Genomic DNA, 144,179 nt, shown 5'->3' with positions numbered 1-144,179 from the left:
CACATTCATCAGAGCACAGTTTCCATTCGCAAATATCCGTCCAACAACATCAAACTAATTCTAACTACCGATCAACATCTGAGGGGCAGCAATTATTTTGATACATTATAGAACCAAGTTTATTACACCCATTTATAACAACTTTTTCTTATATTTTTTTATAATTTAAAATATTGGCCCTAAGTACTTAACATTACCAAGGACAGTAATACGGGCCAATTTATGTTTGAAGTGTTTGTAAACAGCCCTGCATTTGTATTTCCATCGGTTGTTCAATAGAAATTGACTTCAAATTGCGTACATTATATTAAGAGTCAAGTAAAGTGAGTACCTATACACGAGTTGATGTGCCCACTTATTTTGCTTGACTCTCACAATCAGTTATTTTATTTATTTACCTTACAGAAGTCCTTTAGTGATTTTGCTAATGCCAAGCAAGTCTCTGGTATAATTTTTCCCAAAGATTGAGGGGAAATTCTAGTAGTGAACTTCAAATCTTCAAGTGTCCTGCCTGTAGCCAAATATCGCAATGTCGCTGTTAACTTTTCGTGAGGCGTTATAGCTTGCCTCATAACAGTGTCTTGCTTGGCAATAAAAGGTGTAACCATTCTTAATAACTCCAGGTAAGTTGGTTCGTCCATTTTTAAATAGTTCTTCCAATCTTTCGGATAACACTGAAGTTCGGTTAATAAATTAACATGAGTAAACTTTTTCCTTTCAAGCCACGACTTCGCCCACATGCTTCTCTTGCGCTTTTTCCTTTTCGCTAGAACACACACTATCACTGCAATTGCCTCAATCTCTTCAATAGTTGACATGTCGAGCACAAAAGGTACACCTTCGAACAGAGCTACCGCACGACTGGTTTGCACATAAGGTACGCGTGGGGGGAGAACACGACTCCGGCCAAACAATGAGGTCCGGCCTCAAGGCCGCTTGGCCTTGAGGCCGGGCCTCATTTGATTCCCATCCGGCCGTCCGGCCAACAATCTGCCTCAAGGCATCGCCACACACGTTCAGTTTGGCCTCAAGGAGGCCGGGCCGGAACGTGTGTGGTGGGCCTAAGGCTTTGGTGGGTGAGGCTTTTGAGTCGGGAGCTATTAACTCACTATTACTTCGCTATTTCCACTGAGTCATTAGTGCTTGGGTATATAGGATTCAATAATATCTTCCTATTAAAATTTAGGATGAACGTAAACCTTCAAGGTGGAAAACCTTCAAGTGGCGAAAACCCACTCAGGCGGGATTCTAACCCGTGGCGTGTGCTGTGGCAGGAGAGAAATTAACTCCGTCGTCACCATTAAGGGCGGATTCAGGATTTTTTTTTCTGGGCGGTGCTCAAGGGTCTGACAGGCAAACGGTCTTCTCATTTTACGGATAAAAAGAACTACATGCAACAATGACTCTGCGACATTTACTCTTATTTTTAATATAAAAGTTAATAATATGAAAATTGTTTCTATGATGTAATACCATGTAATATATATACTTAATTGTTTCAATTCAAATGTTGTGCTTGATTCAATTCAAATGTTGTGATTGCTTCAATTCAAATGTTGTGATTGCTTCAATTTAAATGTTGTGCTTGATTCAATTCAAATGTTTATATGTCAGCATGACCCTATGCAAATGATGGTAGCCAAAAAACAGGTTGTCCTTAATGGCTACCTAAAGTTACTCCGTTTTATGTAATTAATTTTATTCTGTACTTTTATTTTTTGGAGTAATAAACAATTATTATTATTATATTAATAAATTTTATATTAAACTATAAGATTCATCAATACTTCTACTAAACTTTTCATCAATTTTTTAAGCGTCTGGGGGTGTCACGTGGGTGCTTGCCCCCGTGACACCCCTTAAATCCGCCTATAGCCACCATCATAGCTTGTGCATGGATGAGATGATACGGTAGTTTCGGTACTATCTAAAATAAACCGTAAAATGACACCGAATGCGATTTATCAGCCAGCGGGTTAAGTATGACTCCATTGGCGTTTCTGCTCCCATTAAGTTGGCGCAAACCTCCCAACCGACCCGGCGTATTTTATAATTTTGACAGCGCACAAGACCTTTAAAACGTACACTATATCAAATTTGAATTTTCAGAGTCCGTGGAGGAGACATATCTTCCGACCTTTCCAGTGTCGGCTGAGCAGATCTCTCCCTAATACCTCATCCATTACGTTAAAAACGTCATTGCCATGTCCCCCCCTTTTTCTAAATTTTCTCGTTTTTTAATAAATGTAAAAACCCATATCCCTGGAAGTACTGCGGTAAAAATTTCATATATGAGATAGAGGTTAATGATGACAAGAGTTTACTCGATGTAGCAATCGGAAATATTTCATGGCGATGGAATAAGTTTTAAGCGATTATTTTACATTACATCAAGAATATCTTATATCATGCCTGATTTCAGCCTACACCAATCTTACTTTACCGTTTTTATACTGCTATTTCGTGGCCATTCTCTGACATTAAATATATTTACCTCTTCACCTTTCTTGTGTTGTTCGGGAAAATCTCTGCCTAAAACCTCATCCATTATGCTACAAGCTTCGTTGCATTATTCCGTCATTTTTCAAATTATTTCTCGTTACTTTTAACAAAAAAGTCATCTCTGGAAGTTCTGAGGTAAAAGAATCAAGTTAGAGATACATGGTAACGATAAGAAGAGTATACTCTATGTACTAATCGAAAATATTTTGTACAAAACGCAAAAATAAGGTAATGGAATCTGTTTTGAGAGAGTATTACGCCACCTAAAAGATCGATAGAGCAGAGGATACGCGTCTTTTGAAGACCTAGGTATTCAGGGTCGATATTATGCTCGATCACGTGAACGAAAGCTTACATCATACCTAATTTTTGCCCAATCGCTATCTCATTTTACCAATTTAATGCTCCTGTTTCATAGCCATTCCTGGATATATAATGGACAAGGCTTCACCTTTCCAGTGTCGGTTGAGAAAATCTCTCCCTGAAATCTCATCCATTACGTTGAAACCTTCGTTGCAATATTCCACGTTATCAAACTTAATCCAGGGTTAATTCTCAGGATTGGCATTACATTTTTCACCCGGTAATTAATTAGCTAATGGCGTTCAGAAAAACAAATAATAAGAAACTTTTAATTATTAATTTTAGCACACTCCGAAGGAAGTTAATTATCGTAGAAGATTGAAGTAGTGTCTCCATTTTATCTCGTTACTTTGCCAGATTACGGCACGTAAAAACGGAGCTGCTTTTACCCAAAGTGAGAGACGGAAAAGGAACCGGATTAAATATTTCATAAATGATAATCTTCCGGAAGATATATGAAGAATTTATGGACAAAACGATAACTAAACAAAACGAAGTAATTAAAAATATCTATAGGTGGGGAGAGATAATTAATTATATTAGGTAATGAAGCCATTTATCTTGATTGCTACGTAAAAGTATTCAAGAAGCTGAAGTAAAATTTATATTGTGAGCTAACCACACAAAGGGTCTGAGAATTAAACACTAAGTTCCACATTAGCTAGGAGTAAATCTATGTATGCATAGAATACAAGTAGTCATAAAATAAGATACACCGCCAAAAAATGGACTGAGACACCAAAACATGATATGAAATAACATGAAAGAAAACGAGGAAGATTCGTTTTTGACCTTGCAAAAGGTCTTTGCAGATCAAGCGTATACTGGGCCCTGTTGACGAAGGAGTAGAGGTGGGTAAAACAGTTCATTTTAATGAATCGTTTACTTTGATCCTGTTCAGTAAAAAGAATAGTTCAAAATATCTGTTTCTGGCGCACAGTCAGGGTCATTTGGGTAGAAAATACTATTTATCGGGCGTTTCATCTACATCTACCTCTATATAATACCCCGCAGCCGCCTAAAAGGCGTGTGGCAGGGGGTGTAAGGACACCAGCCGTTTACACAAAAAAAAGTACTCCATCGAGGTTGGTACTAGCGTTTATTAAAGTCCTTTATGGTTCGGGGGAAAAACGGATTCCCATATCTATCCGTTCGGCAAAACATCTCTCTTAATTTATCGCTTCTATCGGACCTGGAAATATAGTGTGGCTCTAATATTATGTTCTCTGTGTCGCTCTTAAAGATATCCATTCTCAATTGTTCAAGCAATCTAAGTCTAGCGCGCAGCCTCCGAGTCTCCAATGGCTCCCAGCCTAATTCGCTTAACATCTGGGTAACGCTGTCTGTACGCCCGTAGCAGTTTTTGACGAAACGCGCAGGCTTCCTTTGTATTTTATTCAGTTCGCGGATTAAGTCTTTCTTTTAGTCTTTCTTTCCTTTAGTGTATATGAAAGCTTAGTTTGGTATCATATGGCTTTTTCAGCATGTCATAGCAATTTCAAGCAAATTACGTTCGGGTCTTTATTTGGTTATCCGTGTGTAGGAAAATATCTGCTATATACTTGTAGAATAAGCCAGAATTAATATTTTTCAACTCAGAGTCTGATTTTATTCGCGTATTCAGCACCAGAAAAGCTTTTAAATGCTCCTCTTATTAGCAACTTAGACTTTAATACACAGCTAACTGTTCTTTATAAATATTTTAAGCATTAAAATAATTTGTTATTCTCCATTTTAGTCTCCTCGGTAAGATATCAATTTTTTCTCCTCGTTACAGCCTATGCTAGCTGTCAATCCACTCTAACAGTCCAATGAACAAACAATAACGGCGCTCAGAAGGCGGTGAGAAATAATAAGTTTCATTGCCAAATTAATAGTTTTGGTAGAATGTCAAAAATAGTAAAATATGTTACATCAATAGAATTCTGTGACATAACTAAGCATTAAACATGGAAAGCAAAGAAAGATTTAACGCTTTGAGTTGTATTTATGCGTAATTAAGCTACTTTGCCGCAATATAATAGATAAAATTTCGCAACGTGATAAAACCTAATGTCATCAAATAAAATCGCTATAGATAACATATTTTTTTAAATTCCTTCGAAAATGATGGATAAACGTCTCCGTAGACTTTCTCCGGAAGAGTACAAATTCCTTCCCCTTCGATGTCTTATTACACTAAAAAAAAGTTATTTGAAGAAAGCCGGAGCCAAATTTTTTGTATCCCAAGATCATCAGTTAAGAACTCTTAAAGAAACGCAGAGTGAAATAGAGATTAAACCAGTGAAAATTTAATATCATCACGAATAATTTAAAAACAAAATAAATAGTGGATACAACATTATTGGACAATTTCTACAAAAATTTTATGGAACTTTTGGATCAATACAAAAGGGTAAACAATTTGGTTTTGGCCAGCTTTTTTCTATTTCCGCCCACTGTGCGTCGGCTGCTACAGAACGGTTCACCTGGTGGAAATGCCATTGAGTCATTCATCCACATCGTGCGCCAGGAAAGTACCAAGCCTTATACGGTGAAAAAATCTAATTGAAAGTAGGAGCTCTGGCAAGGCACTTACCCCGAAAACAACACAATGAGGCGATAACATCAGGAGTTTCAGTATCAAAAAAAATCACATACATCCATGCGCTGGATAGGAGTAATCTTTCCATGCGGGACTCGAACCCGTGACTTTCAGAACAGCAGGCGAAGACTTATCCCTGCCACTAACGAGGCCAACATTAATTTTATACACAGTATCTTGTATGACTCCCCCACAGCCTTCAATATCCTCACTTCTCGTCACCCAAAAACCCATCCTCCACCTTACCAAGCACCAAGATACATATAGGGAGGAACTTTTTAAGACTTGTCACACTTGATAATGCCGTTTGTGACGACGAAACGCGTTGCGTAGTAATATTTAGTAGTAGTAATAGTATAATTCAGTGGAAATATTGCAATGTCTTATTTTAATAACAATTTATACACTGGTATGCGCTGTGTGAAAAATTAATTTAAAAAATATTAGTCACGTATTTAACGCGTGAGTAATAAGGGGATGGTTAATTAAAAAAAATAATAGCCACGCATTTAGCGCGTGGGTAGTGAGGAAATGGTTAATAATGTCACTGCGGCTCGAATCAAAGCAAAGAGAAATTCTAGATGAGGTTAGAATAAGGTCGATGGACTCGTGAATTGGAATATCTGCGCACTTTGACTGATCCCCCCCCCACCTCCATCTCCGCTTAGGTGTGCAATGCTGAATTTCCACCACCTTCCACTTGCCTTTAATCTTTGTACTGTAACTAATTCCCATTGGCCCCAACGGCAAGATATGGAGAAATAGCCTATGTCTTCTATCTCGGAGTGCCTTCATAAAGCAATGGAAGTTTAATGGGAACTTTGAGATAGGAGAGAACTGGAAAGATGAGTTCTTGCGATTTCGAGGGTGGAATTAATTGAAATTTATAAACTGAGACTTCCGCGTTTCGTACCGCGTTGATAATCTCAGAAGAAACCTTAAATCATAGCTTTGCTCGCCGAGGATTGAGGAAGCTGCAGGGTAGAGGGAGATTCTTCGCTTTGTTAACACGAGTCTCAGGGAAGCGATCCCCGCCGAAATTAAATTATCAGCTTACAGTGCTTTGTTGCGAGTTTGGCTTCCTAAAGCCGTTAATGTTTTATGACCTAGTACGACTGCAAAGATACATGTGTTGCATCATGTCTCGCGGCGGGAAAATATGGCATTCGAAAGAGAAAAATTTCCTATATAATTTTTAAAGAGAGGTTCAGGGAAATGAGGATGTTCGTCCCAAAATTATCGATTTCATGGTTATGGATGAATATTATATTGCATTTCGAAATAAATAAAGTCATTTAAAAATGTTCCTCTAGATTAAATGAATAGTTTGAAAAATCTATCGGTGAAAATGATAAGTATAAAAATATCTTACTTTGAAATGAAAAATTGTAATGTTCACATTATTAAATTTAATCCAACTAACGGCTTCGTCGCAATCCTTAGGTACAACACAGGAAATAACTAGGCAATAAAGTCAAATATACATATGCTGGCCAAGGAGTGGAAAGATTCAGTAGGAGGGAACACTTAGGAGAGGCTTGTCTAATTGTCGAGTTCTCTACGTTACTTATTTTATTTACTAAATATTAATTCATATTCCCAAAAAGCTGATGTGGAGTTCATGATGTTACACGGAGCAATAGCGCTAGACTTGCATGGAAAAAGGACAAAAGAGGAAGAGCATACGAGATTAATTTCATTTGTAGGAAAGAGGTAAAAAGTATCGCAAGACTGTATTACAGCGAGACCATGAAATTAACAACGTGGTGAGGTTAATATGCGCCTTAGAAAATTGTCGCAGAAATTTAGCTCCCGTAAGTCACTAATTATATGATTTCTAGAGGGCGTAAGGCGATGAAGTATGATCAGAAATTTTATGGAGACCTCGATCTCCTTCGTTTCCTGTATGCAGAGTTTGAAGCTAATGTACAGTATTCCATAGTAAATCATCAAGAACATTTCAACGATAGTATACTGCAAGATTAGAACTAACCAAGGATTCTTAAGGGCCGAAAAATATCAAAATAAAAAGCTGGAATGAAGCTGGTTCATTCAATAAGGATGTTTAGGAAATATCGTGAAGCTACAGAAGCAGAAACGTAAAAGATTGATGAATGCACTGATCAATTTCCATAGCAAAAAGAGATCCGTGATTTCGCGTACTGTTGAAGTTCTAGTATACAGGGCTAGGCAAGTAAATGTATTTTTAGGACTGCTTGTACTCGCCTTGGTAGGATGAATTTTGACGTGAATATTTCTGTATTTCGATTATTTTTTACATTCCTGATTGTATTATTTAAGCCGGTTTGAAAAATATAAAGGATGAGATTTCCACGGATATGTAGCCAATTATGCCTCGTTCAGATTACGATTGTTCCAGCAATCGTCGGAACAATCGTGCATTCACACGACGATGGTTAAAACCTGTGCTGCCCTCTAGTGCTGACATCTAAAGTGAACGAGAAATTCACGGTTCGCTAAGCTGCTGACGAATGCAGAGTCAAGATATTACTGTGCTCAACGTATATTTACCGAATAATTTTTCTTCCGCCCATATCCTTCCTTCCTAGGACAAATCTATGAAAAAAATAGAGCGAAGAGAGCTTCGCGAACTTTTCGTCTTTTTATTTTCGCTTCCGTTTCCGGTCTCCCAGCGCCTAGCCATCGTACAGTGGCAACGTTCGGAACTACGTGAGCTATTGTCAGGACATGCATTCACACGGCTAGATCAGCCAACTATAGTTAGGACGATCGGTCGGACTATCGTAATGCGAACGAGGCATTAGCCCTCGAGGTAATCTATATAAAGGAATGGTCTATATTTTTGTCACTAGTTAGCGCTGACATGGGCAGTGTTCGAGGACGCCCATCCTTCCCTTCGGAACAACTCATCGATGATGGATAGTTGTCTCTTTCGTCGTAGGTGGTCAAGGGAGATCGTTGTATTACGTTGTTGATAACGACGTTACGTATTGATAACGTAATACAACGATCTCCCTTGACCACCTACGGCGGAAGAGACATCTAGCCATCATCGACGAGTTGTTCCCAAGGGTCGAAGAAATCCATTCAACTTGATTATTGGCGCATTCGAATAAGGGCTATGCTAAACATTCTTGGTTTTATCGCTTCTCCAGAATAACTCTCATGCATGTATTTTTCATATTAACCTCATAGCATTTGGAATAGATCTGAGTTCAGCCTGACGTATCGTAGCAGTGGAATTAAGTTTATTTCCTCTTCTTCATTACTTTTCATTGAAGTATTAGGAAAAAATAATTAGCATCGGAAAATTAAAAAATCAACAACATAATTATATTTACTTACAAACATACAGCATTAATAACAAAATGATCGAAACACATTTTTTTCAAAAATTGAGAGACAATTAAAAATTGGCATTCTACTACCCTGGTACCTCACTAAAATTTTAATATACAATACTTAAAGATGAGATTAATATGCCCATTATTACAGATTTTATTTCTTCAAACTGTCAAAATTGTAGATAATAAATAATACAGTCAAAGCTTAATCTGCCAAATAATAATTCACAATATGAAGATCTTAGCTAACTTAACATCTAATAAATTATATGAAAGATAACTGATATGGGACAATAAAACCATGAAGCACATGGGCTAAATGATAGGATAATAGAAATTAAATCATTGTTTGGGGACTAATACACATGAATGCGTATTGAAACGACAAATATTCCAATGAGGATTTTAAGATGTCTTGTAGGACGCATAATACAAATGTGTGATGGGCTCTTCGAGAAATTTTTTCCTCTTCAGTAAGCTACTAAATTATGGAAAAGATTTTGGAGAGACAATGTTCTTTTAGTGAAGGACTGAAAGCCGTTCCGCACTACATTAAAAGTCTCAATTATTGTGGACGAGGATGTAAAAAGCCCTCTTGAAAATTCCGGATCCATATCTTTCCTGGCAACATTATTAATTCAGAAAACGGGCTCCAGAAAAAATGAGGAAAAGAGGATTACTTAATCTGGTCTCAAAATATACCTGGAAGAGGCATATTTTGGCGGACCTTCTTCATAAATAATGGAAAAATACGTACGTACAGAATCCATTCATTCCGCGAAAAGGATGCCCTTCATCAGATTCACATCCCACACAACACCAAAAGCTCGAACACCTTCATATTTTGAGACACGGTTATATATTTTAATCTTTTTTCTGCAATTAATATATAATTATATTCCAGCATGGGATTTGATTATTTTCACTATATCAATGCTGAGAAGATGTATAAAAACGTACATACATGATAATGCGGCAATAATTTACGTTAAATATGATGATAATGTTCCATAATGGAAGTAATTTTTTGGAATAGAACATCATAATTGAGACCATTTGCGTCAGCTATTTCATCATCGAATGAAAAATTCAGAGGAATATAAGTGGGAAATAAAAAATAGCGTCGTGAAACAATAAAAACGTTTTTGGATCAGAAATAAAATCTACTCGGATGGGAAGTCTATGCCACTCTAAAGACATGATTAATATTTTATGATGTTTATCTTATCAACTCAGCAGTGAAGTCGCAATTTCCAACCAAAAACGATAACAACTTATTATATTCATTACTTACTTATATTTTGAACCTACTTTACATTTTGTCTGAGTATATCAATGTATTATCTCCAACCACCTTCGAATACTAATTTCTGCTTATACGTCAAATTTTCGTAGTCAAATGGAAGTAAAATATGGTGCTTTTACTCGCTAGAAGGCGAAAAAATAGAGAAAATGGTTCATCTATCACAAAATGAAAACTGCACTTACAGAAACTGATCATTGGAATGTTACCTAACGTTCTTAACAAATGTAAGATTTCTAACTTGACCAATATTAGTATGGAGCATAATATGGTTGTACTGCAAATAGCACGAAATCTAAGGGAATTGCACTGAGTTCGAATTGATTTATTTAAATACCTACGAAGATTTTTAAATAATAGATGAAAATATGCCACATTTGGGTCATAAATCAGGCTATATTAAATATATTTTATTGGGAGAAAAATCTTACTTATTCTTAAATTGTTACAAAAATATGGCTAAATTGAATATCTAACTTGAGTCCCGTAACTGCAGTGAGTTCCATATTGTTCATCATAGATTGTTGTTCGATGAACACTCCGAACACAACCTAATATGATTATCAAGTCAAAAAACCGTCTCAAGGATTTTTATATTTTCTCTCGTAACTTTAAACAAAAAAATAAACAGAGACTATAAGGAGTATTTCAAATGTTTGAAAATCATAGTGGAATAATGAACCTACGTTCTACCTTTACCTATGTAAAAGGTGTAGTTACATAAATAAATCAACTTAATACCATCACTATCGGCAATATCGATAAAATTTGCATATGGAACTAAGCCAAATGCATAAGCAATATGTAACATATGAATACCCTTATGGTTTGCGAAATATGAAATTCAAAAAAACCAGGCATATTCCAACATGTACTGTAGGATTAGTATCATGGTTACCACTGCAGGGTGGATAGGATGCGGCAAAGACGGACTAGAACACAAGAAAAAAGGCAATTAAAAGCCAAGGATCAGAAACCAAATAACAGAAATAATCAACTGAAAACACTATGTTAGTAAAACGTCACAAGCAACAGGGATTTGCTCACAAAAATATTATAACTAAAGATACCCGAGCAGTGACGTAACTAGGTATATGCTTTAGGGAGATATTGGGGGGCCTCGTGGGGGGGGGGCGACCCCCCTTTTCACAAACCTCCCCTCCGGAAGGGTCATTCTACGGTCTGTATTCAGTGACTCCTCTCTCGGCGATGATATTAATAAACGATATTTAACTTTAATCAGATGCAGTTATTATAAGTCAAACCTAGACAATAGCTTTAAATTATTAAAAAAAAAATTCTCATAGGCTTTGGGGGGGATCAATCACCCTCATCCCCCAATAGTTACACCACTGTACCTGAGTATTACTATAAATAGTTTGAAGTACTTCATAATCAATATAAAAAAATCGGTTATGAGTTGTACACTTCCCCCAGTAAGTTCATGCAGGTACATGGAGATGGGGACTGATTAGCGGCACCAACGAAAAGAAGGGTGACGTAAGAGTGTCTTGGAAGCGAAAGGAAGCTTTCGGTTGAATTTAATATTTCATGAGACCACCTGGAATTTCTCCTCCCATAAAGTTCTACTCCGCCCGTTTTCTTGCGCCGACCAAAAGACCCCATCTTTACCACCTACATACACACTCTCTCCTTATGAAGCCTCCCGATCCCTGACTGACTGACTTGACTTGTACGACATGAATATTTATAATCACTCCACCCTTGGCAGTGCACCTTTTAGAGGGGAGCCTAGCACCTTGAGGTTTTATTTCGACCCCGTCGACGTAACGAGGATTCGTTAACCGGCTCGCAGATTGGTTGTACCGTTAGGTAAGCGGATGAGGGAACGTTGAGGACGTGTTTATATTAGTTTATCGTGACGGTGAAAGGGGAGACGATCGAGTGAGCTTGTTCGGGAATTAATTTTTTGTTTAATTCCGAGAGGATGGTTCCCTGAGATGTGCTCAGCCACTTAAGACACCCAGGATGTGTGCTTACCACGGACGGATGAACGGGAATTAACAAGTGACGAATAAATAGACGTCTATGAGGAGAATCTTCGAAATGCAGTAAATGTTGCTGCCAGGAATAGGCTTTACTTTCGACATTCCTTATTTCGCAGTATAGTATTCCATGAAAAATATAATAATTTCGTAAAATTTAAAAGGCAAGTTTTCATATGCGAATATGAATAATAAGTACCTCGTCATTGTAAGGAAAAATTATGTTTTGGCATGAGTTTCTCAAACATGTGTCCTAATGGCCCAATTTGGATCCCAAGGGGCTCAATATCCTACTATACGATACTTGAATACACTTACCAGCAAAATTTCGACCAATATCGGAATTTTATTCATAATGCAAGACAAAAGCACAATTTTGTAGACTCAGACCTTTATAAACCTCCAAAATACTAACGAATCCAAAGTTATTTATATTTAGAATAGCTACTTACGATTTATCTTTGATTTGGGTAAAATATTCCTTCCAGAGGTACTTTCAGGTCATGAAAGGGCTCAACAGAGGGACCTCCAAGGTGGGAAGACCCTTTTATTCTGCACATCCTTAATCCAAATATATCAAGTGCGTATGGTATGGTATGGTATTTGGAGGAGGCGACCGACAGCTGAGGTCATTTGCGCCATGAGGGAAGGGTAGGTAAGGAAGGGTGGAGAGAAACCCGGCGTCGGCGTTAGCCTGCTCTTAACGAAAGGCGCCAAGGGGACCACGGATTAACGTCCCATCCGACGGACGGAGTGTTGCGCTTGAAATGTCCTCTACACAACATTCAAGCAGGGTTCGGGCAGTCTCTGAAAATTCTCTGCCACTGCCGGGATTTGAACCCGAGCCCGCCGGGTGGGAAGCCAACACTCTAGCCACCACACCAACCCGATCCCCCGTCAAGTGCGTTTCTCAGTCTGATTTTTTACTCTCTCTCGTGCTCACGAATATAAATGAAATTATAATTATTATTGTTATATTCTGGTGTTGCCAGGTGTCTTTCCTGATTCATTTATTTCGTTATATCTGATGTATCTTTTTGCCTTAAGAATAAAACGTTCAGCTCTTGTTTTGCATGGATTCTATTGTTTTATCTTCTCTCGTACGCCGCAATATTACTTTTGTAGTGGAATTAAGGAAGAGCGAAGTATACTAGCGATTCTAACAAGTTAAAAGGAATGTAAGGAGATGAAATAAAATGACAACTCCTCCACCCCCTCCCCTTTCATCCTCCTTCCACATAAATACCCTCCACAAAAAGTCTATCCTCATTCCCTGTGAAAAAGTGAAAGAAGATCACCAACAGTAAAAATTAAAATGTTTCGACAATTTTTCCTAGGGATTCAGACGATTTTAGAGGGGGTCGATTCATGGGCGTACCCAGCGGGGGGCAGGAGGCCACCCGCTAGAAGCGAAAATAAATTTAGTTCAAAACGAAAGTTTTGAAATAATTTTCTTTTGAATAAAAATATTATAAGCATAAGAAGACAGGGAAGTAAAATGAAAATCATTATTTGTTCAAGCGAATAATAATAAAAACTGACCAATTTCTGTCATAAATTTCTTAAAATTTTGGTTTCATTAACCATTTCTGTGGTATAATGTTAAAACGTGAACGACCACTGATTTTTATTCTTAAGGCAAAAAGAGACATCACATATAACAAATTAAATAAATCAGGAAATGCACCTGGCAACAGCTGAATGTGATAATAATAATAATAATAATAAACAAAAATATCAAGACCTCGCAAGGCAAATAAAATCTATCTGGAAACAGGACGTGGTCACCATCATCCCCATAGTAATATCATCAACAGGAATAATACATTCATCACTCAATTTTGGAATTGAACAATTAAAAATTAAAAGAAACACAATATATAACATTCAAAAATCTGTAATACTGGATACATGTAGAACAGTTAGATTGTTTTAACTTGAGGCAGCGTCTTGGCAAGGCCCGACGCTGGCAGACCTCCAAGTAAATCTTGTGGAATAAAGAATAATAATAACAATAATAATGATAATTTCATTTATATTCGTGATCACGAGGTCCATGAGAAAATAACTGTACAACTTATTACATTTTCAGCATTGATGAATTCATAAAAGAAAATAAAATAAATAAATAGAAATTCAAACAAATTCACCCTGTGCGAACCGCCGGTTTCATGAACACAATTCGAAAAAAACAATATTTTCGACAAAAGTAAAATGATCACACTGTGATATAACAGACTAACTACAAAAATCAAATGTGAAAATACATTATGACAACAGTGTCAAGCAATCGATATATTAAAAAAAAAACGAACATTAAGATCAGTATACTGTAATTTAACAAAGGCCTAAACTCAAATGACTATTTATTTACATATGTACAATAAAAAAATAATTCGGCTATACATGAATACTAACAAAAGAAATTCATCATGACGCTATTGAGGCATTTTTCAGCAGCCGGTATGCGTTATGTTCAAATTCATTTGTGCTTGTAACGCTTCTTAACGAGTATCACAGTCATGGAATAATAACGCACACTATAACACAACCTACTCCCATATAAATACCCTTCACAGTATAACTATCCTCATTCCCAGAGAAGAGGTAACCAGCAACGGCCATCGGAAAAAAACAGAATAAGTACGCGAGGAACACCCGAAACAAACATCACCAACAGATACAACGACCCGCGAGAGTACCAGCCAAAAATGCTAAATTTTCTATTTTCTATCTATGACAGTTTTACAAAATACCTCTTTACCTTTAGGGATGTTTTTAGGTAAAAAAATCGATTTTTCGAATCTAGGCCACGTGATACGTCGAGAAACCGATTGTCCGAATGATCGGAGCACTTTTAATTTCAGTCAAATCGTGCATTTTCACAAATTTCGCGTTGCACCATAAAACACCGCAGCAATTTTCTCGGGTGATCTGGGGGGGGGGGGGGGGATGAAAGTGTTGGACGAAGGGACAGAGCCACCTCAAAGCGCAAGGGAGTCTTTATCATAAGACTAAGAATAATCATATGATAATTATCCATTTATTTTCGGATTCCCTGGCCCATCAGAAAATAACTGTACATCACATTGAACAATTCAGAATCGATCCATGCATAAAAATAAAATAAAAGCAATGGAAATTATGAGAAATAGGCCCCGTATGGACCCCCGATACATTAGAGACATTTTGATAGTGTAAAAAAAGAAAGATCACACTCTGATTGAACAAAAAAATATTCCACATTATAAATAATACAGAGAATAAAGGTACATTACGATAAACAGAACCTGAACTCAATTATCCATTAACTAACGTGTATTAAAAGGAAATAGTAATTAAAAATATATAAAAATAATACGAATTCAAAGCGCCTGAAGTATGGGGTACGGGGCATTTATACGTTTTCTTATATCAACTGCAGCTCTCTCCCGCATCCCAGCATACAGACTAGCCACCCACACGGATGCATCACCTTCGGAAAATTCTCCAGTCGCCCTCAACTCCATGCACGCGGAGACACACTGTGGCTTTTGTCCTCGATTTCGTGTGCGAAGCCGATATCGAACCACAGAACTGAAACAATACTCGGTACGTGGGAAGGATGAAAAATATATGCACTAGTACAAAACAGAGTGAGAGAAAAAACAATAGGGGAGACGCTATCCCCCTCATTGTTGCGACAGACCTGATCCCGTTTTCATGTTTTACTCCGTAGGTCATCCATTCATTCGACAATGTAGATTTCAATGAGGGGAGGAATAGAATTCTTTTTTGCCGTTTGAAGAAAAAAAATATACAGACCTTTGTACTTTATCTGGGTATAAATTATTTTTGAATGCATTGGAGATATTTTACCCAACGAGACTCCGGGGTTATTCATCTCTGAACACATTATGAATACAGTTCACGTGGGTATGTAAGATTACAGGAAAAATGATGGTATAGGAAAATAGGCGGAAGTCATTCTTTATGCATGTGCGCATGACTTGTAATGAGACAAAAACATTTTGGAAACAAATTATTCGATCATTTATCCATTAGAATTTATCAGTTATACATACAGTTAACTCAAAAACCAATACTTGATACAGCATTTTGTTCGGTGAGAGATACCAATGGTTTATTACTGCAAATATGTTTCAAAGGTTTTAGTAAAAATACAAAAATTACATAGAAAAAAGTCACACGATTTAGTGGGCTTCCAATGAAAATATACACAAGGATGTGATGTCCGCAAATATTTGAACGAATGATTTGATAAAATGGAATTAATTCAATTTCATTAGGGTAGAAAAAATAATAATAATGAAAATGGTAACCATATTACAACCCCATAAATTATTGAATTATATCATATCGTTTAAAAAAGTTTATTTCAAATTAGTTATAACGTGTCTGGAACTAAAAATAGCATAAAGAAATTAGACAAACTATGAGCAGGTAAAGCCACCAAACAAAACCTCGGATGATAAAGAAGGCAGCATTGGAAACATTTCCAACTATTTAATAAATCTAAAAAATTCACAAAATAAAAGCGATTTTTTGATGAAAAATAGATTTAGATTGAATTCAAGAGCATCGGAGCACTTTGAAAACGTGGACGCTATGGCGTTCTGTACTTCGTTTTGAGAAAATTATGAATTTATTCCGAACTTTCTGAGAATTTTATATAATTTTCATGCAAATTACGTGAGAACATGCGGTAAAAATACTGACGCTAAAGCATTCCGCATAAATGTGGATGGATTCCAATCTAGTGTTATCATTAGATACAAATAATTTTCGGAAACTTTGGTTCCCAGGGATTTCAAAAGAGACTTCGAATACTACTGAAAAAAATGCATCCCAACACAGGTTCCGACCAATGGTATTGGAATTAGATGCCCTATATTCCTTTTTGGCGCATAAATCCCAAGATTAGCATTTTTACGCCATCATGAAATCCATCCGTAGCGTCTAATGAATTTTTTTATCCGGCCAAAAAAGAGACTGTCTCGCTACAGAAACACGATATCGGTATATTTGGAAGGTAGCAAAAACAACAAAATTTTCTTGCGCCTTAATTTTTTTGTTTTACATTTCCTGACGTTTTCAAATACGCGCTACTTAACAGAAAAATCTTTTTAAAGGGTCGTACCATTTTGCTCCATTAGAGAAATGACATGCAATGGAAAGGATTTTAAACAGACCGTCGCTACTAAATGCGGGCTTTGTATTTGCATGTAAATACGGAGGACAAAAGAACAGGGCATAATGCAGACAGGAAATGATGCAGGAGGGGTTGTATTAGGATGAGGATAAAGAAACAATGCGTCGCAGATAGGGTCTAGTTGGAAAATGTATCGCACGTAAAGCAGAAAAGGGAATAGAATAGTTCTTTCCGGAAATGAGAATAAATTGGAGAGTTAAAAAAAAAAGAAATCGAATTGCCGTCAAAAAGTTCTGGAAGGCGTTTTTGCCTCATCGCATTGATTGCTCAATGTAGAGAGAGTAAATTCAGCGGTAAAAATTAGAAGAAAAGCAGATGAAGTTTACAACGTACGCCTCGCGTTCATCATTAGTTGGAAATGAACGGCCTACTTTCAAACACCAACCGATATATAGCCAATTTCATGGAGAGGAAGGAGAAACAGGTTTCCAAACAAGTAAGGCAGAACTCCTCAACGATGACGTCCCTTTAGAATGAACGAAAGATTCCTAATTGCTTCGCCACATTTCATTCAACGACCTATTTCCTAATTCATCCTTCCCATTGCCTTGACTCTATTGGTCCATTTTTTTCGAAGATTATTTGAACTTAAGGCAATTTACTTTTTCTTAAGAGCAGGCCAGGGGAAACTCAGAGTGAGATGAAGAAGTCAAAACTTCGGATTTACGTGACCGACAGTGTTTGCTTTGGCGCCGAACACAACTGAAGTTTTTAGTTTCCTCTCATCTATGTAATGTAATCACATAGATGATTAATTTAATTTTAAGATCCACATTACTATCTTACGGACCGCTCTTTCTTCTTCGCTCTTGTAGCTTGTTATCAACGTAAAACAGTGAAATAAAGAGTGATTATTATTTCACATTGTAAAGTATATGGTTAAATAGATCGAGAACACAACTATCGCTACTCGTATAAAATCATCATATTACTTCAAATTTAATATTTCATAAACTATGAGTTCTTTATTTACATTATGGATGTTTTAACATTGTTTAACTTTCTCAATATTTATACTGTTCCCCTAAATAGAGATAAAATCATGAAAATCTGATGACGAGCTACACTCGTAATTACGCGATTTTGAATCGGAAGTTTATTACGAGCTATACCCGTCATTTCAGAGCAAGGGCTTAAAGAACTTTTCTTGGTGCATTCAACTGTATCTTTTTACTGTTCATGGTTTCGATAATGCATAGTTACCAAATCACATTCCTATTCCACAAATTTAAGACAGAAACAGATATATTTATAAAAGTGTACCGGGACTAGCCACGGTGATATCTTTTTACGGAGTCACCCGCATTCAATATATTTATAATATTAATTATAATATACTATATATTATATTATATAATTAACAATATATTTATACACTCACTCTCGACTCATAAACGATTAACATTACTACAAGTCAAAGAAATATGTTCCTGGATGAGCTGGAAATCTAAATTTAAAGAAAATTAGCGATATCAATTTTTATGCTCAACCCGATCAGCATAGGGGTTTATGAAGATAACTACTGCAAAGAAAATAAATGGCGTGTTTTTAGTATAAAAGATACTCAAAAAGATGCTGGGATTGAGTTAAAGTAGCTAATAAAGGGAATAAATAAAATCAACTGATTTGGGCGTTACTTGGTGGAACGATGAAAAATAAACCCAGTACTATTCCACAAAATTTTTATTATTAGCTAATAATAAAAAGTTTGTGGAATAGTAATAGGTTTTGATTCCCCTCGAATAAAGGTTAAGTAACTACAGTAGTCAACCCTGTCAAAAATGGATTCATATTTCTCGATACTAACAAGAAATGCACCTGCACATCACTCAAGAACAACTTTTGATACCGATCAATACCAAAAATACCACTCACTAGTGAGGCCCACTTAAAAAAAAAACTACTCCCACATGCAGCCTATTCTAATTCTTGAGCCTAGACTATTTCCCCAAACTGACATGATTCTATGTCAGCATTGTAATTATTTGGATACCTTCTATATTTCATCTTTATCTATTGTGACCACTATTTTGCTCTGCTATGTTTTTTTTAAACCCTTGATGCATGATAACAACTATAAGTTTCTGGGTACCACTATTTTGATTTTTCTTAGCTTAGTTCTTTTTCTCTGCTTAGTTAAGAGTTTACGCGAAAAAATAAAGAAAAATCTACTATTTGATGCCTGTACTGCAATTTTGATACAATTGATAGCATGTCTTATACGATCCAATAAGGACTAAATAGAAGCCAACAAAAGAAGCAATGAATTCCCTTTATGAGCACGAGAAAAACCAAGGAAATGAGGTATACCGCTCTATTTTTCTTTTGAAAATTTTGTAGTCATTAATAGCTATTTCGCTTCAAAAATATATTTTAATATAAATGTTTCCATTATATCTCTATAGAGAACTATAAAATTGAAAAACTATACAATGATATCATCTAGGAAAATAAATAAAATATGACACTTTCGAAGAATTTCCTACGATTTAAATTGTTAGTACTTGTACGCTTGAGGAGATATGATATTATAAATGCAATGAGGACAAAGAATGTTGAAAATAAAAATACTCACTATAAAATATATTCATAGTGCCTTGATATCCCGCATTGTTTATGTTATTTCAAATTCTTCAACCATAGCATCACAGGGGAGAGAGGGGTAAGAGTCCGCATGGGGCAAGATTCCTTTTCCGAAATATTTCTCTAAATACCTGAATGATGCCACTTGTAGTCAATCAGTTTCATTAACGTGGCCAAATATAACACAGGGTTGCGTTTAGTGGAAGTCAACGAACGACAGAACGTGAGTTTTCCTCATTTTTCAGCTTTACGCAACGTTTATCTAATTTGTAGGGCCGCGTAATTTTTATATGTGCTTTGGGTATTTATTTAATTGCTGCGTTTCTCTAGCATTCCTTGATATGTATTCTTTGCATAAAAAATTCATGCCGTCAGCAGGTTCGCAGCCCACTATGTGGTTGCGTTATGGCGTACTAGGTGTAGCAAGTACTGTTGGGGCAAGAGTTCTGGGGCAAGTGATCGCATGTGGACACTTGCCCCACGGGTGCTGACTCCTGTCCCACTTTATAGGATTGCTTTTTCTATGACTTCATAGTTTCTGCCATAAATATTACATTTACCTTTTTAATTATTGTATTGAAAGAAAATGTGGAAAATGTAAGAGAAAAACATATTGGGAAGCATTAGGATAACAAATTTTGGAGATTGTCTCTGCGTACACGTCTTAAGACGCTATGCGCAATAGAACATATAGCATGCAATGATTGGGAATTCGAAAATGATTACCTATTTCCAGAATTTTAGATGCGTTGTATTCGAAGATATGCATCATACTGCCTGTTGTTGTCCGACCTACCCTTGAACAGGCATGAGTGTAAATTCCCCTAGACCTTATTTCTCCGATAAAGCGTTTGAAAATAAGCTTGCAGTTGGATCACTTGCAGTTGGAACTCTTTTGCTAACGACAGATTCGGTATTCATTAATTTAGACATTCATAATGACTGGTTGAAACATTTTAAGGGAGATCCAAAACTCGCTGCTGATGATCTAGTTTTATCATGGAAGGCTTACAACCTACAACAATACTTTGCCTAGCAGACATCGGGAGGCACATTAGACCATATCCAAAAGAATTGCAAGCGTAATATCGGCGTAAAAAAATCCAAGTGGTCTGAAATTCTTACGAGTTCCCCCAACACCCAGAAACAAAACGTGAAAATATCTCAAAGGAAAGTTAAGGTTTGTAGTACTAAGCGGCGGTTTCTGAACGGCAAACAGAGCATTCACCTAACAGGAAAAAACTGATTATGACTACGTAGGTTGTGGAAAATTGTACTCAGATCCGCCAACTGCTAATTGGATAATGTGTTATGAATGTAAAACATAGAGGAAAAAACTTTGCACCTCATTTTATGGAAAGAGAAAGTCCACATGTGAAAACTGTGATTAGGACTCTTGCCCCACAATGGGAGGACTCTTGCCCCACGTGAGGGGCGGGTTTCCTATTTTTTTTCTCTTACATTTTGCTGAATAATTCCAGTTACTAATTTATTCTGCAGCAATGGAAGATAAGTATTGTAGTACATGAAACAGGGAACAAATTGCGAAAAAATAAAAATAATAGCTTGAACCTGAATGCATAATTTTTATAATTGTTTGCTAGATGCGTACTCTTGCCCCTCATTCCCCTACGTTCATAAAGCTGCCCTTAAAATTGACACTACGGGAACAATGAATACTTCGCACTGTGGATTGTAATCGAAAACATGTTCTTCATTCGATTACGTCATGACATTTCGCTTTGCTATGGGAGATGAACTGCATTGCATTAAATACTTCACGCAAAATCAACAGCAAGCATACACAATCGGTGCCGTATGAATACCAGCGAGGGCTAAGGCTAGAAAAACAAGCCGTCAGCCGTAACGTCGGGAATATATATATATATATGAAAACATTTTGAGGAACACCCACAGGAAGGAAAAAATAAATAAAAAAATCTCGGGGATGCAATCAACAGCGACGAAGCTATGACAAAAGAACAGAAATATCCGCCGGCATTGATCCGAGATCACTTGCAGCGGATCTATTTGCGTAAGCAGGACATCTGGCTTGTGTGTAGACAAAAGGGACTGCGAGATATTGCTGTGGGCGGGACAGCATAGCGGATTCTCATTGGGAACAAGGGGGAGCCTTTTGAAAACATAGGGAGGGCGTAGACTACGAGCCATGCGGGAGACGCATGAAAGAGGGAGAGAGAGGAAGGAGATTGGACAACACAGAAAGGGGGGACATGATGGAAAAGAATAGGAAATATGGGGAATATGAGAGGAGAGGTATGAACATGTGGAAAAAAATAAGGAGATGTTTAAAAAAATATTTGATAGCCTCCAGCGTGTGCTAGTTTATTTTCTATGCAGTCCGACTATTTATCAAATCTGGGACGGCATTTAATTCTCGAAGACCGGACGGAAGAACTACTACGTGGGGGCGAGTTGAACCATCCTGCATTCCATTGTTCTAGTTCATGTGTACGTCCATTGTCACCTAGAGACAGAATAACTACGGGAATGGATTGAAAAATGGAAAACAAGGGTACGAGAACCTCTCTGGAAAATGTTTAGTTCTCATGAAATGGAATGTTCTCCCCTGAAGGGATCTAAGTCTGCAATAAATAGCTTGATACTGAATGGCAGTGGAGTATTATTCACTAGTGTTCCATTCTGGAATTTATGACTCGAATAACGGTTAAAGTGGGTACCAGACCGGCCCAAGGAAATTTTTAAATACTAAATATCTAGTGTTTGGTGCCTCATAAGCATAGGATCCACTCCTTTGTACATTTTTCGTCGCCATTCTCAGCTAGAATCTACGATAAAAGACAAAGAAGTGATTGTTCATTGGTAGCAGCAAGCAAAATCATAATCCCGTACTTAGTGCTGTGTAAATTGGAGTGTATTTGCATCTGATATTGATCTTATGTCATCAAACACTTTCATGTGAACGAAGTATCAGTTAAGAGGAGCAATCGGAACGGGCAACATCTTTGACACAATAGGAAATATTTTCCCGTTCAAAATTTCCCCGTATATTATATTTGAAAATTATTCCTTAGAATTTTGTTTGGAATAAATGCTGATTAGGTTTTAATCTGCATATCCTGAAAAAATTCAGGATTAGGGCGAAAGGTTAAAACGAGTTACATGTCACCAAAACGACAAACACGTTGTAGTGGTCGAACGGGAGTGATAAGCATTCTTAAGACGAAACAATGACGAAGTTGAATAATGAGTGACTGAGAGAGAGATTGTGATAAAACTTAAGGCATGGAATGTTATAAATAAAAAGTGACGACTTTAAGAAAAACTGTCGCGGTATCTTGAGATCCTACAGTTTTTATATTAATTACACTTTGTCAATAAATAGCCTAATTTTTGCGTAAAAATGTATTCTAAGGAACACTTTGGCCTATGATTTGAAATTCAAAACATGCTCATTGATCAATTATTTCTTGGCATTCCGCTTCTAAATGAAAGACTCGCTGTCTATCGCTAAGGGTGTGCTCTGGGATGAGCTCTGCAGTGCACCCAAGAACCCACCCCGCACTCTCTGTGACGCAACACCGAAAATCCCACGGTTCTTAAGATAATAATTCACGAAATGGCAAAATTGCGCTGTTTAGCCATAATTAAAAGTGCTGCAATTGGTCTGAAAATTGTTTTATTGACGTATCACGTGATTTAGATTCGAAAAATCACGTTTTCAAAAATAGATTTTTTGGCGCCAATAAAACAGAGGCGTAGAAGCAGTTGGAAACACTATTGTAGTATATAGAAAAGTAGTGTTTCAACAATTTTTTCCGGGTTTCACAAGACCATACAGGGAGTCGATTCGACGACTCTTTGTCGTATTTCGTCTCATTCACCCAAAAAATATGAATGAGTGAGGTCGGAAGTGGGTTTCATAGTAAATAAATGTACTATTTGCAAAAAAATCTTCACAGAAAATCAAGAACAAGCAAACATAGAATCTTGATAACAATGACTAGAGAGGTGGAGTTGGAGGCAGAGACTTTGATAAAGCACGAGCAAGGACAGGGATGAGAAGAAAGGCTTGCGTCTGAGCACCAGAAGATTCAGTTAGTGCACAACCTACATGCTCGGCCAGGGTTTGGTGGAGAGAACAAAGGCCGATGCCGCCGTTAAGTGGTATATATACAGAGCGGAGAACGCTTTTCAACTCCCGAATTTATGGGGGTCACGCGGAGGGTGCGACAGGGCCGCTTCTGGGACGCGCGTGCACGAGATGGCGAGGACGGACGGAAGCCGTGAAAAGGGGAGTCATAACAGCGTGGGCGAGTGTGCATGAGCACGCTCCGAGACCCTTCGTCACGTCCGTGAAGTCCGCGTAGAATGGGGACATCGCCTCTACGCACCCGTGGAGGACGCAGTGCGACGCATCAACTCCCTCTCTGGAAAGAGCATTGCATCCCCTACGTCACGCTGCTGAATAGATTTGCTCCGGGACAATGACCATCTAAGATGCTTGTATCAAAGATCTTCTATATTATTTCTACTGTATAGATACCGTTTTCTCAACTTATACGCAACCAAACTCCACAAATGAGGTACTTACCAAAATGCACAGAATTTATCAGAAAACATGCGACGGCATATCTTACTTCCTAAATATTGCTATTGTTTCCTAAAATTGGTTTTTAAATAAAAAAACAAACAAAAACCGGTAAATATTCCTGACGTTAACGGCGCACAAACTGATACATTTGTTCATTTGCAACAATATCTCGCATTCTTTAAATAACTTTTATCAAAATGCGGCTGATTCCACATTCAAGTCTCCTATTGATAGGTAAGTATGAGTCATCATGTGCGTTTAACGGAGGATAGGGTAATTACTTCCAATGTTGTGTTTAAAGAGGTCATCGGACCTCAATTTATACATGAACATTCCAATCAAATTTGTACATAAGACCCTGCCTTTTTTTTCAACATTTTAAAATTAGAAACGCGCCTATCCCTCTGTGGACCTGCATTGAAAAGAGCGGGGGAAGCCCGCTGGAAGCCGGCGCAGCACGCTCGTATTACATAAAATAATAACTTCAGTATCACTTGACACTATTTATTTATTTTATTCCCGAACCACCGAATACAGCTCATATCGGCCATTTGATATCGGGGTATTCAACAAATTTAACAATTGCTCGTACACAAACAACCATGCATGGATAAGGGAAATCTACCCAGGCGGGACTCGAACCCGCGGCCTCTTGTTTGGGAGGCGAGGACTTAACGCCCCGGCCTTTTCCCTCACTTATCAAAATGGCTTCTTCCACTACAATCCTTTATTTTTCTCCCTGTAATTAAGGCGTTAACTCAGCATAAAGCACAAAAAACTCAAAAAGCAAATATAACAAACAACAGAGGAACTTCAGAAAACAACACACTTAAAAAGAATGGAAATGTACATGAAAACATATATCTAAGTGATCTTGGTCATTCAAAGTACATGTATCAGATACCTTACCCCGACACCCTTTTCTTGTTTGTGCGGGATAATTTACGGAATCACGAAAAAAGTAGATTCTTATTTACGAAGCATAGCCCACTCATTATTTCAATCCGGAGGATGTTCGTGATAAGCCGGTATCAGTAAGGGCTAGCGAAGGAAAAAAAATACAAAATCAGTAAAGTACGAAGGTTTCATTCATCATAATTCATCTTCGGAACTCTATACAAGAGTGAGAATGCAAAGGCTAACCAATATTGCCTTCCTCGGTAGCAGCGGGGTTCAGCCTTGCCCCTTGAACAAAATATCGTGAGTTCGAGTTCCGCCAGGGTAGGTATTACCCCTATCCTGGCCATGAATGTTAATAACCGTCCTTTATTATTTTTTGTAACTTCCCGATACGAGGGCCGAATATTTCTGTTTTCGGGGTGACGAATATAAATGAATATAATGCATTGATCATTCCATGAAGACGAATAGGAAAGCAATGGGTGGACTACTACATATATATGAAGCATTTCTCTTTAGATTGCTCCTATCGGAAGGATTAGTCGGAATAAGCATGGGTGGAGATCACCTCAGGTTGAGCTAGGGAATAATGAAGTGCGAAAGAGTATAGGGGAAGGGTAGTACGAAAGTAAAGCACTTTGATGGAAAAAGCATGAATTTAAGGACAAGTTTCATAAGAGGAAATTCAAGTGAGAATACGCCTGAAAGATCAGTTCGAAAGCACTAATTGGAGGATGCGTGATGTCACGTTTCAGGAAATTAAGATGATGCGTGAAAGGAGGGCCGACGGAGCCAAAAACGTTTATGAGCTTCACTTGAAGGGACGGATGGCATATCGAGAGTGGAGAGAGAGAGGTAAACATGTGGGGAAGTGACTGGCCATGTCATGTGCTGCGATGCTGCCAATATTGAACGGGGACGGGAATGTGTCGGAAGGACGTACCGAGTGAAAATGACGCGTGGAAAAGGATGATTGGAAGGAACTTTAAGAGAAAGGGCAGGGCACGAATGGCAGTGACATTAAAGGCCTGGTAGCGGTGAATAATTTTGCATATGACATTTCAATCTTAGAGAGGCACGGTATTAAATAAATAAGAAAAAATAATAAAGTAAATATATAGATGGCTAAGTTCTGACGACACGTATCTCGAAAACTGCAACTTTTCAGGAGAGCAAAAATAAACGATTAATTTTTTCTAATTTTAAGCTAAAATTAAAAACCAAAAATTCATAAAACTGAAAAAGGAGAATACACTTGCCAACAAAGAGTGGTTTTTTTTTATTGAATTCTATTTTTTAATGTTATTACGCTTTGTTTAAGACACCTGTGTCAAATTGAACAAATTTTGAGATACGTGTTGTTAGAACTTAGCCATGGATATATTTTATAAAAATATAATTTTTATCAATTAAAATTTCCCATAAAATAGAAGCAAAAGTAACATACACGCATAATTTGCAACATTCGTTATGAGTAAAGAGATTATAGATAAGTCAGATTAGACACACGCAAGTTCTTAGCCTGAATAGTTTCATGACATCTTTAAAATCGCACTCAAAATAAAAAAAATTTTGAGCGCTCATATTTCAAATTGAATGTGATACTGAACTCTATGTCTCGAATTGAGCAACTTTTAATATAAAATAGTCCTCTTGATGAAATTCATGTAATAAGAATCTACCGCAATAAAACGAAGGATTTTTAAGATATATAAAATATGCAAGAAAGAAAATTACTTCCAGTCAGATTCTACGTGCAACAAATTAGATGAACTGATTATCTACCTACATAAGGTAAGAATTATTGGCGTACCTTTATGTGCGTCTCCATTCGATAAACTGTTGTCCGAACGAGGCAGGATTACGTGGATCTTAATGAGAGATTCATTTGATGGTAGCTTAATAATTAAAATGAAATTATTACCCAGTGGGGAGGTTTAAGAAATACATCACCACCTTATTAAGCCTTGATTTTGCAACAAGGCGTACGTTACCCTTCAGTTTTTTAGGACACACTAGCCATTAGATTTATGCATGTTCTAAGCGAAGAGAAAGCGAAGCATACATGTCAAGCGAAGAGAAAATTATCAATCAAGTGATTACCTGCGAGTAGTCACGATTATCGAAATCGGTGCGCATCGGTGTTATAACACCCCAATTGTTATAACACCCTCGTGCCCAGCAGCCGTGCTTGCAATACCAAGGCTTCGAATTAATCTTTGCAATGTACAAATTATACAATGACGTTCGTTACGCCATCTCTACGGTCTAATATTAACACGAAAGATAAATTACGTGAATTTTGTTTACAACTCTCATTTTGTTAATTAATTCAAGCTCATGGTTTTTTTTATCAATTTCAAACTTTCTAAAGTGATTGGAATCGGTATTTCACCTCATATAACCATGGTCGGTATAGGATGAACAAGTTGTAAGTTATCAAAGTTTATCTTTAATTTGTGCAATCATGGAATTCCAAGTGAAGCCTGATGCCTTACGTTTTATTTGGACGGATACTGCAATAAAATCCTTCTTTGTGAGTATCAATATTCTAAGAAAATTATTTTTCTTCAGACGAATTACTTCACATTATTTGCTCTGGCGGGTGACTAGGGTCAGTAGCATCCGTGGCTAGTTAGCTTTTATTTCCTTGAAATGCTTCTAAATTAGCAAAAATTAACTTCTGGGTCCTCGTTTCTTCTCACAGATGTGTTGTTTTTTTATTTGTAACCAATAAAAAAATTGATTTAGCAACTATCGTGTACTTCCGCAACGTCGATAGTAGTTGAAAAGATACGTACAAGACAAGGGGTGTATTCTCTTTCAAAACGCTACCACGTACAATCTCCCCAGCAACCGACACAACTTGAAGTTTACTTTTACGTATTGACGTGAAACCCCGAAGTATAGGAGAACTGTGATGCCATAAGGAATAGGGGAAGATAGGTGGCAGTGGCGTACAATAGACCAGAGAAAGACCTTGTGGATGGACCAAGTCGTAAAACGTATTGATTGAGAGAGAAATTATGCCGTAGGGATAAATTGAGGGAATATTAAGGGATAAGCACTTGAAAAATATCACAAGATTGATGAATATCGGTGAACTAGTACGGCGTAAGCACGAGTATGAGAAAGGGAGGAATGAATGGCGGAAGTATTAGATTGTTAGGACCAAAGAACGATTGAAATGAATGAATGAATAAGTATTGAGTGAGTTGCAGAACGAAAATAAACACCAATGACGTACAGAAAGACCCTCAGGAACGTAGTGCGCGTTAGTGTCGGCCTAAAATTGGATCTTCACGGAAGATTTCATAAACCGAATCGGAAGAATAATAATCGAAAATTATCTCGTCCCACCAATATCTGATGCGTTACGCATATTCAGCAGAGAAAAAAAATTGAGCTTTTTGGACAGAGAGAGAAAAAGAGAGGGAAGGAGATAGTGAAAGAGAGAGGGAGAGAGGACAATATCTGCTGCCCTTGGATTTTGTTTTCCTCTCCTGAAAAGCCTTTGTTAAATCCACACAATGAAGGCCCCCTCGGGGTACCCAACGGAATCGCCATTATCCGTTTCGGAGAGTAGCTGTTTAGCTTATCAAACGCACTCGCCGAGCTCAAATCACTAGAGGATATGCGTGCGATTTGGAGAAGGGAAAACGGCCCATGATCGAAATTCATTTAAAAATAAATTCACGGAGATAAATGTTTGTTTTATTTACCCTATCGCTTATATGCGAAAGGGAAAACGTATTGGGAAATTTTAGCGAACCGAAAAATATCCAGGCCAAGGGTTTACTCGAGTAAGTATTTTTAAAAAAGTCACGGAGTGTTGACGAGCGTTTTATAGAATAAATTGAAATAGCTGAACAAAGAAGAGCGAAAGTAACTGTTGTGAGACAGGTGAGATGCAGTGGAATGACATCCTGATGTGATAAAAAAGAGAAATGGCAAGTTTTCCAAAACATTATGTAATATGAACACATTTTACTTCAGAATGACCTGGCGGTTGAAACACGATGTTACATTGTTAAATAAATTTGCGGAAAAATTGCCATCTCCTTTTTTCAATGGATTAAAAGAAGGATGTTGTTCGTATAATAACTAAGCACAACACATAAAGTTAGCAGCTGATGCATGAATAGCTTTAACTAGATATAAAGTTACATAAGCACACACAAAAGTTAAATGATCGAGCTTTTTCATGTAGCATCCCTTCGTAAAACCTAAATTTATATTTTTACAGGCACATAAAAAATGTAATAAAATCGCTGTGTAAGAAATTAAATACACGAACATACGAATATCAAATTTCAAGAGAGGCTTTCAATCATTTCGTAATCAACTTCAAACCAGGATAGTGACGAAGGCAATGCTGATACTGGTATGATGTAGCCGTTGAAGACGTCGATCGATAACCTCGGTGGAATGCCATTTTCCCGTCAGAGCGATCCTCTGCACCACCCTGATAACTCCTTCACTAAACCCTTACCATATTGGAAAACGTGTATTGACACGTAATCGAAAAGCATCCTCTATTCCAGAGCATCATTAGTCATGGTCAGATCTCTCGTACAAATTTGTAACGGGTATGAAATTGTCGCAATAAAAAGCAGCAATCGAGGAGGACATTCTATGTAGCGAAAAATTACAATTTTGGGCAATCCATCCGCGGTTGTGTGAGCAGAATAAATCAATTCATGACGAGTACCACAAATCAAACAATTGCTGTTATCAAATTTGCATAGTGTAGGTACATTTTATTAATATATCTCAAATTTAAGTATACAAGCCTTCGCGAGAAAATGAGATCGTGCAACAGTATGCGTAAGCGAGAATGGAAATAAGAACTAGGTGCCCAGCCGAGAAGTTGCAGATAATTATCGATGCCAGAAAAACCTAAGATCTTATATACCACAAAGCTAATGCATTGAATAACATGACTTAATGGTATAAAATCGTTTCTGGTTTGATTTGGTGGGAGCTCGATATATCCATGATGAAATTACCATTTGTGTTCTTTCACCATCACTTGGGTTTAATTCGAAACAAAGATACACTAAGCTATATCAAGTTCACAACAAGATATCTTATGCAAGTGATTTCCCTAAAGCATCAAAACTGAATTGAAATGCTGATAATGATTTTCGCGGTACGAGAAGTAGATTAGAGATGTTTATGCTAGTAATCAACCGAGAGAAAAATTTTCCCGAGCTAGAAATATTGCCTAAACATTAGGTTGGACCCAGTCCGGGGCACGGAGTTAAGTACCGAACTTGAGCTACCTACGTATGCTCGGAATAAATTGTTCTGTCATTTTTCTCGGAGTAGTTTTGAAAAACTTTACGGAACAAATCTTGAAATCAGCGAATGGGAAGTACTAATTCGATGATAAATGGTAATTTTACATGAATATCCAACGTATTTTATCTATTATTGTTCACAGCAATACTATTTTTTCCTTTTAGAACCTGCAACCACGTCAACGGACTCATCTTCCAATACAGTATACTCGTATATCGATGTCTAAGTTCTAACAACTCGTGTCTCAAATTCGGCCGGTTTGAGACGGGCATCTTAAACAAAGTGTAATAACATTAAAAAAATAAAATACAAGTAATAAACAACTCTTTGTTTGTAAAATAATGCTTCTTTTTCAGTTTTATGAACTTTTGGTTTTTAATGTCAGTGTACAAATACAAAAAAATAATCGCTTCTTTGTTCACCTGAAAAGTTGCTATTTTTGAGATACGTGTTGTTAGAACTTAGCCATCGATATGTATTATCAGCATCACATAATGTTTTGATCAAAAATTGTACATGGTCTCCAAAGAAAGCTAATAAAGCGTAAGCTGGGCTCGTAGTACATCATCCGAGAAAGTTAAAACACAAACTTCAAATTAGATAGAATCTCCAGGAAACTTAAAGGAACTTTGAGCGATAAATTTACGTCCCATGAGGTCGCGGGAAGCCTGAGTAATCAAGAAATCGCGGGGAAACATGATTAAAGCGACTGTGCTCTGGCATAACCCTTCAATGAATTTCAGTGCCGCGCGAATAGCTAGAGTTTTCGGGCGCACCTAATTGAGTAATCCCATTTGAAGACCACGAAGCAATAAACTCACGTAAGTTATACCACGCGTACCTTTGGTGAAGTTTGAGGCTTCAAATTACTGAGATCTTCCTCACCATATTACTAACATTTTATTTCTTCCTGTAGTTATTGCTGGGAAAAACAGTTGAGTGGCATGGAAGTAATCAACTCAAGGTTAAATAAATTGAGGATCCAGCGAAATATCAAAAACGTGAGTATTGTCCATTAGTCCCCTTACAACACCCTGGCAACCGAACATTCAACAGCAGCTGACTGCAGCTTCTGGTAACTTAATATCGTATTAACTCAATTAGCTTCCTGCAGTGGATAGTGAAAAATGTCGCCAAAATTACTTTTAGTAAGAGATTTTAAATCAGAAAAATCACATATGACGCTCCTTTCACTGCCTTCACAACTGGGGTCTGCAACCCTTCACTGCCAATGGAATCATCCACATAACTTTTATCTTTTCCATTATTCAAAAGAGCTATTTAGATTATTGCTGGGAAATCACAATAAATTTTTAATAGGAAACTGAAGTGATTTATCTCCATGATGAGATATTATATTTTATTAAGAGAATAAATTTTACGATACATTCCATTCTGAATTTCCTGAGTACGGTAGCCATTGATGAATTCTATAGGACTCTACAGGATGAAATTTACATAACGCATGCATACAAAAGCCATTAGCATTCAAGCGGTACAATAAGGATTAAAGCATTTGATTGAGAATAAGGATTAATACAAAGATGAGATTCAAAAGAGACGAAAGGTTCTTAGGATCTACAGCTGATAGCTATAGGAATTCATAGGATTCCAATCAGACACAAGGGAATAACAAAAAGAAAAACAGAAGGAATGTTTTCCCAGATTTTTTAATGCAATAAAATCCAAAATAAAATGAATTTCGACAGTCTTCCTCATAACGAACAAAAACATAAACAAAATGCATCAATGCTAAAAGAAAGACGATTTAACCCCTTTCACATAAGGCACTTACGAGCATTTTTATTTCGATTTAGTCGCTTAAAAAGAAACTAAGCGGCTTCAATCATAACTTTCCGGAATATTTCAAGGTACAGGCACAGTATTTGATGTGAAATTTACTTTTTCAGATCAATTTAGTGAGAAATAAAGTGTGAGTTATTTGTTCGATAACATGTTTGAGAGAAAACAGTGCTACTTGAGGAAACCAAATTTGACTTCTTGAACGGCAATTTTTATCACGACTGTAGGGAAAAAAAGAGTATATTGACAGATAAAAAACAAATTAACTCATTTTAGAAATTATTTTGGTCAGAATAAGAAAGAAAATTACAATCAAAATGGACATACTTCGGGAATATGAAGTCGCCACGGCAAAGTTGATTTTAAAATGGGTGAAATTGAATTCTGTGATTTAAATTTGATAGATGGAAGAGTGGGCAAATCATCGATACGCCGACGACCAACGACTTAATTTGAAAAAAAAACAATCATTCCTGCATCTCAAAAAAGTGAGCTTCTCCACCAGGCAGATTAAAATGATGGTTACGTTCCTCGAGTCTAAAAAATCATTTATCTCATAACGAGACGCTAAGAAGGAATGAGACCGCATCTTCTAAAATGAAACACAGTTACATCGGCAGTAACGGGAGTGCAAAAAGTATCTCTTATCTTTTGCTGGTAAAAAAATAATGCGAGAAAAATGTACAAATATTTACGCTCCAGCTTAAAGAGAGGGATGGGAGGGGAGTTGGGGATTAAATAAAATTCCAAAGATGAGGAGTTGGAGGAAAATTGAACATCTATTTCCGATCCGAGTTTCATTTATTAAAAAAAAAATTAAAAAAGAACAGAAATCCTCGGGCGAAGACGGCGAGGAGGAAATTTGGGGGAGAGAAAGAAAAAAAAAAATAATTTAAGGTTTCTCCATTTCCATTACGAGGGAAAGGTTAGAATATTTTAGTCAAATCGTTTCCTTTCGCCGCTCTCTCGTCATCTGCGCGAACACGGCACCAGAATTATTTCCCCCATTTGTTGCCTTTAACCACCACTCACCCCCCTTCCACTCCTCATTTCGCGTCTTTTATTTTTTATATCCGCCTCCGTAACTCCTAACTCTTCATTCGCTTTAGTCTTTTTATTCCCCACAAGCCAACACACACACGCACACAAACAAACCAAACCGCGTCTCTTTAGACCCACACCCAAAGCTTGCCGCAAAACACCTATTACTATTTCCCCGACTTCGCCGCAAAAGCTTGGTGTGTCTTGAGGCGCCTTCCAGCCAGTGGCGTAGCCACGGAGGGAGGGGTTTTCAGGGTTACAACCCCCCCCCCTTTGAGTCTTGAAAAGAGGCGCCAAAAACGAATTAGATAGCTTCAATAAATAACTTTTCATAAACACTCGTTAAGAAATTACCGCTTTTGAGTCTTAAAACCACGTTTTCAACTCCAAAAATCCTAAAATTTTCGGACCGCCCATTTCCCTGTATTATTAGCCATACACCTCGGAAGGACCCCGAAATCTCCCGTAAACCCCGCCCCCCCATTTCAAAATCCTGGCTGCACCACTGCTTCCAGCTCAACACGCCCTTCTACTTCTCCAGTTATTTTCCTTACGTTCTTAAAGTAATGATATTCTTAAATTTCTACAGGCTAAGCCTGACTCACAGGTTAATTTTTTTCTTCCTTCCGAGGGACAGATCCAGCGATATCTTGCCGTGAATGCTAGGTGCATCTTGAGGCGCCTTATAGCTCACCACATACCTATACTACTACAGTTTATTCCTTTACGTTTGTGAAATAATAATAAAATACTTAAATATCTTCAGGCTGAATTACACGATAATTATTTTCATCCCTTTTGAGGGACAGCTCCAGCGATAGGTCCAATGATGGCAGTAAAACTGACCGTTCAACGCTATAATTTTCCGCGATGGCTTCAGGGATGGGAATCTCATCTCTTTGTCCATCACTCGGCATTTCCTTTTTTACGTCGCTGAAATCATCGCTGGTACCGTACTTCAGCCAATAATAATGCACGACCATGATTGGATTTTAATCGAATGACAGTTGCATGTAAGGAAAGTGACCAAAAAGAGACTGTGGGAATGACCATGTGATTCAGAAAATGATGAGTCAGGCGATCATTTTTTGGACCCTGAAAACTTATCGCTTGAGCTATCATTCTGAGGGACGGAAAAACTGATGGTGCGATTCAGGATTTATACTGTCCATAATCTAGTTTTAATTATCAATTCCCTTTGATGAGTGCCCGTCTGTAGAGATAAAGCTCAGGAAAAGTTCAATTGCTAAGAACACCTTGAAATCATTACTAGAACGAATTATTATCATCATCATCATCATCAATAAGATTACATATGGAAACAGCGAAGTTGAAACTCCTTTTTGATACGTGATTGATGGTTCTTCAAACTAAAATCCTAAGAAAAGCGAGTGCCTATGCTTGATTAACGTTTGATAGATTCCATTAAGCAAACAAGGAAACATTTTACACTTCCTCGACGAACAGAACATTTAAACTTTTCTCCGGTTTCTGCGGCGCTCTTAAAATATCTTTCCCGCGCGCAAAACCGAGAAAAGTTTAAATATTACCAAAGAATCATCATATAATGAAGTATTGAACATTTAGAATTATCCTGTGCATTAATTAACCTCATACCGGTAAAACAAACAACACTGGAACGAAATGATGCATCGTATTTATCGGTTTATTTAATATTTTCAGTCTTATTTATTTTCGTGCATCATATTCCAGATGATTACCACCAATTCATCCCTATCTGAAGTATTTCTTTCTGCTGCTCTTCCCCATGAATTCCCTAGTCATTACTTAATTTTAGCATTTTATTTTCTCTGGTTCACAAGTTTTAAAGTTTATGTTACATGTATCCCTTATAATATTATTAGTTTCAGCACATTATGTGCTTAAAACTGATCGGAATTTAGCAGCCGCGCTGGGATTTTTTAATATAATAACCTCGTTGATTTTTAAACTAGTTCAGGTGATTTCGTATGAAAATTAGCTACAGAACTACTTAAATGTGCTTAAACCAGATTGGAATTTAGCACCCACGCTTGGATTTTGAGATATAATAACTAGTGACGGTTCCAGGATAGGGTCAAGTGGGGTGGGGGCGTACCTACCAGCAGTATTAGGGGTCCGAAAAAAGTTACTATTCTATCTAGGGTAAACTGGATACCCAATGGGGAGAGGGGATTAAGGCCTCCTTAACCCATTTTACATCATTCATTTCATCTGCCACTGGATTGTAATAAACCGAAAGCGTCAATGGGCCCTAAGTTTAGAGAATAGTATTATTTCAATTCGTTGAAGTGGGTGCACATATCGTTAAATATGACTAAATACTTTTGTACAAAGTGCCAAACTCCAAACATTTCCATTTGAATTAGTGTATGTTTCGACTCAATAGTAGGGCTATTTAAGCCCCTCCCATAGATCCGCCGCTGATTATAATTATAATTGTATCAGTTAAAAATATTGATTTTTGGTCTGTTCAGGTGTTTCCATATGAAAAATAGCAAGGTAACCATATAGTATTACTTCAAAAGTACTTCTTCGGAACGTCGCCAGGAATAAAACGCCAACACGGTGGGATACCCGAGAAAAAATCATCGCAATAGTTCACCATTCCCAGCATCAAAATCCTTCTCAACCGCATCTCCACCTATTTCTTCACATCCCCAATTCGTTCTCAACGCATAAAAAGGGAGGAGGGGGTGGATTGTTCGTCCTTTCTCCCTTTCTTCTCCTCTTTCCCCGAGGGCACTGCGATGGAAATGGGCGTTGAGGGGAGCGGGATAATCCATTGTCATTATGGGAAGGATGAGACGCCGCCCGCCGTGAGACGGAGAGTTTGGTGTGGAGTGGCAAAAAAAAAGACGGTCGCTTTGCGGTTCCCAGGGGTGGCGGCGCGGCGGCGCAAAGAAGACAAATGAGTGGTGGGAATGCGGAATTAGAATGGTGGCCTGCTGGTTGAGGGGGTTTATGGGGAGGAGGGAGGGGGTTTAGAATGGGGGTAGAGGGTGGAGAATAAGATTCCGGCTGGGGATGAGACAATGCGGGTTCTTTTATGTTCCCGCACGAAAGTTCACGCGAAAAAGAAATTCGTCGTTCGTGGGTAGCGGAGGCGCTTCGAAACGGCGTAGAATTCAAATATCAGCACGATTTTGTGCTTTACCGAGTCCGTGAGAGCATAAAATAGTGATTTAAAAAAATATGATGTTACGTTAGAAAACCGTGGAACGTGGTAGTCGAGAGAGTAGAGTGCCTGGCGGGGTCGCAGGTTCAAATCCCGGGTGAAGTCCTCGGACACCATCTCATAAATTTCCTCGAAGTGCAAAATAACCTAAGGAAAGAAAAGGGCCCCCCTTACACGAATATGTGAATTTCACACCCCTTTGGATTATTCTGGGGTGAGCTCTACCCTCACCTATAAAACCGAACCTTTAGGTGTTATCAATAAGTGAGAGTGATATCAGAAACACATTGCATTTTGCTCACAGCTATATATTCTTGTGTCCAACTGAGCTGAAGGTGAACCGAAAAGGTTATAAACGCAATGAAGGATATTGATCTCTAAAATGGCCGTCAGCTTGGAGGTAAAGTAGATCTGTTAAAGAGAATTGCTGCAGAAGATTTATAAAAAAAAATAGATTTCTTTTTCGTGACCTCAATTATAAAATAATGAATAATATCGGAGCATAGTAAAACTGAAAAAGCCACCTTAGACAGATGAATTTCCAATAGAAAGGCTGATTAGCTGTGGGTTAAAAAGTTTGTATTCACCGTTAGACACTTTAAAGATAGAAAACTGAGGTAATACAAAGAAAATGCGTGCAACTACTTAACTGTTTGTGCTCAGCATGGCTCATTTATTTTATGAATTCCACTGGAATGGTATATATTTGCTGGGGAATATTGGTTGAGTTACTTTTTTGAACAAAAGTAGTCAATATATAAAATGCAATTTTAGAATATCTAAACGAAAATAGAAAAATGTTGTGCGTTCAATAGTAATGGAGCTTAAAAAATCGTAAATAACCACCGTATAATTGACAATTTACCCTTCCCTGAAAGTTCCTCTGCTGTGGAAAAAGTCGACTCAGGATGTTAATGTTAAACCAAAAAGAAACTGTCAGAAGCTGAGGAAAGGTGGAATATCTTACTGTCGCTACGCTCAAGTTTGGAGGAATGAAGAACGGAAGCTGACAGAAAAGGAAGAATTGAGTCACTCACTTCGTCTCACTGGCGCAGCACTAGAGGAAGACCTAGAAACTTAGTTCACTTAATTAAGAGTTCTAGCGAGAATTTCCAAGAAAAAGAAGAAAAGCGTATATATCTTGGAGGAATAACCTCAAAGTCTCATTTTTCTACAAGTAAATGTAACAAAATAGAAACTGAAATACATCCGTGATTATTAGAAGACGAAAATAAGAAATAGTATTCGCAATGAAAAACATACCACACATGCAGTCACAAAAAATGACTGTGGAGAAAAATTGAAAAAAGGTAATGAAATAAAAGCATGAGAAGAGTTTAAACCATAAATGAATCGAAAACAAGCCTTCGGGAGCGAGATGTTTACGCAATAAAATGTCCACGTCTTCTTCTTCGGACCCTGAATTCGAATAGGCGATAAGGACAACTCGTTGCTATGGTAGGCATCCTTTTGAAGGTATAATAAACATTCTATTTTTTATTGATGTCATTATTAACGTTTTGATAAGTCAAAAAGTGATAGAATCGTCAACACATGTAGTATTACAATATGCATACTGTGAAACTATCCTCGTCGTCCGACTGCGAAAAACACTTGAATTATTTTATGACGCATTTCAAAGTTTTCATTAAATTATGAATGCAAGCTTACTTTCACAAATATATAGACCAATTAAAAAATTAAAATGTACTAACTAATGAGATGATTATACTGAAGTCACGTGCTGACATTGGATATTTTTAACAAGCCAATTTTGAGAATAGTGTTGTTCAGAAAAATTCATCATATTATTAGCTTTCTTGATTCGTTAAAATTGATCAAATTAATTCCTACAGTTAATACAGTCTCAATCAAAAGACCAGCAAGGACGTCATGGGGAAGAGAAAATTTAGCTTGAAATGTGTGAAACTGAACAACTACTATTGGTAATTGCCAGAGAATACTATTTAGATATAAAATTGGATTACTATGGTGCAACTAGTTGACCTAAGAGCCTTAAGGTGGTGTAATTGCAATTCTACAATCCATTATCATCCATAGACTCATGTAAAAAATTGATTATTAAATTGTAAATAATAACCAGGCAATTGATGGATATCCGGACCAACTATGGGCCTTCTATGGGCCATATAAATGAGAGGAGGAGATAGACAATATTGAAACTGGAGGTCGCAGATTCAATTTAATGAAATAAGCCACTGTTGACAATGGTCGTTTTATGGCCGTCTTCCTCTTCTCTCCTCAGGTTTTACGAGAAGGCGGCGGGTAACGCTTTAATCCCGGTCCATTCACGCCCGCCACGCTGACCAATCTTCTCGCACAATCCTCCTACATAAGCCTCGGGAGCTTCCTCAGTACTGAGGTCACCGACCACTGCTTCATTCAGCCGCTATCGAGCAACAATCGTGTACGTACTGCAGAGCCTTAGAGTTTCATCAGGCTGGAAGAATCTTCCAGCATGGCTGGTCTACCTCTATTAATCGCAGGAGCAAATTTGAGGAAATATCTGTCTTTCCCAAATATCCTAAACTAATATTTGGGTCCGAGTAGCGGTTTTAATGAATCGAAAACAAGCCCGCGGGAGCGAGATGTATTCGCCGTAAAAAGTCCACGCCTTTCCATACAGCAAGGGAAAGGAATGGAATAGCGCTTGGATACAAACGTTAGAGAGAGATTTTAGCATAAATAGCAGAATAAATAACTACCTGAAATCAGGCATGGCTATTTGGGGTTTGACTAAGCATATTGCTGATTAATAACAGTGAGAAGTTTCTGAAAAGATAATACATGAACCAGAACGTTGTATCAAAATGGAATAGTCTTCATCTATGTTGAATTGCGGAGGTGTAGGAAACAACCGTCACTATTTATTTAGGAAAGAAGAGTTTTAAAGAGAGGGCAAATAAATCAAGCCTTCAAGCTAGACTACCCACAACTTACAGTAAGAGGTAAAATCTAAGAGTAAAACAGTAACTACATATTTGGATATACCCATAGAAACATGCCATGAGTTAAGGCAGTGATGTTAGCAATATTTATAATGGAGAAGAGTTGATTAAGTTTCCGCAGAGTATCAAGTAAGTCACAATTGGCCGTGGTGTGAAAAGCACAATATATATAAAAATTGAATTGAAGCAAATTGAATACTAAGCCGTGCCAATAGAAGGCCATTACCGTATTCCTTCGTATTAGATAACATTTATGACAGTGGCCGTTTAAGGAGCACAATGAGATTAAGATAAGGAATAAATGAAGACTGGGCTTCTCGTTAACCGTCACTGTATTCTTCAACGCGGCGATTAATGAGAAAAACCATCGATTGTGATTTCGCTTAATCCAGGTATTGCCAACCCACGGCCGGAATACACCCTTGGAAGAAGCAATAATGTTTACAAAACTGGAGTTCCCATTTATTTCTGAAAATATTAACAAAATTATTGCTGGAAAAGAGAGTGCGGATTCACACATGTGCAGAAATAATTCCTGCGTCTGAAATATCCTCAAAATTGTCAATCTCTTGAATGCTGCTATGACTCTTATTCTTTCTGCCATATTTATATTGATCATATTATTCGGTAGGGTAAAATTTATTCTTCACATGTTTTAAAATAATCGTTTTTTTGTTGTGGCTAGGTATAGGCTCATGGCTTTGCTTGTTTTTCTTAGTTCACACGGCTAAAAAAATTGTGAAGGTGTCATACATAGGTACCATTTTGATACCTTCCATCATTTCTATATTTAAGTATGAACTATTATACCAATACAATTTTGTAATCTTTCTGGGGAATAAATTCAATGCAGATACTAATTCAAAATATGAAGACATCAGGAAAAGAGATATTATACAACTTAGGTGAAAATCTCTAGTTAGTAATTTTTGAGAAAAAACACGGGTGCTCGTGGCTCAGGTAGTCTTTCCGATATGAAAATACTTGCATCGACCTGGGCGCTACCGCGGAAAGCCGTGGATATCGTAGGATACCATGACTTGACGCCAAAACTTTTTATTTTTTTATTTTAAAGAAAGAGAACCACATACAGCATATATGTAGGTACTTAAAATGCTGTCTAAACAAATTGGCATTCACTGAGAACAAAAAGCTAAAATCAGGACTTTTTACCGAAGTATGCATTCGTAGTTTTGTGATCTATCGAATTCATGACTTATTAATGGTATTTCTTGCGATAGCAAAAACTGTATCGCAAATATTGCACTTAAATGGATCGCATTGCTCTCATCGCCTCGATGCGGATATTTCTGAAAACCGATTATAACGCACCCGAAATTGGGCAACATAAATTAAACTTTTACGGACGGATTGGCCCTCCTCTACGCAGTTTCCTTGGTGCAAGCATTGAGGGAGGCTTTGTAGTGAGCGTGGTTGTGTGCGGAAGTACAGGGTGGGAAGTACGCATGGAAGAGGAAAGAAGGTTTTCCGGAGACGGAAGCCCTGGCGCTTTCATTAAACGATGTTTGCCATGCCCATTGTCCTCGGAGACTAGAATCCCTTTGTCCCATCCCACACAGCCGAACAATATCAAAGCTGCACCTTCCTCCTAACTTCCAGACACCCTCAACTACCCAATCGAGATAGGCTACCGTGGATTGATTAAGTGGTGAGAGATTTTAGAGAATGCAGTATTATTATTAAACATTATTTATTTTTATTTTTTCAACTTAACTATATTTATCAATCTTTGAATCGGGGACAAAAAATATTTTTTGAGAGTTCTGTATCAAATAGTACATATATGTTGAGGTAGATGATACCGAAAAGTTTGCTTTTATAAACTCGTATTTAACATTGGAATACCACAAATAACAATGCCCCAGATAGAGGCTACCTACCCAGGCCGGACTCGAACCCGCGACCTTCCATTTGGTATACGAGGATCGTACCCCACTGCAACTGAGGTCTGCAAACTTTAAACATTTGAAAAACCTACACTTCGGGAGCTCCGAAAGCTCTAAAATTCAATTCCGTTGTTTCGAGCGTGACTTAGTGGAACTTACTAATCATTTGGAAATAAGAGGAAAAGAAAAGCTTTGAAAAAGAAGAGGAAAATAGCTTAGTTTACGATAGCATGAGAATATTTCTTCGTAGAAGTTTTCTCGGGTAATTATAGCTGTTGATGATGATGTTTTTTTCAGGTGTTCCCCGCTTACTTAATCGGCTTGTTGCCTGAGGTTTCGTGACCTTTGCTGGTAACTTTTTCTTAGGGGATCCTCAAAAAAGGTAACCAGCAACGACCACGAAATTTCGGGCAACAAACCGATTAAGTACGCGGGGAACACCTGAAAAAACATCATCAACAGCATTAAAATAGCTTTGTTTTTCCCCAAATATTTTTATTGCTAAACTGCTCGCTGTTAGTCCACACTCTTGTGAGCGATTATTTCCCTCAATGACATGTTCACCCGTTGATAAAGCGGAAATTGATTTAAAATCAACAAAATCATGGTCAAATCTGGGAGGCAACTTTTCTGGCTATTTACTTTAGAGTAATGAGAGAATGCTTAAAGGACCTTTTTCCGTCTTTCCCTTCCATATACTGAATTCTTCTAATGATTTCCGATTTCGGGTATAAGTGAAATAACCCATTTAGGAGAGGATATCAAGCTAAAATGTTGAAAATAAGGTTAATCATAATTTCAGAACTAGCATAAGGAAGGCTTAGACACGCAATATTCCATAAACTGAAGGTAATCTATATATATAAAAGAAAGTCGAAAATCGTGTTAGTTAGAACACTTATAACTCGAGAACGGCTGCACCGATTTTAGTGTCATTAGGCTCTTTGGATTCGTCTCAGCCCGGGATAACATATAGGACATTAAAAAATAGGAAAAGTTCACAAAAAAAAATTCAACTTTATCTTAGAGATATGTTTTATCGAGTTGATTGTTAAGACGGTCAAAAAAATAAGATTTTTCTTTCGTTTTTACTAATGTTTTGACTGATCTTTTTAACAATATTAAAAAAATTTTAATGTTCAAGTATGTTAAAATATTAAAGTAATATTAAAATAGTATTAAAATAATTGAATTAGAAGTAAGCTCAGCTCGAATTGAGTTGTCAACAAACACATAACTACCGTGTGTGTAAACGAATCTCCAAGCAATTGTTGATTATCAGTAATGTCCGTGTACTCTGCATGAATTCAAATCTTTTAACTTTGTAATAAACGAATACGAAGTCACCAACTATCTAGAATATTTAAAGTCCTTGGACGCACCTGGCTTACCACGACACGATTTACAACTAAAGGTAGGCTCTGTGTTCATGATCTTTCGAGACCTAAACCAACCAAAACTATCCAACGGAACGTGTTTGGTTATTAAAAAAAACTGATAATGAAAGTGATTCACGCCACTATACTCAAAGGAAAATTCAAAGATGAGGAAGTTCTCAATCCGAAGATTCCATGATCCCAACTTATATGCCCTTTTGAGCTTAAACGTATTCAATTTCCAATTCGTGTTGCATTCGTGATATCGATTAACAAATCGCATGGTCAGTCTTTCAGTTTTTGTGATGTTTGTTCTCATGGGACAGTGAAAACCCATGATTTTCTCATGGTAAATAATATGTGTATGTTTTTAGAGTTGGTAAACCATCCGCTGTATTTCTTCCTTCGCTTCAAGGACGCAGCTAATACTGACGGGTCTGTAGGGTATAGAAAACTCGCCAAGGTAAGCGAGAGGTGTGGGGGCCCTCCCCAGACATTTTTTAGGATAAAAGGTTCAAAATGGTAGATTTTGCGGCTGTGTGAACAGTTAAATATTTTATGACTCATCCGTCCCCCTAATATTAATAAGCAAATGTTTTTAATAAAGATTCTGTGAGCTTTTGGGGGGGGGGGTTTAACCCCCAAAAACCCCCCTCGCTGCGTCCCTGCTTCGCTTCGCTATTTTTATTTAGCTTCATTCGCTTTATCTTGCGCCTGATAACAAAACAAAAACTGTTGTTTATCAGAAGGCGCCTGACGCAAGACATTAAACCCGAATGTGTAGGGCACACCGTGATGCGTTTACGCATGCAGCACGTTTACGCAGTGCATTTTTTCCAAACAGAGATACTATAACTGGCGCGCCTAATGGCATTTGATACGAATGCTGCTTCATAGGGGCTTTTCTTACACGATTTTGAGCATAAGTCAAGCGTCGGTCTGGCGTTGTGTTAACCTGCCCCGTGAACGAGCCAAGTTTACGCTACGGACTTAGGCCTAAAAACATTTTTTTACGGTTAATAACACAAATAGCCAACAAATGAATGCGTATAATTTTTACTTCATCAATATTTTCTCATTTAATTTATAATAAATCAAATATGATTAAAACGATGCAGCCGCTCTTTATTTATAAATGGTACAATTAAACTATAAGTTCATTGAATGTTAGGCGGTACGAAGTTCGCCGGGTCAGCTAGTATGAATATAAACAAGCTGCAGGTGTATTATGAGAGAAATTATGTAGATGTAAAATGAAGCTCGTTAATTTCAGATTTCACAATTTTCACAATAGAAAAAATATACTGTTTTTAGCCACACATGAATTACGTTTTCTATTTTTCACTAATACTAGGCATTCCTTAAGTAAATTTGATGTTTTCGTGCTTGAGAACAATATGGTGTCTGCGAGAATTTTCTCCTAAGAATAAATTTGCGAGTATGTATTTTTACAAAATGCATGCATAAACATGAATATTTAATATTAGTATGTGTGTTTTTCCTCACTTTAAACACTTGTCACAAGAAGTTATGATTAGTAGTGACATGAAAGTTCATGGAATAGACTCGAGATGAATGCATTGAAGCGACAATGAAACGAGACATAACTTGAACATAATCAATCAGAAGTAATGGAGACCAGACGACTCGTAAACGAAATTAACCTCAGGCAGTGAATACCACTTAGAAGATTGCTTTGAAGTACTCCTGCATGTGAGCTGCACCTCAGTTAATTACATTTCATGCGAACGCAAATCTCTACTTTAAAAACTAACGCTCCAGGTATATTTTTATGGTTTTATCTTGGGAAATCATCCAGTCCATTTATCAGAGATAGTGCGGCAAGCTACTCGGTTTATATTTGCGTAATAACGCTGAGTGAGCATTGAACCATATAAATGTGTAACACGGAAACAGCTACATCTGTTATAAATTTATGCATTTCTTATTTTATAATTGTAGTTTTAAAAGACAAAGCTGATGTTTTAGCGTAGTTTAAACATTTAAAAGCAAAGTGATTTCCAAATATCTTTTGTCTTTGACATTAATTTATTTTGCAAGGGGTCCGGTTTTATCGGTGAATAGGAAGAGGCAATAAAAATCTCCGCCTTTTTTCATAAAAAAACCTGTCATAACTCTAAGCTAAGCTAAGCTACGCCTCCCATTTTGTTACATTGTTTTCTTTCCATTTTGTATCCTTTTGTGCCTTCCATTTGGCAGCTTTGTATGACCAAATACCACCATAACCTCGCTTCGCCACCTTGGAGAGCCTTTCACCCCCACTAACTCAATGAATATAACGTCATAGTCTTCCTGTATCTGGTATTTGCACCTGAGGAAGTCGCACGGCGACAAAACTGGTTGTTACTAAAATCACATGTGAAATTTACAAAGTTTTTTATTTATAATGAAGCGATTTCACCAAGCCACGCCTTAAACCATCAATTTCTGAGCTGATACTTAGAAATACACGTAACATTTAACCCAAATAGGCCTCAGTAAAAACTATCTTCAAATTTAGGAAGTTGGCTACCATTATGATATACTTAAGATTGCAAGACTAAATTCTCTTGCAATGAGTGTGAGTTTAAAAAATCCTAATGCATGTTGCAAAATTTGTTTCTGCAGTGACTAACATTATATTTTTCAAATGGCTGCACAGGCGTTAAATATGGATTCAGAAAATCAAGCTTTTCTTTTTAATGTACTTTAACATATCCTATACTCAAAAGCCGCGAGAAAATTCGGAAAATCCATAAAATTTAATATTAGTTATATACTTCTAGCTGCTACCACATGGCACCGCCAGGCTATCACGGGTTAAAACGAAAACCTACAGTCACTCTTTCTAAGAAGCATATTTTAGAAAGAACGAATACTAAGGCCATGGGACATGAAGGGCAATTTGAGATGGGTCAACGACCCCCGACTCGCCCCCGTGTCCCACCCACCACCCCACCCACAACACTTTGCATGCATTCTCTCTTCTCTCCATTTAAAACCCTAGAGGGCGGTGCTGAGGGAGATATTTCGGAATATGATGTCGCTGGGAAGGATTAGAAGGACCCCTGGGGACTATGAAGACCGGAATCTCCTCCGGGACAGGAGGGACTAAAATTAGATCCACTACTGCGGAGCAAGAGAGAGAGAGAGAGAGAGAGAAATATATGGATTTAATAAATTTTCATAATGGTATGGAATAATTTATGCGACAAGCTCGCTTTACAAGTTGAACGGAGAAGGTACAGGAGGTAGGCAGAAAGAATGGAAGGGACTAAGCCCGTTACCATGGCGGAGCTTTATTAAAAACTTGATTCCACCCAGAGCATCGCCAGAAGAAATCCTCGGGCAACATAAGCTCCAAGGGAAAATCGTAGACGAAACCTCAAGATCTATTATTAATGTCAACATTTCAATTTTGCGTAGAAATATATTCTGCTACTGAAGAAGCATAATGCTAATTTTGTAATCGAAAGTACATTAAGAAAAGGGGACTTATAATACTAAGGAGTAATATATTCAGAAAAATGTATTAAAATAATTAATAATAATTCCATGCATGAGGACGTATCCAGAGGATTGGACAAGTTTTCGATAATATTAAAAGCTTTCTATGACGTTTGGGTTCTGGGTCATCGAGTGCCAACGCACACGGAATTTTCTCCCGGAAAAATGGAAACACCTTTCGATTAATTTTTCATCAAAACATAGGTTGATTTCTATAAAATAAACAATAGGAAACGTTTAAAATCATCAAGGGCTGAATGTATACAATTAAGATTTCGCAAAGGGATGCTTATTCAGATAATTATGCATCATAGTTCCAGAAATATGTTCTCTCTCCGGGTTCCTTTCGATTTCTACTTTTCTAATTGAAGTTAATTACAAATTGCTAAATAAAGATGAAAGAAGGTACTCATGAAGCATTATGATCAAACTGGCTTGCAAATATCTTATGTGTAAAGGTAAAAAGATTTAAGAGTTCTCATATACTTTTTCTCCAACATTGGGAAAGAGATTATAATAATTTAAAAGGTAAAAATGAAAATTTAAGAAACAATAGAAAATTTTTTCATCGTTTTCCTCCATACTGTCAAAGAGGGGAGAAAGTAAAACTTTCTGAGGCTGTTCCTTGATATTGATTTGTACCAGCTATTCAATTAACTGATCAATATTCACGAAATTAACAAAATGATATAAATAATTTTTCGGAATATCATAATTATAACCACGATTTTTTTAGAAATAAAAATTGAAAGATTTCGCGTTCATGAAGGGAGTCTGTAAAAATTAGCTTTCACTAGAAAGAATTTAACTACCACAAATTAAATTCGATGCAGGAATTAAATACAATCAGATCAAGAGTAGATAAATATAAACGCCTACATAAAGGCATACATCTACTTTATAGGCAAGGAAAAAATATCTGAAAACAGCGCCTGAAGCAAAATGTTTCACTTTAAAGAGGATGGAAACGATAAAAACAAAGAGATAACGTTAACTTTGTGAACGGAGTGTAATTGATTGCATCCTCATCATATCATTGAAAAAATATCAGTATGATGTCAATGCTATGTTATATTACATATTTGGATTCGTAAAAGAGAACACTCACCACGCATAGCACAAATTGGATCGGCATCAGGTCACGATGTTACGTGGAGACCGGGGTTATAGCGTGCGTTTGTGAAAGCATGTTCATCTGCCCAAGAAGTATTTCCCGCGGACAAACAGAGATATTCTGGCGAGCTCGGCCATCGTAGAGGTCTTTGGAGTTGTACAACGACGTTGATTTTAAGGGCTCACTAGAGCGAGCTCATCGATCTTAAGGAGCAGGAAAGCGAACGCCCAGCTGAAAATAGGAGGAGATAACTGATAGGTTTAACTCAGGATAAGGATTTTATCCATAAAAATAATTATTTTTTAAAAATAATTATATTTTTATTAACAAAGCTCTATTTTATATTGTCTATTATTTAATTTATTAACAAAGCTCTAAAGAATTAGTATTTGCAATAAACTATTAGATAAAGTAAAAAAAATATTCAGATTTTGAAAATCGTTTAAGGCAAATGCTTTTAGTTTATTGCTTACCACCTAATTATAACTCATTGGTGACATGAAAAAATGTATATTTCTATTTTTTTAATTGTTTGTTCTTATCTTAATGTTACTTCAAGCTGTTAAAATAGCTTCTTCTTCATTGGTTCATCTCCTGTAATTTATCGCTAGGTAACTGATGGGCTGTGATGTTACTAAAATTACTATGATGAAACTAATCATAATTTTTTGTAATATTGTATATGATATTTTTCTATTTTTGAAATTGTTATGGTGGAAGTCTTTTATTATATAATGTTTACAAATGCCGGTCAGGAAACAAAAATTAATTTTACAGAAAAAAAAAATTCATTTCCAACCAGGTTACTTCATCCCTGGTAATATCAAATACTCATTGCCACGTAAAAGTACTTCCATCGACGCGATGTAAGATCTATATGCACTTAAGTTCGGGTTTCTAGCAGATTTGAATGGACCAAGGGATTTAATCGTAAAATTATATATTTAAACTTGCGAAACCTATTGGAAATATTTATCTCTTTCGGTACATAATTGACATCTAAAGTATTATGAATGAAGCTGCTGGAATGAATGAAGCCCTAAATTAAACACTCACTCGGAGACTTTGCTTATTGGCTACAATCCCCTGTAATCGATTTTCTCAGGGGACGCGAGAGGATTTTCCGCCACATAATCCCAATATACCTGCTCGATATGAGAGACTCATATTAATAATGCTAACCTCTGTGCGGGGTGTCATGAGATATTGCTGCTTTGGCGGGAAACATGGAAGTTCATCGCTTCCTCCCTTGATTCATAGCTTGCAAATTTGCTTTCATGGTCGGGAACATAGGTAGCGGGTATATTTATGAAACCACTTTTACATTCCTCGGCATACTCGAGGTTAATCGCTCGGTAATTTGTGAGTTTGCGGAAAGCGTAATGAAAAGTGGTTGCTTCGGATAACTTGAAAATTAAACTCACATTGACAGAGCGGTAAAACATGGAATGTAGGTACCCCGTACAGAAGAAGGTGGTTACATTCAAGCAGGGATTTAGGGGGGTCATAAACCCCCAAATTTAATCAAATTTTTAAATATATTTTCTTGTTTTATAGTGTTTGTATCCTTGCTAAGGGAGTGTACGTATATGCATATGCATGACTGCAAGGCCCAAACGAGAGTTTTTAAATTGTAGTCATCGTAGAGCGTAGTACTCCCGACAGTAAAAATACCCTCCTCTCCCAGGGGGTATTCCATACTCCCGGAACCCAGGTCATGACGCCCCCCCCCAATTTAATGCTAAATCAACCCGTTTACATTTAGGCATAAAAATCTGTGGTGATATTAAAACATCAATGTGCCACGATGTTTATATCAGATAGTGCAAAAAGTGATGGAAAATGAACGAAGGAGATATTATTGGTAGAGAAAAGTGATAGAAACCTTTGTATAGCCATTTTTAAGCTAATAATTCATAACACATTATGGAGTTATTTTGAACAAAATGTAAATGACGGTTAGTTAGGGACTGTCAGGTTTCGTCTCATTCACTTCACGTTATCACCCAACTTTACTTCGTAATTGAGTAAATGAAAATCATCCTATATTTTTCGCAATATTTACAGCTAGCCTGGCCATATATTTGCAATCTCAGCGCTAACTTAGTTAAACTTATTGCCACAACACTCCTTATGCTACCCCACCTTTGTCACACGGTTGACCACGTACTTATTCACCAAATACGAGACCAAATAACTCATGGGAAACCTCAGCATGCATTCCTGGCACAGGGAGATGCTTAATTAGGGATACAATGTACCCACGGTTATGCATCACTATTGCCTTGATCATCCTCTTTTAGTCTAAATTACAACCGACCTCGCGAAGTGCAAGCACGAGCCAGACATCTAAATTAGCTCAAACGCCAAATAAATCAGACGAAGATGATGAAGGTAATAGATCGATGCACAGTATTTAAGATCAATTAAAAATTAATCGCACGATCAATATCTACTCCTATATATTACCCTGAAACCCAACAATAAGGTGTGTGGCAGGGTGAAACATTGCCAACATGCGATAGAGAATGAAAGATCTAAGGTTTTCCCGGCGAATAGACTGGAGGAAGAGTTCTCGGGTTTTCAGCCGGGTCCAAGGGTTTTTCAGCACCAACGTTTCGAGGTCGAAGTCTGCCATGAATCGACGATGGCAGACTTCGCCCTCGAAACGTTGGTGTTGAAAAACCCTTGGACCCGTCTAGAAACCCGAGAACTCTTCTTCCATGCGATAGAGAATTAATACTTACTACTACGAACTTACACTTCGCAACGTGTACTCTACATATATTAAGTGCATATATTAAGCTATATACTGAGCTATGAGATTAATGTACGGGTATATCCTAATTATGAAGGGAATCTGCTCACAGACCTAGCACATGTACAAAATGCCGTTGAAATACTAGGAAAATTTAGAAACATGAAGGAGGACATACGTTAATAAGCTACACTGAAAGCCAACTAACCTACTTCCAAGTCCTAACACTGCCGTCATAGTATCTTATCCATCATAGAATAAACGACATTCTAAATCTATCTGTTCTACAGTCTATCGCGGTCATTTTATTTTTACGATATGATCATGTTTCTAGCGTAGTGTATGTACCGGAAAGTAAACTGTTCTGGTATTTACATAATAGGTTTAGTCTAGTTTTCAATATACGTTCTAAATATGTGATAGATGCGGAAAATAGTATTTCACGAGATAATAAAACGTTATTGCATATAAGGCCTGCATTAAGCTAAGAGATATCACACGAGCAACCAGCGCAAGTGCAGAAATACATGGGTAATACACGTCATAATATAGTGACAAACAGATACCTTTATAACGAGCCTCCGTCGGAAAGATCCGTTGATCGTATTCCTTTTATAGCTACTTCGTCACTGGCTGGATTATAAAGATTATCAAATTCACAGAAACATTGCCTAAACTGTGTTTTGACAATACATGGGCGTCACGAAGCCAAAGGATATGGGTAGTAGTGTGGGCTATGTACCGAATTTCTCACGGGATTAAATTCATCAAGTGCGTAAAAGTTGCCAACTACTACGAGGGCTCCAGATCAATTTTTTTTCAAGATCGGATAGCATTATTCACTGTCACCAGACTCTTAAAATTCAAAAGTTTTTGAAAATTCAGGTGGAATTGATGAAAAAAAAAACAATTAAGGGCAATTATTTGCAAACAAGGACGTTTTGGTGATCAATAATGATAACTATATCTCTCAGAATTATAAAAATAGGAGCTATAGTTTATTTAAAGAATAATTAGGCAATGGGATGATGAGATCCGTGAGAATAACCAATAAATTTTGAGCGTTGGGAAACCATTAAACACCCTAGCAACTTGAAATTTTCAACCGAACTTCGGCGGAGCATGCCATCACCATCTTCCGTCAACAATCCAAAGATTTACTTAATGAGGCCCTCAACTCCCTCTGTATAGTTAGTCAAACAACCATTTTATTGTCTCTTAATTGTATAATGTAGATGCGAGTTTGCAAAATCCTCCTCCACACGAAAAATAGCATAATATTTCACTTCAGAGCGAAAACATATTTTCGTAAAACAGGGTTCAGAAAAAAATGGTGCTGCAACATGTTTCCATTCTTTGCAAATTTGTAGTACATATATTGTTTCCAGAATATTACTCCGTCGTCCTACACAAGAGCAACCGACCAAGCGTTATGGTAATGTGAGGAGAAAAATACATGGTCTCCAAATTGAAATTCTACTAAAGGGTTTCAATTAGATAAAATAAACCATGTGGGTCGAGGGTCAACGTAAAGCGTTGGCGTAGAGAAAAAAAGGGTCGATTTTTTCAGGGACATACGCGTCTTGCCGTATTTATTTCTTTCATTCGAAATACCCTTTTTTCCCAACCCCTCTTATCCCTCCCGCAAACTTCACAGTCCACCCCCTTGCGCCGAGAGGAGATGCTGACGGTTAATGAGGCCGTGGCGGGAGAGATTAAATTGGATTTATTTGTTTCGTTAATTAAGGGATTTCAAAATGAAACTGGCCGTCATGAACACATTGGGGCGCTCGTTGTAGCGTGGGAAGGGTTAAGGACGTCGGAAAGAGCAGGGCGGTGTCGTGTGTGGAAAAACCCTTAAAAACGAAAGAGGACGAAGAAAAAATTCAAAGGGAAATCGTGAATAAAAACTTCCTATTCCCCTGTGTACATAAGGGCATGAGTTTATCCAACCGACCCTCAACTCTCAAGCGTATCCTATACCACATCGGCCGAGTCCTCCCCACGGATACCGCTCCACAGCACTCGGCAACGATTTCACTCCACGCTATTGTGTACATATTTTTTCCATTAAGTTTAATTGATTATTTTCACCTCGAGTTATCATCGTTCTTATCTATACGTTTTTTCATTCTTTGCCTCCCGTTCAATTTTCGAGTGATTTTTAAAGGCCCTCAAAGTAATTACGGTGATGAGATTATATAGAAAGCTTTTAGTGGAGCCATTTTATTTCTCTCCTTAAAAAACTATAGAATAAAAATTCCTCACTTTGAAAGAATATGGATGCAGAAGTGGATGATAAGTATGTCATTGACTAAATGAATACAGTTACTCGATGATCAATTACAGGCTAGTTATTTCCTGCGATTAACAGAGTGGTTGTGCTCAATGTGTTTAACATGCCGAGATGGTAGGAAATTTTTTGACGAGAGAAAGCGTAATTATGTATCGACTCTCTACGAACAAAAATACTAAGTGGCATTGGTGATTGGGGTAGCGTTTAACCAAGAATATATTATCAGTCCCGTGTCTTTTTTCTAGCGCTGTACTAAGACTTAAGTACTGGGTCTTATGGAAGAGACATTTATTTCAATAAAAATAATTATAATAATATGAAATAATAATTTAATCCTCAGTTTCAATGCCTCCATTGCCACGTTGCAACCAGAATTTGTAGTGAGCCATCTATAAAAGAGCTTAGCCGGAATTCCAGCTTACCTTTAGCTCTCATTAATTTGTTTAACAAGCTAAACGGCGATAAAATGTTATAGACCTCTCAAATTTGTGAAATTAATGCATGTGTTTCTCTACCATGACCTATCAGGATGTTTTGTAAGAGGAGTTGATTTATCGATAAGCTTATAAATATTATCTCTGGGGAAAATGAACTTAATACGATTAATATATGATTGTTACGGTCATTTTTATTTTTATCAGTGATACATATTGTGCAGATTTGATCGTGATACATGAAATAAACATTTATAAAGCTCCCATTTCACGTCTTGATAACGAGTTCATATTCAAAAGGTGAAATATCAACCCCTTAGGGTATTTGGCAGCAAATGCACGGGAAACATGAAACAATATTATTTTACCCGTTAAAATCATCGCACCCCTTGAAGCATATGATGCAGTAAGGAAATAAATTTGAATTATTCTTGGAATAAATGAAATTTGCATGCATGGAGATAATAAAAGAAATTAGAAACGTATTTTCTTTAATTTAAATTCTCGACTCGCATAAAATTTTACAAACATAAATTCAATGCATGCGTTATCATGGATTTAGGAAAAAAGTAATGGATCATTTATACTGAGAAAAGATTCATATACTAACTTCAAACACCAAAAAAGTTATCTTTGAATGTTGTACTGAAATGAATGTGATACTACTAAATGTATATTATCTTTGGCTCGGAGCGAAATTCAAACAGCCTATATCGCTTTTGCAAAATTATTACATTGTGTTTAATTCACTGGGACACATCTTATAATTGACTTTCTCTCAACCACCATTTAGTCAATTAATCGTACTAATATCCCCAACTGGAGAAAAAGTGCCATTAAGAATACACTTTTTGCCGTAAAAATATGTATTTCCTCTTGATTAAGGGCTTTTCAGCATCCTTTTCCACGTTCAACGCCAGGAGAAATACGATAGCAAATAATTAAATAATAACTATATAAACAGACAAACATCAAGCTCTTACCCAAGCCTCCCACGAAAATAAAGAAATAACAAAATTGTAAAATGTTCAATATGTTAGGATAGTTATAGTGATTAAAATAAGGAGATGAGCCCCAAAAACGTCATCAGAAAGGCTCTGTCATAATGCAGCAATTAAAACAGAAGTTCATAAAAAAGATGAGGATGAAATCAACGACTAGCGTTATTACACACGGAGCCCATAGATATTCTCTATGGAAGCCATCAATATTAATAGCAAGTTTAGCTTTTATTAATTGAGTAACAAAAATTTACGATGCTTATGGGAGTTTACTTATGAAGAGAACTTGTTTTTACAGTGATGAGAATGTGTTAATAAAAATAAATTCCAAAAATGTCAGCTCTACAATGACGAATATCGAACATAATTTTCAAGGCTAAATTCCAATAGAGTTATTGTCCGTAATACTTCAGGAATGAACGAGACGAGCAGATTTAGTTGAATATGGTAAATGAGCGGTTTTAATTCACAATAGCCAGAAAAAATGGAGAAAATGTTCGCACTGCCAGAGAGATTGAAATGATTCACGATATAATCCGCTTTTAAGTACTTTAGTGAAATAAAATATTCATCATCCATTTTATCGATTGCCAAAAATAGCGTATCAGAGCAGATTTATTTGGACGGCTCAATTACAAACATTAATTTCTTCTTTAAAATCAGGAAAATTTTACCGAAAGGTTTGAACAATGTATACCTATTCATAATCACGTAAAGAGACGTCGTAAAAATGAAAATAAGGCCGTAATAAATATGCGGTTTACGCTAATAAAATACGGGGAAAATAAGAGAAAACAGTGCAAGAAGAGTTATAATTGGTTAAAACATATTTCTCATTAAATATATTTGAAAGAGATTTCAATAATTATGAGCGGTTTTTTAAATCCAAATTCAGGATTGAGTTTAAAAAACGTCTCTTTTGGAAAGAGAGAGGAATACAGACATTGGTTAGCGAAATATTTTGACAAACGTTTTGGTGCGGAAGAATTTTCCGGAATTTCATGACATTATTAATACGCAATTATTATAAATGAGCAATCGTGCAATCGTTTTAATAGGCGGTGGTAATCTTTGCTTCCACGAAGTGTCCCCAGAGCCGAAATATTGCCCATCCTTGACCTAAACAATTCGGACAAAACGTCACTTGCCATCGGTGTGGAAGGGTGTGTTGGTTCATGAAGTCCACCACTATCTCTCCCCTGCGTTTCCCTAGAGACTTGGATACAGACGCGTGGCTCACGAGATAGACAGACACGCATGTCACACGGTTGGGAAGATGAGAGGAAGATCTGGGAAGACAGAGGGCGGCAGGCATGCACGGAGGCCACGGGAGCGGAAGAACCGTGTTCTGTGAGGATTACGACGCGTCACGAACGCATAAATGCTACCGCGAGACATTTTGGCAACTGTTCCTTCGTAACGGAAACACGAAATTTTTGCGAGGCTGGAAATGTTGAGACTAGCTTCAGAAATAGGCACCATTAATGAAATTAATTTATTTTGTGAAAGTAAAATGATTAATGCGAGTTTGCACGAAGTTTACTGCAGTCACTCAGCTATTCAATTCGCCGGATGGCTTAGATGGGTGAGCTATGCCCTTGAACGTGCTCAGCAGGGTGTCTTATTAGCCATGACATATTTTGTGAATAGCCCATTAATATTTCGAGGATAATTAATGAATATTGTGGCGTTGAAAAATATAATAATGTACGTAATTACAAAATTAAAGCCTATGACAAGCTGTGTAAAAATTATTTTTCAAAATAATGAAAAAGTATTTTTGCTAAGTCATTTTTTTATTTTCTTGCCTTGTTTACCCAAAGTCATTGCGATAGCAATTTATTTCATAACCGTGGTTTTAATTTATAGATTTACGTGTTGATGTAGCTATTCTGGTCCATGTAACTGCTCACGGTAGAAAAATTTCGATTCAATTACCTTAGCTGTCGCCTCCATCGGTCCAATTGGAGACAGACTGCGGGTTGGTCTACGGTGAAAGGACAGGGATTGTTCCAGAGCCGCTGAAGAATAGCGGGAGAATTGGATAGCGTTGGATATTTCAAAGGTACGTGGACGCCGATTTCTAGGGGTTGGTTCAGGAATATACATCAAATATCGCCCGCTGTGAATTCATTAGGGCAATAAGTGACGTCTAAAGCTTATTATGTCCCGTTCTGCGAAGTATATACTTAATGACTTCGATGTTTCATCACACACAAATAAGAAATGTAGGAGTAGTACCAGGAAAAAGAAGAAATAGTAATAATTTCAAATTTTTAAGCTGAATCAGAAAATCTATTGAGATTAAAAGAAATAATGTTAATTTTTAGAGTAATAGTTAGAATTAAGCCGGTGAAAAAACAAGTTTTGTTGCGTTCAATTTTGTACAATTTTACCATGCCTTTCTTCTTAGAGTCAACTCGTCTAACATTGACACTACAGTTGTTTCAGGTTTTTATATTTCATCAGTATTGCTGTTAATTTCCCTTCTCAAAACATTAATCTTGGTAAGAAAATTTCCAGGAGAAAATCTTTACCCTAATCTCAGCCCCCGCTGCTCAAAATGGAAGAGGACCTCAGAAACTCTGAACGGCAAGGGATCACTAGTTGTTCATAGGACATAGCAAAGGAGGTAGGAGGTGGACGAGACGTTAAACACTTCCTACGCCCCATTATTGCAAAAGATATAATATTTAACGTATCATTTTTGGTCAATCCTCAATTGGAAAATCTGGAGAAGGACCAAGAAATACAGAAATGCACATATATTTTGAACATCTTGCAGTAAATGTTGTGAATGTTTTTGGCAGACTATTCGAGACAGCTTAATACACCACATTCTAAGGGATGATGGTATTACGAAGCCAATGGTAGTTGGACAAGAGGAAGGGAAGAAAGAAAAACGACGCCCCTAAATGGCTATCTGTTATTGATCATGTAAAAAAGGACAAATACATAATGCTACACCATCGAAATGTTATCAGTTAGGAAAGTGGAAAGGAGAGCTGCGTCATACCAATCTTTCGACAGATTATGACGATGATGATGAAAATATATTACTTGATGTTCTTAGTTGCAAAACATGAAATCATGCCGGCGTAAATTTTTTTCACGTTCATCAGCTCATTCTTTCATCGCATCTTTTACCTTTAGAGTCATCTAGTCAGCTGTCGGTTTAATAATTATATTAAAGACCTCTTCTCGCAATCATTCCTATCGGCATCTCCACGTGGAAATCTTCAACTCGCTCTCAGCACTAATTTGCGGATGGCAACGAGGTCTGCCTGCGGTTAAGGGTCACTGATTGTTCCAGAGACGTGAGGAAAGGAGGTGATACGGAGTAACTGCTGGACGTGGGACAATCCGAAAGATACCTAAGCGGTCGGGAATGCTGGGAACCGGTTGAGTTGTGGTGGTTATCGCGTGGGAGGGCCAAGGGGTAGAAGGGGGTGAAGACAAAACTGACAGACAGGAACGTAGAGGGAGAGAGAGAAGGAGAGACTTATAAGACCTGTGCGGTGTCCGTAGTTGGAAAGAGCAGAGTCTGCAAATGCGGTCAGCAGCTACGTATGGGATCGTGGGCTTCAGGGGGTTGGAAATGCGTCTTTCCAGCCGCGACGCCTGAAATTGGTAAGCCCGCCCGACGAAAAGGGGTTGGAGTTGGCAGGGATCGTGAGAGAGGGTTAATTACCCCCGCACGAAAGGGGATGAAGACGAAGTGACGGAGTGGGAGTGAGTTGGGGTGGAAACTGATAGGAGAGTCGGGCTCTCGCAACTTCCCTGCGGTGGAGACGAATGGCATATCAGGACCGTGGAGCCAAAGGTACGGGAATTCAATCCAGATTCGCCAACTTTAGCTTGGGGTACGGTGCTCTGGTTAACAACAACCAACCTATCGAGTGAATGCATTAACTCGTTATAACCCAATGTTGCTTCTAAGTTACGTAAAAAATGTAAAAATTTTCAGCTTTATTCAGGAAAGATTAAAACTACGTTTTATTTGGTGATCTAAAGTTTAATGGCAAAATATGTAGCTGCCACAATACTTGCGTCATCATAACTGGTCAACAATCCTAGGATTGGTTTGATGTAGCACTACACTCAGTTCTCCTATCAGCCAATCCTTTCACGCCAACGTATTTCTTCTCTTTCACATCCTTCTTTACCTGTTCCATATATTTTGTTAAAGGTCTTCGTTTTCCGTTCTTGCCTTCCACTTGTTCCTCGACGATTGTCTTCATCAGGCCATCATGTCTCAAGATGTGTCCTATACAGTTGTTCCGTCTTCTTAGCTAGGTTTTCATGAGGCTTCTCTTCTCTCCTACTCTTCTTAGGACTTCCTGATTAGTAACTCTGTCGATCCATTTCATCCTCTACAAATGAGTAGAAAATTTTCACTTTTTCAAAATAGAAGTCTTGAAATTTAATTTCTCCCAGAAGCAGCTCTGGTTTAGAAAGGGTTGAATAAAACTTTTTCGTACTTCGTTCTTGGTTTTTGCTGAGAAAATAACTAATAGTTTAAATAATTATAAGGAAGATTAGATGATTATGCTATGCATCGGAACTTGTACTTAATTTTTAAAATAAAATCGTGGAAAAAGTACAAAAAAATTTCATTTAATTCATTCATCTGGCTGTTTCACCACATCTCGCTTGTTACAGTTGAACATGTCGACGCGAAGATTGTGGTAGCAGAGTTGACTTTAAGGTGCATATAAAGACAGAAGAACGTAAAAAACTGCAAGGCATCAAAAATCTCTGCTCAAGCAATGAATTTCCACCGTTTAACGTTTTCGGATTGACTTTACGGAACCAGGATATGGGAAAATAAAATTCACTTTGTACGTTCCATACTGGCAATTTGTTGCCCTCATGGATTCGACACATGCCATTATCAACGTAAATTGGTGATGACCTAGATGATTATAAATGTGGTACGGTAATAAAACTTCTGACGGATTACAATTTCATAATAAAACTCCACCATTTCGATATTCTTTAGCATGCATTGAAAATGAATAAGCTAAGAGTAATAATATTTAAGATATGAATATGACCGTTCCGAAAAAAAGAGCTCGTGTCCACATGCCTATGTGCTGACCTAACTTATGCTATATTTGGTATCCCAGGAGGTCCACATAGATACCGTTTCATCTGTATTATTAATATCTCGGTGGAAGTCATCAATTTATCTATATCATCGATTCAATTTCCTCCGGTGTATATTCTGCCACTATATTTATTTTTCTTGCAAGATGACAACGCACATTACAAGGTTTGGCTGCACCCTTAAAACATTAATACTTCACGTGCCCGCAATTACTAGGTTAATTTCTCCCCTAGGAAAACTTAGCATTCCCTCAAAATATGTTAGATCTATACCCTCCGTCTCTCTTAATTTCATCGCGCAATTTCCCCTCTCCCGCAGAATTCAAAGCCATACATTTTGGAATATACCCGCTGGCCTATCCATGAGTGAATGTTTCCAACAATTTTAACATGAGGTCGGCAAGCCAAAATTATTCCCCACTCCCTTAAATTTAAATAATTTGGCATCGAATAATCAAAACATGAATTGCAGTGAGCATCTTCGCGGTGAATGAACCGCAGCATATTTTAGCATAATCGCGCCGGTGAAAGGGACACAGCTGAAAGAAATATGAAAACAAATTATGGAAGTTTGGCGGATGAGACCTTCTCTGCGAGCTCTGACGCTCACAATGTTCAACTGAAGTAGCATGAACAGGAAGAGTAATACGTAGAAGAGGTTGCATATAACTTTTTCAGCTTGGAGAAGGACATGTTGATGACCATGTTAGGAAACGCAAGTATCCGCAGTAATATCAATTGCATAAGGCGAAATATGGTGGAAAAACAAGATGAAATATAACAAATAAATTTTTTACTATTCATAGTGTTTAATGGCGAAAAACTTGTTCAGGTACTACACATTTCGACTAACCTTCAGGTCTATTAAATGATATAATCTAATCTTCTAATATATAAAATTTTTGTGTCACAGTTTTTGTTGCCAAACTCCTCCGAAACGGCTGGACCGATTGCTAAGAAATTTTGTGTGTACATTCAGTAGGTCTGAGGATAGGACGTAAGCTTATTTTCATTATTCCGTAGGGCCTATGAGGCCCTGGAATGGGCCTTGATTCATTTCAATAAGAAATACATGTAAAGTTCCTTATTAATGCCTGCAGACCTTTTTTTTGCATATTTAAATAAAAGATGATGCTCACTTTTAGTTGAGGAAAATACCATTGAAAAGAAAAAGAAATACACATTATATTCCTTGAAAATTGATTTTCCTTTTCCACCTGATTTACGACGAAGTTTGAAAAAAATTCAAAAACTGCTGAAATTTTAGCAGTTTTGGCATGCCCCTGCAAGAAGGTTTGCACCAAGAGTTTTAATAGGTAAGGAAAGAATCCTTTTTGTTATTTTTAACTGCACGTGTCTAGGGTTGTGTCTACCCAGCAAGATTGACAACCGCAGAAGTTGTATGACGTGACGCAACTAATGGTAATGTAATTAGGACGCAGAGGACGCGTCGGACACAACCAGAAGTAGCACTACGGGCCTTGGGAGCATGAGATGCACCTACGCACTAACTTTGGTTGAAGAAAAGACATTCTCTTTTATATACAGGGTGTCCCATTAAGCCTGATCACCCGAAATAACTTTTTGTCCAGATGCAAATTCAAATATGTGTCAAGCAAATGTTCATTAGCCGTCAGTGAGACATTAATGAGCATGATTGCCTTCCTTGTAGCTTTGTTATTTACAAAGATATGAACAGGAGGAAATATAGGAAAGGAAATGAATTGCCGAAAAAAAATATAGGGTGCTATTTAAAAAAGACATACAACCTTTCATATCTTTGTAATTAACAAAGCTACAAGGAAGGCAATCATGCCGATTAATGTCCCCCTGAGGGTCAATGAACATTTGCTTGACACATTTTTGAATTTGCATCTGGAAAAAAAGTTATTTCGGGTGGTCATGATTAATGGGACACCCTGTATATATAGAAGATAATAAAAGTACAATGAATTAAAAAATTGAATGTTTAGTGTTTTATTATTAGCATAGGCCGTCATCGTTCACAGCGTGCCATTCCTCTTTCAGTCATATACGACATCCCACACACTCAGAGTAAGTTATTTATTATTTATATGAATACCGAAATATTCACAAGAAATAATTTTTATGGCAAAACATCGTCCGCTGGGTCCGCTAGTTAATTAGTATGATTTAACTAAGCCAATCATGACGCTACGCATCATAAAGGGTGATGATCAAACAATTTTTTTACGTTTAAAAGTGGACAGTGAATTAAGTTTAGTGTACTCCAATTTACCCAAAATAAGCCTTGGATATGAGTAATACATAATAAATTCTGCGGACTGTAAATAAGTTTAATTTACTTCAATTTACCTCTAATAAGCCTTGGACATGTGAATTACATAATAAATACAGAGTAGGATGGTGCTTCATTTCCCCGGACCATCGCATGGGCAAATGTATTGAAAGTCTTTATTAAAAACAGCGTAGCGTGGAATTTTGTCCGGATTGGTTTCTCCAGAGGGTTCACTAGAGTTTTAAACCGAACGCAATATCGATTCCCATCCTCAAGCTCTACACGCTAAAAGAGCATATCCCTTGCTGAGTCATGAGCTGTACGCCGTGGAGCAGGAAGCAATGACAGCACTCTGCCTTCTTTTAATCGCCTGGATGGCAAATTTTTCGTACTGATTTCCCGAAACAAATTAAAAACATCACGTCCACAGTTCCACTCATCAGAAACGACGCGGACCTGAGGCAATGCCCCTCAACATGACTTTTGGAACATTTTCACTAAAGAGGCAGATTGACTACAGAGGTTTCGGAGGCCTCGACTTATTTTCAGGAGCGTTTTATTATTTTTTTTCTACCGGCTTTTTCAATTGGCTACGTCTCTTATTGTCGGCAGATTGAAGCCTGGACGTTGGATGGGTAAAGGAAAGAGGGCACTTCAGGCTAACAGATACGTTCATCGAGCTTTTAATTGGCACGATCCTTTCATCCTACGACAAATAAAGGACCATACGCGGAAAGAGACAGAAGACTTCCCATTTTTATTTTTAATTTCGGATATTTTAATGTCCGGCGTTACAAAGATTTTTCGCCGGCGTAAAAAAAAGATTAGAAAAAAGAAAGAGAACCGTCATGTAAAAAGAGGGTCATCTCTATAATTCCTTTTCATTTGAAATTTTTTTCTTCTATTTTTGTTTCATGCGACCACTTCACTTTTGTTGCGTTGGGGACGGAGGAGGTTTAATTAAGTTAATAATAATGACGACGAAGTGGTGTCGGGATTTTTCGCATCAGGAAGTTCGGACAGGAAAACACGGATCTCAAATTCGTATAACTTATTTCGTGGTTGGCATATTGGAAGCGAGGCCTCTGGGTGTGGCTAAAATTTGCCAATTAGGAAACATTTTAGATACACGTGGCCAGTACATGTTTGGGACGACTCACTACCATACATTAATTTCCGCTGATTGTTTTTGCTAAAGTTTGAATCACGCAACCGGTTCAACAGCGGGAAACGAAACATTAAAATTGAAGTAAAAGGAAAAATGTTTAAATTACTACGCAATTGAACCCTGCATTCTATCCTACCGATTATTAAGAAATTAAAGAAAGGGTATTCGTATTAGAAATCTTACAAAATTGGATTGCAGTTCCACGCAATGCCTCAGTGTTAAGATAAATAATGTACTAGGCAACTAAAAAATTACGCTAAATTCATGCCGCACCAAAAACTCTCAACAACCCTCAGAAGGTACGTACATTCACCTCAAGCACCCGGATTCACACTATTTCACAAGGCCCTTCACCCAGGGAAAGTGAATCGTAAATTCTTAGATGCTTACTGAGTTGCAGAAGAAATTTCACCCTTTAAATCGGCTGATATTTTCTCCATGTCACTCTCAGCGATATAAACCGTGGAATAGTTTGGGTATGTAATGATAGATATTACGCCTGATTAAGACCAGATATCCTGAATATGTATGAATGTCACATATTCAGGATGAGGGGAAGTTATCCAAATTCTCCATGTTCAGGATCAGTTCAAGTTCCTTTCCGTAGGTACTTCCAGATTTTTTGGATTAGGGTATCCGAAGTCTATTTATGGGATTTACAACCGAAGGACAAATCCCGTTCATATCACCTTGAATAGAGTGGTTTCCTGTTATTTTTTTATTGCCTGAATTGAAATATTATTACTCCTGGAGTACGTACTTCACGCTTTTAGATTTTTAAATGACGATATATATTTTCCGCGATTAAATAAAAAGTGAAAATTTTCAAGGCAGCTTTCATTCTGGTTCCGGCTGCCGCCGTGTGAGGCCACCTTGGTGCAGGACTATGAGCGCCGCTACGATGCAGGCTGCTAGCAGGTAGCGTTTGGCTTATTCCGTAAGTTGGCGAATGGGCTCGCGAAGTACCTGAGCTGAAGTACCAAAGGAGGGGAGGAAAGTACGGACAAAAAACTGTATGGGTCCGTTCGCCCGTCCCTTTCCTCCCCCCGAAGAAGGCCACTAGCACTTCTTACAGAATTATTAACTTTTTTACTTTTTCATAATATCTTTCAATCTAAATAGCATATTTGTGAAGTACTAAAAAAGCTAAGACGAATGATATAAAACACGAAGTGCTCCGATCATAAATAACGAAATGGTCGAAAGTTATTTTTTAGCCGTTATACTGTATGCTTTGTTTTAACTTACGGTATACACACCATAAATAAGGATTATTAATACCCTATCAAACGAAGGAAACTTTCCGACCTTAGGCAATTTTAATAGGTGATTATTAACCCTAATACGGGCAAGGTGAGTCTCTTGGACTCATCGTATCACATTTTTGAGCATTTTTTTATTATGTTACTGAAATGTCAGCATGTTGTAAATTTTTTAATTCTTCTAATGGTATATTTCCTAAAAATTAGAGTAGTTCAAACTTCTTTCGGAATCAAAGTAACTTAGAAATAATTTTTTTCCCTGAATTCCCACAAATCCGGGCAAGGTGAGTCTGTTTGCACGAGATGTAAAAAGTAATGTGCATTTTACAAATATTTGGTTTGAATTGTCAAAATAATGTAAAATTATCACTATGTACATGTAACAATAAATATTTGGTGTTTTTTGCAGTGATAACAGAAACAATTAGTCAAAAGAGTCCAATGTACTCGCTGTTTGACTATGTATGAAATTAATAAGTAATGTAAAACTTTTGTTACAAAAAACAATCAATTTTATTTTAAATAATTCTAATGTGCACAATATGTACAAATTGATGTGAAAAGTAATATTATTCACTGTTTAATAGTTTAAATTAAAAGCAAAAGTTAAAAGAGTCCATTGGACTCACCTTGCCCGATTACGTCAGAATGTTGCCCGTATTAGGGTTAAGAGATGTTTCCCTTAACTCTTTGCCTCATGCATGCATTGATAATCTCAGACGATGTAAAAATCCCGACTACTCGTATAGAATCTTGGTCCCTGTGACGTCACGTGAAGTGGAATCGCATGGGCGCCAATCTGGCCTTTTTTAAATGAGGTTAAAATGGACCATTGCCATTCGTCTAAACTGGTATTTCTAAAATCAAATGAATTGTATATTATGAATACAGTAATGGTGGGTAACGAATCGCAATCAATGCCTTTCGTTTTCTTTGATGAAGGAAACGACCCTATTACGCGGACGAAAGTCCCGCGAAGGGATGACCCATCTTCTCCACACAGGGCATGACAGGTCGTAATATTAGTTTAATGAATGGATGACCTGATGAAAGGTCAACTTTTTCTGTATTTTTTGATATGTGCCCGTGCCCAAAAATTTATCTACGAAGGAAGACATATTCGAGAATCCAGACAAGCAATACGCCAACTATTGGCCGAATTAGGAAGTAGAGCTCCGAGGATACCTAAGGAAACCACGTTGACACATCGCTGGTATTTCTGGGTATTTACTGATGTTTCTAATTATATTTTTGGTATTAAGCCATCATAACGTCGGAAGTAATATATTTTAAGCATTCATATGAATGTAAAATGCCTTTTCAGTTGCCATTTTTTGCTACAGTTCATCATTTACTGTGACGGTGGTTTGTTTGTTTAATGCACTTGGGGTAACCGACGTATTGTATTTTTCTTTTCTAGCCGGCTGAGAATAATGTTATTTTTTTCGCAGTCACTCATTTATGATCATTGGGAACCCTTAGAGTAATGTCCGTGAGATAGTAGAGGATATTTCAATTTAAATTTATTGATTTCTTAATCTTAACTGATATTTGTCGTAGCCCGTGGGAGTTGAAATACCTCCTCAAAGCCAAGAAAATTTTCTTAGATATTTTCTACTTTAATTATCGCAGTGGCTCGACGACTCATCCTATTGCACCTATGTTATCATCACAACAATATCCTCGATGCGTCAGCCATATTGGCAAATTACGTCACTGCTTTCAGCGCCGCCATCGGTGATTTGAGTCTCGAATAGGAATTAGACGCTTTTAAAACAGAGCTGTTTAAACTGTCGTATGTTTATGGCCAGTAAGTATTCCTATAAAAAATATCAATGACTTATACAGTTATCATGACGTAACTCATAATGGGACAATTCCGTAAAATAATGCGGCTTGCACACACGGAGATTTATTCAGGGAGGGATGCTATTCATACTCAGTAATTTTTTTCTCACCAAACAACCTGGAGAAATTTCCTTTGGGAGACTATTTTAATTGCAATAGTTTTTTCTTATTTTTCCCTCAATATTTCTTCTAATTTTTCCTTCAATTTTAATATCCAATATTTTTCTCACGTAATTGCTATCCCTTATGAAATAATCTATCAACCGGGCCCTTCTCTGGGTATGGTACTGCACAGTTTCTTAATTCCTCCTATTATTCGGTACCAATCCTCGTTTTTTCATACTTTATCCATTCATTTAATCTTCAGCATTCGCTGCCAACACCAGATCTAGAAAGCTTCAAGCCTGATTAACGAACCTAATTAACTATTCAGATTTCTTGATTTTCTGACCCCTTTTCATTTACGCAAAGTGAAATGGTAAAGTAGTTTGCATTTTTCTTTTCATTTGCCTTACCACTTGGAAGATAATGGAGCAAAAAACGTGACTAGTTAGCTCTCTAAACGACCTGCATCCTCTATGATGTCTTATCTGTTTTTTTTATGCGAACAAAGGTAGTGAAGATGTCTTTCGTTTTACACCGGGTAAGGTCCTCCATGCCTCCTTCCCGATGTGTAACTCGCCCATCGTCATCAGGAATCCCTGGGCACATCGAAAAGTTGGAAGGAGGTACGGAGAACTTTACCCGGTGTGAAACCTGATAAATCTTCACTACCATGCTACCTCTATATTTAGATAAACAAGAAGTTTTCCCGCTATAACGACGTTTATATTAGTTTGCGGTATACCGAAATATCAATACTCTCTCGAAGTTTTCGGGAGTTTTTCTATAAAGACCACAGAACTATAAACAAACGAAAACTGCGTGCATACACTGGAAGGAAACCGAATCAATTAATTCCGGCACCCATCATTTTGCTCGCGCGGCACCATGCCAGATTACGCCCTGCACATTTGATCCGGCCGCTAGTTTCAGCTGACGAGGAGCGGTTTGGGCTGAGGTGGAGAACGACGGCGTGGGAGGCGGTGGGCGGGTGGGAGAAGTTTGCGGGGTCGGATTAAGAGGGAACGGGGAAAGGAAACGTCGACCGACAAAGTGAAACTGCGGCTAGACTTCGTGAGCCAAAGTAAGTTCCTCTCTCTCCTCCCTCGCTGGGATGACGCTACGTGCGAAGGGGTTAAGGAATTCCGGAGGGCTGAGATTTCAAACTTATCCAGGGGTTATACCTCGGGGTGACGTCTTTGCGCGACCAAAATATCGAAAATTCGTATCTCGGGCGAAGTCATGGAGGTGACTGAATCTGACACGGAGGAGAGTTTGAGGGGAAAAAAAACAAAAACCAAACGGAATTCGGCATGCAGCTTTCGGATTTCGTTCGCATCAGGAGACGATTGTTGCAGCAGCGTTCGACTTTGATATACCTCACCACCGGGTCCCGTATCTCGTGGCGTATCTGCCTAAAACCCGAGGAAAACTCTCCCTGCATGTAAAATGTCTCTTGCAAGACCTCCGACGTTGCGAGCGAGACCTCAGACGATGGAACTTGGACGAAACTACGGGATAAGACTTTGTGCGCCGTCGAGGTGGCTCGTGAGAAATGGCCCGTTACGACCGCCAGGGTTTACTCTGGGAGAAATGTTACTTCAATAGTTTCCTGCAGTTGAAATCGAGCGGAAAAAGTTGCACTTGCGACTCCGCTAGCTTTTCCGTGGCAAGTATAGGGCTGTTGCTTGATTTTCTCACTTCTTTTGCTTCACCTTTGGGATTATAAACTCATATTTGAGATGGACTTATAAACACATTTGAGATATACAATGCATCAGATGAGCATATCATTTTGCACCTTTTGCTGCAACATTGAGGCTTATCAGAACGATAAATTTGCCTCAGTGATTTCCTGTCAGAGCTTGGCGTACGTTTAACTTAAAAATAATAAATAATGCTCCATTTGAATGCGTATGAAACAATCATTATAATACTAAATTTACGAAAAATTCACTTAAATTCAAAAATAACTCGTACCTTAAAAAATGAATTACTATTTCTGTCTATTTTTACGAAAGTGTGGATGCGGAGTAGGGTATCAAGATAGCATTGATAAAAAAACGAAATGAATGAAGAAAGGAAGATTAGAAGCATTGACCATATTTTGCCGTACTGTAAATTGATTGAAAATATGGATTTAGGTATGGATTCGGACTGACAAGAAGAAGCCTTGGAGTCTGACCTGTAGAGCGGAAGGAGATTTATGAAGTCGTAGTTTTCAGCTCACCTCATTGGCTGAAGGACATCAGGCAGGCTTCACAATATGGTGCTACATAAGGAGAAGAGAGGATGGATATTTTAGAACTTTTTAGAAATTTTAGGCAGTAAATTTAATAAAAATATTGACCGCGATTATCCATTCCATTCCTCACTTCTTGAACTCCCACGGATAGCCCAAAACAAATTCTCTTAACAACATTAACTACGAGGGCCGTTTTTTTTTAAACTTCGATGGCTCATGAACAGAAGATGATCGATAGAAAGTTATTTCATAGCTAAATATTGAGCACACTTATGGCGTACTTTCGACATAATCGCCTAGGCGATTGAGGAATTGGTCGTGCCTGAGGACAAGCTATAATGTACACTTCTTCATAGGATGTTGCCGCAAATGACTTCCAATGAATTTGCCTTTGTCCTGAAGCTTATCGCCCGCTTGAAAATGCTGCCCTCCTAGCCAAATCTTCATTTCAGCGTAAAGATGGAAGTCATACGGGACTTGGTCAACATTGCACAGCGGGTGATCGAAAATGACCCATTGAAATTGGTCAAGGAGCACTTGGACTGCATTAGCGCTGAGATGACGGTCGTTGTCATGGATCAAAACACTTCCAGAAGTCAGCATGTCTCTTCTCTTGCTTTGAATGGGATTGGGTGTAATGTTTCAAACTGAGCAGCAGCATCAACGAAAAAATTCTCTTTAAACGGTATAAAGGAGAAGACATGTCAATACTGAAGCTATTTGGAGTTTTTTGGCTGTCGCTCCGCAGTACTCACTTGGCGGTAGAATCAACTGAGGCAGTGTAGTTAATGAGATTGCCACTAACCTTGAGCTAACAACTTACGGTCAGACATGACTTGAGCGTGTGGTGCGGAGGTCGCACAGTTGCCCTACCCGCGCAGAAACCCCCTGTCGCTTGAATGGTGTTTTTGCCGAGCGATCAGAGGTTGAAAAAAAAACCGCCTTCCTATGTATTTTGCCCTGATGTCACTACAGAAATTTGAAAGTTGTCTTAAGACTTGGAAGAGAATGAAGCCAAAAACTTTAATAATTTTCTCTCCAATAGGCATTCGTCCTGTATATGTCTGTTTTTATTCCTGACGAACAATGACAGTGAAGATTTCTCTGGTTACACACAGAGTAAGGGACGTCTTAGGACGATGGGAGAGTTGTTCATACATCTGTTGTATATTATAGACTAGATTTAATTATTGATACTTTTAGTGGAATTTTGCAACGTCGAACTACTTTTCTATGATAATGGAATACCTCAAATTATCGGCTGCTGAAATTTTTACTGATTAGATTAAGCCCCCCGCACTATACCTGCGGCATTATCTCTGCCAGTTCTTACAATTTTTCTTGAACCCTATGACGCAACACCGTTATCTTTCTCCGTTGTTGAGATAATAATTCACGAAACAGTGTAATCACACGACTTGGCCAAAATTAAAAGTGCTCCTAACGGTAATAAATTTGGCAACTCTATTTATCACGTGGTCTGAATTCGAAAATTATTGTTTTTGAAAAATCGATTTTTTGATCCCCAAATAAACTGAAAATTTGAGGAAAAGAAGAGGCAGTTGGCAACACTGTCATAGATAGAAAATAGAAAATTAAGTGCATACAAAATTTTTCTCAGGGTTTCAGACGATTTTAGAGTGAGGTGGACACTCCATGAATTTTTCTCCAATATCGTCTCGTTCACCCCAATCATTTTTATGAGTCAGTCAGTCAGTGATCGGAAGTGAGTTACAGAATATATAAATTATCAAAGTTTACGATGTAAAAATACGTTCCATAAGAGGGAATTTGAAGGGTGGATGCCTAATAACATCACAACGAGAATATTTTTGGTAAGTAGAGTGACAAGGTGTTTGCAAATTCTAAACGCTCGCGGGTTAGGAAGTAGCGAAGTCTGTCATTAACAGAGGCAGGTTGACGCGGGCACATCTGTCACCAACATCATACGGCCTGAGGGAACATTCTTTTGATTTTCGACACTGGAAAAGTTATTATCAAATGTTGATCCCTAGAGATACAAATATATCCGTATTGTGGATCAAAAATGTTTCCCTGAAAAAAAGTGAGACCACATTTGCTGAATTATATCACTAGGCGGCGTAACCGCAGGCTAATAATATAATCATTATAATAAACTTACAATATCTCATATAAGATGAAGCAATTTTTTTGCCACCAAAATACCCACTATAGTTCACTTACAATCTTTCCATGATGAGTTTTCGATATGTTTGTTTACGTATAAGGTTAACATAGCAATGTGAATTTGTTTACTTTCCACCTGTAGGATATTGAGAGTGCTTTTTTATGCACGAGGGTGCATATTCTATTAAAATTTCATTTCGAACTTGGTTTTCCTAAAGCGGTGAGCGCATGTGATCAAGGTCAAGAAGAAAAGAAATTACGGTGTTCGAATTTCTATCTTCATCGGCGTATCCTTGGAATAATATACAGCAATAGAGGAAAAGTTTCCCACATGCCTATAGAGAGCCATGATGAATGAAAAAATTTTTACTTTGTTTTTCCACAGATACTTTATTAACACGCGACCATGGTTTCGACGCACTGCGTCATCATGTGCCGATGAGTAGAATGAAGATTCTTCTTATATATAAACCAGAGTAGTGGGGGGTGGGTAATCAAGAGGTAGGGGGAGGTTGGGAGGGAGGAGGGTTAGGTTTTCCCTGGTTGTAAAAGCCAAGGGGATTTGAGAGGATGGGGAGGTAGGAGGTAGGTGCATCGACCCTTAGATAAGAAGAATCTTCATTGTACTCATCGCCAGATGATGACGCAGTGCGTCGAAACCATGGTCGCGTGCTAATAAAGTATATGTGGAAAAACAAAGTAAACATTTTTTCATTCATCATGAGCAACTTCCATAAAGTAACGCCTCAGACTATTAACTTTATAGAGAGCCATTCCATTACTTGAGAATTTTTTTAACCCCTAGTGACTATTAGGCTCATGTGTAATTAAATTTGGGGGTGAATTCACTCCTATACGCCCAAAAAGCCATGAAATGGTAGTGTGTGTAATAATAGTCAGAAGTTCTAGATTATAGTTCAAGTGGAACGCCTAGTTTCTAAAGTTGGTAGATGAGCCTAGGATAAATACTCCCGGACCCGGATTATCGGAAGACATTCTATGAATGATTACGGAGGGAAGCGGAGGATCCTGCATCCAAAAAGAAATTCTGTCAGATTTAAGGGATTACCATCTATTTGTAATGAAAAATATTAAAGTATTTCACTGAATGTTACGTACAGTTAGTAGAAGAAATCAAATTTTGACCAATTTCTAAGAAATTAAAATTTTCACCCACTTGCATTGCAGTCAAAAATTAGATCCCAAGCATTTATATTTGACCTAAATTACGAACCACGAACAAATATGATTTTACAATAATTTAAATCGATATGTCATTGAAAGTTTTGTAGTAATGAGATTCACAGTGAGCCACAACTTTGGTAAAATGAAATAAATACTCCTAGAAAGCTGTCCTTTTTTATCATAGGGTTCTTGTAATCTGAAGGTTCATAAAAATTTTTCGAAATTTATTAATTAATTTTATCAAGTTTTGCCATGGGTACATTTAACTTCTCTTCTTTATATGAGGTATTATTAAAAACAATTGAAGGCTATAAGGTGTCCAAAGCTCCATATTATCTGTGCTCCAAATTCTGAAGTGAAAGTTACTGAATTTGAACACCGAAATAGCTTTGGATTTGTGTAAACAAATAAATACAGCTTTGATATAATTATAAAATTTATGAATATATGGCAAAAAAATACCGCAAAAAGTCGCGAAAATGGGCTTGTATCAAAAGGCATCCATCTTACGATCTTGCTTTTGCTCATTGGTGCATCATAATAGAAAACTCTCGCATTAGCCTTAAGAGTCATTCCCTGCAAGAAAGACAAAATTTAAAAAAATTACCGAAGCTCACAAACTCCAATCTGGGTGTAGGAATCCAAAGTATTTCTATCTTATCCATTTCTGTTATTTAAACCAAATTCATTCAAAAGAAAGAATCAACGCGGTAGCTCATAGAAAAATTATTCCGCAAAACCTAAGAAAAATCTCTCCGGCGCAAAAATCACGATCCTATTGAGCTTCAGCTCCCTTGACGACGTATTGCGATAAACATCCGCAGTGAGAAGACGCCTAAAAATCAATTATTGAGTTCACGAGTGCAAGGTAGCGAGGGGATAAGAAGACGAGCAAAGAAACGAAAACGTCCTTCACTAAAGACTCTTTAAAGGAGATCAATAAGCTCTCACGAAAGCTTGGAAAAAGGAGGTCGTGATGAAAAAAATAGAATAGCATCCATTGACGGGAAGGTTGACTCTTTCTCTCTCGTCTTCTCATTCTTGAGCGACCATATTCGCGCAATATGGGTCAAGGTTCATACGGCCATCGGGATGAGATTGCCTCGGCTTCTCCTCGCTCCGATGCGTGCACCAGCCGAGGACAATCCTCTCCCGGTCCCGAGCTATGACATCAACCTCGGAGATGGTCTCGAGGGAGGGAGGAAGAGCCTCTTAAAGGGAAATATCCGGAGTGGAAGACGATATAACTCTCTACGTATTTCCCGCGGCGCTTGCCGAGTAATTTAATCGAATTACACTCAATGCACTGAATCGTGCAGTAGGCTGGATTACGACGAATCCAATGGGAAGATACGTGAGAGTACTTTTTTTCTCAATTTCGGCACGCTTAGTACCGGCACATATGTATAGTCCCCGTTTTTCCATATTTTAAAATGTATTTATTCATGAATTTTAGGTTAGGTTGATATTTTCTAGCGGTCCCGTATGGCTTTGAGCGTCGATTTTCCTTTTCAATTGGCACAACCTACCTTAAATGTAAGTAAACGGACGATTATTTCGCATTATCTTCAAAATTACTATTCATTTGAGAATAAATATCAAAATTCCACAAATTAAATGGATGGTCTACTAATTTCTATTCCAAATTTATTCGATATCGGCAGTAACGATTGGCTTAAGACTCTAAGCGAAAGTATAACGTAATTTTTTGGTCCACACTTGCTCATAGGCTAACGAATGCTCAAACTAATACCTTGTGAGCTATTGTCATATAAGTTAAATGGACTATTTCAAAATACAACTTACAATTTGTTATTCATTTTGCATTTTGTGAAATCTATAATTTAGGCGTAAATTATTTATAATTCACTTACTGTAAGAATATCTATTTTAATATTAGTTCTTACAAACCGGTTCTTCTGCTAACAAATTAATAACACCAATTGGCAATGTAAATGCGTATCCATCAAGAGAGTTTTCGTTTTTCAAAAGGAAATCGAGATATGATTTCAATTTCCACAAAGCTCTACTTCCTACTAATTGCAAACCTTAGTAGCCTTGGAGGAGATTTACAAATCAAACTGAATTTTATTTCAGAGGAGGATATGAGCATAGATTGACCGAAAGGGACTAACCAAATATATTCGACAAAAGGTTACTAAGTTAGATGGGAGCACAGATAATATAAAAAGCAGGTTATGAGACGCCTAACACAACTTAGGCAACCATGCATGAAACAGTGATAAAAAACTTAGCATTAACTTGCTTATTTGGTTGCGATTTAATTTTTCTCACAGTTAAGTCGGTTAACAATCCAACCGATTTGATTGCAGTACCACTATTTATCCAAAAAGCACGAGGCTGATGTACAAAAGCGCGTATATTTATACCTAAAAGTTTCAAGAAAATAAAACTGGCAAATTGAGTTCCTCGCATTTAATAGCTTATAAACCAATTGCTTCCGAGGATTTCGACACTGTACTCAGTAAAAGAACTTTCCACGGCCACATATAATAATTCTCGCTATAATTTTCAGACAGAAACAGAAAACAATGGCAGCATCACGCATCGATTATTCCATTTTCTCGAAATATTCAAGTTGCCACGCTTCAAGATCAAAGGAATAATTTTCCTTGAACGCTCTAGAAAGCAGAATTTTTTTTGACTCGGGTGGAGCTTAAAAAAAATGCGACAATACACTTATTTTATTCGAAAACAAGAGAACATTTCAGTTGGGTCGAGGCCTTAAGGTGCTTCGAGATTTTCAAGGAGAAAAAAGAAAGAACTATCCGAATTAGCCGACCAAAAGCCAAACGTTCGTCTCGCTACTCTCAAGCGACAGTAGGTGGACGGAATGAATGCCGTGACTCAGACGAAAAACAACAGCTAAAAACGCGGAGATGAAAGAAATCGGTGGAGGAGAAAACGAAAAAGCCTTTTCATACTGCTTTCTTCTGTATTATGCTCTACTCCAAATCGAAACTAACACCTCGGATACACTGGCGGGGCGGCAACACTGCGGTTGATATTTTGTAAGCACTTCTCCACCGGCTGCAAAACGAAGGGAACAAGAGAAATTTCTCTTCATTCCATTTTTTAAGACGGCGCGCGCTGACGAGAAAGCGGTGGGGAGGCATTGTTAAGCCCTCTTGCCGCACACAAAGAATTCGTTCTGGCGTGAATAATTGAGAATGAAGGAGCGTCGGGAAAAATCCTCATATTAATTTTGCTCATTAAAATATTAAATGCAATGGCACCACAGAACCTTTGACCACCTCGACACAAGTTCATTAAATCGGACTGCATACATAACGATGTTTTTATTTTGGCGAAATCACTCCTTTCAGAGCCATGAATGCAAATTTGATGTAAAGGATTTATTTAATTTAAATCAAAAAGGAGAAACTTAGCTATGCTATATTTTCCGCCCTCCTGATTTCAAATAGAAAACATTTAATACGCTTAGAAACAAATTTGGTACATAGTTTCCAACGATGCTGGAGAAATTAGAAAGCAACGCAGGATCCGGAACAGTGTTCTGGGAACTCATTTATATTTCAGTAAACGAGAGAAATTTGTAAAGCCTAACGCAAGAGAATTAGAGGAATAAAAAAGTAGCGTGATATTTGAAGGAAGGTATAAGTAGAATGTTTAGATAACCCACTTAAAAATGGCAAAACAGGAACAGGCACGGCAAAAATAACTAACTAAGTGAGTTGAAAGTTTAAGAGAGTCGACAAAACTGTCTAAAAAAATTCACTTCTATGTTATCGTGGAGGAAATTTTTTTAAGAAAAAGGTAGACAACTGACGATGTAATTAGTAAGGTATTTAAGTTTTCTTAGTCTTCACACAACGCCATTTATACCATCTACCAGGAAAGTATAAGATCATTAGATAGCACGGTTACTCGCAATTTGGGTTGCATAAGTAACGTGAATGTATCACATTACTACAATTTTATATTGAAAATTTTCTATTCGAGACAGCATATTTCCACGCAGTGAATAACCCTACTGAGCTCAAACGATTCCAAATTGTGTCTAGCCGCCGTTAATCCTAATTAAACCATTGTTAATTCTTAAAATACACTAAGCTAATTGTAAGTACCAAATTATGTAAATCAATAACCCGCGTTGTATTTATTTTTATTTTACTTTATTTTTAAAAATTTATTCTCAAACCACCGAATACAGCTCATATTGGCCATTTTACATCGACGTATTCAACAAATTTAGCAATTAAACGTACACGAACATCCATTCCCTGGGTAGGGAGAAACCTACAGAGGCGGGACACAAACCCGCGACCTCTTGTTTGGTAGGCGACGACTTAACCCCGCCGTCGCCGAGGCCGGCGTAGTGGAAGTAGATAAGACTTATTAACCACATTTGAACGGAAACAGGCGGTCCGCCTCTCTATCGGAGACTCTAGATTAACTGTACCTATGAAACAATCTACCGAAAATCGTAGAAATATCCTTTCTCATAGGGATGTTTTTATTTTTCTGTAGAAACAGCAAGTAATGGTTTCGCTATAGTCTGTTCACTTTATGTCTGCGGGTGAGCTTTCGTGAGAGCCCGGACACTCTCGGAGGGCTTCGCTGATAGGGTAGGGGTAGTACCGAGAGAGAGAGAGAGAGGAGGAGCGAACATAACGTTGCCAAATGTACATAGCCGCCCTTCTTTGTCACCGAAAACGTGTGAGTCATAGGTGGCCACAGGTATTTTGGCCCCGGCGCCGAAACAATATACCTACTACTCTTATGGAAGGTATTGGGGATAATCCTTTCACAGGAGCCCATGACATTGTCAGCTACCACGCTGAATGAGGCACCGTTGGTGAAAGGCATACTTAACAACATAAAAGGAAAACGCATGAGGTTTGGCAACACTGCTCCACGAACAGATTCACGATGTTCACTCGGTGGAGGTCTGAGAGCGACTCACTGATGCCACGCCTACTGTCTGCTGATTGGCAAAGGTAAAGTCACATGCCGAGAAACCTTCCCTCCCCTCACCTCCACTTGCTTTGGCCACACCAGCTCACCCGCAGAGATAAAATGAACAGAGTATAGTAGTGGGCCCGCCCGCCTCAGTGACGGTGCGGGATTCCTCATCCCTTCCATCCCAATCCACTCCTTGGAGGCGTCGTCGTGCTCCTATCGCGGCGACGCCTTCATCCTTTTTTCCTTCCTTGTCCTCCCCCTTCCGTGGTGCAGGAGTGAAAAGCGAAAGCTTAAAGACCCGGCCCGGGAGTGTAACCGTGCGAGCCGGCCCAGGTGTCTCGTTCCACGTGTATCCATGAAACACGGTATAAGGGGAGCTCGTGGTCACCTTACCAGTACGTGGGTACACGTCCATGCTGCAAGAGGCTACTTCAAATGTCATAACTGTTCTCTGAATCACTGCTCTTGATAAAATATCACATCGCTAACGCTAATTGAGTAGGTCCAGTTTAATGAACACCCTTAACTATGTGATGTAGGAAATATTCATAGATAGTCACATCTTTATTCGGCAATAAAAACGGAAAGAAGTACTCACGATGGGACAATAGATCAGGAAGTATTCGGTCCGAGAGGAATCTCATTTGGATCGAGAAAGAACGATTTTTTATCACGTAGATTGAAACAATTTCCGCATCACTGTAATGCATATTAGCTGCTGAATATTGGTACCCAATCGATATACATATCAATCAGAATTAAATACCTCTTGCATGTAATCTCACCTTGTCGGTGTGTACTGATAGAGCTTGAGGAAAAATTTAAATGTATTTCCCTGCTCAGCAATGGAAGTATTCAACCTAATAAAATCTTAAACCACGTACAGTTAACTTTTTAAAGCAAAATATGGCGTACTTGATTAGTTGGTGTTAATTTTAAAATATTTTCCCTGAGTGGTTTAAGACTAAGCATGGCAGGTGTCCTCGCCATTAAATATTCACGGAGTTGTAAAACGAATAACTTCATTTTTAAATATCCTATTCATTTTCTCAAAAGTACATGACTATATATGCTATGTCTCTCCTGTATTTTGACTATTGTTTTCATAATCAATCCACACCAGAGGAAAGACGAAATCCCCAAGCATTTGTTTCTCTTGGTTTGAAAAAGAGATAACACAAATTTCATTGCTTTCCTTTAATTAAATTACTATGAGATAAGTGGATATGCGCACATAAAGATTTAGGCGATTCAATTTTCAATGTTTTCCGAACTCAGTCTGGGAATAATACAAGGATTGGTTATTATTTTAAGTTTTGAAAAAGCATAAGAGCGTTAACATATTTTAGGCATGCCTAAAGAATAGAATTTTATGGGAGTACAGTTGAATTAGAGTTCATTATATTAACGAGAGACACTTTTTTACATTCATTAGACTCATTTAATCATTGGATGCTTTGAATATTCATTTTGGTGATCCAAATCAATTAAGATGCGCCCTTGTTTGGGATAGTGGGACTAACTTTTCACATTGTAATGAGAATTGGACCACAATTAGCATATCCCGTATCGGTTTCCTAATTTGTCCAAGCGATATCAATTTCACCAAGCTCTTAGGAGTGAGTTATCAACCCCGGAACTGTTTTTTTCTCCCTCTAAGATATCGGCAACGATGAAATGAGTCGCCGGGTATCAAGACGAAGATGACGTTGATGAATCGCTGCTTAGAAGAAGCTGGACAAACAATGCTTTAGATGGGAGAAGAATCACTTATTTTCCTTTTCCAACGAGGCAAAGGAAACAAGTTATCGCGTTGGATGGAGTTGGGTTTTTGTGGAGTACGCCCGCAAATGAATGCTCCAACAACTAATTAGTCTTGGGTGGCGTTGTTTACAAAATACATACGGGGCGAAAATTAATTGAAGGGAGCTTCTCGCTCCCCCTCCTCTCTTCTCCAACTTCATCTTCCCTCAATTAAAAGACTTACGGGTGCCACACCAAAGAAAACAAGGTAGTGGAGTATTTTTCTTCTTCTTATTCCATTCAAAAAAGTCTTTAGCGAGTCCCTGTTTAGTTTTTAGTTGATATTATATAAATAAATGGGAATTTTAATAAATATTTCTTGGATGTGAAACTTGATGAGTGTGTATCCAAATAAAAGCAAATCTTAGATTCCAAGTGAGACAAATAGCAGACGGAAGAAGGCGAAACTTAGCCAGACTCACATAATTATTTGTAAAAAATTCAGATAATATTGTCATTAATTATCAGGGGACTATCAACCTGGTAGTGAAATGTGAATGTGAAAGATATGTTTTTTCAATAAAAATACAATGAAGGTTACGATAAGAATACGACTGTGAGGAAAAACAAATAAAAATAACATCAGAGAGAATAAATCACAAATAGAAAACGTGTCTAGATTAATGACACCTTCACAGAAGGTGACAACATCGGTTGGAACTAAGGCATAGATTATAATATTTTTAGCTAAGAACAGTGTGAGCTATGTCTTAAATGCATGTTTTCAAACCTTTAACGGCAAATATGGGAATGAACTTTGCTAATAGGATTTTTTACAACTGTTTGATGCAGATTACATTCGAAAGAAATGTATCTTTGACTTCGTGATCCCAGAGTAGTCAAGATTTCGAAGACCTGGCGCTACAATATAAAACTGGAATTGTCGCCGTTTCTCGCTGCCTCTTTTGACGTCGTCGATAATCAGTAAAAAATTTCGACGGCAAAGCGAGTCGATTAAGCTGTATAAGTTCGGCTATGGAGTTTACAAAATAATGTAAGTTATGCTGGCAAAACTTCCGCATAAACTTATTTGGTTCACTCTGAAAAGGCTAAGGGATGATTAAAAATTAACATTAAAACCAACATTGTTCCATATCATGATCCATCATTACAATCATTCCATTTATCTCCGTGTATTATCCCAATGTAATTCCCCCAAACAAATGAGTGGTTTGTATCATTGGTTCGTTCGTAGCATCGGTACATGCAAGTAACAGATGTATCGCAAGGCAAATCAGAATCAAATCAGCTCATAGTTGGTAATTTCGCTGCAAAAATGTATCATGACCATGATCGTAACCGACATCTCGTGAACGGACAGTTCACAACCACTACTTTTCGTAACCGTGACAATTGGCGGAAGTGAAGAAGTATACTCACGGAGAGTATGAGAAATATTAATACAAAATCCACCAAGTGTGCAACAGTAGTTTGAACTTGCAAATTTCAGAATATTTTCCATCCACTTAACACTTAAACGTTCCGGTTACAGAACGTCTTTGCACGAACTGTCGCGTTTACGAAATAGTCAGTTACCAATTTCCGCGGTTACGGCATGTTGTGGTTACAAACTGTCTGTTTCCGAGATGTTGGTGAGGAAATAGCCCTTTACGTATTGACGTGGAACCATCTTTGACGACATTTTTCATCTCAATTAGAGCTTCCAAGAAATTCAAGCCGCAAGGATACGCCCTTGGCACATGCAAGTAACAGATGTATCGCTAGGCAAATCAGAATTGAATCACCTCATATATGGTCATTGGGCTGTCACAATTGGTAAATAAAAATTGACTGTAATTAAAATAAAAAGGAACTTAAATATTTTTATATTTATGCATGAAGTATCTCTACAAAAACACAGTGTATGTTGTACTCAAATGGCAGCCGTGTGACATCAAGTAGTATGCCAGTTGAAACATATGCTACTAAGATGAAAGAGACGAATGGATTCAGGTCGTTGAGGTGGCTATAAGGTTGGTTTCCCCCGTCGGCCCCGATCAAATTCTCGGCGATGGCGGAGATATTTTAGAGATAGTCCAGTCACTATTTGAGTGCTTGAGGAGGGCCGTTTAACTACAGCACTCCGTCAGTCAGATGGGACGTTAAGTCGGGGCCCCCTTAGCGCTTTTCGTGAAGAGCGTGCTAATACTCTTATATTGCCAGGCTTATTCACTGGCTTGGCTATCCTACGCATAGGGTCTTCATCTCTCCAACCTTCAGGCTCTTCCTCTCCTACCCTTGCCAATGGGATAAATAGTCTTACCTGTTGGTTGCCTCTAGCAAATACCTTCCCATGAAGGGCACCAGTGGGAGCATATTTATCAGAAATTGACCGAAATATGTGTCTATAGATCATGCTCCTATACCATTACGCTCCCCCAACCAGAGTCATTGACATCACGCAGTTTATGTTTTCGACTCAGGAGCTCATTCAATACTTGCGATAGGGGACCAGTTCTTTCCCATGGATTTCCTCGCAATTTGTTTCTGGGGTGTTGAAGGCTTCACCCGGGATATGAACCTAGGACCCCTCGATCAACAGTCATGCTCTCTACCCGCTAGGCTACCACATTCCCCTAGTTATAGCTATTTCTCCGTAAATTTCGGATCGTTCTGTCCGTCAGTGACGCGAGAGGTTACTCTAATGAACCCATACAAATTCACGGAGGGTGACAACATATTTACTGGCCGATTGGAGATAATTCTGTATTTTAATATTCGTGACTTTCCCCCACAATGCCTCAAATATTTACACTATTTATATCGGAGAGCGAGATTACAATGAAGAGCTATGACCTCGTCATTCCACGATATTTAAAAGACCGACCATGGTTTCGACGTGCTACGTCATTATCAGGGATTAAAACTGGTACTAACACACATTTATTCTTTTGCACCAGTTTTGTACCTGATGATGACGCGTCACGTCAAAACCGAGGTCTTCCAAATGAATTACGTTGAATAAATAAATCATAGCTCTTCATTGATAATGATAAAAAAATTCCATTGTGTCACTACGGAGACTTCCACTTTTAAATTCATCACGAAAGAAAAACCTGACGCGTCGCATAAAATAAGCGAACACCGTGGCAACGTCAGCGAGGCACTCGGCGATCGAGGCTCCCATTTCGCGGCAAGAGCTTTCTTTATCCTCCCTGACTTCTTACGTCTGTCGCGAGGGTTTCAAACTGTTTAAATCCTCCCCACGTAGCCAGCAAGAGCAAGCAAGAGCTCCCCCCAATAAAACATTCACCCACCCCTCCAACTCCTCACGGTCTCTCTCCAATTCCACTCATTCGTTTATTTTCCCCCCACTCCTTCCCTCTCCACCTTCCTTTTGCTTCAACCGCCAACTTCCTCCTTCCCGACCAAAGCTGGCAGCTCGCTCCATCTATCTGTCAGCCCTCATGTTTCTTCTCCCAAGCACCGCTGTGTCTTCTTCCCGCCGCTTCGGACTAAAATTCTTCTCGGCTCACACGGTGGCGGCCTTTGTCTCTCTCTTAGAAATCACCCCATGTCGTGCAAGGTTCAAGTCAGCGAAATCGAATAATTTCTTCCAAAAATGGGCCATAAACCTGTTTGGACTTTATGTTTACAGCTATTTTAATTGACCTTCCTTTTCCATCACTGATGCTTATGAATAACTTTGTTCACTTTCACTTCCACTCACACAGTGGAAACGTTATATTTCCTCACGTGTTGCGGGATGGGGAAGCCTGATGAGAACTGATGACATAGGTGGATTTAGGGGGGGCGGGGAGACGGGGGCACGTACCCCCCCAGATGCTTAAGAAATAAACAATTTTTTTATATACTGTTATCATTACGTTTGTATTGTTTTGTGTATCACTGTGCCTCAATTATTTAATTTAATATTAATAAATTTCATAATAAAATAAAGAGAATATTTCGTACAGCCATTATTGTATCTTGTCTTTAATCTCAATTATGAGAAGATCGATACCTTGTCAGACCCTTGTGCCCCCCAGAAAATCCTGGATCCGCACCTTACTGATGAAGTGACTTTCTAACATTCAAGATCAAACAAAAATTGGTAGAACTACCTTAGTATGAGGAGAAAACGTTTAGCGTACCATCATGAATTAGATGTAAAAATAGACTGTATTTTTCATGCCGAGAAAGATAGACATTTCTCCCGCTAAAAATTCAATAATAACTCATTGAGCAATAACACCGATATTTAGATAAATATTAAACGAATTTCTGTGGATGCCAAGTACTACTGAGTCACCAATAAATGAGAAAGCTCTCCTCCCTTCATGTTAACTGCAATGATGAGAAAGCGCCTCGGTTAGTGTCATTGGAAGCAAAGTGGCGAATGGTTCTTTATTTTTCAGCAGTACCTCCTTTCTGAATTAAGGTATTTGTTGTTAGTTTTTTTTTCCAGATTTTCCACCAATTAAGTAGATATTAATTTCTATGACAATTCTTTTTCGGTCTATGTCAATCTACGCAGGCCTAGGGATACAACGGGAGCCACACACATAACTGCTAATGCGCTACCACCACCGATAGTAATGATTTCCAAAAAAACTTGCAACATCTTCTAACATTTTCATTTAACATAAAATAAAATACAAAAGCAGCAAATAAATCTGAAATCAATTAGGCTAGATGTGCCTTGAATTCATTTTCAAGTTATTTCATGAATTATAAAAGCTTATTACTATCTCGAAAATAAAAGTGCGCTATTTGATGCAGAAAATGAGAAGTAACACTTCAACTTTTGTTATCGCCGCCACGCCCTTCACTCAACATCAGACGGGTATTTACATATTACCGTATCCACTTTTTTCTCTTCACGCTCGAGGGATTCAAGTTCTGCCAACCCTCACACCCACTCCAACCTTCACCGAACCACCTGTCACGCTTCGATTCGTGACGCCTCCGTCTCCCGTCGCGTTTTCCTTCCGCTTCTCGCCGCTGGATGGCGCACAAAGCCGTCCTATCTCTTTTACTCCCGTCTGGGTCCTTCTATCACGCGCAAGCAGCAACACGAAGTGACTGCTGCCGACATGCCAAGCAACACACCCGAAGCAAAATCATCTTCAGAGGAGGCGGGGAACGTTCTCCTCAGCCAACCGGGTGGGTTCGTATCCCGCCTGGGCATGGATGTTAGTGATTGGTATTTATTAAATATAATACAAGACAGCGTTGTCCTTATTTTGCTAATTATATAAAGACTCCTTTATTATTAATATAATATTTATCATTAATAGGCATACTACTGTCGTTCAGAATAATATGAACAGTAAAGCCAAATTATTTTATATAATACATACTTACAAATTAACTTAAAAAAAAGCTATTTTCATCTACAATTTCCAAACATAATCATTATAAAGGTTCTTTACTATTAATTTAATTGGGCACGCAGATGTATGAAGTGTGTGCTAACAGGATATAAAGTGATAAAGATTAAAAGCTTTCAATATTTGAATAATTGATTATTGCTTTTATCGATAAAATGTTTAGTGAATGGAGGGAATAGAAAAAAAACAAATTATTTTCTATAGAAGCAAAAATTTAGTGTAATGATCGAGAAATCCAAAAAATTGATCCTGAACTGCCCAGGAATCACACAGAAAGCCCCGATAGCTTTTAGCATTGAATAAAACTGACTGAGTAAAGGAATTTAACTCTTTCGCGTGCATCAATCTGTTTTCATCAAGCAGCAACCATGAAGTTTAAGCTGGTAGGAAGACCACGGGAGATCAGGGGGGTAATCTCCCATCAAAAATTGATTTCTCCACCCCGGAAATTCTTTTAAATATAGCCCTCGAAGAACTTACCTCGAGAATATTTTCTGATGACGTTATTGCATAAAAATGACATTTTTTTAATTTGTCAAAAATATCTGGGGGGCCTAGAATCCCCTAAATCTCCCTAGCTACGCTTCCACGTCCCGCTCCGCTTATCTCTTAAAAGATACTTCATTATAATGACCCACTTGTGCCGTAAATTACGGAAAAACAAAATATGGTATGACCGCTCTCATGCCCTTTTCCCATCTGCTGTGATATCCGCCACTTCATCTTATGCTACGGCGATTCGCTACCTCAGAAATTTTGTCTCTCTCCTTCCACGAGTAACGGTAAAGGCATTTCTCCCGGGAGGTTGAGGTAAAGCCCATGTTGCGGGTTTTGTTATTCTTTTGTTCGGAGAAAGGACGCGGTGAGTGTTTACATTAATTTTTTCCACCCCGTTGATGAGAAGGCGTCGTAGTTTCTCTGAGGCTAAATGTTCGAGACAAGCGTTTCGAACAAAAAAGTAACAAAAATATATATACTGGCGAGGAAAGAACTGCCCGGCCAATTTTAATTATGTCGTTCCTTGCGCCCACTACCGCTCCGAGTTTTAATAACAGCAACCGTTTCCCCGTCTGCGTGCGGTGGCGTCGGCTATTTTTTTTGTTCCTTCAAGTAATGGACTCACCCTTTTTTTTTTACAAAAGAGCGGCTATCTCTGCTAAAAAAATCAGCTGCATCTCATTTCCTCTAGCTAAGAACTATATTTTGTTGACGGTAGAAATTCTGACAGTTCGTTCTTTGCATGCATCGGTGGAAAAGCATGTCGGACGCATTTTCATAGGTTTTTCGTTAAATTTTTTTATAATATTCAGCAATATTATTCGATTATTAAGCTAGAGCAGCTTCATGTGACTATTTTCGGGTTTCATCATTGCTGAAGAAGACTTTATACATTACAGGTAGCTGTCATTTTCTTTGGCAGTTCTTATCATATAATAATATAAAACCCCCGTTTGACCATTCATTGACTTACTCTTTCATAAAAATGTTTGAGGTGATCGAGAAGGGATTAAACAAAATTGCATATAATCGATCCTCTCTAAAATCGCCTGAAACCCTAGGAAAATTTGGCATAAAACTAAATTTTCGAACTATTTATGTTTCCAACTGCCTCTATATCATTTTTTTGGGGGTCTAAAAATCGATGGTAATGCGGAATTTGAACATCGTGGAGAAGCTTATTAGTTACACCAAAGTCACTGTGGTAGCTATTTGTCCATACCGTGTATCAAAATATTACAGTCTTTAAAACAGTTTTATACAATAATTTTAAAAAATTTCTAAAAATTTGAACTATTATATCATAAAACAAGCTAGCACCTAGACAAATAAAGTCAACATAATGTGAAAAAAGAGGCAAGGAAGAAATTTTATCCCATCTTGTCCACTACAAACCAGGAGGGCAAAAAATACGACAATTTCCCTAGCCAAAACTTGTAAATAATTGATCTCATAAGACATTCGTTTGATAACATTTCTTAACTGCCAAAATTAGTTTTGAACGAGTGTATATTACTAATAGGGTATATTCTTACGGTTTCACTACTTTTATCTATGGGTTCAATGAATAATCTTCCCAAGAGAACTGGCCAAATAAAACTATAAAACTTTTTTAACCAATCAATCAAGAGGTAAGCTATTTCAACTAAAATACAACTGTCAATATCGTAAATAAGGACTCTACGGCCTCCATGCAATACAATAAGAGTGTTTCCAAAGGCTGAAAATTTGGCACCACTCGTCAAATTAAACAAGTACTACACCCGAATAACCATCATTACAACCTCGCGTTGCAAGGAACTTTTGTGTGAACGTGTTTTGAAGATTGTAATATTTTCAAACTTGGTGTGGTTATTCGGGTAGAGTAGTTTTTTAATTTGACGAATTGTGCCAAATTTTACGGCCATTGGGGACTCTTTTTGTATTGTCAACATCTTAATCAGTATAGCGAGAAAATGGTCATAACACTCCCAGCTACTCGCCAATTAAGGTGACATGATGGATAGTATGAAGATGTAGATGAAGATGTAGTATGTATGTATCCATAGCTTGAGTTTTTTCCATTCCAATTTCTTCTCATTTTCTTGCTTATTATGTCAGTTCACCACAACACCCTCATGAATGAACATGCCATTGTGGTAAATTACTTAACCAAAATCACAACTCAGTGAAAGAGTTCTGGTGGATGGAAGGAAAAATGAGTAAAGACGTAAATCATTTACCTAATTCAGCCATTCTATCAGTGGTTGAAAAAAAGGCGAGAGTTGCCACCCATTTTTCAGGAGTTGGTGACGTCATTAGAATTTCGGTACACTAACTTATTCAGGTAGAACCGCTCATCGAGGGAAGGAATCTGTTTTTAACAGTGTAAATAACAAGATCCATGATCGTCTGATTCACGAGATTGAGGTGCATCCGATGAGCATAGAACCACTGGGCAAGGTTAGATGACGTCATCGATTTCATTGAAGAAAGGCCAATGACCTCCCATTTTTCGCTGCGAATTGCGTCTGGCGAAATCAGGTGACTGATCTAAAATCGGAAAAGTATTGGTGGCTTTATTATTAAAAGCTGATATAATTGACATAATAGCATGTAGTATACGATCCACTTGTTCTAATAACTACACTCCACTTGATGAACTCCATTAATTATATCCTGGAGCGAAAATTCATCAATGCAATCACAATACTTAAGAAGGTAGTCACGCTTCCTCCCCAGAAAAATGCCGAATTTTAATAATCTGAAACAACATGGAATAATTAGATTATCATAGTGCTTTTTAAAATTCTCATCCAATTTGTATTCAATTTAGAACTCCATAATTTATACCCTAGTGCGAAATTTCATCGATGAATTCACAGTACTCATTAAGCTATTGACACTTCCTTTCCGATTAAATCCTAAATTTTTATAATCTCAAACACGGATTGCTAACGATATTAACGAAGAATTACTTAATAAAGTTCTTTTTCATTGTATTATCCCTATGTTTGTTTCCAAGTTTGAACTAAACAAATTAGATGTCACGTTAGCTTACGTCACGGGGTGAAAGAAACTAGAGTAAACCTACTTCAGCATTCTCATTTTGCACTATTCACGACATAGTTTCACTTTCACGTCTTTGCGTTTAGATCAATATTCTCTTATGTGCATCACAGCAAAACAAAAGCATGAAGATGTGACCCCGTTTTTCCACATCCCACCTAACTTCACTGCAACGTGGTTCACATAAGCACCCAGGGGAACAAATCATCCAGGAAATTGGAGATAAACAAAATATCGCCGATATGAAACCAGACATTTACTGACGTTATTTACACACTTTACCAATGCAAAAGTAAAATAAAATTACAGCTGCATTGCATTCTAGAAAAATGCTCGTGTTTATTACCGGAAAAATCAACCCGTACTAGCAAAACCATACGATAAACGTAACGCACGGACGAGAGCAGAAGATATCTTTGTTTTCGCCGCGCATGCATAGAGGCAAGCACAAAGCATGGTCCCGGGTGGATTCACTGATGAATACATTCAGTGAGCAAACAAACGACTTGCAGTGCTTCTCGGATAAAAATAGCACTCATATGCATTGCGCGAATATGTTCTTGGTTAAATTCATGAATGAACTAATTGGTTTAAATATCGTAAATAATTTATCTGAAGACAGAATGCTCCACTGAATGTACATATATTTTCACATTTATGCTCATTGAAGCATTATTAAAGTGCAAAATATGAAATATACTTCTGAATCACTACGCGTATTGAATTTACAAATTGGAGTCTCTTTTTGTGTCTTGTCTCGTTACTCCTTCCTTGTATGTCTAAATTTCATTGCCAGAGTCATACCTATCGATAAAAATATATTTTTTAAAGCAAAGAACAACAAAAGAAATATTTTCTCAATGAAGAGCTAGTTGCATCTGGTAGGTCGTCAAAATTTAATTTTATTGGAATTATATCAGCCGAAATCCCAGATGGAAGGATGTAAATTCTACTTCAGCACACATTGCGCATAAAATTGGATATTTTTTACCGAATCCCTCGTTAAAAGAAGCCAAAATTTGTAAAAAAACGTTTAAATTCAATATGTTGGAGGATTTACAAATGTTTCTAAACAATTCCTCAAAAAAGTTTGAAAATTTAAGAGAAATACTGCGTGAAAACTTATCAAATCGCATTCATTCCCCTAAAAAATATTTGATATCTATGGTTCCATGTTTTTTCGTGAGTTTCATTTGATTAAAAGTAAACACATACTTTTGAATCGCAGAATAGAAATGACAGCATTCTCTATTGTGTGCATATTAGATAATTGTGTTTCATGAGAATGAAAATAATGACAGTGCAATTTTAATGAAAATAAGGGTAGAAAAATACATTCTTATGCTTTGATGAAAAAAATACAGTAGATCAATAGATACGTTGAAGAGCCCACTACTTGCGAAGAACTCTTCCCCTTCGGAAGTTGATACCGTGTGATGCCGATAAATTCATCCGTGACTGCCTCCCAGACAGGAGTTGGGAACGCTGCCTTCTAGGCGAGCGATTCAAACGGAACGCATTTCCTCCCCACCCCTGCCTCTCACTTCCTTATCTCATGAATGGTTGGGTTTATCTCTTTCCTCCCCCTCTCTCAATTAAGCCCAAGCCTCCCCACCTTACTTTCCTGCCTCTGTTCCCACCCTTCACCCAATCACAAACCCCAAATGTGATTAGAAGGGGAGAACGAAGGTGGAGTGCCAAAATCATCCCCTCATGACTTCCTCATGCATTATAAAATGTTATAGCTTCGAGAACACACGTCTTGCGCCACGATAACTTAGTATCACGAAAATTTGGTAATATGCATAATAATAATAATCGACAAACGATAATGTACGAGTTCAATGTTGTCATATGATGGTAGCCCCATAAGATGGTAGTTCAAATGGAATACCGATATAAGGGTGAGTATAAATATTGTCTTGATTATTTAAGTTTATTACAGAATAACCGTTTGAAATAATAATTTAAATTTAATGCTGTTACATAGGCGGGTCTTACTAGTTTTTTAAGACCACCTACATTAGTAAACTTCAACGTGTGCTCCCTTGGTGGCTCGGAGAACGTCGATGCGGTATCCCAGTTCCCTCCAGGTGCTTTGTAGGTGATGTGTTCCGCAAAGTATCCATTTCACCTTGTATCCTAGTCTTCGGTTCATCAACGCTAGCAACTGATGTGGTGAAGACTATGTCGTTGATATAGGCATTCAAATTTAAATTATTATGTCAAACGGTTATTCTGTAATAAAGTTTTATAATCAGGGCAAGACTTTATACTATCAGTGTATATTCCGCTGCTTTTGTGAAGGGTGTACTGCATGAGCTCTCGTGAGACAAACAACCTCAAAACGAACCGAAATCCCACCTACTATGCTTCTAACACTCGCTCATAGGAGAGCGCAAACGACATCGCAAAGCTCCCTTGTAAACGGATGCCCGCATACTACGCAGCATACATCCGACACACACAAACTCCCACCTCTAGCGTTCGAATCCGCAGATCCCCGGGAGAGAGAGAGAGAGGAGCCTCCTGGAGGACAAAAAGAGAGACACGCACGGAGAGAAGGGAAGGAGATAACATCGGAATAACGAACGGCCACGGAGGTTACTCTGCCCGCCCCCGCCTCTTGCACGCTGCACCAAGGAACCGCCACGGAGGCTGTGGGGTGGGTAAGAGCATGTCCCTTAGGTGGGATGGAAGCGGTGGGTGGGGAAGGAGGGGAGGCAGAGGGGGAGGGAGAGGGGTATACGGGACATTACGCCGGCCTCGGTGACGGCGCGGGGGTAAGTCATCGTCTACCAAACGAGAGGTCGCAGGTTCGAACCCCACCTGAGTATGTTGTACCTATCCTGGGCATAGTTGTTCTTGCATGAGTAATTGTTAAATTGTCAATATTTATGGATGTATTCAACTGTGTTCGGTGAGATGCTGTGGAACATATTGCAATGATAAATGAAAAAAAACTTTGTGTATGTCCACAGTTCTTATAAGTATACGACGGTATTTGTACCTGATGATGGCGAAGCTGATTCGCTGAAACACGTCGTTCTCTAATATAAACTGTGGACATACACAAGGTTTTTTCATTTTTCATTACAATATTAATGGATTTTTGGGGTAACCTGCGTCAAGAATTTAAAATGACCAATGTTTCATCTCCTATGCCGGATATCTCGTCAGGGTAAAATGATGAGGTCTCAACAGGGCAAATGATGATCAGACCTGATGAGGCCTCCTGCACAGGAGAGGAAACGTTGGCTATTTTAAAGTTTTGACGTGGGCTACCCCCAAAATCTATTTACATTTATAAAAATGGGCCACAAAACTTTTGATAATTTGACGTATTGTTAATTTAATGAAAAACGCTGACCTAAATGGCCAATGTGTGCTGTTTTTGGTGGTAAGGGAATAAAAAACATCCTAGAAAAGTAATAGTGAAGTAATAAAGGAATTGAAAAGGGCTGGTTATATTACTACCTTGATCCCAATATAGATCTAGCGTCTCAATGGTTACTTGGTATTGGGTCACGTGACTTGTACGAAAAGCGATGCACAATTGCTGTGTGTTTGCGTACCACGAAACATCATTTACGGAGAGCTCAATGAGCTTCCAATGGCGAGTAAAATTAAAAAAAAAAAATATATTGCATTTCCTTTTGATATATGCCGGAGTATTACTCCCGGGGTCACAATTTTGCACATCAAGTAACGGTTATGATTGGTGCACGTTTTCACTGAAGAGGGTGCAGGCTACCCTTCCTATCCTAATCTACATATGTAATATAAAATCTACGACAAAAGTCATAGCCTCGAGACCCTCCAACATCGTCTGACATCTTGAGAAAAAATTGTCGAAACTCTAATTTTCAATATTTTACAATGCTGCCAAATGCCTTTATGCGTCTACTTGCCGGGCAAATTTAGGGGTAAAAACAAATCGATTTTCAAAAAGGTCATTCTTTGAATCTAGACGTGATAATTCGAGAAACCTATTTTCATACCAAATTTCGGAGCACTTCAAATTCTTACCGAATCGTTCAATTTCACTATATCTCAACATCGGAGGGAGATAAGTTGTCGTGACATAGGGTTAAAAAAATATTGTAAGAACTGTAGAGTGACCAGAAAAAGCCGAGGGTAAGCGAGTCCTTACTCTAAGGGAGTACCGCCAAACGTTCGTTGGAGGGGGGAGTGTTGGCAAACAGGGGAACTGGAATATCGGGGGGGGGGGGAGAAGGGTAGGGGGATTGAATTGAGACCGCAGGGGAGGGTGTGGTCCAATACATCTCGTTCCACTCCACCGCTGGGTACGCGAACTCGGTTGCTATGGGAAGACTTACACCTTTTTCGTCGCCGGTAGAAGTACCTGTATATATACGGACCGGTTTTTTTTTGTTTTCAAGCTTAGCACTACGATAACTGAGCCTTTTCGACGTACTAGAGCACCGTAGAATACCTTTCGAACGGCGAGCGTTTCTCTAGGACCGTTCCCTGAATCCCCCTAAAGTCGTTCAGCCTCGTTCGCAAGAAGCTTAAGTCAGAGTGAGTCGGGTCATGAATTTGAAATACAAGAGTGATATTCCACCAATGGAGTCGTTCAATTTGACCCGAAATTGTGATTCATAAAAAGCTCTTGGTAAATGGAAAGGAAAGATTATTGAAGAAAAAACAAACATTTTTCTCAGTCAACCATTTTCTCATAATTTCAAAATGAAAAAAAACATGAAAGTTGAAATCGGGGATATGAGATCCTTGGCCTTGACGTGTTGTAATGCGAAATTCCTCCGATAGCTGTAACTTGAAGTTTGAAAAAATACCGGAAGAGCCTCCCTTTTCACATGAGTTGGTGACGTAATTAGGGTTTAAACTCATTGACAATTTCAGGGTGAACTGGAGGAAGGAGAAGCTCACAAGAGCTCTCAAGGAGAAGCTCAAATACGAACCACGGGAGGAAGATGCGTAAGAATGAGGAGTAGCTGAGACTCCGTTACTCTGAGTAAGAGTTAAAGTTCTCTATTATTCGCGGTGAGTAGCTCATTAAGTAGGAAATGAATCCAGAAAATAAAAAAAAGATCTCTCTGTACTTCAACTCAATGTCCACCGATAATAAAACAAAATTGGTAAACCGGGGTGTTGAAAGATATTTACTTTTAATGAACAGCTACGCTATTTTAAATAGGCCTAGTTTCAGTGGTGTTGGAATAGCATATTCTCTCCTTTAGCTCTTAACTCCCATGTCGCGTAGAGATTCATCAGTGTGGGTTGTTTTAAACGAGACGCGACATCTACACCGTAGACAGTTGTGATGGAATATATAGCTATGAAGTCTGTCTTCCAAAGGATTAAAAGCAGGACAGCTAAGGCTCTCCAAAAGTGCCAAGAAAAACGAAGATAGCACCCCGGCGACGCACAGTGGGGCCAAATCTATAAAAGATGGCCATAATTAGGAAAAAATTCAGGGTTATGATTTATCAATACAAGGTTGGAATGATACTTATTCGAGCCGCTGAGAAATAAGTTCGAAAAGAAAATATGTATGCACCTCTTCGTAAAAATCACAGGCAAAGTGACAGGTGCGCTTCTGGGATGCATAGCCTCTCTCTCACTTCAAAATGTCCTCATCTTCAAGACTCCTCTATAGCAACCCAATTGGCTAAATTTTAAATTAAAAAATAGAACCAACGCAGCAATGTGCATTGATTTATAATGCCGCTTTGCCATAAAACTGAAACAATTTACAATTACTATTAACATAAATATTAACCAATAAATTGAACATATTTTTTTCTAAAACAAAAATACAAACATCATTAAGTTATACAGCAGTGATTTTATATAGTTATATTATTGGATCCACAACTCTCGGCTATAAAAAAATTAACCACCCCAACCCGCCCCTTCGTTATTTATTCGGGAAATAAGTAAAGAACCCCTGAGTGTATGGACGTCGAAGCGCGTTGTCGGTTGCATTGATTAAAAATGTCGCTATACAATAACACTTAAACAATTAACAATTTATATTAACATAAAAATTAACCAATATATTGAACATCTTTTATTCCAAAACAAAAATTAGAACATAATTAAGTTATACAGCAGTGATTTTATATAGTTATATTATTGGATCCTCAACTCTCGGCTATAAAAAATCAACCTCCCCAACCCTCACCTTGGTGATTTATTGGAGAAATAAGTAAAGAATCCCTAACCGTATGGACGCCGAAAAGCGTTGTCGTTCATTCCCGAAGAACTTCAGTTGGTATAACTGACGAACTATAGAACCATTGTTGAATAAATGTACCACCGTATGGAAGGTTAAAAACATTCAAATTGTATGCGTAAATCCCAAAATATTAAATGCAGGCGTCCTGGAATGCTTGAAAATCGAAAATATAATTTTAAATAAGTTACAAATAGCTTTGAATCCCCGTACCTTCGTTTCTGTCAGAACGTTTCGATGGAAAAGGATTTAAAGTATTCATCATTATCAGGCTTGCTGTTTAATAGCAACTTCAGAATTTGCCTCCATATAGTTGCAGTCAATGATCCACGCGAAATAATTATGCACATGATTACCAGAACAACCCAGCTACACTTTTGAAAAATTTCAGGTGAACGGTTCCTTCGTCTCTCCTCTATACATACGTAATTAAACTTCCGTCCACAGTTTTGAAAAACCGATCGGATTGCAATATTTTTTCGAGTGTATCGCAAAATATTATGGTAAAATATGCATGGACCTCACATAAAGTGCCCAAGCATAATACGTAAAATTTGTTTGCTGGAAATGCTTATTTAAAAAAAAGACACACACATGCATGTTCACCATCCGTGAATATTGTTCGCGTGTTAAAGAGGTATGCAAATATTTCAGAAATATATGCAGAGGAGAGAAATTTAAGTGGAAGCGCTGAAAAAGAATACAAATGATTTGCTTCATAATCGTACATATAAAAATATGGCGGAGTTAGTTCCTATTGAATGGGACTGAAAGGAAATGTTCTGTAGTCGCCAGTCATTCACATTTTCCAATTCGAAATATTTCCATCAATGCATAAGTTTTCTTCCCTTCTTAATATTTAAATAACCCTCCACATGAAAAATTACATCAAGATACTTTCTGATGGTATGCCAATCTATAAATAAGGTTAAAGAAATTAAGAGCCATTTGAATGACTGAGACACACATTTTTGGAAGAGAATCTCGCTAGCTATTTTTAAAGCCGACAAGAGATTAGACAAAAAATGAATAGTGAAGCTAATAATATGAGGTGAAGTCACGGGGGTTAAAAAAGAAAACGTCAGCCTTGGAAGGAAGCACGCCGAGATATTACAGCATTAAGGTTTCAGGAGAAGAGAAACTCAGGGCTTTTGGTTTATAATTCCCTCGACTTAAAAATGACACGCCTAAAGAAAAAATCTCAAGTAAAAGAAAAAAATATACGACCTTCCAGGAATGCCTAAGCCTAAAGATTGGAGGAAAACCTCTCAGGAATTCCTTCCGGGAACTTGTATAGTGCGTAAAAACTTATTCCTTGTAGACAGTCGATTAATATGGCTGTTTTAAGGTTATTTAAAGAAAAGAAGATGAATTAACCATCCAACGGTCCGAAATTCCTTAGTGGTCGCATTTCGGCGTGAAGTAAGGGTTCGCTGAGCCGTAATGCAGGATGAAAAACTTTTTATACTAAGATTTGATCTTAATTTTGCATGGAGATAATTTATACTCTTCAATTGAATATAAACATTCAAACAACCAAGATAATGGCAACACGTTTTGGAAAACACATAATGGGAATAACTATGAATTTCGCTAATGAGATTACGTATCCGAAGTTATTACAAAATTATGCACTTCACGATGCAAGCAATAATGACTGTTGAATGAAGCGATGCCTCAACACAGCTAATTTTAATCAATGTAAAGAATTTAATATGATTTTGTTAATGGTGCATATCCAGGGACAGGGATAAAAACGCAATAAAAAATAAACTGGAAAACAGAATTAAAGATTGAGGAACCAACATGAAACGGAGAATTTTGGACTCATATAAATCACTGGAGCGGCAAATTAAGGGTTAAATTATAAATAAAATAATCTCTAGAAAACAACGTTCCGCGAATACCACGTACTCACCGCGTGGGGAGCATGCAAAGAATGGTGCCATGCATAATTGTATATTTAGCCACACTTTTCACAACATTCGTTATCCTTTTGGACGTAGATGACTATGGTAAAAACCTCCTCCCGCTAATCTTAGAGTGGGTGATTCAATTCCCTTTGGAATGACTTTCCTCACGATCCAGAAAATAAGCGTCCATGAAATTACATTGTATTCATATTTAAATGTGGGATGTGCCACAGGAACTATAAATACTACAGCGTAGGAAGAAAATGGCTATTGAGAGTTAGAGAATTTAAGAGTTCACATATCATATATATATTATCAACGTTTGCTACGTGTGGATGGCTATGTTACATGGATGTGAAACATGGACCTTGGGAAGAAGAGGTAGGGGAAATGTAAAAAGACGATAAATAATTTATTTTGGGAGTAAGATGGAAGGTTTGCAGTCAGTTTACACTAAGATTGCATCACTTTAACGTGTTTGGTGCGATTTAAAGAACGTAACAGGGTCTTGGATAGGTCAAAGATGGAAAGCTTGAAATTTGGAGTACTTGGAATTCACTAGGGATTATGGGGAAAAGACTAGATTAAATGATCGAAAGGTCATAGTACCTAATATAGTAATATAACTCTAGTTATATTTTGAAACCATAAAATTATTTATATACAGAGACTAAGACAAGTTATGGAAAAATATAAGAACTTAATTGAATTTGCAGGACTAGTTCTAGCACTGAAATAAGCGACACAAAATGGATTTTTTCATATTTTTTATATAAATTGGTTCCGATGAAAAAATTATTCGTGACGTGTAGGGTCCCTAAAAGGGAAAGGAGTTTTATTCCTGAGTAAAGGAATGATATTGCGCGTCAGGTGCCCTGAAGGTAAGGGAGGAAATATCAAAATTATTCCTGGAGAAGATGAAATGGTTTATTTTCCCAAACGGTGCTTTGAAAGAGACGGTTTTCTTGACAAATAGGTTTATCACTGGAAGCGACTTGAAGTAGATATGTCTTTAATACACAAGCGTTTACTATTTTGCCGAATATATAATATTGTCTCTGAATAATGCCAGATTTAGATTACTAACTCATTAGCTGCGAAAATAAGGCAATGGAAACCGCGATATAGCTAACCTCGCAAACTGTGATGAAAATGACTTTTATAGGCTTTCATAACCACGGGTGGATCCTGGATTTTTTTTGGGGAAGGCACAAGGGTCTGACAGGCAAATGATTTTTTCATACTTTATATAAAACACAAGATAAAATAATTACTGCATGACATATTCTCTTTATTTTTACATGGATGTTATTACTATGAAATTAAAGGATTGAGACTCCGCAATACACAAAACAATTCGAAGGTACTGATCACCGTATTAACCGTTCCGTGACTGTGCCTAGAAAACTTACGCGAACGACTGTGAGGGGTGTCTCAGGTATCCCATTTATAATTCATATATTAAATGCTGTATTTCAGTCTCTCCTGTAATTCAACACCATGGCTCTTTTTTTTAAATGTTTTCATATCTTGTTTTGTTGAATGTAGAAATACATTGTAGGCTACATTGTTTACAGTTTTTACATTGATTTTGTGCGAAAAATGACAGGATTCTTTCACATTTTGCTAATGTAACTGTACATTGACTAACATACTATGACAATGCAAGTACAAAATGTGTCATCATGTGGAATGTTGGCGTAATTGAAGTGAAAATATAATGGAATTTATTGCATTCATCTTTTATCCCTGCACTCATATGACAAACAAGTTTTTTCTTCCCGCCAACAGCTGTGCGAGGTAACTCAGTTACCCCTCAAGTAAAAATAGAAGTTTTCAGAAACAACTTAAATGTAAACAAAAAATAATTCGTCACCCAAAAATAACGACAAAGTGGTTGAGCTCAAATAGAATAAAATATCAAGAGGACATAATAAAAGATAAAAAAACTATACTACATTAACATAATTTGGGGTAACTGAGTCACCCCACATAGTCAGGAAAGGGTTAAAAATCTTCTCTATTTCTTAAGCGTCTGGAGGGGGCATGTGCCCCCGTGCCTCCCCTAAATCCGCCTATGTTCATAGCCAAACACACTGCAATGGAAGTCAATTTCATCATAGCTTATTAGATCGAATGGAAAATTAAATACAATCATGTAAACAAAATTCTTTTTGCAGCATGCCAATTATGAGAATAGGATATAAAGTAAAATATGACCTAAAAATTGAAATTGGATTACCGAGACTCAGAAACGGTCATTAAAATAAGCTTTATGTACTGGAAACGAACACGTAAGCCAAATGTCATAAAAACGATATACAAATAGTGTATTTGGGGGAGGCAAACGACATCTTAGGTCATTCTACTCTTAACGAAAGGCGCTGAAGGGAATACATATAAACTGCCAACCGACGGACGAAATTTTGCGGTTGAAATATCCTCCACACAACACTCAAGCAGGGATCGGACAATCTTTGAAAATTCTCTACCACCACCGCCGGGATTTAAACCCGAGCCAACGGGGTGGGAAGCCTGCGCACCACCCTGATCCCCTAAATAAATCTTTTTTTTTAATTAGGAAGAAAGTTTACGAGCCCTTGAAGACCAAAAACATCCTTCCATGATGCCGGTTGAAATGGCTTCCTAGCTCTGTGAACACAGTTTCGCTGGAGGGAAGTTTATCACCCGAGTCAATTGTTTTGGAAACGCTATCTACCGGTCTAATTGCTGTTGGCATACGCCATGATGGGATATAGAAACGGAGCGGACGGCGGTGAAAATAAATATCAGAGCAAAAACCGTTTCAACGCGGAGTGAAGAGATGGGCTTTAATGGTCGGATGAGAAAACAAGTCTCTACCCCCCCAACACAACCCCTTTCAACCACCCCCTCATAGTAAACATAGCCCTAAAAAAATGCCTATTAAAAGCAGCGGAGACCGGAATCTGCTAAAAAGTAAACGTTTGACCTAGATTTCCTGTGGAACTCCGATGGCGTTGGAGAGGTTTAGCCGAGTTGTGGTATGTGGCGGAAAAAAGTGCATTAGGCTCGACGCCTACATTCCTTCATAGCGAATCCTTTGATTGTCCGGCGAGATCGTATATGACCCCGTTTCATATGGTGAACATTTCAGCGGACGACAAAAACACATCGCCGGGCGTAGAATGGCGCGCATGGAGGATCTTGAAAGACATAATTCACGGTTTTGGAAGAGTGCTATATTATTTTTTTTCTCTCCCTCTCTCTCTACGACCAACTTCAGATATAATACTCCATGAAAAAATATTTTTGTTTTCATCTCCGCTTCCACTAACCCGACCCCAATATCGCTTTTCTGGTGTCCCTCGCGCTTGAACTTTCAGCAAGTAGTTTTTAACGACACTTGGCAATAATGTTGTGAAAATGAGCTCATTTAATCTTTAGTACGTAGTTTGACACGTTCATATACCTATTGGAACTAATAATACTAATTACTTTGATTATTTGCAACAAAGTCCCACATTACTGTAAACATGCACAGAAGAAACGATACAAATTCCTTTGAATATTGAGGAAAAGATCATGGGGGTATCCAGCGAGGGGCAGGGTGAGAAGTTGACCCCCTAGAAGCAAAAATCGCAAATTTATTTAAGGAAATCAATATTTTTTCAAGCAAATAATTATAAAAACTAATAAAGAGCTGTTACAATTTCCTTAAAATGTTGATTTCATTCACCTTTTCCATGTTTAAATATTACCTACAACTTGAACAACCATGGCTTGCTCCCCCCCCCCAGTTTTGATCCTGGGTATGCCCTTGGAATAGATATTGAATACAAGCATATCCTTCTTAGCGTAAGATGGGAATATAGCATACAGGTCTGTGCTTCTTAGAATTAAAATATACTTGCATATGGGGATAATAATAAAAATAAATCGAAAATGAACAAGATGACCCATTAGTCAGACTCGTACCAAAACTGTGAGGAAAAAGGAAAAAATATCGCTACATTATACTCAAAAGGAATCCATAGAAGTTATAACGATAAATGAGCAGCCACGTTGGAATTAACAAAGATAAATAGAGGGGTGTAAAGAAGGAGCAATATCAGATCGTCGGAATGTTTTGTTTTATTTACACAATGCTCTTACCTCTTTCTACAGAAAAATTTATGGAAATTTGTGCTATAGAATATTATTCCAATATGATCGTTTGTTACGAACCATTTCAGCAATAAATTAAAACTGCATATCAAAGTGGCATTCTCTAAAATTAATTACATGCTGAGGAAGAGGACTATAAAATTTGGAAACGCTTAAGTTTTGGCCGAGAGGAGGGGGCTTTTCCTTCGTGAGGCAAGGGAAGCGATTGGAATCCAAAAAAATCAGCGGACTTCAACCGTTAGGATTAGTAACCACTACATAGTCCCTAAAAGAGACCCATCAATCAATTAGTGGGAGGTAACCGAACCTCCGAAATTATTTATAGAGGATAAAAGGACGAAAACCGGCAACTGGAGAAGCTGTGGAGAGAGACAGCGAAACTGTTGTCTTCTAACCACTTATTCCCAAAAGAAATGAACGAAAACCCTCCAATTTGCAGAGAAATACAAAGCGACGCTTCAAAAACTTTCAATATAGTGATAGGTAGTAATCTAGTAACTATACAAAGCTACGAATATAAGTTTCGAAGAAAGGCAAAATAATACGGGCCGACTGGAGCGATGCACCCTTTTAATTCGATAACGACACAATACTCGATGCCGCACCAAGTGGCGCGGCAAGTTATCTTTAATAAATCCCTCGCAGGGTGAAGGAAATATTGCAAAGGGCGACCGTAGGAGGAAACTGTTGTCTGCTATAGTCTATTCACTTTATGATCTCTGCATTTCTCCAGGGTTTTCTTCCGCGTCAGGTTGTTGGTTGATTGACCAACCAACCAATTGATTGACCAATTGGTCAATCAATTGGTTGGTTGGTCAATCAACCAACAACCTGACGCGGAAGAAAACCCTGGAGAAATGCAGAGATCAGACCATCGCCGCGGAAACCTACGCTCTAACATTATTCACTTTATGTCTGCGGGTGAGCTTTCGTGAAAGCCCGGACACTCTCGGATGGCTTCGCTGATAGGGGAGGGGTAGTAACGAGAGAGAGAGAGAGAGACGAGGAGCGAACATAACGTTGCCAAATGTACATAGCCGCCCTACTTAGTCGCTGAAAACGTGTGAGTCATCGGTGGCCACAGGTATTTTGCCCCCGGCGCCGAAACAATATACCTACTTATATGGAAGGCATTGAGGATAATCCTTTCACAGAAGCCCATGGCATTGTCAGCTACCACGCTGAATGAGGCACAGTTGGTGAAAGGCATACTTAACAACATAAAAGTAAAACACATGAGGTTTGGCAACACTGCTCCACGAACAGATTCACGATATTCACTCGGCGAAGGTCTTAGAGCGACTCACTGATGCCACGCCTACTGTCTGCTGATTGGCAAATGTAAAGTCACATGTCGAGAAACTTTCCCTCCCCTCACCTCCACTTCCTTTGACCACACCAGTTCACCAGCAGAGATAAAATGAACAGAGTATAATTCAACATAAGCCAGCGAATACCAGCAAAGATTCAAAGAAATTGACACTATCGCTCACGGATCCCTTAGAGCGTGTGAGAGGTAGTATTTTAGTAACCTCAGGAGTAGAGGTCTTTTGGGCTTAAGTCCTGGAGTCTTAGATGTCCCAGAGTTTGCAGATGTCCATCAACATTCCCATCTCTTCATGTAATTCATGAATACCACTGCATCTGTCTTATTTTGTGATATCTTATTTATTTTCGGGGTACATACACTCTTTTGGTCCATTCTATATACATCTGTATACCACTCGGCAAGCTGCCTCAGTAGGCGTAGGGCGGGAGGTGTTAGGACACGAGCCGTTTACAAATATATAGGATATGCGCCCACAAAATTAGTCGTGGAATTTATGGAAGTCCTTTATTTTTTCTAGGAAAAACGATATCCCATATCCATCCGGTCGGAAAATATCTCTTTTAATTTAACTTAAATCTAAAATGTTAAATCTTCTTAAAAGTTTCTGTCCGACCTGGAAATAAAGCAGGGTTCTAATTTGTTGTTCTCAATTTCTCAAGCAATGTAAGCCTTGATATACTGGGTTATAGAGTTAACAATTGTCTATATCTTTATTAAAATAATTATCACTATTTTTACAGAGATTAATAGTTTACGCTTAAGATACGGATAAATGTAGACAAGGGTTCTTCTAGGCAGCCTTGAAATTTAATGATTACTAAATGAGTTTCAGACGCATAATAAGTTAAAAATAAGAGTAAAATACGACCCGTAAAGCGAAAGTGATTCGTACAACACTCGATTTTTTCAATTTGAAACACTGGAGTAGAGAATACGCGACTCCAATCAGAAAAAACTAACGCCGCAGATACCTTCGATCGAATGAGAGGTAGTAATCTTTTCTGGAAGAAATGCTGCAGTTACATACGAATGATAATTTAAAAAATGATAATCGAGAAATATTGTTTGTTTTTATTTTTGTAATACCAATAATAAAGTTTATTGACTGACGCGTCTTGTATTCGGCAGGGGGCGGAGGACACCAGCCATTTTCACATACAAGAAAATGCTCTAACGAAATTACGTCTAGCATTTATTAGTCCTTTATGGTTTGGGGGAAAAAGGAATTCACACATCTATTCGTTCGGAAAAATATATTTCTTAATTTATCGCTTCTATCGGATCTGGAAATATAGTGGGGCTCTAATATTATGTTCTCTGTGTAGCTCTTAAAGATATCCATTCTCAATTGTTCAAACAATCTAAGAGATGTGTCAAACCAATACAAGGATTGTTGACCAGTGATGATTGTGAATGGATTAAAAATATGCATTCCTCGCTGGGTGACTAAACTCATAGAAAGGGCGACCAGCGATGAATGTATTTCAGGCTATTACTTACAGGGGCAGACGCATCCGAGAAACGAAGCGAAAACCGCAGCAGAGACGAATTGTAAAGACTCCACATGTCTATCTAGTATAGTGTTCTCCTCCTCTACACGCTGGTTAGTCTTAACATTTCCGGAGGAATTCAACTGAGACTTTGCCAGAGTATAGCATAAAAATTTTTCTATATCTTTATTATAGATATGTAACTCACTATTTCCACACATTTAAATTGTTTGCGCTGAAGATACGGATAAACGTTGACAGCGATTCTTCAATTACGTCCTTGAAATTTTAAGATATTAACGTGCGATTCAGACGAGTAATAAGTTGCAAATAAGAGCAAAATATAAGCGAAAGCGATTCGTCTTCTTAATTTGATAACGACGAAATAATCGAGACGAGAAGTGCGTGACTCCAATGGTTTTTTAAACATTGCATCCCTCTATGGATGACTAAACTCATAGAGAGGGCTGCCACTGGAGAATATATTTCAGGCTCATATATGCAGGGGCAAGCACATCCGAGAAGCGAAGCGTAAACCACGACCGCTAAAGACTCAATATCTGAACCCAGTATAGAGTCTTCCTCTTCCCCCTCCCCACGGCGGTAAGTCTCAACCTTTCTGGAGGAATCCGACCGTTAGCGAGACGTCTCCAGATTTCGTGGAGGGGTTTAAACGCAGGAGAGGAGGAGTTTAACGCATGGGGGAGGGAGGAAGGAAGAGTTTCGTGCGACGACCATCATTCTTTTTTTCCCTCCGTTCGAGTGAGGAAAAGCTTTCGGAGGTAGAAGATGCGGGCGCCTAACCTCGGGTCTCCCATTCGTAAATCTGATAGTGATACCCATCCCTCCTATCTCTCCATCGAAATCACCGAACCTTGCAAGCATCGCATCCTTTCCTTCTCCTCCCGGTCGAGATTGTCCGCTTGGTGGGGTTGGGGATGAGAATAAAAAAAAGAGGATGCCCACGGATCTACGCTGCCTTCGAGGAGAAAGACCTTCTTTCCTTTCCTCCTCCCCCCCACCTAGAGCGAGGAATATTCGTCAAAATAAAAATGTTCCCTTTCTTCACGAGTGGTGGGGAAATGTTGGCTTCGTCGTGACGAAGAGGGTGGAAAAGAGTACCGTTATATATCCAGTGTAATCGGATGAGCGATCCAATAGGATGAGATTAGGAGGTTGGTAAACTGCTTACTACATCCACTGCCGTTTTGGAGAAGATGTGCTGTACACTATATTTTTTCAGGTAGAAATGCTACGGACGCATATCGATGATGATTTTTAAAAAGGGAGATCGATAACATATTGAATTTTGTAGATGCTATGTCTGTTTCTTTCCCGGCGAACAATAGCAGTGAAGATTTATTGCGTTTAGTATCAGGTAAGGAACTGCATGTCTCATTTCAATGTTTTGACAAGCAACTCGCCCGACATCCTCTTCAGGTATTCAGGAATCAAATCCAAACGTTGGATGCCTCAATCCGGGAACAAAAAACATGACACATTTTTAACAAAAATTTGATTTAGGAATCCAATGGTTGGATTGGATTCCTGAGGGCCTCAACTAGTGGGGTCCCCAGGAACTTCATTCGGAGGGGGGGGAGGGGGGTAGGGGTGGAGAGGGTTTCTAAAACCAGGGGGAAAATATTTTAAAAACAGGGTACCAATTAGAGGGTTTTAAACTAATTTTAACACTTCTCATAATCAAAAAAACTTCATTTTCGAAAGAAATATTTTTTAAAATCACTATTTTTCAATATTTTGTTTTCTTTGATGAAGCAAAGTAACTGTGTTTTTATATTTCGGGAGGTCCGGACCCCCCGGACCTCCCCCTGGCTACCCAACTGAGCTTTCCTGATGCAAGACCTGAGCATTCTTCACTACTATTGGATGTTGTTATTTTAGTAAAACGAGTACTAATAAAAAAGCATCTTGATTAACGCATTTTGTGTCCTACGGTCCTAATTTTAAAATCACGTCATGTTTAGCGGACGTACGTAAAATCCATCATAGTTTCCACATGATAGTATGTGTAACTCACATCTTAATTTGGAATCAGAAAATATTAAGGAAAGTGCGACATGCAGCCTAACATGTGGTTATTATGAAAAAATGGTTTTTATTTTTATGAAGACAGTCTTGATAGAGAAGGAATACACGAAACTGAAAAGGTTTACTGACTGAAAAATAGAGAGAAGAGTTCCGTTAAATCAATCTTTGGATAGTTGACTTGAGATGATGATTTAATTTTATTTTCAGTGGATGTTGCGTGGTGGTTAGATGGCATGGGAAGGCTTCTATTTTTTCATGATCTTTCAAAACGAGACTTTAACAATAAGTGAAGAACAAAAAATAATCTGATGATACCATGTGGTGATAAAACCATATAAGTCATCGTTGAACCCACAAACTTGTGGTTGGCCGTCGAGAACACAATCCCACAAATAATTAATATATGACATAATAGCCCTGCCGGCCTCGGTGGCGGTGGGTAAAGTCCTCGCCTGACAAATCGTAAGTCGTGGGTTCGAATCCTGCCAGGGTAGGTGATCCCTATCCAGGGCATGGATGCTTATGTTGTGCTTTGCTAATCCTCCGATGTAAGGCCTTAATATGCCGTTTACGGAGCAGTTGGGAATAAATAAATAAAATAATTAAATATTAAATTTCCAGCGAATTGAAAGTCTTAACAATCAATTGGTTTTCAAATCAAATAAAGAAGTATAAAGACCGGCTATTAAGATTTCATCGCTTCATTTAGCATGTCTAACAGTAATCTCTGGCCCTACCTGCAGAGTTACGTTAAATCCATTAAATTACGTAAACTATACCTTGTTAGAGAATATAGTGATTTAAAACCTAAAATTATCAATTTTGCGTAGTCTGTTGGAACACACTTTTTAGCGTGATTAAATAAAAAAAGGGTGTTTGTCTAATGGGAAAATAGCTGTTCAAATTAACAAAAGCAAACCTATCATACATAAAAATAAGGCTTTCACCGGAACGAACTTCTTGCTTTCAGAATGTGGGCTAATGGTACCTTAACAGTTAAAAAGAAAACCTTTTATTCCCTGGATATATTTAAATTCGTTTAACTCTGCTGGGGCCGGTATTTGAAAGCAATACAGCAAACTAATTTTTATTATTTCATTCATTTCAAGCCCTAAAATCTCAACAAAACTCTGGAAATATTGCTATCTATACAATATGAGCCGAGATCCATTTCATATCAAAAAAACTAAAAGCGATGATGGAATGAAATTACAATTTGCGGAACACATGCCAATGTAAATGCTCAGGAAAATCATTGGAGTGAACAGAAAAAATTCTCGTAAATACCTATTTTAAAAAGATGTAACCATTTGGGAGTTGGGAGTAATAAAACTTGAGAGAAACGTAAGAGGAACTGAGAAAAAAATTAGCTACATAAAGGCACCGAAGAGAAATTCACAAAATGAGGGTGTCAAAAATTAAGTCATTCTCATTTTTTAGGTGGGAAGTGAGTGAGGCAAACGAGACAAAAAAGTTTAATGTTAGAGAATGATATAATGAGTGGAGTTTTGATGCAATACAAGTTGTGTGTGGGAGCATTCAATACGTCGGAGGAAGTCTTTTTTTTCCCTCCACACTGAATTCCTTTTTGAAAAGTCTGAGTCGCTACGAGACGGTTGTCTTTGAGGGAGTTTTCGTGTTCATTTCCCTTTATGTCTGGCGTGAGCTCTTCCGCAGGTCTTATTCAGAACTAAACAAAATGAAAGCATTGAGTGCATAAGCGTTTAAAGAGCGGGTTGAAGAGCCTGACTCACATGTGCGCAGAAGTGCATTGAACTTCCGTACTGGTATAATGGCAGATAAAATGCTTTTCGAGAGGACTTGTTCAATTCTCGCAATATAATGCTCGATACATGTTGAGATATTTTTCGAGTGGCGTTCTGTGGCACCAGGAAATATGAAAATAATACGAAAGAGAAATTCTTACAATTCTAGTCTCGATTTAAAGAATCAAACAGAATATGGCAATGAAAAAATTTCAAGCTAGTTACAGTTTCATTATTATTATATTAATTATTAATATAAATAATTAATAATTATTTAGTAGTCGTGGGATTTAATTCAATGACTATTTTCACGAAATCAGCGCTTTCTTATTTTCGATTCAGGGGGGTGGGTCACGTGCCCCACTCCCCTAAATCCACCTATGGTTTCCATATTGTATCAATTCAGTGATTGATCGTGTTGTACATAATTAATTTTAATTATAATAATAATCACTATTTGATATTATATTGAACACATTTTATTTATTGACGCTGCGCTTTCCTTTAGCCACGATGAGTGTTAACCTAAAAAATAAATATATATTTTTTTTCAACCGTGGATGCAAAAAGATAGGTGCAGAGTTGAGTGCTGCTTCAAGCCAATCATCAGACTGTTGACTTGTGATGATGAGTTTTAATTATATCGTCAGTGGGTTAAAAGGGAGCTAGAGGGTGAGATAAGGTTTTTATTTATTTCATGGTCTTTTAAAACGAGAATTAAACAATAGACGAAGAATAAAAATACTACGATGACACTGATTGGTGATAAATCCACATGCGTCAGAGTCAAACCCACAAACTTATGGTTGGCGTAAATGAAAATGCAATAAATATCAAGTACGGTAGTCGTGATACTAAGAGCCTGCTGTGCTAAAACGTGCCAATTTCTTCCTTATATCCTCACAGCCTCAGGGCTCGGAGAGTTTTCCTTCAAAGCGCTGTCAAAATATTAAAACTGCTGCACATATTTGAGTTTACACCACCTACTTGAATGTTAAGCTTTGTTAAATCAATCGTGATAGTTGAATTTTTATTTTCACAGGATGAAATATGATTTTCAAACGGTAATTTTCTCTCTTTAACTTTAAAATCCATTCCCGACCATAGTTTTGACATTATATATAATTTTCAAGGTCACCTATTACCTTGAAAAAGACATAGAATGTCGAAACCATTTTCGGTAGTGGAGTTTTATATTAAATTGTGAAATTTAACATTTGCGGTTTATTTTTAATCATGGGTTGTGGTTGGCCTTCTTATCTATGATAAAAGCTTCAAATGGTTATTGTCACACTTTATTACAACAATCAATTACCGACCAAGGTTTCTACATATTATGTAATTTTCAAGATTTTCAACATACCATATCATATTCAAGGTTTTCAACATATGTCATTTTCAAGGTTTTCCGCATATCACGTCATTTTCAAGGTTTTCAACATATTATGTCATTTTTTTGAAAGTGTCATAATATGTTGAAACCATGTTAGGTTGTTGAGAATTGTATTAAAAGTATGGACATTAACATTTGAAGTTTTTATCATGGATATATCGAACTTCCACCAAATCAAGCCGGAAACGAAACCATTTTATATGGCCATATCATGATTCAAGTACATATTTGCTTTGAGTCATGTGGTCGCGGGTAAAAGCGTCCTCCTTTTCTACACAAAGCTCGCCGGCGAAGATGAGGAGAGACATAACAGTTGACGTTGGGGTCGCGGTTCCAAGTGGCTGGATGCTGGAAGCATTAAAGAATAGACGAAAGTCCGAGGGTAATGGAGGGAAAGTGATTATTTAGTCGGTGGCATTGTAGCCGAGTCGTTAATTCTGCCCTCATCGTCGTCATGGGGCGAAGGCCGATGCCTCTCCAGTGAGAGGAGTGAGTTTAAAAATAAAAATAAAGATAACAAGGAGGACGAGGAGAACGTACTTACGCGGCATAATGAGGACGATGACACGAACGTTGGGGGAAAGAAACGGAAAGGTTGACGAAGAAGAGGGAGAGCGAGAGAGAGATTAAATTCCAGAAAATAGCTGTAAAAAGCACGGGAGACTGGTGAGGTGACGTTGAATCACAAAAAGGTTGTGGAAAAGGCTTCAAGAGGAAAGAATTTAAGGAGGCAGGGTACTCTAATTCCTGAGGGCGAAACTTGACGTTCCAAATTGGTACCTTCTAGTCACACCTCTCATTGTAACACCGCCAATGCGAGCAGTTACCGACACAGAACATGGGACTGTAATAGTAAAAAAATACACTCGTCTTTAGTAGATACCCTTATTTCTCCAGAAACGGACCAAGAAAAAAATGAGGGTAATGATTTGAAGAATATTGGGCGGAATGGAAGCTATGAATTCCTAAACGTCCTAAGTCCACTTGACAGAGTTAAATGATTAGTTCTTATTTCAGTTAGCAACAGTTCTTATTTACTCATAATTAGGGGCTATAAGAAGTATTACTTGAATGTTTTTTTCAAGAATCGATATCAATTGTACAGCAACATGTCTATTCATGTGGGAAAACCGAAGTAATGGTATCAGCAGTCTTGAATGAGCGTAGAAAAAGCCGTCTGCCTCAAAAAATGCTAATAGGGCCTATACTGTCCTGGAAATGGCGGCTTCACTTGTCAACAAGTAGAAAATTTCGCAATATACATACAAGGTGTATGGAAAAAAATATCGGGTGTACATTTTAAATTTTCTCCCGAGTTTGAAGAGTGCGATTGTAAAAACGTTTCATTATGTTGGTCTAATAAAACTTCTCTGCGGTATAAATAGTATAGTTTGTCTGTGCCCGCCGATGCAGTTAGACGTGTTTTTATGTGCTCAGCCAATTTCGGCCCACACTTTATCTCTTATTTGTGAACTTATGGCCAAAAACGGTACTGTAACGATGACCCAGCTCCAGACATGGCTCCGTGTTACCTTTTTCATTTTTCTAAAAATAAAGAGAACCTTAGCGCGCCGTCATTTTATGAGCATAGATGACATTCAAAGAAATCGCTGACATAGCTCAAGGCTTTCTCAAAGCTCGAGTTTGAGAATTGGTCCAGGGATTGGAAGAAGCGCGGGTACAGGTATCTAACGGGGACTATTTTGAAGGCAACAGCATTAGTGTAGACACTGTAGACGAATAAAAAAATATAAAAGAAATTTCCGTTATTTTCTGAACACACCTCGTATGCACTACATGTGTTTAGAATCGTGGTATTTGACAAACTATGCTGTTAGTTTCCGCTGACGTATCCCTCTTTTCTCGAAGGCACCTTAGAGTTGAACATTTAAGTTATACATATTCATCAGAATGCAAAGTGCTAGAAGCTTATGTTCATAGTTCTCTGGTATTCTAGTAATGGTTATGGATAATAATCGAAGTAATAAATATTAAAGGCTACAGAAACACTTTCCCCTTATTTTATAAGTATGAGTAAGTTTGATTCGAGGTAAAGTACTAGATGGAATTAGAGGCATCAATAACACGTTTTCCAAGTAATATTTATAAAAGAATAATGATTCATTATGAAAAGCTTTTTCTTATATATATTGGGAAATGAAGTTTTATTTTCATGATTATAGTATCCACAATGTTTTCAATGAATTTCATTAGTTAACTAAGGCAAATGTTAGTGTACAAGTAATATAAATAAGAGTTCACTCTAGTAAATGGTTTAGAGGTAAGACGGAACAAAAAATAATAAATGGGAACCAATTAGCGTCTGATGAAGTTTTTCTTTCTGCTTACGAAATTCCGAAAAGAGAGCTCCATCACGCAAAAAAAGCCATCTTAAAAAAGCAAAGCGTGCTAATGAGGAAAACCGGGATTAATAAGCAATTTCCATCGTGCATAAAAAATGACGCCTAAAAGGAAAGATAGGCAATCACTTTAAGATATTGTCAGCATAAAAAATGTCCGCTACCGTTGGAAGTGAAAAAATAAAAATAAAGCATGAAATAATGTTGTGCAAAATAATAGTTAATTTAAGCCTCTGATGCAAGAATTGTCAGGAACAAAGATCTCTATTTAAAAAATACATATATTAAATTATTTACAATAGGCAAGGTTTTGCTCATTTAATATAAAAAAAAGGTCCTTGGTTACACTTCGGAGTGTTTGGTAGTATTGAGTATTATTCCAAAATTCTGAATTTTAGCGTTCATTTGAGTATTTGTAAAATCATATTTAGGACAGAAAGGCAGCCATTTCTATGACGGAATATTTATTTATGACAAGCAGAATTTAATTTCATGGTACACAAAAAATTGTCCTTTTCTTGAGATGTAGAACTTTGCAGTACTATACGAGGAATTTATTTCCGACATATTTTAGTTAATTAGCTCCTTAATTTTTAGTTATAGTACAAAAAATTACCTCATCGAGAAGGATGAGCTTTTACGTACTTAAAAATCTGACCGAGTTATACTGGCCGTAGCTTTCTGTAGTCGAGACCTTCGATTTACATTCTGTTTATCGTAAAAAGTGAATTTTCCTGCCTCATTTTGGAAACTTGAATGACCTGAGTAGGCCAGGAATAGAGATACCATGCTCTGCTCGTGCCCTATTCAGAGGTAGATAAGGTAGAAAGTCGGTCAGTAACTCGTATTCGAGTTACTTCAACATATTTTTGTTTTTAATCACTCCTCGCCTTCCCCCACCATGCCACAAGCAGCAGCCCGCATATCATTCGGAGGTCAACTTGCACGGTATAGCGAAATGACATTAGCTGGTAAGTCAGGGACCACGCCAGGTGCATTCTTCGTGTTTCTGTGTTTCAAGTAGAGATTAAAAACCAAAAATGACTGACAGATGGGATTCCAAACACAGGAAAAACAAAGGACCAAAACAAATTATGGAATTGCTTTTATCCTAATTATAAGAACAGAGATTTGCGTAAAGACTCTCTCGAACACATTCGCATGGAATTGGGTTTGAAATGCCACTGAATCCATGGGAGTTAACACGTGCAGTAACTGTCTACTTTCACGCCAGCAGGTCGAACTTGTGTGACTGGGCGAAGCGAGTCGAGCTACTGTCATAACAGTGCCCAGATTCAATAGTTGTCCACTGTCAGGTCAGCAAATCGTAGTGTGTAACCGCACCCTTAGCCCTGATGACGAGTTTCTCATCAAAGCATTGGCATTAACAACAGCCTTACCCTGTGCCAAACCCGAGAAGAGTCGGCAGTAATAGTCGAGAAGGTCTACTTTCATTAATAATTTTACCCCTAAATTATGCCAGACTGATTGCGCAGCGTACACTGAAGAAATTGGGTATTGGTAGGTTGGTATCCGGCAACGTCTCCTGCCGAGATAGTGCCCTTGAGGACTGAACCACTCAAAACATATAATTACTAAAATTTTAATAAAAAAAGTTTTGCCTCGCATGATACCATCCCTTGATGCTAAAAAAATAAGGGTACATCGAATGTTAACAGCAATAAATGTAATGAAACTCGTAGGAAGAGCAAGGTATAATGTCACAGCATGAAATTAGGGCTGAGGAATTGATTGGTGAAATGCTACATGTGGACTATGGATTGTTGTGCTACTGTATTATGGATGTGAAACGTGGACATTTGGATGAAAATATAGGGAAAGGATCAACGATTTTAAAATGTGGATGTGAAGAAGACTGAAGAGAGGAAACAAGGGTGAATAAAGCGAGGAATGAGGAGGTGTTGGAAAGAGTTGGGGATGAAAGAACATTATTGAGAATTGTACTTAAGAGAAAGGGAAATTGGATCGGGAATATTTAAGGGGAAAAGGGATTTAAATCCAGCTGTAGAGAGAACAGTGGAAGGAGAAAAGAGAAGAGAAAGAAGAAGGCTGGAGATGACGGACGCGGTAAGGTTAGGAAGAAGCGATAGGGAAACTAAAGGGGAGGCCTTGGACAGAGTGAAGTGGAGACGACTTAGGTGCTTGGGACCTTCGATTCCTATACGCCGAAAACTAGCTGAAGATGATGATGATAATGATAACAATCTATTGCTTAAATTTTGAAGCTAATATGTCCTCAGGTTTGGAGATATAGCGCAATTCCAATTTACTTCAAATACACGAAAGGATGAAGTTCGCCATGCAAAAATATTTGACTTAGCCGGGATTCGAACCCGGGTCTCCCAATTGCCGGTGAGGTGTGTTAGCCACTTGTACCACCAAGCCATATTCTCAAAGCGAAATTCGGGATGGGTTTTATGCAGTGCTTTTCAATTTACTTAATTTAAAATAAACTTTCCATTTTTTGATGAATATTTTGGTAAATTACTATTTTTTGTATATATTCATTTATATTCTCTTTGGTACAAATTAAAGTAAATATTTAAGATAACCGTATTTTATACAATATAGGCCGGTTAGAAAGTCATCATATCCTACCACGTATCGTTCAATTTGCCTGACTTCTGGACCCATTATATTGAAATGTTTCTAACAGCAGAATGATAACCTATAAGGCTTTAGTTATTGTTATGATTATCATGTTATAGTTGTTAATAGTAGTTTTATGTCGTAACGGCATAGATATCGTGCTTTTAAACCAAATTTTCAAATGCTTAGCTTTCAATGCCGAGAATGCAAAGATTTTCAAACTCAATATCCCTTAAACCTTGCATGGAAATGACACTTCTCACATCAACCGATGGAGTACAGCCTGAAGAACATACTCTGCTGTTTCCATGAAAATGTTCGTTTTTTATTCCCTATGCCGAATATTTTATAGAAGTAGAAAGTTTTGCTCTTTATGACGTAGGCTAAGTAATATATTCTAATTTTCTGATGACGGATCGATTGTAAACTAATATTGAAATTTGAAAATCGATATGTTTGCGATTTCTTTCATAGTGAATAGGTGTATCCAATTCATCAGCCATTCCATGCAAGTAACTTTTTTCCTAGAAATATTACATTAATTTTAAAATATAGATTAACTCCAATTAAGTTTCCAAAACCACATTCTTAGATTCTTGTGGAATAGCCGTTATCAGCAGTTTTCTACTGTTACAGAATTGTTATCAAAGTTTTCACGTTGTCGTTGTAATCGTTATTTTCCTATTGCTTTCAAACTGCAGAATAATAACATATCAGGATTTAGTTTTGGTCCGTGATTCTCGTGGTATAATCGTTAATAGTAGTTTTCTGCCGTAACGGTATGGATATCTTGCTTTTAATAAAAAAAATTACTATGCTTATACCAGCCCCAAGTGTGAGAATGCAAAGATGTTCAAACTCGCTATCCGTTAAATATAGCCAGGAGAAGCCACTTTCCCATCACATCCGTTGATAAAGTGCATTTAGAAGAGCTAATTCAGTATTTATTACGAACGTGACACATCCTGGAGGAATAGGAGAAGTCGGAATCAATGAGAAAAGATTGGAGCAAGAATTGTTGGGCGTAGGATTTCTCGCGTGGAGGGTTAAAGAGAGGAGGAAGGAAGGATTTTGCCTGGGAAATGATAAAGCGGGCACAAGTGGGACTCGTACATCTCCCTTCTCCCCTTCGTTCCATCCCTTCCCGAATTATTCCCATCTTATTGCGTGCTCTGGTCGCGGGATTTACGGCTTAATGGCTTAAACGCGTCCTCCCACTGCGATGATCCAGCAGTGGTATAGGCGGGAATGTAGCTGCTCTCACGTTTTATGAACGGCCCTGCCCGTAATTTGTCTTCCGGGATTGGGAAGTTAATTATTGGCAATTTATAAAGCTTCTACATTTAAAGCGCTCATCGATAATTCGTCTTCATTTTGTGATTTTCGCCTCCTCACCACACGGTGATTCATGTGTGGTGGGAGTAGACCAAAAGAGATTCTATGGAAGTGAAGAATATATACGCCGTCTGAAGCATTACTGATGTATTTTATAGTCATGTTAAAGTTGCGTGAAATAAAGAACACGTTGGAGTGACTATGAAATCATAGATGTCTATGTTATAGACATAGATACTTTATTTTGGCCTCACAAATAGATCTCTCAGAAAGGGTGGTGTAAAAATAAGTCACCAAATGTGTACTTACATTTATTACAATTCCTTCTAAAAATAAGTAGTACCGAATATTTTATATTCGCAAAAATTCCAATATTTAAATGCCCTTTTCACTTGTTTCTTTATTTTCGCTAAAATCACTATCGTAGATTTTTTATTCGAGGAGGCACACGTGTGTAAATTTTCATAAAAATAGAAGTGGGTTGTGGGTTCACTTCAGTCCGATGGCGTAGAATCACCCATAAATATTCATCCATCCATTCCTTCAACGTCATTAGCGCGCAAAGGAAATGAAAAGAAAGGGATAGGTTTACTTATCACGGGAAGTACTTGGGAAACGTATAATTCGAAGATGGTAGGACTTAAAAATACGGATGTAATATAAATTAACCAGTGCCTAAATCATGGTAAATTAATGTTTTGAATGCTTAAATGACAGATACACGACGTGGGTACGACTCCCAGTCTGGTCACGTTTTTGCCCTTAGCTATTCGGCAGCTATGCGTGTAATTCGTATTATCTTTTCATTTTACGTCGTCATTGTCCATTTTGAAGTGTGTATTCCAATCACTGCGTTTCTTCCTGAGCCACTTTATATGCATTTAATGAGGTTTAGTAACATGGTCAATGTAAGGATGAGACCAACTTTAAAACTTCAATTTTGTCCTGCACATAACATAAGCGGCATCATATTTAAAAAAAATATAAGTACGTGACACCATAATATCATTGTAGAGGTTACCATTTATTTTTATTGCAATTTCGTACATATTTATAGACCATAGTATTTAAAAATATTCGATAAATTCTGCAAATATATGCGAGGGTCGTTCAATATATAATACCCCATATTTTTTCTTAGAAACTATTTATTCAAAAGTGTTAAATTTTGGAGACAATATAGCTGCATGTTTCTTCTACATGTACTAATTTTCAACATAGTCTTCATTAACTTGTACGTTGCCGATACCAACTCTTGTCCTGCGCGCGAAGCTTTGTTTTCACCGCTAGAATGACGCTCTTATCATCATCGAAGTGTCCACGCAAATTGTCTTTAAAAGGTCCGAAGAGATGGAAGTCTGACAGTTCCAGATCTGGGCTGTATGGTGGATGGGGATATGTTGTCCAACCCAATTTGGTAAGGTGTTCCCGGGCTCTGAGACTTGTGTGTGGGCGCAGTGGCGCAGCGAGGGGGGGAAGTTTGGGGGGATAAAATCCCCCAGAGCTCACAAAAATTTTTAAGTTAAATCTATTTTACTTAATTGGATTAATATTGCTTATAGAATAGTATGAGGATTAAAAAAAAATATCCCTCAGAAGGCCGTAAAAATCACCATTTGAACCATTTATCTTATTTTTTTTCCGGCGGAAGGCCTCCGCACCTCCCACTTACCCTGGCGGGTATGCAATACCTCCAAGTCCCCCAGTATTAGTTGCGCCTGAAACCCCCCTAGCCTTAATTCCTAGCTGCGCCCCTGTGTGGGCTTGCATTATCGTGCACAATTAAGATTTCAGCCGGATTCAGCAGTCATGCCTTACGCGCCGAAAACGATTCTTGAGTTTGTCCAGAGTCTTCACGTATGCTTCGGAGTTAATGGTTGTCCCTCTTGGTGTCACATCAATAAGAATGACCACTGTCCCAAAAAACAGTAATCATGACTCTACCACCAGAGTTTTTGAATTTTTGCTTTCTTGGCGACTGATAATGGTGCCATTCCATTGACTGTCTTTTGGTTTCCGGCTCAAAGTGGTGCACCCAGGTGTCATCTGGGACAGAACCGCTTCCCCCTCAGCATCAAACCCCTCCAACACATCAGATGACATGGCTGTTCTTTGCATTGTGTATTCTGCTTGGGACCCATTTTGCGCAAACCTTTGAATACTCGAGAGCCTCAATCATTGATCACACACTTCCACTGCTCACTGAAAGCTGTGAGGCCAATTATAGCACGAATAATGACATCCACGCGGATCACCATGTCTGGAGTAGTGCCACTGACAGGACGCCTGGAACGCGGCAGATCGGGGAGTTGGGTTGTTGCACTTTCTGACGTCTTCACTCTCTTCGCCCACTCATATGGAGACTGTGCTCCTATCGAGAGAACAATCTCCATACACTTCACACAAACGCTTGCGGATATTTCCCACAGTTTCTTTCTCTGCAATCAAGAACTCAATCACTGCTCTCTGTTTGTAACGTGGATACCTTATAGACGCCATTTTTAAAATTCACTACAGCTCTGCCAATTGTTGAAATTATTTGAAACTTCGTCCACCTGGTGGAGAAACACTGAACTTGAAGTACTGCGAAGTACAACTTTCAGTTTTTGTTCATTGTGGAGAAAAAATATGGGGCATTATATATTGAGCGGCAATCATATAAGCGTAGCGGATGAATTAGAAGCAAACGTGAAAAACTTGACCAGCGCGCTATACGCGGGTACGTTCTTTTCAGATATCCTTGGTGCCATCATATTAAATTTATCTGGAAGGATTCAACTATATTTACGCTAAAAACCCAGATAGATATTAGACGCTTCATCACAAATTGTGGGCTTCGCTATCTATAAATTTGCGTCACGAATATTTAGACCACCGCGGCAATTATTGTCTGAAGTAGTTTATATGCGTATTTTAAAACATTTTTTTCAGACAAGATTCGAGGATGTTAAAATGGATATCTTTAGGTCTATTGAAAAACTCGTTACTCCATAGTATTCACCCTCTTTCCAGTTTTTCTTTTCGCATGTACGTTTTCTTAATTTTAAAGTATTAAAATATAATTTTCTTCTTATTATATATAGTGTTTTAAAGCACGTGGTATCGCTGCACTTAAAAAATAATCCCGTCCTTATATTCTGATGCACGTTGATAAGGCCGCAGGAAGGATATGAAGCGAACGATGGTAGATATACTGGCGCAACAATTTCACGGCGCAGCCTTCAATTAAACGGGTGTTTATCTTCGAAACCGTTGGTACGGAGCGTTCGTAAGTTTGAGAGTACAGTCTTTACGCTCTCTTTAATTATGGAAACTTCCTTCGAATATCTTCTGCTGCAGGTTAATTTACCTAATACCATCGCCAGACGCTACTTCCCTATATTTAAGGGGTCTGTCTGTGTTGCCTTTTGCGTTCTTCTCAAGAAGTTTTGAGAGCGTGTGGTGGAATAACGGCTGAAGAGCTAAGAAAACACCTCCGCAATACGAAATCTGAATTTCTTAGACTCAATTACTCTCGATATTCCTTATTTCTCTGCGATTTGGAAGCTTGATAATGGAACGATGAGAAGGATTTCTGTACTCATTCCCAAGAGGAATGGGTTTAAAGCCCGAAATCTATCTTTTACGAAATATACCTTTAGCCACACGTTCTTCTCCCATTTAAATTCTACTAATTTTTTCCGTAGATGAAACCAAGATGATATTTAATATATCTGTAATACTTTATTTTAAATATCACTTACTAACACTCCCATTCTATTTCAAATGTAAATTATTTTAGAGGCTTTCTATTCTTGCCTATTGCTGCGATCGCGGCTAGCATGCTTCTTGGGTAAAATGGGGTAAAAAGGGGTCACTTAATTGAGTTTAGTTTTTTAATAAGGCATGTATAAAACTCACAGGGAATGGGAGCGTGTTGTTGTGAAAACGAAAAGAACAGAAAAATTAGATGAAGAAAGGAAAAAATAACGGATGATCATTTTGGTGAGAACAACCATTTTACTTTGCCTGCTCACGCTCTGTCATGGAGCAAAAATAACTATGGCTTTCTTAATGATGTGCGAGGAAAAGACAGGATGAAGTAAACAAAGGCCATTTGGCAAAACTAATGGGTTCCGGTATATGTCTACTAAAGGGCGTATGACCGCTGAATATTTGCATGAAATTCTGGTGAAGCTCTATAAGACGAAACTTACCCCGCGGCAATGTACACTACCAAAATGGTGATTTTCGCCTATGTGGTTTCTTCAAGTAATAGTAACAACATCAATATTTCCGTAAATGAAAAGTTTAAAAATATTTTATCCAAGTATCATACGTAACTTCGATATTCATGTACTTTTCTACAAGTCGGAAATTGAAATCTACCTTTCGGCTATTTAAAAAAATAAAAGAATGGGTAAAATTTAATTTTAAAAACCTTCTTGTCAAAGATGTCATTCTCTCTCAAACTAACAATGAAGTGCACCAATCAAATACTTTGCCCTGAAAAGATGAAGAAGACGACCGTACCGTCGTTCACAGAGTTTTTCGCGTATTCTTCTTCACTCTTTCGGCCGTATCAGCTAACATTTTGCGTTTAAATGATATGTAGTGATTTATTGTTGTAGTCGAATAAACAAGGAGTGAAAAGATATATTATACGACCCTATGGAGCTTCGCCAGAATTTCATTCAAATGATTCAAGTTCAGTGCTCTAACTCTATTCGCCGGTAGTAATTCACCTGGAAATTGTCGGGTGCATTTAAGGGCGGATCGAAAAAAGGAGAATGCTTTCAACTAGGACAACAATCACGTTAACTCTCACGAAGAAAATGATCCCAGCGACGTATACACACGAGACTCCGACGATGTATGATTTTACCGAAACTATCCTGGGGAAGGTGAAGAAGAAACTCCAGGACAATATCTCTCACAGAACACAATGCAAAGATTCGGAGTGTTTACTCGATTTCTACCGTAGATAACTTTGTTTATAATTTTTTACAGGTTTTCTTCAGAGATACTTTCCAGGTGATCAGGAAATTAAAGAAACTCACAATGAGATAACCAACGAAATTGCGTATAAGTTACAAGTGGGAAAATAATTTATATTTCAGGCACAATTGTGGAGTTGATTACACAGGCTCATCACTTCCTTGTCCATGGGAACCCTTGAACGCGTTGTTATGACGCTCACATTTAGATTAATTGAATACCATTTCATCTCAATGATAACCAAACATCACCATTGAAAATGGCTAACTAGTGGGTACTAGATTTACCTTCTTCATATTTAATGAGTCAAATGAAATAACTAGCAGGTGACTTTATAGAGTTAATATTTGGAGGAAAAAAACTCTATGCGTGTAAAGAAGGCATGCATATTTTAATTTTACAATTTTACTGAATATTAAAAATTATTCAAGATTGACTCTGCTCACAAAACGTTAAACGCACTTCATATCAAAATTTAATCCGTTGTCCCTTTCACTAAACGCGATATAATGAATTTTTCCTTCTTCAGCGGTGTCGTAACATGTCAATTGCACTTGAAGTAATTTATATTAACCTAAACTCCCGAATAAGTTTCCATATATATGCTATAAGACATTAAGTAATTTCGTATTTAATAATTTTTTATACGCGATAAAATATTGATTTCGTCGAGCACTAGCATCATCATCAGGCAGGCATCTTAGAATTAGTACCTCATACCAAAAGGCACAACAAGCAAGATAAACATGTATTATACTGTGTCAAATCAATCAATAAAATAATTTGGGGTAAAATAATCTCCTAGGCGGTGGTAGATGGGAATACTTAGCACCTTTCATAATGAAAGTCAGACCGTTAGATTCAACTCACATTGAAATTGTCAAGTTCCAAGACCTATGTCTAAAAGTTTTATTCAATGCAGCCTTAAATATAACTTTTACTTTGTGCTATCGCAAAGAGGACTGGAAACTTGTTTATCCTGAAAGTAAATCGATGTTCGTTCACAAGAAGTTGAGTTCACTTGGCATTACTTCAGAGTTGAAAAATTAAAGGCAAAGTATGCTTGTTTAAGCTAAAGTGGTTTTACATGATTGATAACACTCATTAACTAAGAAAAACACAAATTTCTATTTTAAGTAGCCTGTAGCAGAGAAGATAGTTTCTCGACTGTCAGGTGATTTATTTCAAGTCTATTTGGGTATTTTCTTTAAAATTGACGCATGTGCAATCGATATAATATTTCACTTGTACAGACGAGTGGTAATAAGTCGAGTTACTTCAAGTTATGCCACTGCGAAACCTGTTTTGCTCTCTATGGCGCTCGCTTTAGCCCCCGTCAATCTATTTAACTATGAACAACTAAAGCCGCATGCCTATTTGTGAATTATATTCATCCCTCACACAACGCTAGTGACATAGTTTCATTCATAGTCTCTTTCCTTTCTTGCTTACGGGCCAACCCAACCGGTTGGATACCCACTTGAGGCGAAAGTTTCAAGTCTCCGGGGGTCCCAACGCGAGGGTCCGCAGTAAGTGTGCGCGAGTCAAGTTGTGAAAGGAGATAGGCGCGTGATATGAATGAGACGTTTGAGGATGGCGCGGGCGGAAGAATTCGGGTGGGTGGTCGGGCCTTGTGGAATGGCGCTCGTAAGATTCGCAGAATGAGCTCCAGGCGGCGTCGTCGTCGTCGTCTTCCTCTTTGTTTGCGAGGCGGCTTTGTTCTCACACAGGAGCGGCTATACCGCTCGACTGTCGCGAAATGCACGGCTTAAGAAAAGGGAAACATAGGCACCGCGACTCTCTCCTTAAACCATTGTCTCCACCGTTTCCTGGGAGAGAGTGCGAATTTAAGCTTTTGGGGGGGAGGTTGGCGTTTCTGAACCGAAAACAGGACGCGCAAAATAGGAGAGAAACGTCGGGAAGGCACTACCATTTCGCATAGAGACGATACAAATGCCTTAAACAATGAAATACCTGCCCTTTACTTCACTTTAAATGGATATAAATGTTGGTACTTAAATAGATTGAGGCTAAAGCGGATGCGGTAGAGAATTAAGCTTAAAATTTTGCAGGAAAAGAACAATTTCCCCTAAAAACAGCTGCTAAAATAAATGAGATGATTATTGAAGTATTCTACCCTCTCTTTCAATCTATCTAAAAATCCTATTCTTTTCCTTCCCCTCCCTTGTTTCCCTAACATTTGTTTTCAACATTACCTCCCCGCTAAGTACTCGCTCCATCCAAACCTTCTGTCTTCTCCGTATCTTATCTCAAAGTCGCCTCTCCTCACCCAACATGTCCAGCACTTCGTCGTTCATTTTAATCTCCCTTAGAAAAGAGATACTGGTTTTCAAATAAATGTTGACAATTAAGTAAAAGATTAAATTTAAAACTGCGAATCTTACTGATCTGAAGATGACGTTGATAACCAGGAGGAAAAATGATACTCTAAAAAAATTCAAATGTGGAAAATTTCTTTTGTTTTCTCGAGGTGGCAATGTGGAAATTCCAAACCGCCACTCCTTAAGTTTCGGAAGTCGGTAATAAAACTCGTATTCATTGCCATTAAAGACTAAAGAGGTCCACACAACGTTGAGAGTTAAGTAAACTATTAGATTCTTTACTAAATAAACATTAAAAGCAGACCCATGTTCCAGTTTTTGATATCAAGGGGCCGGGCTTCACCGCTTGGCCGTCGCAAAATGCCATTCCAAAGAGGGAAGGCTTAAGAAAAGAGGGAAGGGCACCTACATTGTCTTCGTCGCGAATTTAATCCCAGTGTGAGCCTGAATCGAGAACAGTGTGTGCGAAAGAGGAATGAGTTCGTGAGAAGACGCTATTATTTCGAGCAATGGTGACACATTGGTCCATAGAAAGGCAAACCCGAGGTTTGAAGTTCAACATTGATTTGATAAAAAAAACCATTACCAAAGATTATATTTGAGCGTAGTGATGCTATCTTTGATAGTAAGTTATACGGGAATGTATATTCTTAAAGAGTTGAGTGCGTACAATGAAAACAGCTGCCATTTCGTGAGATATTGATGAAGCTTCAATCCTTGCATCGTAGATCTGAAGCAGATGCATTTTCTTTTCTGGGCTAGGCTTTCTGTTGTAGGAAGCATTTTTTCCCGTAAGGTTTGCCATAGTTTCAGGTATTACACGTTTATTGTTTGCCATGCTTCTTTCATCCTATGTGGTGGTGCTTGGTAAATGGTCGTGTGCTATCAGGATTGACAATTTGGCCTCCTCTTGTTTACCCTTGTTTTACGGTAGAAACCCTCTTGTTTAACGGTAGAAATATTTTTCTTCTTATTGATTTATGTGTTGTATTCTTGAAAAACTTTTCTAAATTCTTATAGGTGATTTTTTAAAAATATTCCTTGTTCCATGTTAAGATAAAATACCGGCGACAAAATTTAAGTCAAAAAGTCGTTATTTATGCAACCTAAGATCTATTAAATGGTCCTTTCCATATTCAACTGCTGAGCATCCAGTTGTTAATCAATTCCAATTCATCTACAAGTGCCCTCAAATTTAAAAAATTCCTCCAGGTAATTCTTTGCCTATATCTGTACTCGATCGAGGATTACTCATATTCGCAACGAGTGCTTAAAAACTTAATTATGTTATTTAGCCTCTGAGGTCTTGATACCTTGATTGACTGAGTTAAATCGTGTATTCAGATAAGTGGCCTAACTGTGAAGGGGGATGAGGGGATGGAAATTAAAAAAAGTCTAGTTTATAGCTTTGACATTTAATAACAGCACCTAATGCAACATGCCAAAATGATGTAAATGCATTTCCAAGCATGTTATCATTAAAAAACTTTCTCGATTGCCGGAGGGGGAGGTCGCCCCCCCAAACCTCCCCACCCCAGGCTCCCACATCCCCCCCGAAGTATACTCCTAGTTACGCCAATGATTCAGATGATGATGGCTCCCTTCTCGGTGGACTCAAATACATCCTGAACACCTATGGCGTGAGGTGTTGAGACGCAAGCCCTTAAGAAACATAGGCACTTTGCATTCACTTTTTCATCCAACAATTTTCCCGCAACACGCTACACAAATCTTGACTTTCATGGGGCTCTATCACAAATAATTCTTATGTTAGCTCCCCACGATAGGTTCGAAGTTGTGGTGACCTCAGGCAAATATTTGTCCTGTGTGGAAAATACAAATTTAAAAGTCTTGCTCAACGAAGTTATAATGTGCGGAAAGAGATAATCTTTAATTTTGCATAATTCTTTAAATATATTAGCTTATACAAAACTCTATCATAAATAATTTGTATGTATATTCTTCAATATATATTCGAAGTTATAGTTACTACTAGGAAATATTTCTTCCTGAGAGGAAATTACTAAATAGAAAGGCTTACACGAGGAAAGTATTAGGTGCAAAAGAAAGAGTATCTACTTTTGCGTTATAAATCTTAGCTTATAAAGGGCTATATCACAAATAATTCTTACATATGTTCCCCACGATAGTCTCGAAGTTATGGTAACTTCTGGCAAATACTTTTTCTTGTGGAATTTACAAAATAGAAAGACAAGGTCAACAAAAGTATATGGTGCGGAAGGATAGGATGAGCCGAAGAAGATACTAGAAGAAGACGAGAAATACATTTGAGAAAATAGAATACGGCAAAGGAAGAATATTCGAAGAACCAAGCTCATCATCAAAGTCGGTGGACGGATTGATTAAATGTGGTAAGAGAGGAGTTCAAGGAAAGGAATTGGATGGGCGCGAGAGGAAGGGAGAAAGAGCGAGGAAAGAGGGTAAAGACTGAGCCTGAGGGAGATGTGTATAAATAAAATGCGCTGGATGCCTGTAGCTGACACCCTTCGTTCCGTGCCCTCACTTTTCCACGGTTTTCATCGCAACCTCACCAAACACACTACCAACCCCTTAATGGACCAGAGAACGAATGGGGAGAGAGAGAGAGAGAGGGGATGAGGGAGCGAATAAACCCCACGAGAGTGGCATTTTATCCGCTTCTCCAAGGTTCCAGTCCCGCACACCCTCTCAGACTCCCTACCCTGGGCCACACTTCCGTGGACGCGAGAGCAGCCCCTTTAAAAACCACAGAAGTGCTCGCAAATCTCCTCTCCAGAGACGCGCTAGGCAAAAGCTACAGGAGAAATTCTCGCGTGTGGTTTCGCTGACATCCTCGGCGGCTCGGCCAGGGCGACGCGAGGGATGCGGGTTTCCAGTGGCGAGGAAAAATGGAGGCAACGTAAGGGTGTTGGTGGAGATTAGCTACAAGTGTGTCGGGGAATGGAGGCAGGAGAGGGTGTCGTCCTAAAAGATGGGGTAGAAGGTAATCGCTTTTCCTGGGGATGTGTAAATTATATAGAAATCGTTTTTTCTCTCCCTCCTTCGTTCACCGTAAAAACACCGTAGAAATTTATTTCCATTTCGATGGTCTTGACAAATAGATATAGGTTACTAAAGAAGCTCTACTATAAAAAATAGTTTTGAGTTGCCAAAATCCAGGTATTTCATTAAAATATAATTGTGGAATGTTTCCAATTAAAAATTACCTAAAAGTACTAAAGGGTGGATCACTTTGTGAAATGGTTGTAGTTTCATTGTGAAACAAATGTTGGTGGAACACCATGTATGTTTGGTACGGAAATAGGTTTTTTCAGGGTTGGCAAATCAGTACCATTTTCCAGGTCTAGACAAATAAAAACGCACTACTATTATAAAATGGCTTCCAGTTGCCTTCAGTGCGGGTATTTTTTTTATTTTATTTTTTTAATATAATTTTATTTATAAGTGAGGAATATTTCCAACTCTTGCTTCATTTTGAAGTACATTTGCTTGGCTGATTTTATGAGTGATTTTACCCATCGAATAAACGGTGGTGAAAACTATATATATATAAAGAATAATAGGGATGAATATAGAGATTACCCCTTCAAAATTGGTAGAGCTGCAGAATCTTTTTCGAATTATTCCCAAACGTAGATCAGTGTTCCTGGAGTAACTGTTACAACTGCTTCAGTTCTGTTTCTAAATTCGGGTACGTCAACTGGTAATGTACTAATGCACAAAGTGCATCATGAACCCCAAGGGCAACAATTACACGGCTTCGTATCGTGTGACCTTAGAGGCCATGGAAAACAAGGCCTGCCAAGGCCCCTTGAGGCCAATTCAGCGGTCGGGCATAGTTACGCTCAGCCAATCGCATGCTTAGTTAAGCCAGTGAGGATGCTCACCATCTTTCTGGTTCTTAGGAAAGAGCCTTAGCTTTACGTTGTAATGATAAGGAGTAACAGTTCGTAAAAAAGAAAGGCCCTCAAACTTTTTGCCGGTATACTGCACAAAATCATTCAATAAAGGCGAGTCTCGCTACACTTGTATCGGCGTGTGAGGATTTTATGAGCTCCATATCTACAAATTATAAATATTCACTTGGAAAACTCTGTTACTTTCAGACCTCCGAGGTGAATACTTTGTGAGTAAGTTCGCTGTGTTTACAAGTGGGAAGAGGTTTTTTGAGACAGTATTTCGCTTCCGTTCGCTGACGAAGTCTTTTGAGAAAACATGGAAACGCCCGGCTCTCTCTATCCCCATCACACATCCCAAGTGCCGTAGGTCCCACCTCCTGCCGCGACGCCTCTCGAAACATTCCGTGCATGCACGAGTAGGCCAGTAGCAAAGATATTGTAATAGGGTCACAGTTACCATCTATGCAACTAGTGCTTTCTTATGGATGAGGGGTGGGAAAATACCGTGCACGTGCGCAATGGTGACAAAAAACAAAACTATTTGATTTGATTTATTTCTTTTACCTGCCCCAGATGAGGCCACAATCCGGGCCCCTCTTCCTCTGGACCAGGGCTCTCTTTACAAAGTTATAGATACGGAAACAAAGGAATACAGTAATCAGTAAAAAGTAATATGATGGTAGATAATTTATACTATTATGTAGCTAGACTACATTGTATTTTTTTTGCCAGCTGTCGGATCATCTTCGTCCTTGACTAGTCGCGTCTCTGGTCATCCGACAGGGCGTTAAATGAGCGGTCAAAGGTGCATATAAATGATCCCGCCATACGCGAGGACCTATGGATTGGGACCAGAAATTTGTTTCCCCCATGTCGCGTGGTCCACGTGTGGATATCGCTGGGCAGAGCCATGCTGTTCTGGATGAAGGATGGAATACGGTGCTTCCAAAATTTCCGCCCGGTTTGCAGCACTGCGAGTGTTCGACGCTCCTTGATTTTCAGGTGCCACCCTTCACGAGCATATGGTCAGATGGTCCCTGGCGCCCGGGCGGAAGGCGTACCGCATGCAGACGTTTTGCACCACTTGAAGCCTCTGTAGCTCTCTCCCACTGAGGTCCGAACACGGTACTAAGCAATAGTCAATGATGGGCTGTAGTAGGGACTTCACGAGGGGGAATTTTATTAACTATGTGAGTTTCTTTTCATTTGTTTCGTTATTTATTGCTGTAAGTTTGGTGAGTTTGACTATTCATTCCCACACTATTCATTTTGGCACACCCGGTACTTCTCTCTTCCAAATCATTCCTTGTCTCGTGCCATCTTTCTATTGTTTCCTACGCTTGCGTTTGCTTTCTTCTTCACCGGCTTAGATTCCTTGTCGTCCACCCACCTTTTTATTCTTAGCAATGGCGGGAATTATGTATTGTATTCTTTTTCATCGAGTATCTTTTCCTCTTTTGGAAACCCTTTCTCAAGTTCTTTTTTCTCATCTCTTCCACGTCTTTCCACATCCTTCCATTTCGGCACACCTCGTTGTCATCTCTTCGCACATCGTCATTTTCCTTGCAATGGACCCGTTTTTGTCTCCGGCCTTGTTTAAGGCGGGATTCACTCCTCTCTCCGGTTCACCCTCCTTCGCTGTATCCGTCCACCCCTCCCATTGTCCGCATCATTCCATTTTTTCACCCTTTTACTCCAAGGAAAAGGAGGTTTTGTTCGGCAGTACACCGCTCTCGCGCGTAAAAAAGTGAAAGCATTGAACGGAGAAAATGCACGTCGCGCCTCTCAAAAAGAAAGACAAAAAAAAGGCGTTTCTGAGTGCGGAGGGCACAACGGATGGCAATTTTAAACTGAACGCCATGCATTGCTCAGCTCAACTCTGCACATTCATAGAAACTGAAGTCTTTGTTTAACCGAAATCATGAGGGGGGTGAGGTGAGGAAGAATATTTGTTACGTCACTCTATACAGGAAGTTTAGGAAGATTTCACACTACTTATAATCCACCAGCCTTCTTAACTAGCACTCACACCGTATTTCCGTTAAGTATCATCACAAGAAATCGTTCAGAATTTTCTAGGTGATAGGGAATGGATTCCCATGAGATGTACTTTTTGGTTTTGCCTCCAACGCTCAATATATGATATTTTCAAGATATGAGAGACGGAAAGTACTGGTAAAACGCCTGTACAACCCGTAGAGCAGGGGTCGTCAACCTTCTTTTTACTACAAAGACCAAAAATCGATTTCACATCATCCGGAGGGCCAAAATGCTCCATTTCACTTTATCACCACTTAATTAAAATAAAAAAAACCACATGATTTCAAAGTTCGATAATATTTATTGGTCAAAAAGTACAACCAATCAATGCGGTTTTTGACATTGCTCATTTTTGACGAGTGAGTCGATTCATATTTCATAATTTTTTGGCGTGATACAATATTTTCTTTAGTTTATAGGGGCCGCATGAAATTAGCCGGCGGGCGGCGGATTGAAGACCATAGAGGTAGGGAATTACTGGTATGGACACTATTAAAGCAATTATTACGGAGGCATGATTTACTGTTGTAGACACACTAACTTCGTCGCTTGTGTAGGAAGTTGGAGTTCTACTTGTACGTTGTATACTTTCTATCTCCAATGTGTAGAAAAGTATTGAGCGTTGGTGGCTAAAACAAAAATAAACACATCTTATGGGAGTAAATTCACTGTTTCCTTGCAAAATTTTAACGACATCAGATGGAGGGACTCCAGGCATGGATTATTGTTATTATTATTATTGTAGTATTCTACCAATTAAGGTAGGTTTCCATGGAGTACTAAAGAAGTGATCTGACAGCCTCCCTTTCCTTCCAGCGCTGCCTTCTTTCAATAAGGCCAATTCCTTTTCAATATATCTAAAAACCTATTCTCTTCCTTCTCCTCCCTCGTTTACCTAACATTCCACCCTCTAACAAAGTTTTCAGCATCCCCTCCCCGCTAAGTACTCCTCCCATCCATATCTTCTGTCTCCTCCGCATCACATCTAAAAGCTGCCTCTCCTCACCCACCATGTCCAGCGCTTCGTCGTTTCTCCTCCTCTCTGTCCATTTCACCTTCTCCATACCCGCATGTCGAATGCCTCCAATCTTCTTTTGTCCTCCCTCCTCAGTGTCCACGTTTTCGCATCGTAGAGAGCTACACTCCAGATCAAACTATTCGCTAACTTTTTCTTTAAACTCTTACTTAATGATTCACTCAGAATCTTCTTCCTGTTCATGAACGCCCCCTTCACTAATGCAATTCGCTTCCTAATGTCCTTACTACTGTATCCGTTTTCCTCTAAATGTGCTTCCTAAATAGTTGAATTGATCTACCAGCTCAAGTTTTACAGACATAGATACAATGTACAAAATTGAAGCCGTTACTTCAACTGTGATGGAACTTTATATTTTCTTCGAATGATTGCGATTAGAAGTATTTAAGAAAGGAATTGAATATTCATCAATAAAGCAAGCAAAACATGTGAATTCTTTCTCAGAGTTTCATAAAATGCTTTACAGAGGAATTTACTTTTGATTCATACCCATCAATACCTAGATACAGAAGCGAAGCAGGAATAATAATAAAAATTTCGAAAAGATTACCGACAAATTTCAGATTTGTGTTCCTCAAGCACTGAAATACAAGGTTGCATCTTCAGAACTGCTTTTGAGTTTCCTTAGTAGCAAAAAAAATCTTACTACTTCAAAGATTTCCTTAAGAATATCAAAAAAGACACTCAGAAAGCAATATATATTATTCATACGCATGTTATTTTTCCTTTGGGAATTCAATTTTTCCGCGATATATTATCTAAAATTGCAATATTTCTGCCAAGGGCAAGTTTTCAGAATAACTTAGAATTCACAGAAAACAGAATTCGAAAAAAATAAAGAACTAACAACGTTTACCGTAAGGGAACATTACATATTCGTGGAACCGAAGAACAAACAGGTTTGGAGAAATGGAGTCTTCACTATGATGAATAATATAACATTCTAACTAATCATTCATAAAGTACTCTTTCAATAAAATTGAACGGCCCATTCTCCAACTTAATAAAAAAAATGCAGAGTTAATATTAAGTTGGGATTATTGATATAATCTTAAAATATTACGTGCCTTAAACTTTATGCGAGGAGACATCATTCTGTTGACGTCATTATTAAATAAATAAAGCTTTGATATATTCTTAATGCTTTAAAAATCACTTATAATATAATAAAACATTTGCAAATGGGGAAGATAGACATGGAAAATGGAATATCAGGAGAGAGGAGTTATTTATTTGTTTTTCTCTAGGTCAGTGTTCTACAATGCAATCATAACAGTCGTAGGAAAACCAAATTTCAACCAGATACAATGACGTCATTGGTATCTAAAATAGGAGAAGTAACATTTAGATCCGTGATTCAGAAAATAATTTCTTATTTAATATGCGCGAATAGGCACAATAACAACTTTCGGCGAGATATGCTACGTTTGAAGTATTATGGCAAAAGAATAGATTCCCTTAAATCCGATGACAAAGTTCCACAAAGCATAAATTACGTTTCACAAAAATGAAATGTGATGAATTCTAATCCTATCAATCTCTTCATCTCTTTGAATACACTTTTACTAAATTACTCGAAGTAGAAGAATATAAGAAATGGCTTCAAATTGAAACAGCCAAATGAAAATGTTCCAATAAAAAAACGTTTGTTTGAATATGCAACAATACCTATGCTGTAGCAGTGTCCCTAATACACGTTATTGACGCCAAGGTAATAATAACTAAAATTAAAAATGATTTTTAGGAATCACATCTCACAACTTGAGCGACAACAATGCATTCGTCGGAAGTATGAATGGAAAACTTTATTAGGTACCTAATTTGTGAGCTCCAGCTAGCCGACATATTTCAGGTGACACGAAGATAAGTTGAGATTTTTTGTTTTCTCAGACGCTGGCAGTTAAGATGAGAATATCATTGAAAAGACGTGTTGTAGTCAACAGGAAGAAGAGAGGAATGGAGATAAATGGTAGAATTACAGCGAGGAATGACTGTGAGAAGAGGTAGAAAATTAGGGAAATGAATATTTCTCGAAAGTTCTGTGAACAAACCCGTTGGGTAATACAGACGCGAGAATACGGGAGTGTGTCGGAATAACACTTTTAAAATTCCCAAGCGCACGGTGAATGATTTTGGGGCATTGAGACAAAAACAGCAATTCCGAAGTATTCCCTCACGTAAACAGCGTCAAAGCAACGAACGAAATTCAGCCAAAAATGAATGCTTCTCGAAGTTGACACCAGGGGAGTTACTCGTCGGCCAACGCTTAGAAAACTACTCCCACCAACGTGCGTCAGATAAAACTCGAGATGAATTCATCAATATATATAGCTGCGGAAAATAAATAAGTGTCGAAAGTTACTAAGTACTATCGACGCAAATTAAAGGTAGAACGCTGAACTTTAAGCATTTTAATGAAATTCTGCTGAAGCTCCATAGGGTCGCGTCATATATTGTTTTACTCATTCTTTTTTCGACTGCATAAATAAATCATTAAACGTTGTTTTAACGTAAGCGTTTAGCTTCTACGGTTCAATGAGTGAAGAAGAACACACGAAAAACTATGAGAACGGCAAAACGGTCGTCTTCTTCATCTCGTCACGGGAATAATATTTAATTGGTGTATTGAAATATATTTTTTATAGAAAGAACAACATCTTCCATCGCAAATAGCTTACAAAATAATTTTTTTTCCTCTTCTATTCTTGACCTTGTTTAATACATTTTATAATATTTCTTGGAGTTTAGGTCAATGTAAAACAAGTTATAGCCAACTTTTCGATTTATTTTAAATCATCCTCAGGGCTATGAAAGTGAAAACATGAACAATATAAAATACAAAGATGACAACGATATACAATATTTTTACATAAAAATGTTACGATCACGTTTTTAAAACAGTAATATAATTTAAAGTATACACATATATATTATAACATATACAAACATATGTAACAAATACACATATATATATAAGAACAGAATAGAATACACAAAAAATTTTGACATACCTCTTAACTTTGTACATATTTATTGATGTTACGTTACTAAGGTATTGCCACACATAGTTACCATTAATTTTGATTGATTAAATAAAAATAAATTTTACTGAGGTTATCAATGTCAGTTTTTTTTATTACAACTGTTTTTTGTTTTACCGGTTTTACCCATAAAAAAATAAAAAAATAAATTTTTTTTTACCCATTCTTTGATTTTTTAAGTGGCCGAAAGATAGATTTCAATTTCCGAGGTGTAGAAAAGTACATGAATATCGACATTACGTACGCTACATGAAAAAATATTTAAAACATTTTGATCTGAGGAAATCTAATCTAATACTAATCCTCTTACTTTAAAATCACAAAATCGAAAATCCCCAAGTTGGTAGTGTGCATCGCCGCGGGGGAAATTTCGTTTTCGTGGTATACCAAAACGGATAACAGTTTTACGGTACCAGAAGTACAACAAAATTAACATATTGTGAATACATTTGATGAGATATACCAAAACGTAGGACTAAATATCAATGATAAAATATTAACAACAAATGTAAATTTCCACACTTTAATGTATAACTCCACCGCCAATCATGGCTTCGAAACTCAATGCCATTTTCAAGGCCTTTCCAGATCGTTTTGTATAGCAATGCACACTTGAACATTCCGTAATTAACGAAATAAACGAATTTTTAATGCCTCCAATGTAGGGAAAAATTGAGGAGTGATCACCATGTGCTATACTCATTGTATTTCAAATGATCATAGGCTTCCTTTTAAAGTTTTTCTTGAAATTATTAATAAAATTTGGTATAGGCATTGATTTTTTTCAAATTTTATGCTGACAAACTTTATCACACACAACTCTAAGTTCAGTGCGTGAAAAAATAACTCTGAGACTTTAGATGGACAAAATCATCCCTAACACCACCTGCCGCACGCCTTTCTTAAGGTTTGCACGCAGACGTAGAGGCGTCCGGGGAAGGCCCCGGCGAAAAGGAGGGATAATGCTCCAATCTCATTCTCCGCGATCCAGGGTTTTACGCCGGGGACGCGGGACACTGGAAAAAGGCGGGGAGGAAGTTCTATAAGAGAAGTAAGAGGGAGAGCCCTTAGCCGGGATACGGGTGGAAGTCTTTAAATGGATACCACGGGAATGATCGTGAAAGAGGGGCGAAGGGGAAGGGGTGGGGGTCGAATTGATGAAAGAAATAAAAGGAAATAGAGAAAAGTAGGGGAGGGAAACCCTTTTAAAAGGTTCTCGTCGAGGGAGGGGGGAAGTGAGGGATGTCGATACTGGTGGGGAGATAAAGATAGCTGAAGAGTGGGAAAGAAGACACGTCTTAAGGGAACGCATCACCACCACTCAATCGGACGAATCTTGTTTCCTTTTCCCTGAACAATTACAGACTTAAAAATTTAACCTTCCGTCAGGCGCAATATTGGAATTGCCGAGTTCAAGCGCAATATGCCTGGCAGGTACAGGTGTGAAAAAACATAATTAACTCTTATTATGGCTCTGTGGTACACCTTTAAAACTTAAAGCACCATAATTAGTGTAAACGAACACTAAAATGATGCCTTATTTGCTATGCATATACCCCTTTGCACACCGTACTACGGCCCCGGACCGATTCAGCAAGGTGCAATTTAACGTGCTCTTGAGACAATTAAGTATGTAATGTATTTTATCATGTGAATTCTATAATATCAGTGTTTTTATTTTGCTTTATTGAGCCATTATTTTGTTTAACTATACCAAATAATTCGCCGCTGATCTGTCGGCATAAATGCGAAAAGCAAAAGTCTGAATAAAGCATGTAAAAACGAACAGTTACTATAGGCGCCAAGGGTCTATGCTGCCGAGTGGCACGGAGAATTATGGTCATCACGGTCATTAGGAACCCTATGAGTAATCACCGTGAGGTAGTAGCTAGTATTTTAACTATAAATTAATCCTAAATGAACAAACATCCTGAATATTTATTGCTATTTTTCGTTGCCCCTAGGTATAAAAATACCACCTCAAAGCCTAAAAAAATCTTCCTTGAAATTTCCTACTTTATTTTTCGTAGTCTCTCGACGATTCCTCATATCACACTAACATTATCTTCACAAGTCTATCTTCGATGAGTCTACCATATTGGCAAATTACTTAAGCGCCTTCAGCGCCGACATCTGCGATCTCTCGGTAGTCTCTCTGTCTCTCGGTAGATCTCTCTGCGATAGTCTCGGATCACATTGAAATCTTCAAGACCGAACTTCATAATTAGCATTAACCTACGTTATATTTAAACGGCTGGCGTTCTAACACACCCTGACACACGCCTTTTTAGGCGGCATGAGGGGTGTTATATAGATGTAGATGAAGACACGGTGTTTTCATACAAGGATAAGGGCTATATTATAACGGCTTTATTACGGTTCATTTTTGGGTCAGAAGTTTCATTGACTGAACATATGTTGATTAGCAAGAGAAAAAATTTAAGGTCCTCCGGTTTTCTGGTGGATGCCTTATACGAGGGGAGGTAAAAAAGTAATGGAACACATTTTTTTCAGAAATAAGGGTTTTATGCAGCACTCGAATACACCATGCTATTCCCCAATCTTTTAACTACACAAAACTATTTTTCAACGCAATATCGGTTCAATGCTACGGTTTGACGCCACCGTGAAGGGAGGGCCTGTATGCCGGCACGGTACTATTCCACTGGTCTATGTCGGAGCCAACCAAGGAGGTTGTAAACATCTGGAGGGGGCACCACTGGTTTCGAGCGTGGAGCGAAGTGTGGCCGGAATGGGGGTGCTTGGGTAGGACAAGCCACGCCCACTTTGACCAAAACATTGACAATCCCATAAGGGTAAATGCTTTCTATTTGGTGAAATTTTTGGTCATGAATCGGTAATAAATTAAAATAAACTATGGAACGCACAACTTTGACCTTTTTTTATTACTTCATTGGTAGGCTTCGCGAAGTTATGACCCAAGCACCTTTTCCCAGGGAAAAATTATTATTAATCACCACGGTTACGTTTTAAAACCAGCTCAGCTTAAAATAAAATTTTACGAGACTAAATTAGTCATTTACCTGTACTTTTACAGGTATTGAATTTCATTATAGCCAACGGAAATGAACAATTACAGCAAGAAAGTATATTTTGAAGGATATTCTCACCAGTAAAGTGGGTAACAGACATGGAGTGCATACATTGATAGAAGTATCGCGAAGGATGGGAAAAACCCTATGGCAATCACCGGCGAAATACTAATGATTATGGTAGCATTTTTCACTTAATTTAGTTCATTTTCACAAAAAAAACTTAGCCACATCAAAATATCAGTAGGAGACTGAGTCCAAAAATAGTCAAACCAAGATGGCGGAACTTTGACCACGCCAAAATCCCGGAAACAGTACCTCTAGATATTTAAAACCTCCTTGGAACCAACGCAGTTCTGCATCAATAACTTCTTCATCATCTCCGTAGCGGCGATGATGAAACACACGTTGCCCAATGGCTCACCGTGCTTCCGTCCACTGCGAAAATGCCGTAGACATTCTGCAATCCCCTATGAATATGTTAGATACCTACCCTGATTTGCTGCCGGAAGAAGCTCAATCACTGCCCGTTGCTTGGGACGCACCTCGGTTACAGTCGCCATTTTAGCAGCTCGCATAGCGTGGTCACCTATCGGAAGTCAATGCAACTAAACGAGACGAAGCGGGAATGTCTGAAAATGTACCACAAGAAATTGAGATAGTTTGTAGCGACGATTTCCTCCGAGATAGTGGCCCCCTGTAAGATGACGCACCACTCAGGCCGTACAAATATTTGTCCCTTGCAAGGTTAAAACAAGAGCTATCGCTTGAAATTTTCATTGTTCATATAGACTTCATCTTTGCCAATATTTCTGTGTCACTAATATGTAAATTTCTTCTCGAAATTTTTTTCCGAGGTTTTCATGTCAATTGCGTTAACAGCAGTAAGAATCAAAATGTTATGTTTTGTATTAATTTTTAACCAAAATAACTTGACTGTATATGTGATTCGTGTAAGAGAACATAACTTCGCGTTAATTCATGTGATTTTGGTATCGAGGAATACAGAAGAGTCTTTAGTGACGAGTTTGGTCATTAAATGCGAAAAGATCAACTTCACCTAAAATTGCATCCGGTAAGAAAAGAAAAAATGTCTGCTTCAGACACAGGAAAATAGAGACAAGGGTCTATTTTTCCTACGTCCAGAATATTTCAAGATGATATTTTAAGTTTTAAACCTGTGATACTACTGAAAGAAATACCAGTCGACGTGGATCGATGCGTTCTCTTAACGCTTTCGCATTTCCACCCATCCGACCGCACTTATCCCACTCCTTAGAGACCATTGTCCCCGGCTCTTCGCGTTAAGTGAGATGTACCGCGACGTTGAATCAGGGGGAGAGCCTTACCGGTCTGAAGCTTCGTCCCTAACCCCGGGATCGAAGTCGCTTCGAATACAGTGAACCGTAAAAAAAATGTTTCCTACCCTCCCGCGCATCTCCAGAGAGTTTTAATCCTGCTCAACCCCGCAAAGATTGTACGATAGGAGTTGAAGATGTAAAGGCTGCATTATTATGTTTTATGAAACCAAGAAATAAAAAGTCCCGCATTCATAATTGCTATCAATGATTTTATCCTTAGAACAATTTGATTTCGGGAAGAGGTTGTAGTTATAAACCTAAAATTATCATATGTAAATTATGGTCTGGGATTATGGAAATTTTTTTTCTATTTTTTTAACTAAAAGAATAACTTAACTGAATAGGTACCTCGTGTGTATGAACTTGGCGTTATTTCATGGGAATAGGGTGGTTTCCTATTATTTTTTTATTGCCTATATCGGAAGATTATTACTCCTGGAGTACGTATTTCACGCTTTTAGATTTTTAAATGACGATATTTATTTTTCGCGATTAAATGAAAAGTGAAAAATTTCAAGCGCGCGAAAACGCGACGGGTAAGGAAATCTCTCCGTGTGACGTATTTCTGGTTCCCCCTCCCGCCTTGTGAGGTGACCTTGATCGAGGCTCTGAGCGCTGATAGGACGCAGGATGCTAGCGGGTAGCTGAGTACCTTGCTGGATGGTAGCGCTTGGCTGAAAAAAGGTTTATTAATACCTTATCAAACGAAGAAAACTTTCCGACCTTAGCCAGTTTTAATAGGTGATTATGAAGACATATTTTCCTGAGCTCTGCGCCTCATGCATGCATTGGTAATCTCAGACGATGTATAACTCCTATCTTCTCCTATAGAAACTAGGTCCCTGTGAGGTCACGTGGAGTGGCATCGCATGGGCGCCAATCTGGCCCTTTTCAAATGAGGATAAAAATGAACCATTGCCATTCGTCTAAACCGGTATTTCTAAAACGAAATAATTTGTATATTATGAATACAGTAATGGTGGGTAACAAATCGCAATCAATGCCTTTCGGTTTCTTTGATGAAGGAAACTACCCTATTGCTAATCGAGAAATACAGGAGAGACTCCAATGACTAGTTCGTTTATAATATATGAAAAAGTGAACTTCATCTCAATTTATTCCCCAAAAAAAGAAGAATTTCTACTTCTCGGGATAGAGAGGAAACAACTCCTTGCCATTATCCATCTCGCTTGGCAAGGAGTTTTTTTTTGAGGCCTCAAGCGGACCTTCAAGCAGCAGCTAAGAGCAATACCTGCTAGAATATAACTGTAATAGAGTATTTTTACCCTAAGAATGCATGCAAGTCTTCTAAAATCGATTATATTAGTGATGCATGGTTTTGCGTGGCATTGATTGTTTCATATGGATCATGATAGGCCAAAGTAATTCGTGCTAGGATTTTGTGAACCAGGCTATAGTGCGAAAATTTCGTAGAAAAACAACCATTTTCATATACCATTGAAACTTCTAAAATAGTGATTGCCTCGGTAGTTCAAGTGGTGAAACACCGGATACGAATATGGGAGAGCAGAGATCGTATCCTGGTCAAGATAAATGGTTTTTCCTCTTCAGAATATCTGCATATCGTGAATTGTTGACTTCATACGGATAAGCTGTTGGCTAATTCTTCCTTGAAAAGAGGCTTATGGGTCGAAAATATTTGTTTTTAATTTAAGGGTAAGTAATGTACGCTGTGGAACACCTAACGCAAATTGGGAAGATCGTATCCCGGACAAGGCCATTTTTCATCTCCAGAATTTTCTCACTTTAACGTGCAGTGCACTTGTGGGTTACCCTTCAAGGCATTCCGTTTTTTCCACGATCAATAAGAGATTATAACGGCAGCAATAGAACGCGTAAATATATTGCATGACTTGTAGTGTAGCCTACTAACCTATGTAAAACTTAATGCATTTTTCTTAATTCAATTATTATTTCTAACAGCATATAGTAGTATAGTTTGTTATCATACGGGACGTTTTTTGAACGATGTGGTGTGCATGTGGGAGTCCAAATGAATGCTGCATGCTGGCGATTGATTACCCCCTGCCAAACACCCTAGAGGTGGCTCGCAGGGTATTATGTAGATGTAGATATAGATGTAGATGTTGGCTATTTCGCAGTTATTTCCTTGAATTCGGGACGATGTGCTGAAAATTCTGGTTCTACCCTGCTTGATCCTCCATCCTCTATACGATACGACCATTTTTACAGCTCAGTTTGATTGGAAAACCTATCCGTTTTGTGTACTTATATATACGTTTTTCCTCCCTCCTAATCCTCCACCAATTCCTCACTCGGCCTGAACCCAATCCATCAGCGAAGGGCATCAATCTCTCTTTCGCTCCTTCGCAGTGCTGAAAACCTTTGGTCTCTCCAAACGATTCATCATCCCTCACCGGGTTGGAGAGAATGCGTTGATTCTTCTCTCCGGGAGAGGACGAATGAGAGTAAAAAAGGTGTGTTTGGAAAAGAATGCGAAAAAGGAGAGAGCGAGAGAGAAAAAAAACAAGTGACGTTGATCGTTTCCATCCGTCCAAAAACATCTTATCTTCCAACCTGCAACGACTGTTTCCCCCGGTATTTTTTTCGCTAATCGCTCAATTGTTTCTTGGCTTAGCGAGAAGAGAAACCTCCCCTCCTTCCCTTTGGATAAAGATTTCAAGGCTTCTAGCGTATATTCAAGGGAAAAAAGCATCAGAGTCGAAACATTCCGAAGGAAACAGCAACATCCCAGTCGTTTGGTTATCGGTGATGAAATACCGTTGCATACGTTTTTCTTTAACCGATAAAGAAATGGCACGAACCCTCTTATACGGTGGGTGGATCGGAAAACGAGTAGATGCTCTCCAAAAGCGTGAGCATAGATGGAAACGCAGAGTTTTTCGAAGATGAGAACACAATATGGTTTACAAATAACCATACGCATAAATTGAGCCTAGAAAATAAAAAAAAACTAAATACAGCAATCATAGGCTAATTACCCCCGCTGCCCTCAAATATTTGCTTCCATTTCACTTAACACGGTTGATGGATCGGAAAACTCATATATTTAATCCTAGAAGCAAGAGAAAAGACAAAATGGCCGAGTAATCCAAAGAAATGGTCACAATGTGATATTCACATCAGTTTGCATTTTTGCAGAGCATAGAGTGATGACATCATGACAACATGACTTAGTAGATCAATCATGGGGTGATTTCGTGGCATTTTTACCTTTTATCTTTTTTACACTGTCCAAATAGACCATAGCGCATCTGACTGAAAAATATTTCCCTCCGTTACATGCTGATTGAGAAAAATGGCGTAAAAAGCAATGTTGTGTTTTGGGTAAATAATGCGGATAGCCTATTCAAAGATGGCCTTAGTTCCATTGTAGGATGCCATTTAATCGGGAAAATATTGTATTTACGTTCGTTTCGTAACAAGAGCCACCCGTTCGAGAAGTCGAATTTATAAAAAAGCTCTTTTATGATCACATAACTACATCCAATCCAAAGCCTTCCGATGTGTCCATTTTACTGCATTATACAACGTACCGCACCATATTAAGCCCCTTAATTAATTCATTTTCCTGCATTCTACAATAGGAAATCGCTACGAATTTCCTTAATACCTTAAAGTAACAATATTGAATGAGCAGATATATGAGTATCTATTTAATACTTAAGTTATTTTCGTCCAACCGTCAACCTAAGGATGTGGAATGATGTGATATGTTCCATCGATACCCCATAATAATGTACGGTCAATTTCGTTTTCATCACAATATAGAAACCCAAGAGAAGTTTTCCCGAAATTTACCAACTTACCTGCGAGTTAAAAAAGTATGTAACAAAATATAATGCAGACATATTAGGCAAAACTCTTAATTCTTTGATTTATGAAGAATTTATTGATTCAATTTCTCTGCGACATATGTTACGACTTTCTCATACTAAAGCTCATCAACGAAATGTAATGCTGTGCATTTGAAATCGTGGAAATGGTATGGCGTTCGATCGAAAGAATTCAATAGCCTTTGAAGAACTTTACTCCTTAGGATTCTCTACTTTTAATTGAATTTCCCCGTGCATTCACGAGGACTTCAGCTATGAAGGGTATTTAGAATTGATTGATACTCCGGAATTTGCCTAGGTAGAAATATTCAATTAAAACTAGGCTGAAGCAACTTGTTAGTTCTGCGAGCCAATCATGAGTCCTTTTCTATGCTGAAACGTTCGGAAATTATCATTATGAAAATATATCAGGGAATCTAAAAAGGTAGGCTCAACTGTAATTCATACTCAATGAAACCATAAGAATAAGATCACTTCTAAACGAACAATCACATACGAATAAAGTTGATGACTGAGGAAAAAAATGTGTATTTTTAATAGGTTGTACAGCTTTGCTACTTCTTTTCAGATGAGCGGGTGAGAAGCCAAGGGGTATAAGTGATTTATTTTCTAAACAGAGAAAGGTAGATAAAATGGAATAAATATATAGAAAATTGGTAGCCTAGGGATACGGGTGTGAGTATCTGTTCTGTGCTGACATTGAGTACAAAATCAAAAATATACTAAATATCTAGTTGATCTCGTTTATTTTCTTTGTCTAATTTCCGTTCCTAACTCTGTAAAGAAAACAATAATCACTTCTACTCCTTGGCTTCTAACCCCCTCAAACCAAATTGTAATACCCGGGAAAAGTTTTCTACGAGTATCGATATTACAGATATTATTTATTTTGATAATTAATAGTTATATTTTATTAGAGCTTCGGATTTCTGAAATTTTGCCTAAAGAAAAGAAATTTTAATGTATTTTTGTCGCTCGTGTATTGAATATGCCATGGCTGGTGCTAAAATCGAATGGAGCGTAAACAATCATTGACGAAATTTGGAAAGCCTATAGTGATGAATCAAGAAACTTTCAAGATGCATTGTCTTATCTCAAAACTTTCTTGCAGTGAATTCTACGGAATAACAAAGGCAAGCCTACATTATCAGCGCCAATAATCGAGGGTTGCATACACTAAAGACTGAGTGGGATTGCTTATTATTCCCTAAATTGCCATGTAATTAACTTATTGGTAAGCCAATAAAATCATTAATGATACTGCTTTAAATCAGATAAATTGGCGGCAAAAGTTTTGTGAAAATATTCAATGAAGTCGAAAAAAATCACATCTGTAATTTGGGCATGATTAGACATAGATAAAATATTTTCATTCGTCACACAAATCATACAATACATACAATTTTCCTCTTATAGTGAATAACGATACCAAACTATCACAAATTTCCATGCTTCTCTGCATTATACTTGAATGTGGCATATTTTCACGCTTAACTAAGAAAAGTTTCATGACACGCCTAACAACAATTCGTGTGCTAGCACGAAGATTCTCTCAGGTATATAATATTTCAAGAACAATGGGTAAGCTTTAATTTAGGAAACTCGAAATAAAAATAATGAGCTTTGGTCACGCAAGGAAGAACCCTGATCTGGCGTTACTTTGCTTAAAAATGATCAAACAAATATTTACTTCATGTTAAATCTAAATGCTACATTGAAACCAACCGAGATTTAAGCAAATTAAAACAAATGAGAGATAACTGAGTTGAAGGTAACTAATATATCATTTGAGCTCCGACCTGAGTTTATTAAGACTTTAAAATTTGGCAGCCTTATTTATGAACCTTATTCATCTCTGATTCTCGTTTAACTTCACGATAAAGTCGGAAATACCCCATCTAAAAGCTGAGTAAGACAATAAACACTCGTAGTCAATGGAAAAAGCAAAACTTTATCGCTTATGTCTATGAATTAAGATAATTTAGATAATGAATAGATGCCATGTATGTGATAGGTGGAAAAAGAGGGGTTGTTAACTAAATTGCTGAACACGTCTGTCATCACAGGAACACGTTCAGTCCGTCTGAGCAAGAAATGAGCCCCGTATGGAGACGAAAATACGGGCGGAATCTCTTTATCCACGTGATATATCTGGAAAGGAAAGGAATCCATTGGGAAATGGGCAGCACAGGAGGAGCTGGATATAGGCTTAAAGAAGAGGTAGAGGAAAAGCAGGAGAAAGAAAAAAGAAACATCTCGAAAAAAGGTCGGAACAGGTCTGAAAGTGATCCTGTGGAAGTGCTCTCTGAGGACGTCAGTAGGAGGGTGGGAGAGAATGGTGGGGATGAAAGCGCTAGCTCTGGAAGCAGGACCGAGAGGAAAAAGACACTGACAAAGATATAATCGACTTTCCTCCGAGCCAAATTGGTATCTTATGGGACTAACTTTTCCTCAACACTCTTAGTCACTAACGCACGTGTAAGACCCTTCCGGCCGGAGAAATGAGAATGCTTGGGTCGAACGTGATGGGCACCCAGGAACGCTCTGCCCTCTATAAACCTACACAGACAACTTAATTGCCGAGGAATTTAATTCGGCTAGTACGAGACGATGGCACTTGAGAACTGGGGATTAAGGATTAAAACTGCAATGGCGTCTTTGGCAATTTTATAGGAAACCATTTACTGCAATATTCTTTATGTATGTATGAGAGAAGTGTGTAAAGTTTAACTCGGGTTTTATGGTTTGTGATCCTTGTAAGATGGCTATGGTTCATCATGGTTACTTTTTGACTTTTGAAGGATTCTGCTATTAATCCAGTATTCAGAGATGAATATATAGGGTAGTGAGGAGCAAGGGTCCTATTCCGAAATAGTTATCTTAATGCCGCTGTTATGATACTTATAGTAAATCAGATTCATTCACGTTACCAAATGTGACACAGGGGTGAGTTCAGTCGAAGGCATCGAAGGACAGAAATTGAGTTTTTCCAATTTTTTATTTTTATGATTATTTATCAAAATTGTATGGTCGTGCAATTTTTATCTGTGCTTTGGGCGTTTATTTAACTGTCATATCATGAGGACTCTTGCCCAACGGGTGCTGACTCCCTCCCCCCCTGAGCAAAGAGAAACCATACGTTCTTTTGCACCTAATCAAGAAACTGATGAATTGCCGCTGCGTAGGAGCCTTAAGGTGGTATGTGAAATAGAAAATATATCATGTTATGATCAGGAATTAGATAAGTATTAACTGATTCCAGAATTTTAGATGCAATTTATTCGTAGATATGCATAATACTGCCTGTTGTCGTCCAAACTACTCGTGTACAGGAATGATTGTTTATTCCCCCGGCCCTTATTTTTCCGAGAAAGATTCATAAATTCAAACATATCACTGTGGAGTTGGTGGAAAATTGTACCATTATCCACCAACTGTTGATTGGATAATGTGTTGTGGATGTAAAACATGGAGGAAAGAACCTTGTGCCACATACCCTGGAAATGGAAGTTCACATGTGAAAACTGTGGTTAGGACTCATGGCCCATAATGGTTAGGACACTTGCCCCACATGTGGGGCAAGATTCCTACTTGTTTTTCCCTTAAATTTTGATTAATTTCGGCAGTTCTTAATGTTTTATGCAGAAATGGAGGATAAATACAGTAAAACATATAGCAGAGAACAAAATTATGTAAATATAAACATTTTTTTTGAACCCAAATGCAAAATTTTCATAATTGTTTCGGTTAAGGTGCGTTTGGTGGGGCCATGGAGCAGGTAGTCCGAAGATGGGCGTGGTACACCCTCCGTAGGGTCTCTAATCCCGTTCCTCGACGCGTTAGCCCTCGCTGCCCCATCTCTTGGACCCTCCCAGCGGGGGGCCTACCTCCCGAAAACCGACCGCTATGACTGCAATTTGAAAGTCATTCAATCAATCCAATAATCAAAAAATGATTGTTTGCATCGTACTTTCGTTAATCGTGTGATCGAATTTTTCGTGTAAATTAGAGACCCTACGGGGGGTGTACCACGCCCATCTTCGGACTTCCTGCTCCATGGCCCCACCAAACGCACCTTAACCATTGTTTCTTAGATGCTGCCTTCCTCTTTCGCCTCTTGCCCCATATTCCCCTATGTATGAGGGGATTTCTGTTTGTTTGTCCACTATGCGTTTCCATTCGGCTGCACACATTGAGGCCAAAGTTAGTAAGTAGGTGTATCTCATGCTTCCAAAACCCGTAGTGCTGCATTTTTTTTGCGTCCTACGTGTCTTTTGCGTTCTTTTCTCATTGCGCTTTTCAACACCATGTCACAACTTCGACATCCCACCGGTAGGCACGCATCTTGATACGCTCAAAGAGAAAACATAAAATCCTGCTAAGTGACCATGAATTCCAAGCTCAAAGTTACCCACTTCACTGGGTACTATGCTTACCGAGAAACGCCGGGTGACCTGCTAGTTGTAAATAAATTGTATAATTTGTCAAACTCGGAAGACTTTTGTCGAAGGATTCAATTTTGCATACAAAAAAGGAGTTAGTTTTACATTAAAAATGATTGATACTACTTTAAAGCGGTAGGTACTACTTTTCCTTGAGGCAAATTCAGCGGAATCAAGGTCGTATAATATCCGTGTGGTAGGCCGACACCTAGCGGCATCTCTCTCAATAATTACTAAATATCATCTTCTTGACATGCACTTTTGAAACTCAATTCTGATTTTGATATTTCACTAAATTAGTCCATCTAATTTTGCGCCTTGATACCAAGAAAAGCCATAGTAAGAACTGTACATATTTTAAAATATTATTTTTAAATTAAATAGTGTGTATATCGTCTAACAAAGAGGTGCTGTTCACTCGAAAGTACGGCAGCACCGAAAACCGTCTCGAAAGTTAAAAATAATAACCTGGTAAATTCTTTGATTTTCCTCATACAGGGAAACCGTTTCCCTTATATACAGAGGAACCGCAGTAATG

This window comes from Ischnura elegans, chromosome 4, assembly GCF_921293095.1.
Source record: "Ischnura elegans chromosome 4, ioIscEleg1.1, whole genome shotgun sequence".
In the NCBI taxonomy this organism is placed as follows: domain Eukaryota; kingdom Metazoa; phylum Arthropoda; class Insecta; order Odonata; family Coenagrionidae; genus Ischnura; species Ischnura elegans.
This window is presented reverse-complemented; position numbering follows the sequence as displayed.